This window comes from Poecile atricapillus, chromosome 9 (genome assembly GCF_030490865.1).
Source record: "Poecile atricapillus isolate bPoeAtr1 chromosome 9, bPoeAtr1.hap1, whole genome shotgun sequence".
NCBI classification, from domain to species: Eukaryota; Metazoa; Chordata; class Aves; order Passeriformes; family Paridae; genus Poecile; species Poecile atricapillus.
In genome coordinates this window covers 5,866,478-6,010,656 of record NC_081257.1, presented here as the reverse complement: position 1 = coordinate 6,010,656, position 144,179 = coordinate 5,866,478, and the positions used below count along the sequence as shown (strand labels likewise).

The 144,179-nt window shown below is 42.7% G+C and overlaps 1 protein-coding gene across 3 annotated transcripts; it reads right to left on the bottom strand.

Moving 5' to 3' along the window:
• Positions 1 to 47,126: 47,126 nt before the first annotated feature.
• On the bottom strand, positions 47,127 to 135,664 carry SLC6A11 (solute carrier family 6 member 11). Of its 3 annotated transcripts, none has more exons than XM_058845342.1 (15): positions 135,402 to 135,664; positions 132,849 to 133,079; positions 129,986 to 130,120; positions 129,666 to 129,806; positions 128,175 to 128,265; positions 111,265 to 111,397; positions 91,085 to 91,219; positions 62,659 to 62,762; positions 57,492 to 57,616; positions 55,735 to 55,847; positions 54,346 to 54,483; positions 52,610 to 52,712; positions 51,811 to 51,911; positions 50,363 to 50,533; positions 47,127 to 49,018 (listed from the first exon to the last, which is right to left on the bottom strand). In XM_058845342.1, the coding sequence occupies exons 2-15, from the start codon at positions 133,066 to 133,068 to the stop codon at positions 48,866 to 48,868; spliced, it is 1,863 nt and encodes a 620-aa protein (XP_058701325.1). In that variant the 5' UTR covers positions 133,069 to 133,079; positions 135,402 to 135,664; the 3' UTR covers positions 47,127 to 48,865. The 3 variants fall into 3 exon arrangements, with proteins under 3 accessions (XP_058701325.1, XP_058701327.1, XP_058701328.1); XM_058845344.1 differs by lacking the exon at positions 135,402 to 135,664 and adding an exon at positions 133,505 to 133,729; XM_058845345.1 differs by lacking the exons at positions 47,127 to 49,018; positions 50,363 to 50,533; positions 51,811 to 51,911; ... (5 more) ...; positions 91,085 to 91,219; positions 111,265 to 111,397 and having other exon boundaries at positions 128,171 to 128,265.
• Positions 135,665 to 144,179: the final 8,515 nt, after the last annotated feature.

Sequence of the window (144,179 nt, the reverse complement as noted above, 5' to 3'; positions counted from 1 at the left end):
TCTGCCTCCCTGCTCTGGCCACAGAAATGCCCTGAGTGTCTCACAGGTTTTTAATTTGAGCCCTGGGTGAGGCTGAGTTAGACACAGCCATGTGCCAGGGGTGGGGTGTGCCTGCTTGGCATGGAGGGGGGATGATCTCTGGGGATTGCCATTGTGATTCCAGTCCTGATTTCTATTTCCATACGTGATCCCACTCTGCCCAGAACATCTGATGGTTCCACTGATGCCTCAGGATTTCAGCTTTTCTATTTTTCAGATCCTGTACTGCTCTAGTGCCTAACTCTAAACTGCACAGACAGTGTTTGTCACTGTCCTCAGGTTTTATTCAGACACAATTCCTCTCTAGGCCTGGATCTCAGGGACACCTCAGTGCCCCAGGCCCCAAAAAGTCTGACCAAAAGTGAGTTGTGGGGAGCAAACTGGGGCTGAATGACTTCATTGCCTGCAGCTGGAATTGGAGGATGAGCCCCGCTATGGAACTGGAGCAAACTGGGAATTGTGTGAGAAACTGGTGCCCATTGTCCATGCTGGCTGCAGCCTCTGGGAGGCTTTGGCTGCCCGAGGTGTGCCTGGGGAAGGCCTTCAATAAATGCCCACTTTATTCCCTTCCCCTTGCCTGGCCCCTGCTCTGGGCAGCCCCTCCAGGGCATCAGCACTTTGCAGAGATGGGAGGGAGCTGGGGCTGCTTCCCCATCCTGAGGGGTCTGTGGCAGGCACCAAGGGAAGGTGCCAGCCAGCGCCATCAGAAGTGACTGAACCAGCGCTAGCAGCTCCATGTGATGGCTAATGAGCCATTCAGGGAGAGCCAGCTTTCTGCTTCCTTGGCTTGATGAATTAATCACCATTCCTTAAAGCTCCTCGGTGGCTTTGGAGGCTGCTGCCTCCCAGGAGAGGCTCTGGAGGGCTGTGGCCATGGGGAGTCATCTTTACTCATCTGGGGCTTCAAATGCAGCCCAGCCAGAGGTGAGGGCATGTGGATTGCTGATCCACACCAGATCTCATCCATCAAACACCTGAAAATAAATCTGCTCACTGAACCAGCTCTCTTGAGAGAAAACTTTGGGAATTGCTCTGTAAGACTCTATAAACAGTTCCAGATTTGGTATGGGACTCCTTCAGGTGATTCTTTGCCTTCATTTTCTCCTTCATCTCTCCTTTATTAACTCCATCCGGTTATTTCTGATTTAACTTTTTTTTTTTTCCCCCCAGTGGAAACAAACAAACAACTCAAATACTTCAAATATTTATTTGTTCAGAGAAAGCAAACGATGGAAAAGTGTTGGGTATGGCAGAGCCCAGAAATCCCAGCCAGGTTAATGTGCACAGTGAAGGGAGGGAAAGTAGAAAACCCTCCCAGGGGGTCAGAATTTTGAAGAAGGTTCCAATGAGCAAACTGAGATGCTGAACAACCCCATGGAAACACAGAGCCACAAAGAGCAGGATTTTGGATTAATTAGCCCATGTCCCAAACCACCCAAAATCCCACAGCTTCTCTCTCAAAGGAAGCCACAGCAATCTAATCCCTGCTGGTCCTGGGGAAGGGAATGGTCACCAGGAGGACGTAGAGCATCCCAAATATCTCAGGCACCTTTTTCCTGACACAGCTTTTCACGTTTTCAGATACAGCTGCAGTGCAGGGCCTTGGAGCCCCTCACACCAAGGCTGGTGAAGAAATCACCAAGAATTCCAGTCCCATCACACATTGAATCAGAGGCTATTTCAGTTATTTAGAAAATAAACTGACAGCATATGACTGGAATGCAGTTTTGCTGAGTTTTGTTTAAATCATTGAGAGCTTTTAATATTTTTTTTCCCATGGCTGAGAGACAAATTTATTTATCAGGCAGAATTTTCCAGTCAGAAAACATGTGCATCTATACATGCAGATGCACACAGGCCTGCCCACATTTACATGGATTTATCCATAGACATTCATGCAAAACACTTGCCAGGAGCATCCAAAATGGATTTGAGTATGCAAAATCCCGAGCATCCGCTACAATTACTGAGTGTCTGCGACTTCCTTTGCCTTCCAGAGGGGAATAAAGACATTCAGCAGCTGCATGGAGGATGCAGCCCACTGCCACCACTGCACAAAGCTCTGAGAAATGCTCAGATCTCACAGTTTCTGCTTAGAGTGGTGAGAAAATCAATTCCAGACCGAAAGGGCTGGAGGCAAAGGGATAAGATGAAATGTGACTGACAGAGAGACAGCATCCAGTAATGCTCAGCCAAGTGAAAAGGCAAAAGAACACAGGAATAGTAAAACCTCTCCATTTGTGTTTTAATTGGGAGGGGACTTAACAGGCAGTTTTGGTGCTCCAGGCAGCCCCTGGAAATGTTAACTCTGCTCTGTTCTGAAGCAAAACATGCAGAGCACACACAGGGCTCTTTGCGTCTAACACTGTGCCACGGGAAAATGAGACTGTGATTTCCTGTGACATTAGGATGAAATGAGGTTGTCAAATCAAGTCAAAGTGAAGTGGCAGGGAAACATTCCTCTGCTCTCTGGTGCTGAGGTGGATTTCTAAGGCAGTGTCCCGTGCCTTTGCTGCATTTTGCCCCTATGTTTTTGTTCTCTAATGCTACAAATACAAACAACCTCTGGAGGTGGGAAAGGCAAGGCTCTTCTCCTCAATCCATTTCATGCTCTGGAAAGGAATTCAAGATATTGAATTCAAAATATTGAATATTGGCATTATAATCTCAAAATGTTCAGCTTGGCTTCCTTCCCCACAGCTCCAGTTCCCCATCCCACGGAACACCTCGTGAGCAGCATCCTCTGAGGGCTGTAGGAGATTGCAGGGTTTAATGAGCACTGAAATGTCCAGCTGAAATAACCCCAGAGTTATAAACTATTGCTACTGCAAGAATCAAATCGAAGCATTTGAAAATCATCTGGTGTGGAATGGGAAATCCCATTTTTGGTAGCTTTTTTCCTTCTCTGGTCCTTCCAGCAGTTTGAAGAGACTGAGGAGAAGGAGCAAGTGACAGAGACCTAACAAGGAGTAGAAAAATGTCAAGCTGAGGGGGAAAACAAGTATTGACCCACCCTCCAAGGCAGCAAATCTGTCTTTTGGAGGTGTTTATCACAGTAATCCCACACACCCCGAGCAGAGCTGTTTATTTATTTCTTTGGGGGGTTGATCATGTTTGTGGTGATTTCAGAGAGGAAAGGCAACTTCTCCTTCCTGTCCCCTGGCAAAGAAATTGTCTCCTCAGTAGCACCTGGGTGTTTTGAGGGTTTCCTGCCCTGTGTGATCCCTGAGGCATCTCCATTCCCATGCAGATGGGAGAGCCCCAACAACACAGGGAAGAATTAGGAAAGCTTCAACATTACAAATGCAAGATGGGGAGAGCTGGAAGCAGAGCCAGAACAGCTTAGAAGCAGCAAAGAGAGAGCTTGGAATGCAAATCCTGCTCCCTTTTCCAGCGGAATCAGTGGAGTTAGCAAAGGAAGTGCTTCCTAGGAGTGGATTTCTGCTGACATCTTCTTGTGTGGAGAATAATTCCGTGTTCTGGGGATCATGTGGGGAGGCTGTCACAGCACCCATGTCTCCCAAAGCATAATTAATGTCTGATTGACATCAGCCACGCTGGAGATTTTCTGTCCTGTCTGTCCACAGCAAGGCAGGATTGCAGAGCTCATTTGTCCCCACAGGGCTCTGGTGGCTTTGCCACAGACTGCTCCTGCTCTGCTTGGCAGAGTCCTGGAAGTCCTGGAATGATGGGAGCAGCTGGAAATGCCAGGGCAAGCTCTTGGTTAATAGCCTGAAACACCAGGGCATTTAGAAGGAATCCAGCAAACATTTCCTAGGTCAAAGCAAAGCTAGGAGAAGCTGAAATGTGGAAGGAAAGGTGATCATTTAGATGTAGTAAGATGCCTTTAGAAACCTAAAAGTGGCTTTTTTTTAATATTTTTTTTTCAGTAATTATTAATGTCAGGCTCTGAGTGAATCTCTGACCACCCCTGAATTGTCCCTGCCTGGTTTTGTGCTGCCACCCAGGCTGGGCTGGGGAGATGTGCCGGTGTTCTGAACTGTTCTTACCCAGGAGGACTGCACAAGTGCAGCTGTGCAAATCCCTTCTCCAGAGGCTCGTCCTTCCAGCAGTGAGCAGAAAGGCTGTTGGGTGCAGATTAAGGAGATGGTAATGGAGCAGTGGGTGAATTCCAGTGTCAGTGCAGCGGGGGTTGAGCTCAGCAGTTCACTTGACAAAAGAGCTGTAAAAACGTGGAGTGCTCTGAGCTGAAGCAGAAGTTGAAATAAAAATTTTTGCTCAGCGATGAGAGCATCATTAAATAATCATAATTTCTGATACAGGCTGGCTGGGAAGAATGGAGCCCTGCTCTGTGCTCTGCACTGCCAGGATTTCACAGGCACAGAGGGTGGGGTGAACAAAGTGCAAGTGTGGCTCTAAAAGACAGAGTGGGGCAGCAGAATATACCAGAACATCACAGCACTTTTTAAAGCAGCTATCACTTCATTAAATGTGGAAAGAACTGAAAAGCACAGCTTCTGAGAGAGACAGAGAGTTACCCCTGGAAAAAACTACAGGACCTGACTGACAAGCTCACTTCTTGCAACTGCTGCAAGGCCTGGACATCAAAGTGCACAAGTTCCATCAGTCCATGAGAAAATTGGGTAACTCCATGGGCACTGTCACTTTAGCAGGCCCCACACTGCCACAGAGGAAGCTGACATGAGGAATACTTTGGGTACAAAAAGCAGGGGGAAGTTTTATCTCTTAGAGCTCTTGTGGGGAGACTTTGGTGACGGGGACAAGATGCTCCTCACATCTGGGGCCTGGTGGCACCCTGGGATTGCTGCTTCTTTATCTGTTTCAGTCTGACTCTGATATTCTCAAAGATTTAAAGTGCTCAAAACAACCTGGGCAGGTTCTGCCTTGGTTTCCTTTTCAGAGGTAGAGAGCTCTTAATGGGCAGTGTGACCTTCCCAGCCCAAAACCAGCCCAGGAAAAAGCCTCCCTGCACCTTTTCGAAGCTCATTCTTAAGGGAGATTATAATAAAATTATAGAATGGTTTGGGTTGAAAGGGACATTAAAACACATCCAGTTCCACCCAGGGACACCTTCCACTGTCCCAGGCTGCTCCAGGCTTTTTCCAGCCTGGCCTTGGGCACTGCCAGGGATCCAGGGGCAGCCACAGCTGCTCTGGGCACCTGTGCCAGGGCCTCCCACCCTCATGTGAAGTATTTCTCCCTAATATCTACCCTAAAGCTATATTCCATGAAATATCAGAGTCCTGCAAGAACCATGGAATGGGGTTTGGCCTGAAGAACGGAATGGATGTGGAGGTAGAAACTCAGGATGGAAAACGAGAATTGAGGAGAGGGGAACTGCTCTAAGCTCTGCTCTGAGGTGATGGCATCACTTTGGCCACATGGAACAAGTGACTGAGCCCTGTCCCTTGGGCCCAGTGCCTGCAGCACCCTGAGAGGCACAGCCTTGCTGGTGCCACCAAACACAGCCAGGGCTGTCCCCTGGCTGCAGTGACACGGGCACGGCCCCGTTTAGCTGTGATTTCTGCCGAGCAAAGCTCAGTGACCTCCCGGGGGAGAGGGGACAGAGCAGGGCAGGGAGGTCACCCTTCCCTTGGGGACACCTTTCCTGGGGGCTGGATCCTCTCCATCCGCAGGGAAAGGGCCTGTGGGGTTGTGTCCGCGTGGGGCACGCACAGCTGGAGCCTCAGCAAGGACAAATGTCTGTAAGAGAAAACAAACAGAGAATAAAGCTGGGGAAAAGTGCAATGACACCACACAGAGCTAATCGCCCTCTGCAGCTGCTGGGGCTTGGAAGGCAACCAAAGGAAAGGCTTTTCAGAGGTTTTACTTTTGGCATTTCCCTCCTCTAACACTAACCTGCTGCTGAAAGGAGGCCCCCACTTTCTGTCAATCACCAGGAAAAAAATAGGGCTGTGAGTGTTCTGTGCAAAGCAGGTAGCTCATTTCCATGCAGCAGCAATCTAATTGCAAATGGAATCGCTGCTGCTGAAGGTAGCTGAGTTTAACTGTGTGCACACATGCAGAAATACGGGAAAAATCTACCCAGGGCTCAGCCTGACCTCTGCAATTTATCAAAAGCCCATTTGTGAACAGCAGCTTGTGTCAGACCTAAACACAGGCACACAAACCACTGCACACCCCAAATATCCTCACGTGTCACACCAAAGATCCCTCCAGTCCTATGGGTACTTCACACAGATGTGCCAAACTGTACAGATTTTAAGTATCTTGATTTTAGGTACCTTGAACTGAAGGTTTTCTGAACCCACACTGATCAAAGGTCATCTTTAATGAAATTCTGTGAATTCTGTGAATTCTCACAGCTCATTTATGGATCCATAAGGAATTCTGCCCAGCTTCATCTTTCCACAGCACAAATGCTATTGCAGGGTTATGAATTGTGAGTTCTCACCCCTTTTTCTGTCCCAGTTGCCACTTTCCAGCCTTGGAACAGTTACTCAGCTGTACCATCAAAAGCCATCCTGGCTGTTCAAGGTGAACACATTTCACTGATCACTGCTCTAAGAACCCTCCAGTGGAAGATAACTCCTTAAACAAAACAATTCCCTACAAGCCCTGTAAGAAGGACTTAGGGAACAACAGGAGGTGCCTCTGTAGTGAACAGCAGAGGTGTTTTAGCTTTTCTGTAATTTTATATTTAACCATAAACCGTGGTAGGAATTAATCACCACCGAGCAGCAAGATCTGCGCCATCAAAGAGAGAAGACAACTCTGTCCACCAGTCAGAGTGGGAATAAGCTGCTGCTCAGCTTCAGTACTGGAAAATGTTCATTCTGCTTCTGATGGGGCTCCTCAAATGTTGTGCAAAGTCAGAGCCAAGCAAAAAACTTCCCTGCACCCCTGATCCCACATGAGAGCAGAGCTCGTGCCAGAGGATGCAGCCATAACACACAGGAATGCAGAGTGGGGATGCCTTTAGGCAGCTCATAGAAAATCTGTAGGTTTTAATGTTTTAAATACTTTGGTTTTCCTGTTTTGTTTTGTTTTTTTTCTTTGAAGTGGATTGTGCTCCAAAAATTCCTTTGGGTGCAATGGACAGAGCACTGCAGCACTCCTCCTGAACCTTCTTGAGATATTTTCCTTGTCTTCCATAGGAAATGTTTCACCTTTCTACCCCTCTTTCCCTCTGTTTTTAAGGGAAAAATTGATGTAATTAAGACCTATTATTTATGAAATTATAGCTGTAACTCTCAAATCAATTAAAAATAAGGAAAATCGTGCATTACTTTGCAGTTTTGGGTCTGTGGTTATGTTGTGCCTAAAGCTGAGGATGAAGAGCCATTCAAGAGAGAATTGGGGCAAAACAGCCCTGATTTTGCTCTGTGTTTGCCCCTAGTTAATTTGAAGAGTTTTTTTAGAAAAAAGACATCATGCAGTTGCAGAGGTCAGCCTTATCCCAGTTTTTCAGCTGGAGTTGCAAACAATTTGTCAGAGTTCCTACACTGCAGTCCAAAGGAGGGAATTGATGCTCAGGACTGGGCTCACACATTGCTGAGAAGGTTCCACTGACAGGGGGGTGGAAGCTGCCCACGGTCATTTTGGGAACTCTGCTGAAAGGAAAACACAAACAGGTTCCTGCAGCAGCAGCTCCCCATGTTAGAGTTCAGGAACTCTATTCATATTCATATTCATGATTATATGAAGGTGCTTTATTGAAGAGCACTGGGTGTCAGGGGTACTCATACCCAAATCTGACCCGATTTGGTTGTGAGTTGAACATGTTTTATACTCTATCATTATACAACTTACATATTCATTATTAAACTTACATTGTTCTATTGTATGCATTGATTTTACCCAAGCATGGATTTCTTGTGGTCCCCTCTCAATCCCCTAACATTGTTCCTCATGTTCTTTAAACAATAATTATATCTAATCACATCTAACAATTGTATCATTTATCATATACTGACTACACAGGTGCAGTTTCACCTGATCTTAGCAAGCACAAGGCTGAACATTTCCCAGGGCTTGCCAAGCCTAACTTTGTTTCTAAATCCTCGAATTTTCTATGATTTTAAAATCTTTTACTGTCACCCAGAACTTAAAACAGGCATTTATCTGATTGTGCTCCTCTGGGGTTCACAAATATTAATTCTAAGCTTGTAGAGCCATTTACTGCAGGTGTAGGCTTTGCTCAGGGGCTCATTCCTGGGCTCGCTGTCGTCCTCACACAGGTTTTGCATGGATGTGCTCACATTCCTGCCTAGATTTATAACTAGAAATGCTTAAAAAGTCTCTATAGGACGTTTTTTCTACTGCTCATGGCTGTGTGACAGGCCCAGAGGAAGGCTGGACTCACTTGAGACGGGGGTGAACTTTGATTTTAGGGCTCAGATTGTGGGTTTGACTGAGCCACCAGAGTGGGAAATGAATAAAAGCAAAGTTCCTCCAGTCCACTCTGGCAGCACTGCCTCCACCACATTCCCAGAAAATCCCCCAGGGATGATAACCATGGAATACTCTGGGTCTGGTGGGTTCTGCAGTATCCCTTAACTCCTTACCATTCCCTGGAGGAGAGCAAAGACTTCACTGCCAGCTGAGCTCTCTATTTGTATTTAACATCCAAAAATGATAGAAAGTCTATTTACTACAGAAAAAGGAGAGGGAGTCTATCTGCTCCCATCAAACATATTTATTGATTGACAAATATATAAATTGAAAATCAAGATTTAATTTAGCCAGAGGAGCACCAAGTGCACATTTTCAATGCATGAGAAACGCTGATATAAATCAAACTTAGAACTGAACCCTGCTATTACTTGAAAATAACTGTCCAATATCTCTTTGATCTACAGGCAAGGAGCAGAAGGAAATAAATGTGCCTCTGAGGAATCGGGACAGCCCTAATTATTTTCTTGTAAGAAGTGTATTTCAGTGCTGTGCAAGCAACATGTTCAATAAAACAAAGAAATGCAATCATTCAGCGCTCACTTATTTATTTATTTTGGACTTACAAGAAGCAGTTTTGCAAAAAATTACGGTAGGCTTTGGTTTCTCAGGTTACCTGCATAGTCTCTTGAGTTAAACACTTATTAGTGTGGAAAACTGTCCAGAAAACATCAGACAATGCCTCTGAATACAAATCATTTCATAAATATGCAAGTGGTGCCTCAATGTGACACTTGGCTTGTCTGAAGAACACTGATAGACTTTAAAAAATAAAAATAAAAATTTAAACTCCATCCAGTGTGAGCACAATTTAATTTAATTCTTTTCTCATTGAAGGCAAAAGTAGGAATTTAGTGGGTTTATAATGTTTCAACTCATAGATAAAATAGAATGTCCATAGGTCAGCATACAAAGGGTCAAGGGCAAATAATTGGGGGAAAAAATCAAGATCTAGGCAAGGAGCAGATTTAATGATGTTGCCACAGTCAGAAAAAGGAGAAAAAAAAAAAACAAAACAAGAAAGAAGAAGAAATGAAAAGCAAAGAAAGAACAAAAATCCACCAGGGAAAGGGGCAGCCAGTCCAGATTGGGGCTCTCAGTTTGGTTTGAGTAGTTTAGAAATAGTGAGGAAAATGGATTTTTTTCCTGAAGCTGAACAGATGAATCCTCCCAGGACTGGAGGGGCCACTGGTTATCCCCAAGGATCACAGCCTGAGTGCAAGGAAAAACAACTTCAGGAGAAGGAGGACGAAGGAATTGCACTGCACTTTTAATTATTTTCCAGAAATTAATGGAGCAAAATCACATTTAGCAACCAAATCTCCCTCGAGCTCAATTTCTCTCCCTTGTATTCCCTTTATTGTCCAATACACTCCCACAAGAAGCATTTTTCAAGGTTTCACATCCACAAAATCACTTTGAAAGTATCAAAAATGACATTTTCCTGGTCAAGCTTTATTGAACTCTGAGCCAGATTCTTAGCTTGGTCTTGGTGGATTATTTCTGTGCTCAAAGATATTTCTATCCTTCTCAATCTACTGCCAGCTCTATAATTCCCTAATTCTCTTCATTTCATCTTGGCAGTCACTCCAGGACTCCCGTGAGATGCAGACCTGCATCTGGAATGGATTGACAGGAAAACAAGCAGTGAAATGTCCTCCCCTGCTCCAGAAGACGACTCAAACCTGCTCTGCAGAGAAGAACACACAGAAGATACATATTTAAATCAGATTTTATGGCTTAAAATGAGCGTCCAGAGAAGGCCCCAGCCTTGTGGAATCACTGTGGAGCTCAAGCACAGGAACAGGTACACTGAGCAAGTTGATTTCCTTATCTGTGAATATTATGAAATAAAAAATCCTCAACCACCACCACCATCTTATTGTCTCAGTGAGGTTTTGTGGAGCTGCAGAGAGTTGGGTGCTAAATGACCTGGGTTTCTATTTCCTGGCATTTTCTGCAGAAAATTGGGGGTTAAATGACCTGGGTTTCTATTTCCTGGCATTTTCTGCAGAAAATTGGGGGTTAAATGACCTGGGTTTCTATTTCCTGGCATTTTCTGCAGCTGCCTCTGAGCACTGAGATCCCTTTATCCTCCATCTGACCTGGTCCCAGTGCCTGCAAAACTGCAGCAGGGCCCCAGTGAGGTGAGCTCAGCTGGTTTTGGGTCATTCTGTTGCCTTTTTCCCCATCCTGGAAGTGAAACTGGAGATAATTTTAGTAAAGAGGTAATAAAAGAGTGGATCTTTATCTGAAGGCTTTCAGGGGCAGTTATGGAAAGATACAAAAGCCATTTTGTACGTATTCCAAAGTTTTAGGAAATTAGCATAATTGATAAAAAGCACCAATTAGGAGGACAAGTGGTGATTTAATTTCTCCCCATGTTAAGACCCTTCTCTGGAGTTTTCTTTCTTGGTATTAGCTGTACTTTGTTTATGAAAATGTATTTTGAAGAGTTGTTTTTGGCCCTGGTTCCCAAGATAGTATAGGGGCTTTGTATTTCTCAGGCCTTGGAGGTCTGGAATTTGTTTTGGGTTTTTTGTTTTTTTTTCTTAGAGAAAGGCCTTGGAAAATTACTGGGAAAATTAGCTCCTAACACAATAGGCTACAGAGCTACAAATAGATGTATGAGAGGAATACAGGGAACAAATAAAAACAAAAAAGGCAAAAAACCCAAACAGCATCGATTTCACCAGGCTCACACCCAAACCTCAAACAAACAGCGTCTCCAAAGGCATCCAAGCCTTGACTTTACCTGGATGGAGAATTTACCAATAAACCCAGAAGTTTTCTGCATCAAAACAATATTCAGGTCAATTTGACTTGGCAATTAGTGAATTAATATAGCAGCTGGATTTTTACAGTGGGCTTGGAAAATTGTTATCTGGACATGATTTTCCAATCTTCTCTTGATTTACCGGCTGTGGCAGACTCTGGGATGAGAGTATATATTTAGTACATTTAGAAATTCATACTACAGATTATTTAGATAAGTTTAATATCATATAATATTAATTATGCATCTTTTTAATAACTTTTTTATTTCTGTAAAAGTGATATTTCCTATATGTGTATACATGTGCAAGTGTTTTACTTTGATGGTTTTTCATTGTCATAACAAAAAAACCAAATACCTTACTTAATTACAAAAAAAAAGGGGGGGAACCAAGGCTATGCCTCAGAAGTATAAAAACCTTATATATCTTAAATTTTTGGGAAAAGTGTAAATATCTTTTATCTATGGCAAATAATTCCTGAACAGTCTTTTTAAAACAAGTCTGTTACAAAGCCAATTCCATCAATTATCAGGTATTGTTCTAACAGTACTCAAGCAAAGTTGAAAGAGAGTTCTTTCTACACACACTTTTAGCTTTTTCTTTCCAACTTTAACATTTGTTCTCATGTATCACCATGAAAACATGCTCATGAATTTCATATTATATGAAATTCAGTGTTTTTTGTGAATCCTAGAACTAAGTATTAGAAACAAGGGCACACAATCTGTATTTGTATACCTGAGAGCGCCTGCTGATGACAAAGGGTGGTGGATAATTTTCCTCCCCATTAATTTCCACGTCCGTGTTTGGCAAAGAGAAAGCAGGAATTCAATACCTCACTTAAACCTCTGAGCACATCAATTTATACTCCTGGGAACAACAGACAGCACAAGCACACTGCCTTTTTGCACTTGGAATTTCCAGCTGGGATTTCAGATGAAGTGAATGAAGTGAATTTTCCCTGGTGCTGGTTTAGTGCTAAACTGAGCACACACCGATGTTTCTCTCTCACCTCTTTGTTTGGTGTTATCACAAAGGTTTTTTGGGTTCTGTTGTGTGGAGTTACCTCATAAAAACTTGAGATTAACCATTTAGGAGACACAGCAGGAAACAGTGTTTGCTCCCTTCTCTGAAGCACAAGGGCCCCACCCTTTTTTATTTTATATTTATATTATATATATATATCTATAAAAATATATATTATATATAATATATATTACATTATATATAATATAGTATTATATCATTATATATATTATTATATATAATCTATATTGTAATATATTATAAAATATTATACATTATATTATTATAATATAATATAATATAATTTCATATTAACATAATATAATATAATTTTATATTAATATACTATAATATTATATTCTATATTATATATTATATACTATATTATTATATATTATATATATTATATTATTATATATATATTCTGTATTCTATATTTTATATTCTATATTCTATATTCTATATTCTATATTCTATATTCTATATTCTATATTATATATTCTATATTATATTTTATATATATTATATAATATATATTATATAATATATAATATATTACATATTACATATTATATATTACATATTATATATTATATATTATATATTATATATTATATATTATATAATATATATTATATATTATATATTATATATTATATATTATATATTATATATTATATATTATATATTATATATTATATATTATATATTATATATTATATATTATATTTATTTGATTTATATTTTAGGGAGAAATTAAGCAGCAAACAGCTGGAACTGGGATTTCCAGCAAGGGATAATTAGTCAAACATAATGAAATAACTGTGTGCAGGAAGAAGATGGAGCTGCTCAGGGGTTTGTTTGGGTGGGAGTGAGTCTGAGTGTTCAGGGGTGTCAATAAAGTCAGTGATACAGCTGATGAGGAGGGTGCTAAATCGGGATGTGCAGAATTCCCTGGCACCTTCCTGTGGCACTGCTGGCTCAGGTCTTGTTCTGAGGGAATTTGGGAGGGAATGAATCCTCCCCCAGGCAGGTGAGTTCCTGTGCACGCACCCTGTGCCAGGCCAGGTGAGCGTGGAACAGCCAAGGTGTGTCCTGGACATGGAATCTGGAAACACAGGATGTGAAAGAACAGGGATGTGTTTCCTTTCTGACCTCAACACCTCCCTCAAACACCGGGAAATCTTTCAGCAGTGTCACATCCCGTTATGAGATTGTTCACTCTGGGACATATCCAGTGGCATTTCTGCTTGTGTCTGCTTCAAAACCTCAGCACAAAGAGGATATTGAAGATTAATGCACAGGCAAATATTTTCATTCTTGGCAGGTAAAAAATTACACAAAAACCCTGAAAAGCAAAATGAAACTGGAAGTTTTTCCCAGCTGACAAAGCAGAGTTTTCCTTCTTCATTCATTTAAATCTAAGTGGGGAATGGCTTCATATCCATTGCTCTCAGCCCAGGTGACCAGAAAGCTGCCACAGATAAAAGCTTAAGGCTTTCACATTACAGTGCAGGTGTATCTGAATTTCTTTTTCCTTCACTATACTTTCTGCTGATTTAATCAGGTTGTCCTGCATCCCAGTTTTGACCCAGTAATTACTGCTTTGAGAGGAAATATTAATTCCACCTCCAGATCATATGGGAGAGAAGAGCATTTTCAAATGATTTTTTTGTCAGGGGCCATAAAACCTTTTTAAATAGTTACCTATTAAAAAGATATTAAATAAATAGTAAATATTAAATAAATTAAAGGAAAAGTAAATATTTATATGTGAATATTATGTGAATATTATGTGACTATTATGTGAATATTATGTGAATATTATGTCTCTTCCATCCTCTACAGAAACCAAGCCATCCTTCTTTGTGGAAGTTACTGCTGAAGGGTAAGAGAAGTCAAACTTCAGAGCTGGTGGCATCGTAGAAATAACTAGCCCAGCCAAAAACTAATTTATTGGGAGCCATGAGCTGAAGGAATAAGTTTTGATTGATTTCTTTCTTTTTGGAAGAGACACACAGCAAAGTGCAGAATATGAAAAACATCCTGATTCCGCCCAAGGGCAAACCTTTCCCTGGAGTGGAGCAGCACGGGAAGATGTCCAAGGGGAGAAGGAAATAAAAGAGCCAGCCACAAGAAGGCTCCTTTGTGCTGCACCTCATCCATTCCAGAGCCAGTCAGCCCAGGAGATTTTACTGCCTTATCTGCAGCAGCCTCTCACCAGGCAGAACTCTGGCTAAATGTGTTTTTTGGCAGGAGAGCACCGACCCTGCTCTTTGCAAAGCCAGACACCAAGCTTAGTAGGGCTCTTGAGGGTTTGGGGCAGCCAAGACGCTCATGCAGTGACACAATCCCTCCTTTTGGCCCGGTCACAAAGAGAAAACACATCTGAGAACCAAATTCCAGGGTGGCTGCACCTCTCACCAGCTCACGAGCCCTTAGAGCCGTCCCAGATTTATGCTCAGATTTATTTGGGGCTGGGAGAGTGTGGGCAGTGAAAAGGTGCTGCTGGAATGGTCCACAGGGAATTCCACTGCTCAAACACATCCCTGAAGGATTTTCATTGCTCCTCTCAGGACCACGCTTCCAAGTTTTCTCTGGTTTTTCCTCTGTAAAATCATCTCTCTGGAATGGTTTCCCTGGACAGGGCTCTGATCTCTCCATGGCAGAACAGCTCTGATGATTTTTCCGTTCACTTTGGGGCAGTATCTGGATTTCCATGGATTTCCATCGACAGGTGCAGCCATGGCAGATGGCATTGGATGTGGTATTGTGCAATAAACTGAGCACCATGGAGATTTCTGCCATCCAAAACCTATTCAGGACATTTTGGTATCACATTTCCCAGTAAACTGGAAGGGAATTACAAGAATGAACACTGGCAACCCAGATCATACACCACAACCGGAAAATATCTCCACAAAAGGCACAGAATTGAATCAAATGCTCCAAGAGAAGTTTTCTGAACTGAAGGACATCTTTTTCAGTGGTCCCTGCCTCAGACAGTGCACTGAGATAAAAAAATGTTATTTACAGGATACTATCTAGCACTGTATTTACACAGAAAATTTCATTGCACCGCCCCAGCAATTTATTTCTCACACATAATTCCTGTATAAATGAACCTACATAAAAGTTATGGAAATATTGATGAGAAAGTGAGAGCTCTGAGGTGTTTGGGTTTTCTTTCAAACCATATTGCTCTTTGAATGAATTTTGGTTCAGATATATTTAGGTAATAGAAAAAAAAGAACAAAAAAAAATAAAGTATTGCAGAAATCACATTGGAAGCAAAACCTGGGCAAAAAAATCCCAAACTCATGAGACTATTTTTATTTTTATTTATTTGTATTTTTTTATGTTTATTTTTATGTTTATTTTTAGTCCCTTGGAGAATTGCTGTTAAAGTGTACATTTTGTGGATGTACACATGCTCAAGGGAGGGCAGAGACAGCACAAGAAACATGCATTTATTCACTTTAAAACCTTTAAAAACTGCAAGCAGCAGCTGGGTAATGCCTAGAAAACCCTTTTACATTCTTAAATCCAAAGCAATAAAGAAATAGTCCATAAAGGAGGCCCAAGATGATAGCTTAATAACTTCTTAGTGTTATTTTTGGGATGTAAAATTGAGACATTTTACAGAAAAACTCCACTAGAGAGTTTAATTTCATTTGCAGTTCTGCTGGGCAGTTATCTGAGGAGAAACAATACCTCAGACGTGTAGCTTAGCTCTCCTAATAAAGGTAAAAATTCCAGATCTGAAGGCCACCACAGCAGAAAGGTTTTAATTTCATTATTAGATACAAATCTGAGTGCACTGGCAGTTCTCTGGGATGTTTCGGGGTGAAGCAAGCATGACCAGAGAACAGCCTCAGAAAAGGTTTTAATTACAAAGGCAGAGCATGAAAGAGAAGAACAGAGAGGGGATTTTGCTGAGTTCTCCTGGAAAGGAGGGGTAGAAGCTACACAACCTCCACAACATGATCAGAGCAAGAAGAGCCACCCTTTTGGGGCAGCCCAAGCTGAAATCCCAAAGCAGAAAGCCCTGGAAGAGTGTGGGACACAGAATCAAATTCCAGTGACCACCCCAGAGCAGCTGAACCACCAAGACCCTTCAAAGCCTCTGCAAAATAAGAATTCCCTGCTCAGTGCTGCGGTATTTAGCAACAAAATGCCAAATTATCTTCCAAAGATAACCTGAAAAGCAGCAAAGGAAGGTCAAATAGGGAATGCTGGGTCTGAATATGGCTCTGGGAAGCCCAGCAGCATTTTTTCTATTTGAGAGAAAATCCACCTGCAGAAAAGTTGTCCCAGTTTCCCCTTCAGGAGCACAGGCATGGTTTTCACACATGTATCTCCAAGAGCTCAGGCTGATGTCTCAGGACATGGTGTTCTTGGGGAAAAACCAACAGAACCCTTTCCAGAGAGCTGTTTGACTCCCAAAATCAAACTCTTTTCCTTTTCCTCCTGCTCTGGGCAGCTCCTCCACCCCAAAGCACAGGAGCACAGAATTCCCTGTTTAACAGCCTGGCTGTACCCCCAGTTCCTTGTGAACCCATTCATGTGGGATCAGTGTGGAATTCCAGTGGTTCTGGATCTCCTCTCACCAGCACCACACAGATATTTTACCTCCAGGCTAGCAAAAGGCCTGCTTTTATTTGTTTTTCCCCACAAAAGCTGTTTGGAGCAGGATTTAACACAACAAACACCCCAAGCTGCTGTATATTAACCCCTGAAGAATCCATTTGGTGAATTCTGCCCCTCTTCTGAGGGGTGGTGTGTGCCATGTGGAACACAAAGTGATAGCCTTCATCTGCCGTGGTTGAAAAGCTTTTGGGATGAGGATTAATTAGCACGTTGAGCACACATCTGGGAGCCAGCAAGTGAGCTGCAAAAATCACAAAGAAACTTCTCTGTGCCTGTCTCCTCTCAGCTTTTCAAAAAAATCTCACACTGGTGATTTCACTGAGAGATTGACCAGGGCCTTCATCTCCACTGAGCAATAATTTCTCAGGGGAATGTCCCTTTTTTAGTTATTCTCTACCAAAGGGAGCCAACCTCGTGTGGTGTTTGCTGCAATTTCCCCTCTCAAAGTGAAATTTCTGTGGATGATCCCTAAACCAGAGCAATTCAAACCCCAGGAACTGCTCAGCTCCTGCTGAAAGCTGGATGCAAAACTGATGGGAAGAGCAATTGGATTTGCTTATTCTCATCTGGCAACCAGTCACGAGCCCAGAGAACTTTTTCAGGCCCAAAATTTTGTCAGGATGGAGAAAATTCCTCCTGCTCGTAGATTCATGTCCCCATAAACAAAACAAAACCCACAGCAGGATCCTCTGTCCTTGACAAGGAGTGGGCTCAGAGGCAGCCCAGGCTCTAACAAATGTTGTTAGAAGTTAATTGCATCACTTAGAAAGGAAAGTCTCTTTCATTGTAGCTCAAAATAATATCTTTGAGTTGTATATGGAATAGAAAGGCTTTTCTTTTTCATATTTGGATCCTCCCCCAAACCTGGTTTTTAATTCCAAGTTTGGTGAAAATAGCACCAAAAAAGAAAAGACACTGATGTGAGTCAGATCTTTGGTTTGGAGAAAAGTAAATTTTTCTATTGATCTCTGACCTTTACCATAACTTTGATTCTGTGGAATTAGGGCAGAATTGTGTAGCTTTGACACAAGGATGAGCCTGGATTCAGGAAACCTTGCCTCTCTTCCTTACATAATAATAATATTTTAGCCAGCTCAGACTGTTGCACAAGGAAGGGGGAGAGGCTGCAGTTGTGTTTTCTGCACCAGAGGGTTTTCTCCAGTTTCCAAGTTCTACTGCAGGATATATTTAGCTATAAGTACACCAGAAACAAGAAATACTCCTACTTTTGGAATTTACTTAATTTCCCTCCCACACTGATGTGAGGAGGAATTACAGAGCTTTATCTGTGGCTGAGGGCACATCCAGAGGTGACACAGCTGATGGCAAGTGACAGTGCTGAGGACAAGAGCAGTGTGTAAACCAACTCATTTCTGTCCCTCTGCTTCACCTCAGAAATATTTTATAGAGGAAAACAAACTTTCCATAGCAGGAACAACATTAACAAATAGAGTTTAAGGGCTTTGCTTCCTTTACAAAGGTCTCCCAAGCTACCTCCTCCTCAAATAAAATGTGCACCACAGGTATTGATGTTTAATATTTATTTAGCACATGGATTTTGTTCTTTTTACCAGTCTGGAAAACTGGTGATTGTGGGATGGAAACTCTTCAGATAAGCTCTGAAAACAGCAGAGAAGTCAAATCAGTGGCATCCACACTGCACTGAGGAAGAAAATAATTTGAAATCACTCACAGCACTTATTTACCCCCAGAAATTATTCCCATTTAATGTCTGAGCAAGAATAACAACAAAGAAGAGAGAGAACTTCATTCCATGTGAGTATGGACATGGAAAATGATTGTGCTACCCGAGAATGGGCTGGTGGAACAGAAACCCCTGTGGGGTTGTTGATGTGCTGAAATGCACACAAGGCCCATTGTCCTTTCTCTCCAACTTTAGCTGAATTATTCCTCTGATATTTTGCTGAATTATTCCTCTTCTTGCACTCCCCAAAACCCTTTGAAAGCAGGGACATTGCTGGAATATGCCAGACAAGAATAGAATCGCAAGCAACACTCAGCGAGGGTGGGCAGGAACAGAAAAATCCCATTGTCTAATTATTGAATCTATTCACCAGGCTGGGGAAGGTGTCAGAACACTCAGGAAAATTCATCCCAACAGCGGGGCTGCAGTTTGGGAGAGACAACAGAATGGGAATCACAGCTGGGGGTGGGGGGAAAGCCCATTTAGGGTCCCCAGGTCTGTCCCCAGTTCTTTCTCCCAACTGAGCGAGCAGGAGCAGAGTGGCCAGGAAGGAGCAGGAGAGGCCTGGGGAAAGGGAATATTCGGGAATTTAGATGGATCCCCACCTGTTTCAAGGAGAAAGCCGGCAGAGGCAGAGCTCTGTGTCGGTTTTCATGGAAGGAGGAAGAATTCCATGAAGTTTCTTCTGCCCTCCCTCTGGGGCTGAGTTTTTGCCAGCAAAGAGGTGAAGATGCTGGGGTCCAGCAGAATCCGGGATCTCCTGGATCACTCCCAAACCTGACAGCCCATCTGCAGGAGCTGAGTGAACCCCAGCTCCCATCACAGACCTGATCCTCACTTCTACCCATGCTAATTGCGATTTAAAAGGCGTGAAAGCAACATCTTTAAAAATGGTGTCCCTGACAAACCCAGTAGTATGTTTAAAATTATGAACATCTAATTTTTAAGATGCCCATTTTGAGAATTCACAATTTTGAAATTCAAACAGTGATGCTCTTCTGCTGGATCACCCCACCTGACACAACCTATTTTTATTTCTGTCTTTCGTTCTAAATTTTAATTTGAACAATAAAATAGAGATTACAGAATTTCTTTTAATTTTGCAAAGAGTTTCACGCTTTTAAGTGTACCCATGATACTTTAAAATATGATCTTAAAGCTAAATATAAGTCAGAGCCACTTTTATCTATTAGGATCTCTTATGCAATGTGTGACAGAGTGGCTGCAAAGAATGCATTGAATTATTTTCTTTTTCCCTTACACAATATCCAGATACAGAAATCCTGGGATTTCTCAGATACAGAACCTGAATTCAGATTCACACACAAGAAATAAAAAGAGGCAGCCAGGAGAGAGCAGATAGTGACTCAAGAGAACATTCCTTGAATATTAACCATCATTTTGAATAATGTCTTTACAGTCTTCCAAAATTTTGTTTGCTGTTCCTCTGAGCAAATATTTACAGAAATAATAGAAGGATCTGCTGGGAACAGCACAAAATATTCCCAGTGTGGTGCTGCAGGATCAGTAGGAACTTCCTCAAAGCATTTTTGTGTGTACCTCCAGCTAAAGACAGAGTGTTTACACTGCAAACAGCCTCATGGAGGATTTCAGAGAAAAATCATCATCTCAGGGCCATGCAGAAGGAATTCTCAGCTGAGCCTCCAGCAAGGAGGGAAATGGCTCTATTTGTGTGTGTTCAGGAGAGAGCCTGTGCTGGACCAGCAGATAATCCAGGGATGTAAATTAGAGACACCTTGGAACACTCAAAAAAAGCAAAAAAGCAGAATATCCCTGTTCCTGACATCCATGGAAAGGAGCCCCATGAGAGCATTCAGAGAGGATATTCTGCCACACAGCAGAGCAGGAATTCTGCAGCTCTGATGATGATGATGGGAAAACTTCCTGAGCAATTTTCTGGCTGAATTCTTGTACTTGGGGCTGCAGGCTTTGGGGTTCTTGCTGTGGCCAGTGGGGATAGGCTATCTGAAAGCTTAAACCTAAGCAAAGTCCAAGATCTAGGCACAAAAAAGTCCTCTTAAGTTTGAGGGTACATTTCTCTGGTGATGCTGCCCACATAAATTCCACTTTTAAAGCCATTTCAAAGGCACTGCTGTTACCAAATTCAGTATTTTTAATTTTTTTTTCTTTTTCTCCTTCCATTCCTACCTTCCCTACCAGCTATTCCAGTTAGAAAACTGATCCTCTGTAGCTTTTCACGTGTGCCCTAAATAAGTTTGGTCCTCCTGGTGATGAAAGCAATCTGGCTGGAAACTTTGCCTGCTTTTTTGGGAGGGTGGGAGCTGCTGGAGCCATCCAGCACAGGACAGAGCACACTGCTGGAAGGATTTTAGTGCAAAAGCTACAGACAGCAGGCAAAAATATTAGATATTTTAGAATAAAGTTTATAACAAATCAATAATGAGTAATTATAATAAATTAATAAAATTAATATAAATTTATGATAAATATAAAATAAGTTTACAATAAATTTACAATAAATTAAGAATAATTTTTAAACCAAATGTCCTTTGTTATGATGAGCAACTCCTCTGCATCTCCCTCCAGGTGGCAAAGACTGTAGGGCCCATTGAGGTGATTTATTGGCCTGAATTTTTTCTCTTGAAGACAATGATTTCTGTGGGGTTGGAAGTTTCTAACTCCATGAGAAGTTGCAGCAGCTGCTGCCATTATTCTGATTAGTTACCTTGAATTTCTTGGCAGAAGACAATTGTCATTCCAGCTTTTTTGGATTTCCTCTGGCCCCGTGTTGACCAAGCCTTGACAAACATCATCTTCTCTTTGATTCATGCTCTACATGGAGACATCATCACTGCTCCAGCTCCTTCCTTTCACTCAATTCCAACCCAAAGGAGACAATTTAGTTTTTATCTCACAATTTAATTCCTGTCTTTGCACCCAAATGATACCAAGCTGGTGGAATTGTACAATTTGAAGCTGGCCTGTGAATTTCTGGTACCACAAAAGCACCCAAACCAAACATCCTGGGCTCAAAACTCCACAGGTTATGAAAAATTTGAGAACAGACCCATTTCATTTTTTCAGTCACAGCTGTCTCACCCTGCCCTTCTCTTGCTGAGTTGCATAGAAAATGTTCCTGCATCTCTGTTTAAAGAAAATGTGATTTTTGTATTGGGGTTCCAAGGCACAAAATGCACAAATCCCCTGGTTTTGGGGTTTTTTTCTCCACTTTCCATCCCAATACAAAGTTGGTGCTGAGAAAACTCAGTAACTTTTTCTTCCCCTGCCTCATTTCACCTCTAATAGCTGCAAACATTATTAATGACTAATAGCTCACAGTGAGGAGCTGTGGCCACAGACAATTCAGCAGCTCAATTTTCCTTGGATTTTATTAATAAAATCATAATAATAATAATAAAAGAAAAGACATTAGAAATCTCTTCCAGGTTGCAAAGTCAAGCACCAAACAAAGAGGAAGTGCTAGAATTAAACTTGCCTGCAAAACCTTAATTTGGCCCTTTTATGCACGAGTATTATGATATAGACTTCAATTACATGAACACAGCCTATTTTTTCCACATCTAAATGCATAGATGTGCAAATTCTCAAGCAGTTGACTTGATTACAAGTATGCATAATATAAAAGTTCAATAGTCTATTGATATTTAGTCAGATTGCTGAAATTCCACATATTCATGGCAGCAGCTGACTATATTGGGAGACTATGCCAAGAGCTGAACAAATGAAATCAGATTACTGCAAATGACAAGGAACAAATAGCCAGGAAAAAAAAAATTAAATAAAATAGTAGGGCCACTGGAAAAAAAAAAAACAACAAAACAACAAACCCCAGCATGGTGAAGAGTAGACAACTGAATTAGGTTCAGCTGGAACAAAGCAGGAATTCTAAAGCAGCCCACAAATAATATTTCATCTTTCCTCTGGTCCCAGGAAAACAGAGTAATCAGCACAGAGCCTCTTGATATTGGGTAAGTCCAGAGACTAAACCATGAAAATGGGGTCAAAGTAGAGCTTTGAAATACACACAAAATATCCAAGCCGACATCTTGGCCTGTAGGTCTTCTTCTGGCTGCAGAAAAAAAATAGAAAAAGGTTAATTTGAAGGTTAGAACTAACCTTGTTCTGGTTTTTTTTCCCCCAGAGCCCAAAGCAGAGCTCATGGCCAACACGTCACCTCGAATATCCTTTAGTGTCTCAGCTGGGAGTTTCATATTAACCTTTTCTCTTAAATTTGCCAGTCAGGATGCCAGTGCTCTGGAGGTTTTGTGTGAAGAGGCTTGGCTTGATCTTCTCTTAATCCCCAAGTGAGCTCAGAGCCTGGCAGAGGGTGCTGACAGCGTTGCCACCCCTTTGCACCTCACGGGGAATAAACCAGGGCAGGGCTGGGCTGGTACCTCTGCAAGCACAAGCCAAGGAGGGAAATGCTTCATTAATCACTGGTTTATTTCTCTTTTTGATATCTGAGGGGAATACTTGGAGATACAGGCACATTTTGGTGCTCTTATCTTATGTGCTGCACATTATTATGCTCAGTAATTAATGCCTCGTCCTCCCTCGGTTCGCTGGAGAAAAGTTCAGGACCAGACCTCAACACCTGGCCTGGTAAATTCCATACATTGCACATATTCTATAAATATTCAGATAAGATAGAAAATTCAATCTAATTTTCAGCAAAAACAGATTTTCCTTTAATGCATTCCATTTTGGGCTTTTTTTTAATTTTTTTTTGGTCCAGCTGATTCTTTTCCGCCCTGGTCACATCCCTTTCAATAAAGAGGGATACTCAGAGCTAATTCCAACTTAAAAGCTACAGGTTGGTCTGAACAACAGGTTTACTCAGAGGAAAGTCTAGAGACTCTTTCAGATTTTATTTTATTTTATTTTATTTTATTTTATTTTATTTTATTTTATTTTATTTTATTTTATTTTATTTTATTTTATTTTATTTTATTTTATTTTATTTTATTTTATTTTATTTTATTTTATGCTGATATCTTTGGTGATGTGAGGGCATGGCAGAGCTTTTTCTTTCATTTCCACACAGAACTTTCCACATCCCACCTCATTCACAGCCTGATCCCCAGAGCAGAGCATCCCATTGGAAATGTGTCCCTGAACCTTTTCCTGGGCTTTTCCAGGGCATTTTGCAGCCCAGGATTGCTGGAGCCAGCAGAACTCTCCTCTCGTGGCAGGGGTGAAAATACCAACTGCAGCCCAGGCTGTGTGGATACATCCATGTTGGAGTGCCTGCCTGCCTCCTCTTGAGGTAAAACATGGGGTACTCAGCTTTTATTTCAAATTACTGAGCCGAGCCCTCTGCTAATTTTTCTGTTCCATGAGAGAGTCAAGGAGAATTTTGCATTGTGGATGCTTCTCGGGGCTCACAGGCTGGAGTGTACAAATATAGTCCACAGGGAGGAAAAGCTGCAGGGAAAAGCTGTCAAAAGCAGTGTCAGTGCCCTGCTACAGCACAGCCAGGCACAGGGAATGCCCAGGGCATTGCTGGGCTTCATGTGCTGCAAGGGGATTTTATTTGGGGCAATTAAAGCCAGGAAGAAAAGGGATGAAGGTCAGGAAACAGCCAGTGAATCTTGCTACCAAACCACGATTTCTGGCCCAGGATTTTTTTCCCGGCTGTGCTGGTGAAGCTCACGTTTCTCTGGTCAGGAATGGGGTGTTTTGGGAAGAGCAGCACAGATCCAGGCTCACCAAATGGATTCTTTCTTTGTAGGTGACAGGGCAAGAGCAGAAATCAGTGATTTAGCTGTGCTAGAGAAGAGGCAGGCTGGTGACACGGACACAGGGCTGGATCTGCTCCATTAGCAGGCTGCCAAGCACAGCTTTACAGCCCCTGGAAGGATCTTTATTTATTCCTCTCCCAAGCAAAGGCGGTGGAGGCTCGGAGGCTGCAGGAGATGGGATGGCTGCAGGCTGGTGGAACAAAGCTGGGAGCTCATTTCTGCCATGTTCCCCTCATCTGACTCCCAGAGAGATCCAGGATCCCAGGGACAGCTCTGGCTGGGGCTGGAGCAGTCCCACGTTCTCCTGGGGTGGCTGGTGGCAGTGTCATTAGAGACCCCAGGAGCAAGCTGGCCATGGAGCCACAGCCCCTGGCACAGCTCTCTGCAGCCCTCTCTGCAAAGAGCCAGCAAACACAGCACCAGGTGCTCCTGCTGCCTCCCTCCCTAAGCCAGGAGGGGAGGCAGAATCCTCCTGTAACTCATCCTTGGGCTGGTGGTGCCTGTTTGAGAGGGGACTCTGTGCCCAGCCCTGCCGGGATGCTGGCTCCACGGATTGCCAGGCAGGGAACAAAAGGTTCCTTATTCCATCAGGGAAAGCTCTGTCTCTGCAGAGGAAGAGATTGCAGCTCCTGTTCACTAGAGCAATGATTTCCAATCTCATTTCAGAGACCTGGAGTTAAAAGGAAGAAGAAGAAAAATATCTCAAGTATTCCCACGTGCTCTTTCTTGTCACCTATAACTCAAATCCTCTGTCCTGCCTGTGGGTCCCAGACCACACCACAGGTACCCAAAGGCTGGCACACAATCTTTTTCTCTGTATTGCAGCAGGGATTTTATTACTCTTCTAAGACAAGGCTTCCCAGAGCTTTCCTAACTAGCTGAGAATGACATTTTTATGGGATTAACAGCTGCAATAAAACGTACCCCTGGCTCTAAAACTCAGTTAAGAGCACAGAATAAATGAGATGTGACAAAAGAAAGTGTGAGATATTAAAAAGATGAAGAAAAGCTTCAACTTCAGCCTCCCATAGCTCCATTAAACATGGAAAGCCATGTGATGCTGAGCCTCCTGTCCCACTAAACACCAGCAAACCTGTTTGTCAGTGTGGTTTTTAACACACCACCTCTGATTTCCATCCCAAGCCTATCCTTTGAGGGCCTCAAAGCCAACACCAAGGGTTGCCTAGCGACAGCACTGAGCCTGGTGGGATCATCCTGCTACTGATTCCTGCATTGATATTTTGATTCCCAAGGATGCTTTGGAATGATAAAGGCTGCTAATAACCCCGTTTTCTTAATTAATGCTTTTGCTGGTGTGAATGTCGTTGCTTTCCAAACATTCTAACCATTTGTCAGCTCTCTCAGGGAATTTGGGAGCAGCACATGGCACTGGGTCCAGCAAAAGGACCACAGGTTTCAAACCATCAGCACCTGGAGAGCTCTAAATCCACACAAAAGTCACTATTTGCCATGAATTACTGTGGGGTGTGACTTCCCAGGCCACAGGAAAAAAGCATTTCAGGTGGAGGAGATGACTCCAACACCACCTCAACTCCACGAAGGTCTCTTTAATTAATCCTATTCCGTTCTTGCAAGGAGTGTAAGGCCCAGGAGCTGTTTATTACATACAAATGGATTACTTTAAATCCAGACCAAAGGCAAAGGCAGCAACAATTTGTGTCTTTAAGAAAACAGAGTAATATTCTTGGGCTACGTGGTGAATTCCTACTCTATCCTGCCCTAGCCCTAAGGCAGCTCAAAGATACAAATTAAAGGCCTTCAAAAATTGAGGACAGGACTTTATTCCCCTTTGTTTCTGCTGATCTGAACAGAGAAGTCATAGCTGTTGATACAATAAATATTTTTCTTCTATTAATACTAAAATGCCCAAATTTTTTGGGGCAAGAAAATCTCGGGGCTCTTAAATCCCATGGCCAGCACAGTAAGAATCGATGAGACAGAGAATTTACAAAATCTTCAAATAAATCAACAAGGTGTGAAGTACAACCTAGAAATGGGTTTTCATTTGTGTTTGGGGAAAGTTTTGGGATATTCTTACTCCTTCATCTTCTGGTGGTTTCAGGAGTTGGAGGAGTCTTCTTCTTCCAGAGGGTTGAAATCTGCTGATGTGCAGCTGACACCAAACTGCTGCTAAAGGACACAAAATGATTCACACAAACTCTTCTCAGTGTTAGAACAGGAAAGAATGAACCTTTATTCTCTGACTCCAGTATTTATAGATTCTCAACAATCACCAGGGGTTGGATAATTAATTACCACCTTCCCAAGCGCACTGGCCATGTGAAACATCCATCAAAGGACATTTCTTAGAAGGAATGTGATAACCCACGTTTATAGAACTTTCATGGGAAAGTAACTAAAACTAAGAAAACATTATCAGAAGGTTTTAGTTTTCAGGGCGACACCGAACAGGATTTTGAAGCCCCTGATTGTTGATGGCTCCAGGGCTGAGCAGGCACTGGGATTCAAGGACAGGGAGGGGCTGGGATCAGGACATGGATCTGAGGAGTGCCAGGGACAGGATGGCTCCCTCCAGCACGGTGGGTCACAGCCCAGTCCCCTTCACGTTATTTGTGCTCCTGCCATGTGCAGCTCTTGGGGGAACACCACACTCCTGACCCCAGAACAAAGCCCAGACTAAAGGCTAAACCTTGCCCAGATGCTCCTGTGCAAGCTGTGTCAGATTGTAGAATTTCAAGGGTATTCCACCCCAAAACCCCCCAGAGATCCAGCCCAGACTGGCTTCACAGCAGCAGTGATGGAAGCAGCCCAAGTTTGATAGGAAGCAAGATTCCACTAATTCCACACAGGAATGGATTAATTCCCACTGAAAATGACTGTCTGTCCATGCCCTTAAACCTGAATTTCAGCCCTCAGGATCTGCAGAGCTCTCCACACACAGATTTCTGCCACTCTCCTCAAATTAAACTTTTCCTCTCTGCCTCTGCCGTGGCTGCCAGGAAACAGCAATGGGACCTCAACTGGCTTTGGGGAAGGCTTCAACCTCCATCCCACAGCAATCAGCTGGCACCATTCCCTGTATTTTCATGGCAGAGGCAGCTCTCTTTAACAAGTGAATCCCAAACAGAACGAGCGCTTTGACAATTATCATTTTGAACAAATATTTCCAGCTCCGCGCAAAACACCGTGGCACAAAAAAAAGCAAACTTTCAATAAACAGAAAATAGATGATTGTTCTCAAATGACAGCTTTCATGCTGTTTATCCCAAAGGATCCTCAGAGCTTATGGAGTATGAAATAAATTTGCCACTGGTTAAAAATGTAAATTCTTTAAATACATAAAACCCTAATGAAAAGGCTTGTAACATTTCCCTTTTCCTGATTCCCACTTTTCTCTTTTTATCTTCCTAGAAGAAGACGTTGATTATAATTACAGTGGAGACTAAAATGTAGGCTTGATTTTGTGTTTAAAAAAAATTTGGGAAGTAAAAGGAGCTCTTGGTGTGATTGGGTGTGTGCATGTGCTTCCACACATGCATGTGCGGCTGAATTGTGTCATGGCATTAAAAAATACATAAAAGAACTGAAAAATCTCATATTTAAATGCACATAATTTGTGGAGAGCACACAGAACAGGGGTCTCTGCCGATGGAGGTGAGAGAGAAAAGCTGCTCTGAGCTTCCAGCCCCTCTTCAGTGCTTGGAAAATGCACAGGGATGCAAAAGGCAGGGGCTGAGGCTGCTGTCCTTGGGCAGAGCGAGGATGGAGGGATCAGATCCCTTCATCAGGGAAGAGCTCCAGTTTTGATCTGGAGTTTGAAACCCAGATCCTCCTCTGCTTCTTTATTTTTTAGTGAAAAGAGCACAGCCACAAGACCCCCCACAAGCAGTGGGTTGTTTTCTTTTTAGTGAAATGTCTTGCAAACACTTTCTTTTTTTTTTTTTTTTTTAAATACTATTTTTACAATCAAACAAACAAACAAGGGAGGAAGAAAATGTACCATCACCTTCCTTTAGTTATGACAGAGACAGAAGTACAAAAAGGAGCTCTAACGTTCATGTGGGCTTTCATTCAGATTCAAATTGTGCTTTATATAAAATTTAGGCATTCCTCATGATTTATAAGTTCTTCATGAGGTAACTTTGATTTACTTGCTTGTCTAAATTTGCTCTGAGCACGAAGCTCACGCTGACTCTGGGACTAATCCAGGCAACCAAAGTAAAGCCTCAGTCAGGTCTCACCCCAGGGTGGTGGCAGGGGAAACCAAACTGCTTGAAAATGCAAACCCACGGTCACGTTTCTGTGCTGGATAGGGAATTTTTCATAGCACTGTTCAATGGTATGAAATTCATTCCATTTTCCATTGCTTTAATGGCAAAGGAGTTGGGAAAAGTTTAAAATAGTCTGAAGCAAATTAAAATATTCATTGCCCACTTCACATTTTTGTGTGTCCCTTTTTTATTAGGACTGGAGATGCTGAAGATTTTTTTTGTTTTTTTTTTCTCTAAGTGATTTATTTATGTGAAGAATAAGAAGGAAAGGTTCTTCAGAGGAACAGATATTCCCAATCTCCTACAATGCTATTCCATGGACTGAAACCAGTGGGAAATTATCATAGAAAATCCATGACAAAGATTACAGCAATTCTAGGACTGTGATTTCCAAAGGGATTGTCCCAGCTTTGAGACTACAAAAGGATTCCAGAGTTTCCCCTGACTGGAAGTTTTCAACACCTTCCTTCCATGTCAGTTTTCTTCTGTCAAAACATGACAGTGCAGCTTTTCCCTCTGTGAGAAAAGAGATTTAATTCCTGTAAATGCAGCACCTTTCACAGGTTGGTTCTTCTCTTCTTGGCCACATATTTCCAGGAGCCTTTCAGTAATTCAGTGTCTCAAGCCCTCTGTTCCCTTCTCTTGTCCACTTGAACTTTACCGAGTGCAAAGATGCTCGAGGAACCTCCCAAGATGCATTTCCTCTGGAACCCCAGATGAAGATAAATCAGTTCTCAGATATTTTCAGATGTACCCCTGGCTGGAGAATTCGGGAGGATGCGACTTTCCAGCCTTGCCTCTGAGCTCTGCTGGGAGCAGTGGATGTGGAGTTTCTCAGGCTCCTTCTCTTCCCACATTCATTGTTCCTGTGCCAAAATAAAAGAACCAGAGATCTATTTTTAGAGTAGGTTGTTCCAGCTAAATCCATCCATCATCCTCTGAAGTTCTTGCACGTGGGTGAACCTTCCCTTTTCATTCCAAACTGGGCTAAATTGTACAAATGCAAGCCTCAACTCAGGCAGGGACCAGCAGATCTGACAGTTCACAGAGGGATTGGGACAGGCTGGATCCAGGGGCTGAGGACCTTGGTGAGGGTCCTGCCCTTGCTCTGCTGCAGGCTGGGGATGAGGAGCTGGGCTGGGGCTGGGAAGAGCGGCTGGACACCAGCCCAGGGCTGCCCAGGTGGGCAAGAGGCCACTGGCCCCTGTGCTGGGAATAGAGAGGCCACAGGAGCAGGGCAGGGATTGTCCCCTGGGCTGGGAATAGAGAGGCCACAGGAGCAGGGCAGGGATTGTCCCCTGGGCTGGGAATAGAGAGGCCACAGGAGCAGGGCAGGGATTGTCCCCTGGGCTGGCACCGCTGAGCCACCACCCCAAACCCTGGGGCACCTCTGGACCCTCACCAGAAGGACCTGGAGGGGCTGGAGCGTGTCCAGGGCAGGGAACGGAGCTGGGAAGGGGCTGGAGCAGCTGAGGGAGCTGGGAAAGGGCTCAGCCTGGAGCAAAGGAGGCTCAGGGGGAATTTCTGGCTCTGCACAGCTCCTGCCAGGAGGGGACAGCCGGGGAGTCGGGATCTGCTCCCAGGGAACAGCAACAGGAGGAGAAAAAATTGCCTCAAGTTGCTCCAGGGCAGATTGAGATCGGAGATTTGGAAAAATTTCTGTCTCTGGCCAGCTCCCTGAAGAGGGGATGTAGTAAAGTGGAAGATGATCTCCTCTCTCAGGGAACAAGGGGCAGGACAAGAAATGGCCTCAGGTTGCACCAGGGGAGGTTGAGGTTGGATATGGGGAAAATCTTTTCTCTGAAAGGGTGGTCAGACATTGGAAGGGGCTGGTGGAATCCCCATCCCTGGGAATTTTCGGAAGACACTTGGACATGGCACTTGTGGCCACAGTTTAGTGTGGATTTAGCTGGATTAAAGATTGGATTCAGCCCTCAAGGTCCTTCCCACCCGTACCCATTCCATGACTCCATTCCCCAGCACATCCTGGAGCTGCACAGGATCCTTCACAGGGCCCAAATCACCTGATTTGCCCTTCCAGTTTCTATTGTGGATGCACAGAAAAGAGGCAGAGGGAACTTTGCACCCTGCTGCTGCTGCTTGGAAGTCTCTGCACGATGGATCTGTCCAAGTTATTTCTGTTAAAAGCAGCTATAAATAACCTGCATAATGCCTCAAGAGTGTTACAGAATTATTGGGAGTTTTGCCTGATTAGAAGAAAGGAGAAGCAAAAAAATCTCTGAGGAAGGAGCTCAGGATTTTACACAGCAATAAAGAACAGAAAGTGAAGGGCCATATATTGATTTGTGGGCTTAAAAATTAAGAATACATTCAAGTGTTTTGCTCAGCTGGAGATAACTTTGTGAAATAATGTTGGTCCTTAGTTACCCAATACAAAAATGGCCACAAGATGTCTTATCTCACAGCATGTGTGAGTTTCATCTTTGCTATCAAATAATTTATTCAGTGTTCTCACTAAAACCTTGCTTATTCCGTGTGTTTGGGTTTCATTTTTCATGCCCAGGATCCAGAAGCAATTCCTCAGGAGCTGTCTAGAGAAAAAAGAAAAGGCATTTTTAAGGTAGAGAATAAACTGCCAAAGATTGGCCTTGGACTCTTCCAGGATCCAGGGGCAGCCACAGCATCTCTGGGCCCCCTGTGCCTCCCCAACCTCAAAGGGAAGAGGTTTGTCCTAATATTTTATCTGAAACCACTCTCTGGCAGCTTGAAGCCATCCCCTTATCCTGTCACTCCAGGCCCTTGCAAATGTTATCAAAAAGCACTGAGGAAGGCTGTGTGTTTTTCCTGGAGCCATCATTTTGCTCAAGTTGGTTGTCTCCATCCTTCCCAATGTTTTTTTTTTATGGATTCATTGAAAGATGTGTTTGTCCATCTCTCTCTCAGGTGAGATTTCTTTGGGAATCCAGGTTGCAGGTGAGAGCAGAATGCTCACCTGGCTCTTGGGCTGCCACATTCACTGGTGGTTTATTTGGTGAGCAGAAATTCTCATGTCTTGAAAACCTCTTGGTGTTTCTTTTTCCCCAGCACAGAGTTAAAGCTCCTCACATTCCTCCTTTTTTCACCTGAGTGCTGTTTCAGGGTGATTTCAGTCTGTGATAACAGGATTAGATGAATCTCACTCCTTCTCACAAAACCCCAGCCTTTAATTCTCTTTTGCTGCAAAGTCAGTGGAAAGGGAGAAGCTTTTATCGCCTGGGTAGTGAGCTGCTGCTCTGCTTGGAATCTAAATTATCCTGGATTATACTGGAAGGTGGCTACCTACTGGAATAGTTTCCAAAGAGACTCTTGAATTCCTGTGCCAGAAACCCAGGAATTTTCCTCCTGCTGTAAATGGGGATTCTCGGGAAGAGCTGACCTGAGGTGTCCTGCAAAGGCAGATTCCAGCTCAGTCACTGCTGCCACATTATCATGGACAATGTGCTGGTTTTAATATGGCCAAGAATGTTACAATTTATACTTCATCTATTTATATTACAATTTATATTACAATTTTTATTACAATTTATACTTAATCTAAGCCAACCAAGAGCATCACTGACACAAAAGGTTATGATTTGTAGGTTGACTCAGTTTTCTGAGGTGGCCATTGTTTAACCATGGCCCAGTGAACATTTCTCTGTATAAAGTAGAACAGTTTAATTCCCACAAGGAATTAAGGATTCTCTTTTTTTTGTCTGACTGGAGTTTGGGAGCTGAGGGACAAGTGAGTACCGAGTTCACCTCCCCAGCTTTCATAATTGCCTAAGAAATGCCTGCAGAGAACAAACCCCACAACCAGCAGCATCCCCTGAACCCCAAAACCTGGAATATTGACAACTACATAAAACACCTGATTTCCAGAGAAGAGGGGTTTGGTTTCCTGGCTCTGAAAGCCTCCAGGAGGGCTGTCCAAGGACACAGCCACACAATCCCAGTGCTCCCAGTCCCTGGGGAGCTCAGCATCTGTAACCAAGCAGCTGGGGAGGCAATTTGGGAGCAGGCAGCACCCTCAGCACTCCCTCCTTGCAAACCTGTCCCAGCCCCAGCCCCTCGGTGCAAATAATCCCCTGCACAAAGGCACGAGGCTGATGTAAGAAGATTATACATTTCCAGAAATAAAACTGCTTCTGCACTTCTCTAATCTATAGTTAGGGGATGCTCAGGGTATCATTTTCCTCACAACCACTGGATACTTAATGCAACAACTGATCTCAGGCCAGAGCTGTTTCTGGGTCAGAGACACAGTTTGGGGAAAAGTTTTCAGTGAATTCTCCTCTTGGCCAGCAGTTCTTGCTTCCACAGCTCAGACTTGGCTGTGGGAGGGCTTTGTCCCACTTGAGGAACTCCCAGTGGTCCCAAAAGTTATTCCCAAACACACATTATGTGGATCTCCATGTTAGATATCCATGGATTTAATTTAAGGATTGGCTCACTCTGCATCGGTCTTTGAAGGTATTATTCAATTTACTGCAGGAATTACCTGGTTTGTGGTGGGCACAGGTTTTCTATGGGGAGCTGCTGGAATATTTACTATCAGAAGGGAAGAATCTCCTCAAGTATTGCCAGTGGAAGTTGCAGGTAACAGCTGGAAATTAAGCAGCAACACAAATAAAATGATATTAAAGATCTGATGTCACTCTGGTCAATACACTGGTTCAGACAAGAGAAAAACCAAAATACATTGGGTCATTAGACAAGTGACCTTTCACTATTCAAACCCTTTTACCTGAGCAAAAATTACACATTGTCTGAAAAGAGACTGGCTAAGAATCTTTTCCTATCTATTTATTATTAATTTACTATTTTTCACTATTTGTTGTCAACTTTCAATGTTTGGGTGTGCTCAGACATGCAGACATTTATCCAGGACAGCACTCAGGCAGTGAGAAGAGCCTAAAGAAACAATTACCAGCAGGAAAAATTCAAATTACAGGGTGGTAGGGGCTTCAGACACCAAGCAGAAATCAACTGAGCATCTCCATTTTACCACCATGCACAAAGTTTTGGAGGATTTACACTTAAGAAGTGTTAGAAAAGGACAAGAGGTGCCTTCAATCTGCTTCCTCCTCTCAGGAGAAGCTGCTGTAATTTGAAGTGTTCAACAGGATTCCAACACCACCAAGTGCTGTCCCAAAAACAATATTTGTGCTCTGCAAGAGCTCGGCGTGCTGCCTGTTATTGCCAGCCTCTCACTGATAAGAGCTGCAGGAAATCTTTATCTAAACCCACAGATAACTGGACACTTGTAATGCAGAAATGAATAAAAACCCAGGCAGCCAAGGCTGAATCTTGCTTGGCTTTGAGTTGAGACTGAAAACCCCTCAGGTTTACTGAGCTGTGTCTCCCATCAGTGACAGCACAATTAGATGTGAGCAAAGCACAAAAGAAAGAAAAAAACCCCCAAACCTTCCACCTGTGCCTCAGCTGTGAGTGCAATTCAGAAAGGTTTTTAAAGGATGACGTGTTTTTCATAGGTGTACACGTCAAGGACCTAAAAATAGGATATCTCTGCTCCTAATGCTGATAATTTTCTGCTTTTAACAGGAAATGGGGCATCCAAACACAACAGGGCTGTTCTGGGTGGGTTGGAACTAAGTCAGAAGCGTTGCAGGATTTTTCTTGCCGTGAGGGTGGTGTAACACCAGATTGCCCACAGGCGGCAGAGGCTGTGATTGCTGGGAACACCCCAGAGCAGGCTGGACGAGCTCTGAGCAGCCTGCTCTGCTGGAAGGGTCCCTGCCCATGGCAGAAATGACCTTTAGAGCCCCTTCCCACCCAAACCAGAATTCCCTGTGCACAACAGGCTCTGGGGCTGTGGATCTGTTCAGACTCCTGGCATTATAATGCAAATTTAATGGTGAAAAATCAGCCTGCATGAGCTTAAATGGGCACAAGAAATCAAAAGTCTTTTGACCACATCAGGTTGAGGGCAAAATTTTCAGCTCCACTTGCATCCAGGAGAGCTCTTACAAACCCTCCACAATCCACTGCAGATACAAAATTAAACTGAGCCCAGAAGCACCATCTCCCCACTTGAAGAGCTCTGCTGAATTAAGCAGGAATATTCCCCTGAAATCTCTTAAGCAGATTTTCCTGAAGTCACCAGAAACTTTGCACAGAAAGCCTTTTCCAGGCTACTCACCCTGCAGATTTCCTTTTGGACGTGTTGATCTGGATTTCTGAGGGTTCTGAAGCTCCCCAGGTGCAGCAGGACAGGTGTTGCCTACAGAGTCACCAGATTCATCCCTCGGAGCACAAAGGAGCCTCCCCTGGCTGGGAACCTTGCTCCAATCCTGGTTTTGTCCAGAATCCCAGCTCAGGGGTGTTTATATGAACTGCAGACCTGTTTAGGTGGAGCTGGGGAGGATTCAAGGTTTGGTGTGACATTCACAGACCAGACTTGAGGAGGCCAAGCTTTGGACAAAGCCTCTCATGTTCCTTCTGCACCCACAGCAGGTCCCATAAAAAACCACCCCCCTACACCCTGTGAGGTTTTGGCATGGCCAGAATGCCAAAATAATGCAAGGGGTTGATCCCTTTCCTAAAAGGACTTCCAGAAAGGGTTTCATTGCTGCTTCAGGCACGTAAATGATGTTTAGGGCCACTGGAGTGGTTTGTAAAACTTGCAGTAAAATGCACCAACAATCAGCCAGTGTAATCAAGCTCCTAATCAACCAAAATAGCTTGGAATGCACCACAACTACCTGTTACAAATCAGTTTTTGTTTTATTTTTATTGCTGTTTAACTCAAACCTTGGGGAGGTGCAGTAAAAGAAAGACAGAAGCAGACAGGGAGCTGCCAAAGCAAGGCCAGGTATAAATGTATTTATGGATAACTGAGGCCAACGTTGCTTGGTGAATAAAACAAAACATCTCTGTGGTATTGAGGCAATCAAGAATCCAAGCAAAAGAAGAAAAAAAACCCAAGCATTTATTTTGCACCAATGGCTGCACCATTGCCTCACAAGGACTTTTATTGCCCACCCCCAGCTCCCCAGCAGTTAAACATTTGAAAGAGTATCAGAGAACCCCCAAAAAGCATCCCTGGTGTTGGACTCCTTTCAGAGGAGTTTGCAGCAGCCTTTCATCCCTCCAGGCTCAATTTTGGGGCAGAAGGTGGAACCACCTCAAAGCCCCCAGTCCCAGAGCACATTTCCTCTCTGGTCTGGTCTCTGCAGCCTTTTCTCACCACAAAGCTGGATTTGAAACTGAGCTGAGCACATCCAGCCCTTCTGAAAGGCAGGGAATGGGGTTTTGGCAGTGGCCACACCAACCCACGGAGCACCATGAGCCGTGAGCTGGCACAGCCTCCAAAATAAGAAAGAAAACCTGTGGGGATATTTCCAGAGCAGCAGGCACGTCCCCTCTTTGATGGCAGCCCTCACACATGAACAGAAAAAGAGAAGATTTGGGGTTGGTTTTTTCCCCCTGGAAATGCATCTTGCATTTTGTATTAATGTGCCTTTGGAAACATCCAAGGGCTGCGTTCTCCTGCCCATTTAAATGAACGATGAAGAGGCACACGGGGGAAATGAAGGCCCTTTCCTGACACTTGTTTAAAGGGCTGAGCTGTTTATGTGTCCCTGGGGAGGCATTCATCGATTTCCCAGAGATGAGCAGGGTAATGGAATTCAGAGATTTTCACTTGGAGTCACTGAGTCAACTGCAGGTCATTAATGACACAAGAGAATCACCCCTTTGCAGCAGGAGCTGTCTGACACCCCTGATCTCACCTCACCTTGCATCTCTCCCAAAGGAGCCCCAGATTACAATTTCTAGGATGGTCCCTCTGAGATTTCTTCTGTCACCAAAATTCCAGAGGAGCATCCACCAGGAAAGAGCTTCCTGCCTGCCAAACCCCTCTACAGCAAGGCTTGAGTAAAAAGAGAAACTTGTGTGACTCAGTCAACTAATTACATAATTAAATTTTTGCACAGTGCCCTGACATTCCATTCTGTTGTAATACATGGTGAAATTACCCAGCTTGCCACAGAAGTTACATTTTGAACAGCATTCACTGGATTTTCCAGCTATCTCTATCTGCTATTAAACATATTTTAGGAGTAATTAGTGAGTCTCTTTAGATTTTAAGCACTGTCTGCAGCCTCTGTGCAATTTTTTCAGCACCGTTTGTCACACAGGGAGTAAAAAGGAGGTGGAAGAGGGAGGGAGGACCAGCCCAGGCTGTGTGACAGTGAATTGGACCAGAGGTTTGTAAAAGTTAATCAAGGTGGGAAGGGTAGGAGAGTCACAGCAACTCTCAGCAGAGGTCAAGACATCACACCTGGATAATTTAAAACGTATTTTCTAAGTTATTCCTGCAGTAATTCATGAGTGGAGGGGCTCCTCTGGTGCCCTTAATGCTTCTCCCTCCTCCCAAGCACCTGAAAAGATGATTCTCTATCTCTTTTAGGAGCCCACCCTCAATTTATAATTTTTGGCTGATTTGTGGTTCAAGATCTCTGTGCAGCAACTCAACCCCATCACTTGCTGCTGGTCCTCAGGAGAGTCACTTCTCTACAGAGATATTTTATGTTTGAGTTTCGTCATGGCACCATCCATGGTCCCTGAGCTAAATTAACTTTTGCCTTCTTTGAAAATGGAAAGTTGAGGGCAGGGCCAGATTTTACTGACTTTGGATTTGATTTGAACACCCAACTTCCACACTGCTCAGAAACTCTCAAACAGGTAAGGAAATGGGACAGAAAAATAGTCAGAGTTGACATTTTCCTTCTTTGTACATCCCAAACAGCCCCTGCAGCACAGTGAGGCTCTAGAAAGAACCCCTGAAACAGCCAAGATGATACAAAAACCCAAAATGAAACCTGGGATGTTTTTGCCTGATAGAATGTTTGAGCTATCCACATCCTACATGGGAACTTCTGAATTATTTCACCCCTTTTGCTGAGGAGCCCAGAGTTTAAGACACCCTGAGTTACAATGGAAGTGTAAGGATTTGGATTGCCAAAGCACTCTGAGCTTTGTTAGGGTGACATCCAGTGGCATTGAAAGTTTTCTTGCTTGTGGCAGCATAAAGCAGAGAAATCTCTATTTGAGCAGGAGCAGCTGTGCAAACATTTCTGCTCAGGATCAGGTCAGTGACCAGAACAGGAGAAGCAAATGCATCAGCTGAACTCTCCAGATTAAAGTAGGACATGGAAAGTGATAATATATTAATATAAATTACTTGCTGGTGTTGGGAAAAGCAGAACTCTCCACTTGATTATGGGATTAATGGAAATTTCTCAAGAGCAGGATCTGGAAATCCCACCTCACTGGGCTCAAAGACACCCTTAAAACACCTCAGCAAAGCCCATTAATGCAATAACCTCACACTCTTCTGGGACCTGCAGGCTTTAACCTGGGAAAATCTCTCTTCTGGCACAGCTTTTTACACAGAAAACACAGAAATGCAGCAGAGCCTCAGAACCAGATCCCTGTACACATCTTGCTCCAAGCCTTGCAAAAAGGAATTAATTAATCAATTAATTTTTAATGGTCAAAAGACCAACAGGGAGATGAAACACTTCTCCACACAGGACACACTGAAAGCAGGAAAGGCTCCAGTTTGAGGCAGATGTCACAGGCCAGAAAGGAGGTATTGGAACAACTTGGACAAGTTTTGCCATTTCAGTATAAATTATAACCTGGTCTACTGCCTGCTGCTTCTGCTAGTTTAGGATCCAGATTAATTCACTGTTTCTTTTTTCTTATATAGACAGGCCAAATCTCTCAACCAATTCCAACAGCAGAGCACATTTCACGCTGTTGATGGCAGAACCAAGCTCTATCCAGCAAATATTTTTCTAAAACCAATTTTGCACTGATGTGGAGAATGCACTCCCATGTGAGCCCAGCTCCTTGGTGTAATCTGATGCTACAAAGAACAGCACAAGAAGGACAGAGAGGGAGGATCTTTTCCAAGGAAGGAGCTACTGGAGTGGAGAATCAGAGCTGAAGTCAAACTTGAGGTGAGACAAAACCATGAAATTAGCAGCAGAACAGGCCAATGGATTTCCCTGTCCCCCTCCTTCCTTTCCCACACAGTTCTTGGTGAAACAGGGAGAAAAATGTAGAAAATGTGTTGAGGGATGACAGAATTATCATAGAACCATTTAGGTTGGAAATGCCCCCTAGCACTGAGCCCAGCCACTAAGCCAGCACTGTTCTGGTACTCCAGGTAAAAGTGACAGCAGAATTTAGGCTCAGCCTCCATCAATCTGCTGGGATGCACGAGAAAAGGAAATATTTCTGGTTTAACAGACACAGGACACTGTCCTCCAGCTGGTGCTTTAGACACTCTTTGTCCTGCAAGTTTAATGGTGCTGAAGAGCCAAAAGTACAACACAAACACAGCTTAACCAATGCAAAATTTGCTTCAAAAGACAAAATTGCCGAAGCAATTTCCAACATTTTTCCGAAGCAAATGTTGCTCAGACAGACAAATCTGGTTCTGACATGCTCCCCAAAAATAGCCATGTCAGACTCAGAATTTACATCTACATAAAGAAGGTTAATGAACCAGGCAAATTGTACTGCACAGGAAACAAATGCCAAATATTGCTCTTAGCTTTTTCTTGTGAGTCAGTGGCTGCTCTGGGAATGGGGGCACTGAAATAAATAGTAGCACATCCTCAGTGCAGTTGGAACATTCCAAAATGCCACAGAGCTGTCAGTCTGCATGTCAGAATCAATGTGCAAGCTTGTCAGGAGAAAAGCAGGGGCGATTTGGGGCCTGAAATAGTCACCAGCTTCTGGGGTTTATTAGTAGTAATGGAAGCAAGGCCACCTCAGGATTGTAAATCTGGCTCTTTGTTCAGAACTGTGCTGAAGTCATTTACTTTCCATGGGAAATCGTAAGCGATACATATTTATTCCTGTCTGAAAAAGAAATACTCTAGTCAGAAGTGACAAGACAATTCAGATTATTTGAGGATGTTCAGGGCTCCAATCCAAGACTAAATTTGGAGGCATTAACAAGGTAAGGGGTTTGAGAGAGCAGAAGAATTTTGACTGATATTGACAAAAACTCAGCAATGCAGATCCTTTGCAGGATCCCAGAATTCCCAGGGCAAACCTTGAGGGTCCAAGCTGGGGATTTCAAGGAATTCCCATAAATTAGAGGTGAAGGGCCGTGACAGACTGCCAAAGGTCCAGCTGCACATGTCCTGAATGAGAAACCTGCCAGTAACCACAATGGTCTCTCAGCTGGAGCCTCAGTGTGAATTAATCCTCGCTTCCCTCCTCTTCGCCATGTCCTGGCCCATTTCAGGTGCTTTTCTCCTGTCACAAAGCTGATTTTCAGCCCTGGTCACAAAGAAGACACAGAGATAGGGAAGGTTGTGCTGGAAATGCAAGCATGAACATAATTAAATACAAATTGCACTTTGTTCCCATTTTCCTTCACCTGCTGGTTTTCACCTGTGCCTCATCACCTCACACCTGGATACAAAACTGTCTGTGGGTGTTAATTACACCTGCTCTTAATTAAATATTGTTAAATTAAATTAAATATTAAACTGTTAATGCTCTGATTCCCGGATATTCAATGAGGAACCTCACAACCACTGTCCCCCCACAGTGGGGACATTTTAGTTGTGCAGACTGGCTGTTCTGAGATAAATATTGGGCAGGGTGCAGACAGAGCAAGAATAAAGTGAGGGGGGGGAAAAAAAAAAAAGTCAAATTTGAATTTGACTTTCCAGGTTCATATAATCTGACCTGAGCAACAAACCCAGACATGAAATTTATGGAGTGGCCTTTCCCACAGGATGTCATCGTTTTCCCTCACACCACGCGTTATTCCCCATAATTTAAACATCTATACCAGTCTCACTGGCAGCTCAGGGCAGTTCAGCCTGAAGCTTTATGGATATTTAAGAAAGAAATTTCATTATGTCCTCTTGTAAAGACTCCCTGCATTCTTTGCATCATGATTCAGATCCAAGGAAACCTCTCCTGACCCTCTGTCTTCCAGCTGTGGGGACAAACTGATTTTGTGTTGGCATGTGCTGCCATCTAATGACATGGAAACCAAAACTTTGGAATAAAAACCTCAGAATTGCATTTAAAAAAAGCCCATCCAGCTGCAGAAGGGATTTATAAATTTTATCGCCCGGAACGGGGAAAGGACAAATCCATGTGGGACAAGCTGAGTGTAGAGCTGGGTGTGAGGTGGGGATTGGATCCAAAGCCAGGTTCAGACTGCTTCTAACCAAAAGGTGTCCCCAGAGCACCAGAAATGTGCAGAATTTCAGAATGCAGGAATCCTGTGCAAAGGTTGTGTGAGGAGCACCTGCAGCCTGGGGCTGAGGCTGCTCCTGCCCTCTCCCCCAGCAGCACAGGAACCTTCCCCAGGGAGCTGCTGCCCCCCTGCCCTGCACAGGACACGAGAAGCTTCCTACACTTTCTGTTCTGAAATGGAACTTGCAGCTGGGAGAAATCTGATTTTTGTGTCAGATTTCACTCCCTATATCCTTGATAAAAAGAAATAATCTGTCTTGGATAATTCCACGTAAAGGCAGAGTGGTGGCTGCTGCAGGAAGCAGAATTGCAGTGTGCAGAGTTCCCTGAGTCTCAGGGTTCCTCAGACAGTCCTATCAGCCCATGAAATATCCACATTTATTCAGTAGCAAACCCAGAGAAGTAGAACCACATTTCCTGCCCCCAGTGCTGCCTCCTCCCTCCCTCCTGCCTGCAGATTCCTTCCCAAAACAGGGCTCACAACACAGCTTCCCATGGATTGGATCATTTCACACAAAACCCCCAACCTCTATAAAAATGCAGGTAAATTGAACTCCTTCAGCTGAATAGATAAAGATTTATTTCACTTTGCTACAACAACTCAAAGGACACTTATCAGGCCAGAGAGGCACAATAGGGTTAGTCCAGACTATGTGTTACATTCCCAACAAAAACACACTTGGCTTTGTCAATATCTGCTGAAAAAAACCCTTTAATTCCAACAATTTTAAAATTTAAACCCCTTTACTTGAATTAGCCAAATAATTAGGATTTTTTTTTCTTAATTAGCAACAGCACTGTAATACACAGAGCAGGTTTACAATTCAACCTGCAGGGGTGGGGTGGATAAAACAGGGGTTTGAGGAGGCTGAGCTTGCCAAGCGTGGGAATAATTGAGGAAAAACTTGTACATTCTGTGAATCTAAAACCCACAAAAAATTTGCCAATTCAAATCACAAAAAGCTCTCTGAGAAACTGATGAACAAAACCACAAACTCCAGAAGTAACAACACTAGAAAATGAGCTGAAAAATAAAGCTGCCACCCCTGCTTGCTGTGTGCTCAAAGGAAGGAGAGACCACAGCTCTCCCACAGTTCCTCCTTCCAGCTTCTTCCTAAAAATCCAACTTCTTCCTGCTTTCTCTCCCTGTCACTTCATCCTCTTTCCCCAGTCATGGTCATTGTGTGCAGCCAAATTATTTTAATGAATGCAATTAGCTAATAGCCTCCAACAGCCCTTTCCCTTCTGCTCCAGCAGCAGAGGCTGCACTGGCAGCTGAACATGTTGTAGGAGGCTCAGATGTAGAGAAGGACAAGGACAAAAGTGGTACCTACAGGAGGTGGGAGAGGAGGAATCTGTGCCCCAGGAACCCAAAAAAGTTTCCTGTGAAGTCTCAGGAAAGAGCTTGCCAAACAAGCAGAGACTTCTAAGCACAACCTGGGCTGGTTTGCTGGAAATAAGATCTAAAAATAAGCAGGAAAAATTGAAAGCTGATTTAAGTGCCACTTGTATCATATCCCTGCAAACAGCACACAGAGGTTCCTTGTTCCTGTTTTATCTTAATGGCCTATTCTGCTCTTATTTCTGTTTTCTGAGCTGCTCCTGAGTTCTTTGGCTTGTGATTTTTGCCTGCATTTCAACCCTGACAAAAAAAAGCTGGGAAAGGAAACCAAAGCACCAAAACCCAGCAAGCTGATAAAGCCCAGAAAAATTCCTGGGGAGGTTTCTGTTGGAGTTTGCACATTTGTTCTTCCAAGGTGATGTGGGGACAGGCTGGGGGGAGAGCTGGGTGTCTCCAGAGCAGGCAGAGCTCCTGCTGCTCCAGCCACAGAGGGCTGTGAGCACAAACACAGCCCTTACCCCCTGTCAGGAGTGAATAACGCACAGAAAGCCTGTCCTTGTCAGGAAAATCAATCCACAAACACCAGAGGTTTATGTCCAAAAAGGAGGCAGAGGAGTCCTCTTCATTGAATAAAGGGAGAGGCCATGGGACATTTCCTGTGGGGTCTCTCAGATTTTTAGAGGACACAGCCTCCTTTTTATCCTAATTTCCCAGCCACATTTCCCTCTCCCTTTCCCCACTGCCTGAGGTGCTTGAGAAGTGCAGGCTCCCCAAACCACCTAATACAGACCCCTTCTAATGCATACCCCCATTTTTCTTTTCCTATGGAATTTCTGGTTCCTCCCATTGCTCCTGCCATCCCTCAGCACCTAGCTTCATCTACCAGCACCCCCCCAGTTTGCTTGTAAAGACAAACCTGTCCTGGCTTCCATTGTGAGCTCTGGTGAGGGCACAGGGGCCGTGGCTTGGCCGTGCCCCCCTCCCTGCCCCGCTGGGTGTGTGGGTGCCAGGGCTGGGACACCAGGGCTCAGCAGTCCCACGTCACTGCTGCTGCCAAAATTAGCCCTGGCCTGGAGCTGCCTGCCCAAATAGCTGCTGTTTGCTCTTCTGAGCATGGCATGCCTCCACTGCAGACAGCTTCCAGCCCTTTGGGAAGAGGGAGGGATGATTCATCCGTGAGGAGAAGGGGAAGGAAGGGGGTGTTGGCAGCCCCCGATCTCAGAGCTCCTCAGATGTTTTACAACAGAGTTGAAGAAAAGCTGCTGTGCCTCTTCCAGAGTGGGATGGAGAGGGGATTGAGGGGCTGGATTAACCAGCACACTCCAGTATTTTATCATTAACCATTGGTAGCAAGGAATTCTTTATGGATGCTAACTCTGAAACAGAGAGCATGTGAAACTTCAGGCCACATAACTTTCTCAGTCTTGCCTGAGAAAGTGGCCTGGGAATTCATAAGGAGGATTTAAAACAATCCTCAGAGACAGAAAACAGCCTTGCAGGTGCTGTTTGTCTGTTCCTTGTTTTCTGGCAAGAGAAGGTCAAGGGGTAGTGTGCTCTAGTGACCAATGATGGTGATGTGTTAGTTTACTAACTAATAAGAGTTTCTTTTCTGTACTTTCCACGTATCGGTCTATAAAAAAACCTGAAGCAATAAACTAAGAGAAATTCTCCTGATCGACTCCTGAGAGTCTGTGTCGTTCTTTCTCGCCGTTCCTAATAGAGTGACAATTCTTGACTATCCTTTTTTAATTGGAATGCCACAAGGACTCCCTAATTCTAAAAGCCATGGAGCTCATCACAGTCAGGAAGGAGCCTCTCCATCAGCTGACAGCAACATCTAGGGAGAAACAGGGGTTTGGCTGGGGCTTCTGGCACAGAGTAAAACAGAACAGAAGCACCCAGGAGTGGCACAGTCAGAGAGGAGTGGAAAGGTTTTGTCAAAATCCATAGCACATTTTCCTTATTAGAGCCAGGCTTGGGTAGTCAAGATGAGAAAAAGCCTTTAAGAAAAGAATTTCATTTCCTGTGTTGCAGGCTGCTGTATAAGAGGGTGCCTCAGGGGGAAAGAACAGATTTTTTTCATGAGTGTGTTGTGCATTAAAGCAAGAATTTCTCCCTCTGCATGGGCCAGAGGTATTACAAAGGATCATAGAAAAATTTGGGTTGGGAGGGACCTCAAAGCCCATCCAGCTCCACCCCTGCCATGGCAGGGACACCTCCCACTGTCCCAGGGGCTTCCAGCCCTGTCCAGCCTGGCCTTGGGCACTGCCAGGGATCCAGGGGCAGCCACAGCTGCTCTGGGCACCTGTGCCAGGGCCTCCCACCCTCACAGGGAATTCCTTCCCAAAACCCCATCTAACCCTGCCCTCTGGGGCATGGGAGCCATTCCCTGTGTCCTGTCCCTCCATCCCTTGTCCCCAGTCCCTCTCCAGCTCTCCCTTCAGGCCCTGGAAGGGGCTCTGAGCTCTCCCTGGAGCCTTCCCTTCCCCAGCTGAGCTCCCCCAGCCTGGCTCCAAAGCAGAGGGGTCGGGCCCTTTCATTACTTTCGTGGCCTCCTTTTGACTTATTCCAACAGCTCCACATCCTTGTTATGCTGCAGGCCCCAGAGCTGAACGCTCCAGGCACCCACAAGAGCATCAAAGCACAAAAATCAGAGCACAAAAGATCATTGGGGGGGCTGGGAGTAAGACCATGGCTGGGAGGTCATTTCAATTCAGCAGCTGGAATTGAAGCTGGAATTGAAGATGCAATTCCCCTCCCTGTGGCATCTCCCTGCAGCAGCAGCTTCTGTCTGGGCAGGGAGCTGGAGGCACTGGGAGCTGGGGTTGGGCAGAGTTTTCATCCCCAGCAGCTCCCAAAGCCATTCCCTGCATGGCCCTGACACAAAACCAGCAAAACCAGCCATGGGTGTGAGGGAAGGGGCAGCAGCAGGAAAGTGGTGGCTAGTCTGCATTTTATTTCTATTTATGGGATTTATATAATTTATATTTATAATCTTTATTTACATTGTATATTTACATTTACTTATGTTTTCTATTTATATCTATATTTATTTATATCTATACCTTATATAGATATTTAGATATTTATATTTAATAAGAGTGACGTGAAGTTGTGACCCCAGGGAACTTCAGTTTCTCTCAGCCACAGATTTGCTGCATGACCTCAAACAAGTTTCTAAACCTCCTCTGGTTTTTCAGTTCCCCACTTCACATCAAGGGACACTTGTCTGCTCTACCAGGGTAGCTGTGATTATTTAATTCATTGGGGGAGTGTCATGTAAAGTATATCCATATAAACTAAAATACACAGAATGGGGTTTTCCCATTTCCTTTAATTTTTGAGAACAAAGTAAGTAGACAAAATCTTGTGCCCTTCAGAACCAAAGGGAGCCTTTCTTTGCATAAAATGTTACATAAACCTTAGTGGTTGCTCATTTTTATTGTATTATTTTTAATAATTCTGCAAATACTTCAGAAAAGGGCAGTTTGTTCCTACTGCATAAAAAAATCATCACCATTGAGCTGGGTTTTTTTACATTTCTCCCTCATACCATTTAAAAAAAACACCAAACAAGAACAACTAGGAAATTTACCCTCCCACTTCCCTCCACATAGAAAGAAAAGAAAAAACAACAAAAAAATTGTGTTGTTTTTTTTTTTAAATCAGTAAAGTGTTAAACAAGTCAGCTATCAGGAGCACACAGAGCACAGCACATCAGTAACACGGGGGATGCTTTAGACCATGGCAGGACCAGGTGAAATGTTCCCAGCAGCTCCTGGACACAGCACAGCTCTCCTGGAGGGGCTTGGGTGAGGACAGAGCTCCAAAGGACTCAGCCAAGCCCCAGGACACACATTTTCCTCCTACAACAGAGTTTATCCCAATCCCAGTGATACAATTCCTCTCTAGGCCTGGATCTCAGGGACACCTCAGTGCCCCAGGCCCCAAAAAGTCTGACCAAAAGTGAGTTGTGGGGAGCAAACTGGGGCTGAATGACTTCATTGCCTGCAGCTGGAATTGGAGGATGAGCCCCGCTATGGAACTGGAGCAAACTGGGAATTGTGTGAGAAACTGGTGCCCATTGTCCATGCTGGCTGCAGCCTCTGGGAGGCTTTGGCTGCCCGAGGTGTGCCTGGGGAAGGCCTTCAATAAATGCCCACTTTATTCCCTCCAGGGGACGTTTTCTGTCCCATCTGGGACACCACAAACCCCGAGGCAGCAGCGAGGGCTGTCCTGGCCCCTCTGGGGTCACTTTGTGCCCGTGGATGGCTCCAGGAGCTGGGGCTGTGTCTCATGGCACTTCCTCAGGATCCTCACTGCCGAGGGGATGGCACTGAAATCCAGGCCAAGAGCAACCTGAAGGTTCTCAGGAGTCCTGAGATCCAGGCCAAGCACAACCTGAAGCTGCATCTCCCTCCACTGATCCAAAAATATCTTGGCATTCTCCGTGGGAGGAAGCACAGCCCACGCCAAGGCCCACGTGTGGCTCTGGGGCCTTGCTTCTGCGGCCTGGTGGGGTGGAGAGAAAGCCCAGGAGGGGACATTGGGTCCCAAACATTCCTGACTTGTTGGGACTTCCAAAAATGTGAATTCCTAGATTTGGGGGTGTCAATGTCAATTCCATTTCTGCATTGTATATAAATCAATCTGTGGTTTCTATTCTGGGAACATTTCTCCCCCTGTATGGTTTTCCCATGGGACTGAGTTTTGGCTCCAAGGGAGGCCAGCAGGCACAGAATGATTGTTCTGTGCCTTCCTAAATCCAGGTTTCTTTTAAATGTCCTGCTCCAAGCACCTCCCAAGGGAGATGTGCAAACAGGATTTACAGGATTTGAAGTCCTCTGCTAGGCTTCCACCTTGCCACACACAAAATAAACCCCTACAAATAAGGTAAAGTAAAAATGAAATGGCTCTATTAGATTTAATGAAGTGACTCGAGACAAAGCAGTTCCATAAAAATGCTTTTTTTAAGAAGTAACAGCAAGAGCTTAGAGAAGTGCTGACTGCAGGTACAGTTCTAGCCAATATTAAAGTATAATTAGTGATTTCTAGGGAAATATTTCCTTGGGAGAAGGTCAGGAGCCGTTTCTGTTGCTAACAACTCCAGGTGCTGTGTCTGAGCTCCGGTGGGTTGGAGTTGCAGAGGAGGCAGCAGGTATTATGACATTTCTTCTGGGCTGTCTCTTGTCTCTCCCCAAAAATCCTGTGCAGTGCAGGATGATGTTTCTCCACAGGTTCCTCACACAACCATCAAATAACAAAAACAAGCCAAGGAAAAAAATTGCCCAGAACAAATAATAGTGTTTGGAATATTATCAGGTAAAAAAAAACCAAAACCACATCCTAAGGACACAGTTTAGGGGTTTTGCTACTGGGCCATCTGCACACCTCCTGGAACAAGCATCCAGCAGCTGGATCCACGTACAAAATCAGCTTTAAAGCCCGGCAGTCAGTCCAGACCAAGGCCTGACAGGACAGAACCAGCGCTGCTGCCTCTGTGACACCGAGGTCACAGCAGCCCTGCGTGAATCCCTTGCCCTGCACCACACAGAAATGACCTCCTGGGACTCCTGCAGAGAGAAAGGACATTACCCCAACCTTCTGCTAAAGAAATTCCTCCAATGACTTCAGTCCAAGCCTCAATCCCATCCAGGGCACAAAAATCAGTGCCTGATCTGAGGGGACCTGGAAAGGACCTTGAAGAGGAATCAGAACACCCTGAGTTGGAAGGATCATCCAGTCCAACTCCTGGCCCTGCACAGGACAGCCCAAAACCCCACCCTGTGCCAGCAGAGGAGCTGTGTAGTGCTACACATCAGCATTGTAGGATCCTGGACTCCTTTGGAGGGGAATGAGTTGTTTTACAGACACAGAGAGCCCTAAACTTTTCCCCTCAGAACATCTCCAGCTCTGTGAAATAACCTTGGTCTCCTGGTGGAGGAGCACAGACAAACATGGGTCACTCCTGGGGGTGGGAAGTGCCAGCCAAAATTCAGGAGCAGCCGCCCAGGGAGGAGGATGCAAAGGTTTGGGAGGTCTCCTGAGGAGCACATCCTGTCAGAGACCAGGAACTTACAGCAGCAAAATTCAGAGCCCTTCAGAACCAGCCTCTGTCCAATCTCCAGGAAAACAGTGGCTCGGGATGGGCTCATTCCACATTTCCAACCCTGATGAAGCCAGTGGAGGGTGGAGAGAAGGAGGTGGGAGCAGCTGAGGCGCCGTCAGCATCACCAAACTCACCCTGAAAGGAGAATTCTTCCCAAGCAAACCACAGGACAGGCTGGTGCCTTTTATATACACACAGGGACAGCTGAAATGGTCTGAAATGCTTACAGGTTAGAAGGTCTATACAACATTACACCTGCCACAAATCAAAGTAGAAAAGTTTTACAGCACATTATACAGGTCCCTCTAAAGTCTAAAAAAAAACAAACATTGACTGGAATCACCATATTACAAGAAGTCATCACTAACAGACGATATAATACTATTTCTTTTTCTTTTACAGAATCATTACAGATAGAGTAATTTAAAAAAATCACTTTTTAAACAAGTATACAATTTTCACTTTAAAATTAACTGGTTAATAAAATTCTGTGCAAAACAAGCCAGCCTCTATAATTAAGTGAATTTATTTATTTCTTTATACAAAAAAAAAAAATAAAACAACAACAAAAAAAGTTCTTTCAGAAATGTGTTTCCTTTTCTGTGATGGTGGAAATGGTGCCATCTCCTTTCAGTTTGGCATCGCAGTCATTTATTGCTGCAATGTAGGCTCCTCCTCCGAGCTTGCCCCGCATTTTCAGGTCTGAGCTAGGTGTAATCAACTTCCTGAATTTCTAGAAAATGGGAGAAATTGGAAATCATTACGTTTTTCTTGGTCACAGACACACCTCTCTTTAACAGATCGATTATAAAAGGCTTTTCTCCTGCACGTCTCCTTCTCATTTATTCCCCTGTTGTGGAAACATCCTCAGACCTGCAGGCTGCACCATTCTGGGTAAATCCCACTGGACCAAAGAAGGCAGAGTGAAATTTTTATTTCCAAAAACCAAGTGAATTTTTATGCTGATTTAATCACCCCCTTTCATGAAGACACTCATCACAATGTCTGTTCTACAGGTACATTTTGTTTCTCATTTTATCATCAATGATGTTCACTGGAAAAAGCAAATAAACCAGTGACAGCCAAGGTGTATTAAGGTGTGATAAAGAAAAATATCCTTCCACTTTTCTTTGAGCAATGACATCCACAGCAAGGTTGCTGCTCACAGCAGGAAGTTGGCTCCCCAAGAAGCTCCCAGCTGTGATTTAAACAATCCTCTTGTCATCCTGGCAGGGAAAAGATAACGACCTGTCTGCAGTGCTGCAGCTCCAGCAAAGTCTGCTCACCTGCAGGGACAGGTGGGGCTGCTGCACTGAGGAAATACTGAATGTTTAGATTTGTGTAGATTTCCTCTTTTGACTCTCTGAGACAACTAAATCATGGGTGATTCACTTTTAGTTGATATACACAGTAAAGATTTCCTAGGCAGCCCCCAGGCTGTGTTTAATCAGCTGAATGGAGTCTGTGCAATGTGGACAAATCGAGGCTTTTCTGCAATGCTGAAATCCCAAATGGCTGAATAAGGTTTGTATTTTTATTTCTACTGCTATTGTTTCCTTCACTGCCTTACTTTGGAGCTCCCACAGCAAGGAGAAACCTTCCAAGCTTGAATTTGATAATAACCTCAGTCTAGACCTAACCTGACACCAAATGTCAGAAAAGTGCCCTGAATCTCTTTATTTGACTGAGTTTCTCATTTAGAGAACTGAAATTAAGAAAACTGTTCAGAAAATGGGAATGTGGGCAACCCAGCTCCTGGAGAAAATCCTGTCAGCACAAACAAAAACCATGGGAAAAGGCAGCTGAGCTGAGGAAATGGCTGATACAAACTTTGAGGGATTTGAGTGATGTTACAGACATTTTAAGCTACAAATTGTGCTGGGAACAGAGCACCTTAAATCAATAGTTTTGTTTAGTTTACCACTGGCAGCACAAAACCCAACAGGAATTGAGAATAAACCAGAGAAAGTTCAGAATTCTCTTTCCAGCGGTGACTGAGAGCCCTAACTGGGGGATGCAGGTGAGGACTCCCAGCCCTTTCCCAGCTCTTTTTCCAGCATCACTGGATATCTCTCACCTCCATGAAGGTGCCTTCTGTCTTCCAGAGCTTGATGCAGATCCACAGTGGGATGCAGACCATGGAGGAGAGCGCCATCATCCACCCGATGCCGTAGCCCCAGTCAGGGTAGATGTACACATTGTTGTATTTTAGCGGTTTGTATTTCACCAGGAAAAAGATGAAGATTCCCTGAAACAAGCAGAGATGCTGTCAGAGGTATTTATGGGCAAACCCTGCACGTGTAACAAGGATTTGGTTGAAGGTTTAGGCCAGGCCAGGCTCTCTGAGGAGGAAAAGCAGAGGGAAGCTCTTCACTCAGAGAAAAAAAACCCACCAGCAACATCCTCTCTCCTGTACAGCTTAAATAACACATCTCAGAGGCTCCTGCAGAAATGAGCAACCTTTCAAGTTTAATCCTATTTACCACTTGGTGACAATAAACCCTGCACTTTGATGGCAAGCAGCACCTGGGCAGGAAAGATTAAGTCTTGCTACAGCTACAGTGAACCAGCTGTGATTAAGTAACATGAGCTGGGTTTTCTCCAACCTGTCAGGATGAAAAAGGAAAGCCAAAATTTTTGAAGTTACTTTAATTCACTGTGTGTACCTGCAGTTTTGCAGGCTAATGCTTTCATCCTGCCAAAAACCCTAAAAAAAAAATCTGTTTAAATTTCTAATCAGGCAGCTTGGACCATTTGGATGCATGAAACAGAGAAAAGCTACTGCGTCATTTTGTCCAACATGGTGAAACGAGTGCACAAGAGCAAATGGTGGAGAGGTCATTTCAGAATTGGTGCAAATGAGTCAGAAATTTTGCTAAGTTTGCAAATGAGAACCTGGATTTTGAGGTAGCCCAGCTCCTGTAGTTTGCAGCTGCCATCATTGGAGTATTACACAGCTGGAAGGGGGGTTGGCATCTAATCCTCAGTTTTAAGGGCAATCAGATCATGTTGCTTTTGGAACTTTGTCCCTGTGACACTGCCACAGATCTGCTGAGCTGGCACAGCTTCCTTCCCCTCCCTCATGCCCGTGGGATGGACTCTTGGCCTCTCCTACTACGTTTAAAAGTGAAATACATCTTGTCTCCTTTGGGAAATGTCCATACCTCAAAGAGAGAGGAGAAAGGGGGAGAAAGCAGCAGAGGACCCAGCACAAGTCTGGAGGAGCTCGAGCCGTGTGTTGGCACACAAGGTGCACTAACCACAGGGAAAAACATCTCTCTCATTCTGGCAAATGTTCTTTTAGGGCCCTGGCATTATTTTTGTTCCTATGACTGTACCTACTAAGATTTTTCATAGACTATTTGACAACTTTTACAGATCCTACAGAATGTTTTTTTATTTTAAATACATGCTACAAATCAATAGGCTTTTTTCTCAACTATTAGCCACAGAAAATTATTAAAAAACATATACAGAAACCCTTCTTTATATCTAAAAGAAGTTATTTGGACATTCTGTACTTACTGCACAAATACCTGGAGTTAGGACCATCCAGCACCATTTAATCAACGACACAGGTTTGTACCCAATCATGTCTTCAATGTTCTCATAAAAGCGATTGCTGCCTGCCCAAAAAGCAAAGGAAAAGCAGATGAAGAGTGCACATGGAAGGGGTTGTCCAGGTCAGGATTTAAAGCAGGGAAGAGAAAGCACAGACAGAACTGGGAAGGCTGAAGCTGCTGCCTCTTTCCCTGGAAAACTCCTCCCTGCCATCTGCCCTGTGCTCATGGCAGGGGTTTATATAAAATTCCTGCTGCTAGAAAACTTCTGGTGCTATAAAATATTTATTTCATACAGATCATTGTATCTCTTATCAGAGATGGAGATTTCATTAGTGTGGTACAAGCTGTCACAAAAAGATTAACATTTCCTTTAGTCCTACTCTCCTTTTTCCTCCACACCTTAAGGTTTGCTTTCCTTCATAGCATGAGTCAATCTAATATACTCTGCTTAGTTGATTTATTCTCTTTCTTGTAGAATCAGGTTGTAAACAACCCCAGTCAAAGAGTATCTATTTTATAGATAAATATATTTAGATGCTATGAGCTCATGTGTGAAGCCAAGGATAGTTGCTCACATGTGATCTGCACTTCTGTGTTGTTTAACAAAGTGAAATTATCTTTGTGGAGAAAAAGGCATTCATGGCTTTTTTGGGGCATGGGAACGTGGAGGGTCCCATTCCATACGAGCACAAGGTTCTCACTTTGCCTTTATGCAAACAGGAAACTTGGATAAGAAAAACAGAGCAATTTTTATCACTCACCGTACACCCAGCCTATGCAGACACACTCAAATATGGCAACAAAGAGCAGGCACATCCCACTGGCTGCATAGGAGTCAAAGAGCTGAAAGACATACATCCCACCCTGCAGGAGAAAATAGGAAAGGGAAAAAAAATATTGGGTTGGCACTGGCGGCAATATTTCATAGCAAATCTGTTTTAATTACATTGTCAAGCTGTTGGCTCCCTGGCAGTCTTCCTACTCAAGTTGGTTCCTTCTTGAACAGAGAATATTCATTTCTTGTTTTGTTTTTTTTAACTCTGCACTTCCTTTAGGGTGGTAAATCTGGAGTGAAGTAAATTTGGTTTTATTTGCAAAAATGCTGTCCCACCTCCCTGCTTTTCCCTTGGTTTGTTATCACATCGAGCTGCAGATATTCCCAGGAGTTTCTGACCTCCAGATCCTGGCTCTGTGTCTGTGTTATTAATATGTAAAATAATTAATTCAACTGTGGGGAAAGGAGGTAAAATCTGTAGCTACTGAAATCCCTCTGTGATGGTGCAGGGACTACAAAATGGATAAAGTGACCTAAAAAGTGTGAATTCAACTCACAGAGTTTAAGCCACATGACTGAAACAAGTCTTTCTTATTTCTCACAAAGAAAAGGAAATAAGAATCATCCAATCAATAACATTGTGGGTAAAATAATTAAAATTATATGGATAATATTAAACTTTTTATGTGAGACAATCATTTATCACATCACATTAATATTGAAAGAATGAGGAGGAGGAGGAGTTCACAAGTGAGCATTTCAATGAAAAGGGATTCTAAAGAAGGAAAGAGGGGCTTGAGATGAGCCCTCGGTTGGAATTTAATGTTTTTTGGGGAGCTCATGAGATCCATTACATCTCAGACAACTTTCTGCAGATGGAAGACAATCCAAAAATAGGAAGAAACCTAAATTTCTACTGCAAAGTCATCATGGTGAGGCTCAGCAAATACCTGAGCAAAGTGCAGATTTAGAAATCAACCTAGACAGGAAAAGGTAAGGACAACAAAACTCCTGCAAGGATATTCCTGCAGTTTGAAGAACTTGTTTCCCCTTCACTCTTCAGATTTATATTTCTTTTAGCCTGTATATCTTGATAATAAGAGATAATCTTCTCAGTATTCTGCTCAACACAAGCTCTGTGGAGGGGTTATTCCAAGATTTCCCATTTTACATAGCAAAGATGATTTATTTCACTGAGAATAAGAATGGTTGCAGGTAAATATAAAGTATATAAGTATAAAAAAATCTGTTTGATGCATTTTTTCACACAGAGCATCGAATCTCCTATCAGAGAGGGAGATTTGATTAGTGTAATTAAATATTAATGGTCCACTTTCTAGATTATTCCAAATTGGAGGGGACACAAAAACTTTTGCTCAAAACCAAAGATGGTTTAATTTTCTCTTTTCACTTCATCCTTATTGTTTTTTCCATCCAAAAACCACAATCAGTGTGTGTGGTTGGCTGGTGCAGAGTAGCTGGAATTTCCTTGGCTGTGCTGTGTATTTTTGATTATTTTATTTGTGTATTTTTGACATTTCCTGAGCTCAGCCGATAAAACGAGGCCGCTTTTCCCATTTCAGACAGAAGCTGACAACAGTCTCTCGAGTATTTTGTTGTCACGTTCCTGACAGGGAAATTTGTCTGTGGCAAAGATTCTTGTGCTTTATCTGTTGTGATTTCAAGCACAAACTCTTTTCCTCTGAGCCAGGCAGCTCTCACCTCAGTTAACATGATGAGGCCGAGGAAGTAGGACACGATGGAGAGGCCGAGGATGAGCAGCTCCCTCCTGTAGCCCCTGCGGAACACCTTGGGGTACATGTCCACCACAGCTGTCACGATGCTCTCCACACACACAAACTGCAACAGAGGACAGCAAAGATCCACTGAAATCTGCTGCTGGGATTGGGATTTGCCACCTAAGACTGAATTTCCTCCTGTGTTCTCATCACAGAGGGTCGGTGATCCCCGGGGACGCCCCGTAAGCAGAAACTCAAACTGAAAGGAAAATCTCCCAGTGGAAAAGTCCAAAGTTATGGATTTCCACCAAACCCAAACAGTTGGATTCTCTGATATCATCCCAGATTGCATTTGCCCTGTAGCAGGTGGATTAAATGAAAAGGAAACCTTTCAAATGTGGCTGGAATGAGAGTTAAATAACGTACAAAACCTTCGTGGGATCATGTCACTGCAGGCACTTTTGCCAATTTTTCCATGCATCCTCCAACCTGCTACAGGAGCAGCAGGCTTTGGGGGAAGTTCTCTCCATGAAGAGAGAAGTTCCCCAGAGCTGTTGAGTGCCCAAGCCAGGAATTCTAAGAAAGGAGGGCAGGAACATGTTCAGCATCTTTAAACATCAAAAAAAATCAAAAAGCCTGAGCTTCTGACTCAGGGCTCTGCAGCAAAGTTTCTAAAACAGGGCCCAAAATAGACATTGGAATAGTCAAGAGCAAAATCCAGGAACTGCTCACTTAAAAAAAAAAAAAAAAAAAAAAAAGACTTAAGAACCTGTTAGATCATTAAAAAGAGTGGTTATTAAAACATTAAGTTTAATGATTGGAAATGTCATGCAGAACAAGCACTGCTGAGCTTTAGAATCATAAATTTTCTGAACCCAGTCATGCCAAGGGCTGAGCTGCATGCTAAAACACCCAGGCACGTCACATTCCTCTTCAAGCAGCTTTTGCAATTTTTACAGTCACACGGGGACAACGACTTTTGTGCTGCCCCTTTGCTGCAGGCTATGGCTGCACATTCCTTGCTATGGTATCTTGCAGTAAAAATACACCATAGGAAATTACATTATCACTATCTGATATTCAGCTTCAAAATTCAGTGCAAAGTGCTTTAAAAACAGGCTGGTATTTTACTGAAGTGTGGATTTTAATCAGCCCTGCTGAAGTTCAGACTGATTTCCGTGTTAATAATGAAAGCTGGAGTTGGGCTGAACCAGCCCTTGCAGTGAATCATGAAGGGATATCCAGCATCACAACTAAGATTTAAAATAGCAAAGAATTAAGTTAGGGTTCAGTCTTTCACCAGGCTGTTTAGGTGTGATTTCCACCTGTTGGGGAGCTAGAAAATATCACTGAAATGGGTTTTGTTCCCTACCTGACTGTCCAAGCCCAGGAAGATGAGCATCATGAAGAACAGAGCTGCCCACAGAGGAGACAGAGGCATCATGGTGACAGCTTTAGGGTAAGCAATGAATGCAAGTCCTGGTCCTGGAAAGGAATAAAGAAATGCAAAGTTTATATTTGTGTGGGAGTTTGAGATGGAGCTCAGCTCCTCCAGAGCAGCCTGAGCTGTGGGAGAACAGCATTGCTGACACCAAACTGTGCCTGTGGCTGAGCAGGGCTCACTCAGCATCACTTACCAGATGTTTTATCTGGACACACCCATTTTCTCACTTTTCCTCTCCTGCTCCCTTCCCCAGCCCACCGTGGAAACTGGGTGAGTGAGCAGAGTGTGGATGCTCAGCTGCTGCTCAGGGTCAGCCCACCACAACCTGATTCTTCTGTCACGACACAGAAGAGGAACTAAACCTGAGACTGAGCACCTTGACAAACTCTACCTCTCTCACAGTCTAACAGCTGGTGATGAGGCTGATCAGAAATGGCACAGCCCTGCCTGCATCCTGGCCAAAGGATGCTCAACTTCTGTTCAGACCTCCCAGTGCTTTATGTTCCCCTTGTTTTGTGTGGATGTGCAGCACTGCAAACATCCCTGAATAAATCATAGCAGCTGCTCCTGTGATTGCCTTATATCATTTAGAAACATATCCTGGAATCTTTATTTTTTCTCTAACCTGGTGCAAGGCAGATGCTGGTTCCCATCCTGCTCTGTGGTTTTGGGTGCTGCTGCTGCTCCTGTGTGACATTGGCTACATATTTAGAGAAATCTTCAAAATAGAACATTTTTGTAACAGCACTGATAACTTCTCAAATCTGCTAAGAAATCTTCTCACCTTGCTCATGTCTTTCTGGTTTTATTTATCAGCTGCTTTTTATGAAGCCAGCCAGCTTTCAAAGCAGGGGCACAAAGGCCCTCTCCCAGGCAATAAAGAAGAACCCTGTGCTCCTGCTGCAATAATTTCAGTGTCACACACTGCTGCTTCTTTCTTTGTTTAGAACAGCATTTACAAGCTCCTATAATGAAGTGCAACCCCGTTGTATTGAGGGATTTAAGAAAAGATAAATATTTTCCATGAGAGCATCAGTGAAACCCTGCTTGTGTTGCAGTTTTCCTGGGATTAACTCCACAACAGTAATTTCTGCTCCTCAACAGCTCACCATTGCATTGGGCTTTTTTTCTGGGCAGCCTCCTGTTCTTTTTTCTTCTGCTTGAGGATGTTACAGCCACAAAGGTGTGGAGTAACTTCCATTGGATGCCCAGCTCCAATGGTGTTTGTGGATGGTTCATTTTTCATAAATCTGAGCCTGTGTGCCTGCCTGGTTTCTCATTTTAACAGCTGCAGCTTTTTTTCTTTAATATCCTTTCTCATTTATTTTGTTTTTTCCAGAAGGAACAAATATTTGTGGATTTCAGTCTGTCTCATTGAAAGAAGGTGGGGTGCAGGTGAGGATTAACACTCACAACTCAGTTTATCTGCTAAACAACATTCTGGAGGCTCAGCTGGAGTAAATTTGTGTTGCAGGGGCTCTTGGAATTCATATACTTGCTTCTATGCACAGCAGCATTGATAATTTTCACACACAAATGTGTGGCCACAAAAATAGTTCAGAACTCTTCCTGCAGCAGTTATTCCATTGAGTCATCCCATCCACAGGCCATGGCACAGACTGTGAACCCTGCCCACATCATCTGGGCACTTTTTGTTAACTCAGAAATCTGCTTTTGGAACTTACCCGATTCTGCAACTTCTGCAATGGGCACGCCTTGTTCATAAGCCATAAATCCAAGAACTGAAAAGATAGCAAAACCAGCAACAAAGCTTGTGCCACTGTTCAAGCAGCAGAGCATGATGCAGTCTCTGAAAATATAAATAAAAAACACTGCAGTTGATCTCCAGAGCTGGGCTTTCTTTCATCCATTGAGCCAGAGGATTGACAGAACCCTGGGCTGCAGGAATGGAGAGCAAGTTTTTCATTAGCAGTAAGGTCCCAACTCATTATTAATTATTCCTGAGAGCCACCAGGAATTAGCACGTGCAGGAGGACACCAGCAGAATATCCTTGCTTGTCTTTTAACTGCTGGAGTTGCAAAGCTGGTGCAAGTCACTTGCTGTTTTCCAATAAAATCTTTAAAAAACATGTAAAACTATGTAAAGCATGTAATAATCGTTAAGAACAATACACACACACATATATGTATATATATGTATATAATATTATATACATATATACATATAATATATAATATTATATACATATATATGTATATAATTATATATGTGCTATTAGATTCCAGAGGATATGAACTTATTAATAAACTCTATAAAAATGGTAACATTTTTTTTCCTGGGGGAAGAAAAAAAATAAATCCTGTTGTCGCATCTTATCTCCTTCTATCCCTGTTAGAGAACATTGGTAAAATATATCCATGCAAAATACAGCTGCAGTTTGGTTTCTAGACATGTTTGAGAGGCTGTGGGAATGAAAAGCATTGTACATAGTCTGGAAGTGTGTGCATGGCTAAAAAAGTGTCTGAAAAGAGGCCAAGGCAGTGCAGGGACAGAGATCTCTCAGGCAGACACATCCCACACCTAAACCAAGGCAAGGACAAGGCCAAGGTGAAGAAAGATTTCTCTTCCCAGAATGGAAATGTCATAAGAGAATCAGTTTAAAGAAAGGGAAGGTCCTCTTGCAGCAAGGTGTGATTTCCCCCAGAGCCCAGGGAAATATTGCTGTTCCTGCTGCTCTGACAGCTCTCCAGGCGTGACAGATGATGAGGCACTGATGGTTTGTGCTGACAGTCACTCCTTGAAGAGTGTTTGCCACAGAGACAGCTGTGTACTTGAGAAAGCAATAATCTAACCCAGATGTTTGAGGTAAATTAGGGTTCTAACCCACTGAAACACAGGGCAAGCCTGCCTCGAGCCCATCCCTTAATCTGCTTTATCCCCATCTCACTGTGGCTCTGAAGCAACCAATAAGAAGAAAGCACCCTGTAAAATCCAGCAGGTTCTGAATTCACAGCTTCAGTTATTCAGTAGAGGATCACATCTTTGTCACAGATTTGTGAGACAATTCCTACTTCAAAGTCTTGGCAATTATTCCCTCAAAATTTCTCTGCTAATCTCCCTGCTTTGCTGTTTAATACTTTTATCCTGTGACGTCATCCCATCAGTTTTTGGAGCTCAAAGTGAGGTGAGCAGTTCCAGCACCTCGTTCCTTCACTGATGAGCTCTGCAGTGTCTCCTCCAGGTGTCCAAAGCTCTTCTGCCAGCCCTGGGACTCACCTGAGCACATTCCCCTGGCAGGGAGCACCCTGACATTCCTCAGCTGCAAAACCCAGGCTCAGCTCAGCCTCTGGGCCATGGGAGGCTTTGGCTCCCCCTCATCACCTCAGCTTCATTTCAAATATTAATTTGGGAAAGTTTTATCACAATTGCAGAGTAAAAATAATCTCTGTGGCACAACATCTATGAATTGCTAAGATGTGCCCAGCTATGAAAAATTAATGTTCCCATTTGTAGTGGAGACTCGGACAAGTGCAGTGATGTCCACACTTCTTCCATGCCTGGACTCTCTCTAACACTGTTCATTTGCAGTGAAATACTTGCTGAAAATATAAATTCCAACCTTTATTTATTTGCTTTTCATGTTAAATTATCCCAGCCCAGGCCAGTTCTACACTTTGGACACCTTAAATCAAAATGGCAATCCAAAATAAAGGACTGAGGAGCACAGAGGCCTTTGTGCTTTGCAGAGATACAAAAGAATGAAATATCAGCCCCTTCCTGACCTTCCCAGTGAATTTCAGCTCTAAAGAGCTCTGGGGGGACTCTCACCCCACCTCTCTCACCTCAGGAAGTGGTGAGTCAATAGTGAGAAATTAAAATGGAGTGTGATGAAACCCTGTGGATAAGAGAGGTCACAAAGATGAATTTTCCAGTCCTCTGGGGGAAAAAGGGAGATCCTGCAGGGGTGGATGCAGCCAGATGATGCCTCCACTGGGCACAGGCTGGTCTCTTCAGGGAAGATTTGGTTTAGGTAATTCCCTGCTTCAGATGCAGTCTGAAGATGATGTTTCCTTCTGAGGAATGCTGTGGCACAGGATATTTGAGATCTGCTGGTTCCTGAGGGGGAGATAAGGGCTGGAGCCCCTGGCAGGGTTTGCTGCTCCCTCCTGAAGCAGGGACAGAGCCCAGCTGGAGAATCCCACACAACAAGAGGATCTCCCCTCTCAGGGAAGTCACAGCACCATGGTCCAAACCATCTGCAGGATAAGTACACATTTCTCCAAGGAAAGGGGAAAAGGGGGATTTTCACCCCCTCCAGCCACTGAGGTCCCTGTTCTTTTCAGATAACACCACCCCAGCTGAATCATTTCACACCCAGGCAGGCAGAGACTGAACACAGCTTCTCTGAGGACCCTCATGAAAATATAACCTCCAATTTCCCTTCCCTTGGCCTTGCAGGAATTCTACCAAACCCCCAGCTCCTGGCTTTTATCCCACAGGCAGAAGTAACCTGTAGCTCAGGGGGGTTTTTCTGCTATGGGAAGAGAAACTGGAAAGTGGATCTGGATCTATTGATTGTGAAACCAATGAGTTTTAAACACAAGTGCTCAGGAACCATCGAAAGGACAACGTGAATTTTTTATGTGCACCCTTGGCAGGAGGACATCAGAGCCTGACTGAAGCCCAGACTGATTTCAAGTGAAAGGAAAACTTCAAATTTTTATGAAAACTTCACATTCTTCCAAATTAAACTCCTGCCAATCACCTGAATAATTCAAGATGTGCATCACTTCTCTCCCTGCCTGTCAGGCAGGACACTTCTGAAGATTCATGCTGCCTTCCTTGAGGAGCTTCTCTGAGCCCACAGAGCCCCTGGCATCCCTCCAGGACCTTCCCTGCCTTTATGGATTCCTCAAGACCCAATTGAGAAATTCCCATTTCTCTTCTCCTACTAGACTCGAAACTTGGCAAAGGACAAATCTTCAGGTCTTGAAAGTTTTGTCCATGTGTGAAATCACTCCTTTATCTCCTGCTCCACAGTGGGAACAGGGGAGCTGACGCTGAGCTTGTACCTGGGAATGGATTTGGGATTCTGAGCTGGATAAAAAGCCCAGGAAACATCAGTACACCTGTGTGTTATCCCTGTGGGGAAACACTGCCAGGGCTTCCAGCTTCTCAGAGGAGTCACTTGGGACACAAACTCAGCACATCCAGGGAGGAGCTGCTTTTGTTTTCCAATGAAAGATACATAAGGATGATAAAAAATTCCTATTCAAGGACATAAAGTCACTTTTGCAATTCATTTACCACATTAATGAATTAAATCAGGTTTAAATCTTAAATTCACCAGGCCCACGTGCAGCTCAGACTTTCCCATTTCCCACTGAAATACCTCTTGCCATTATTTTCAACTGCAATTTTCCCTTAGGGAAGAAAAACTGGAGTAAAACAGAGCAGAAGATGTCGATGTTATGATCAGACTGTGGGGATTGCAGGAGGAAAACCCCCAGCTTGATTTAATTTTTTTAAAAGTGCTGGTTAGAATATAGAATTGTGGTTTTCACATCAGAGCTCTGCCCAGCTTTGCCACATTCTGCACTCCACTGCTGTCCTGCCCCTTCCCTCAGACTTGTTAAAAATCACACCTCAGGACACAGTGACATCTCTGTCCTAGCTGGGAACTTTGGGAAACATTTTGTGAGGGGAATTGTGGAGTTTGGATGGAGTAAAAGGTGTTTGGCTGCAGCCTCCTCCTCAGCACCTTCAGAGCAGAGTTTTACCAGCTGAGCTCTGGGGTCAGGGGGAAGGAAAAAAATCCATAAATGCAAATTCCTGCTTTTTGTAGTGGGTTACAAAACCTCAGGAAAAGCATTCCTGGGCTCCTTGTGGCACTGACAGCTTCTAGCTGGGATACAACTGGGAAGAAATAGAAATAAAACTGAAGAAGGGAGGAAAGGAGGGGAGGCTTTGCTAAAGTGTCACCTGTGCTAATTAGGGGAAAGGTTCATTACCAGCAGCTCTGAGGGCCGTAGGGGACTCACACCACCTTCTGCAGCAAAACATTTTGTCTTGCTAAGACATGGAAAGAAGGAGCATTTCCTCAAACTGCCTCCTGAACTCTCCAAGTAAAACTGCAATTTAGAATTTAAATAAATTTTGGGGGTTTGGGGTTGTTTGTTTTTGATATTCTTTTGCTTTTGGATTGTGTTATTTCCTTTAGAGGAAAATGAAACTTTAGTTCTCTGTCTGGAGATCTTAATGGAGTCACTACAACCAAACTGTCCTTGTAGGAATTTTAGGGAAATTAATTCAATAACTGTGGATTCCAGAAGAAAAGAGTAGGGTTCATATACCAGTAATGTGGAAAGGGGGTTTTGTGCAAATCATGTCTCTCCTATCCCATTGACTCAGGAGAGATTAAAACCTCCTGAAGTCATTGGCAATTCCCTCCTTGGGGATATGGAGATAAGCCATGAAATGCTGCCCATTCCCTCTGGGTTGGGGCCTGCAAACTTCCCAAAAAAAATGGGGAGAAGTGGCAGTCAGAGCACACACCAAACTGGGGTGATGTGTAATAACAATTTTTGGTAGTACTTTTTAAAAAGCAGCTTAAGTAATGCACACACATTCAATTATACCAGCCTGAAATCCTGTATTTTTCCATGCAGTTCTGTGTGTACTGAGGGGCTGTGGAAGACTCAGATTTGACCAAAAGAGATGAAAACACCACATTTTGGAGCAGACTTCCTCTGAAGCAGTTCCGAGAAACATTACAGATCTCTGTCCCACTAAAACACCTGTGTGTGCTTCTGGTTATCCATGGGAAAAGAGAAAGGGAAGTGATTCCAAATTCCACCCCAAGAGCAGAATTGCAGTGTGGAAGGTGTTACCTGTAGCAGTTGTTGTTGTAGTTGTTGTAACTCCCCAGGGCTGTCAGGCACCCCAAGCAGATGGCGTAGGAGAAAAAGATCTGTGTGCCAGCATCCACCCACACCTGGAGACAGAGAACAGGGAGAGCTCAGGAAACCAGCCAGGAGAAATCACCCTCCTGCAAAATATTGGCTGCAAACCTGCACAGGAAGCTCTGCAGGTTAAGAGGGTCTGGCAAAGCTTATACAAATCACAACCTTAAAAAAAAATCTCTCTGAGAGGGAAATTCCCCTCCCCATCCCAGCTGGTCTTTACAGGCTCAGCCTGATGTAGAAAGGGAGACAGAATTCCTAGAGAAGAACCTCACCCATTACATTCATTAATTGTTTTTGTATAGTTTTGCTAATTGCAGCCTAAATAGGATCACCTGCATTTATCTCACTCCCATTGGACAGTTACTTATTCAAATTTAAAAATTTAGTGTGAATAAATGCTCTAAAGACAAAATGTGCCATTCCTTGATAGTACATAAACTAAGCTGGGGAAAGGAGGGATAACTTATCCAAGGAAAGGATGTTTTTAGCAAAATTTAATGGATCCAACAGGCACAAAGTTATAGTTCTGGTCTCTGTACAATTAACAAGGTTGGTAGAGTTTAACGAGTCAGTAGCTTTATAATGTCATTGTGGGAACATTTATATCCTAAAGTGATGCAAAGGATTTTAAATCAGAGGAAAGGAAAAGGAAGCATGAGTTGACACAGTGAGATTCATCTCCTCAGAGCAACCTCAGAACACTAATGAGCAGGTTCCTTTTCCTTTAAAGCAATTTATTTCACTTGACCAGTGTGGGTGTGTTCCCACTGGAGCTGAAGGTACCCCTTGATGTCCTGGTTTTAACCTGAGGATGATGTGGAGTACCCAAACCCACACAGCTGCAATCCAGTAAAATCCTGTTCCTGTTTTCCTGGGATAAATGATCTCTTGAAGTCCTTTGTTAAAGCAGAGTGACCAAAACACCAAACCCTGAGTGATAATCAGAGGCAGTGACTGTGCAGCCATTCCCTGCTGGAGCTGGAGCCAGGGAAGAGAACAATCTCAGGACTAATAACAACCATCAAATCCTCCTAAACATGCAAGGGGGATGTGTTTGTTTTACATCTGATCAAGTGAGACCTTGCTCTCTGGAGTTGTTGAGTGTTTCTGTTTAGAAATAACATTAGGATCACATTTGATTTACATCAGAGCCTTAAAGGGTTTCGTTGCTGTCACCCCGAATAAGACACAGCTGGTTACATCCCAGAGCTTCAGCACTGCTGAGGAAAGGCTGCACACAGAGAGGTTTTTGACAGACAGGCTGTTTAACAAGACTGGAAGCTCCCAAAAAGCTGTGAGGAGCGTGGCTCAGCTGAGAACACCCCGTCTGCTGGGGCCCTGACAAAAGCTGGGAAACTGGATCAGCGCACGGATCCTTCCCTTCCCGGCCTCCCAGAGCTGCAGGGAAGCCAGAGGAGCAGCTGCCCTTCCTGCTGGCCACAGCTCTGATCATCCCTGGAACACCAGTCCTGCTGGAAATGGGAGCTGTGCTGGAAGGGAGCAGCTCCAGAGCTGCTGGAGCAGAGAGCAGAGAGCACATCCCTCTGGAGCTCCTGTGCCCAGACAGAACAGCAAACCCCGGCCACAAGAGATGCTCTTTCCTTCAAAGGAAACAAAGGCTGTGACATCCCACAGGGATTCAGACTAAAATGTGGCAAGCACTCTATGAGAACACTTCTGCAAGGAAACATTGACAGATTCTCTAAAACTGGAACCAGACTGAAGAGTGTTTTTGTTGCACTCTGTGACATCAGTCTAGAAATTCCCTCAGAACTTAGGGTTGATGTTTAGATAGGAATGGAGAAGCAATTTTATTTGCTGAATGGAATAATACAATCTGTATTATATATGGAATTACACAGTCTGTATAGCTTCTTTTGGCTTGTATAATCAGAGCACAAGTGACATTTAATTTGTCCAGGTTTCTAAAATGGCAAAAAGCAATCAGCAAAGTGGCAAACAGGAACACAAATTTAGAAACCCCAGGTAGATTTTCTGTGGCTGAAAAAATGCCAGAGCTGGACTAACCCTGGTGCATCCTGCCAGCCATGCCAACACTTTAAAGCCTTGAAGGTGACATTTCAGCTCATTTTCCATCTCCTCACCCCAACAGCCAGGGACCATCTGACATTTAGCCTCAGACTGCAGCACTCAGTTCGTGGCTGGAGAATTTGGTGAAGTCTCAAATTGTTCATTAGTCGGTGTCACCTCAATTTGGTCACTCACAAAGGGCACTCAGGGGAAGTTGTTCCCATTCCAGCTTCTAAAGGGTACAGGTGGGCTCCTGTAGACACCAATCCCAAATCCAGGTGCCACCCACCCTGCCCACACCACAAAACCACTCTGGGATTATTTCTGAGAGTGCTGAGTCTGGCTTTAAGCAGAAGTTGTTGCCCTTTCCGTGCAGAACAATGACATTCTGAAGAGCAGGGACACCTGGGGCAGCAGCTGGGACAAAAGAGGACATTTGTCTGAAAGGTGACACAACTCAACATTTTCCTGCCATGAGTGAAGTCCAGAGGACAGGACCTGCACCACAGAGCACCCTGTTGGTGCTTTATGAACTTTGGACCTTGAAAACCCTTAGGTCAGTGATAATTAATTACATTTAGCACTCAAACTTAGGATTGGAACTGTTTTATAGTTTCTGTCAGCTCCTACCTTAAAGGATGGAACCAGACTTTTTTCTCTTTTTTCATCTCATAGAAAACGTTGCCATGCCGAAACAAGATTAAAATTAAAGCACAAAACATTGATAATTAACCCTAATATTTGAAAAATCACATTTTTCAAAGGACAGAACCTTATAAAACAGCAAAAGGAGCATTTTCTATTAAAAATGGAAAGTGCTGCTTTGCAACACCCAGCTCTCAAGCCTGGCAATGCCCCCGTTTTATGTCTGTCTGGGTAACCTCAATTTGGCCTTCTTGTGGCAGGTCTGGGACACAATCCCCATTCCCATGAGTGTTTTCTCAGCCCAGGGAGATGAATTGAGCTGGCCAAACACAGGATGCTGCTGTCTGGAGGATGCCTTGCCTCCTTTGTGGCTCATGCAATGAAAGCAGGATAAGGAAGAAAGAAGAGGGATGTGCTGTAGTGCAGACAACAGAACCCTGCTCTGGAGAATTAGGTTCTTTTCATGTCCCTGCCATAAAGTTTCTATGGGATGTTATGTCCATAAATCACTCCAAGCAACCTTTTCTCACATGTTCCTTGACTTGGCTGTCCCCTAATGAGTGTCCAAAGCAAAGGACAAAGTTACTGAGCACTCACTGCTGCAGAAAAAGTGAATTAAAGTCACTTCTTGAACAACTGAAAAAAACCACACTCTAACAAACCAACTTCAAATTGAAAATCCCCAGAAGAGTGACAGCCCCTTGTTTTAGTTTCATTATAAATGTCTTTCTGGAAGTAAGATGGGGTCATGCCATACACTGAAAATAAAATAAATGAGGTGTCTGAAGCACATGGCCAGTGCAGAAATAAGTCTCTTGGCAAGGCTGAGTTATTTATTTTTGTGATGATCAAGCCTTCTGCAGTGAATTTAGAGGGCCAAGCAAGGAGGGATAAAACAAAATATTGCATAACTGTCCTGAGCTGAGCTCTGATCAAAGCAGAGACCTCGGGGACAACCTGTGATGTGCTGATGTTGATTATTTCCATCATGGATGGAATAAAAAACAACAATGCTCACCTGTAGGAATATCTCAAATTCCAGGGGTTTCTCTAACTTTGTACCTTCCCTGTACTTTCTGTGCTCTCTGGATGTCTTTTGAACAAGCTACAGTGCAGCTGTTATGAAATCTCTCTGTGGATGCAGGAAGCATCTCCCAGGACACTCTGACTTTAACTGGCACTTCCTCCAAGAATGAATAACTCAAACATTTTTTGTAGCTGTGTAAAAAAAAACCACAACATGGTGTAAAATTGTTCCATGTCTGGGCAACACAGGAAAATCAGGCAGCTATTTTCACTCTGATCCTTCCAAAAGATAGGCAGGGCTTTTTACAAAAAGAAAAATATATTCTGTTGGCACCTGAGGAGGTTCATTTTGCAGCCCAGGGGCTGATGAGCAGCACCCCTCGTGTGGGTAAAGCAGCACACACATCCCCCCTTCCCTTATTGCAGCATTCTAAATCCCATTTCACAGGTTTCTCAGGGAAATAAAATGAAATATTGGTTTTCTGTCTGTCCCTGGCCTTTCCTACAGCTGTGTTTGCTTCCTGGAGAACTCCTGTCAAAATCAAAGGCATTAATTTGAGATTGAAGCCCAAGCACTTGCTGGAATCTGCATCCCAGGGGTTTGGCATCATAAATATCCACTTTTTTTTTCTCATTCTTAAGGGTGAGGTTGAGCACCAAAGCTCAAAGCATCCTTAATTCCAGAGTGTTAATGACAATCCCATCATGAAGCACTGCCTGAGAATATGGGAGACCAGTTACAACCTGTGCTTGCTCTTTAAAACATGATGTTCCAAATGTTGACAGTCATTTATTTCCCATTTTGTTATCAGAGAACGAGCAATCACTCCAGGTTTTCTTTTAATTTAAATTATTCATTACTTTTTGATGAATCTCAGCAGTGTTTGTATTTTAAAGAGAAGTTTGCCTTCGGTTTCAAATGAGAATTTTAAAAATAAAGCCGTGGCTGTTGGGAGATAATAAATGAAATTTCAAGGTTAGGGCATAGAATAACTGCAGAATTTTATCACAAATGCCTGAATAAAATGAGCTGTTGCCAGATAGGTTTAGGTGTGACAGGAGTGCAGGAAACCATCAAAATGTGAGGTCTTGACCTTGAGGTAACACCTGCACTTAAGGAGTGAGCCCATCAGACATGGGGCAATTAGCAACAGGTTTAATTAGGAGCACTAATGGAAGCTCCTGGAGAATCAAAGCGTTTCAGAAGTACCTGCCAGACCTCTCCCTAACAAAGGCTTCCTTCCTCTCCTCTGGATAGAGGTGGGACAGGTTCAGGGAGCCTTTGGCAGCTCCAAGCACTGCTCAGAATAATTTCTGACATCAACTATAGGAAACCCCCAAAATAAATGCTAAGAAAATAAATAGGATTTAAAAAAATGCAGTTTCTAATAGGTTTGGGAAGAAGGCAAAGTCCCAATTTCAGTCTGTGCTTTCATCTCCAGTATCCTGGGAAGTTCTTTCCCGTCAGTGGATCATTCAAGCTGCTTTCAGTGGAGCACCTGACTGGGAGGAACTGGGATTGAAAACCAGGGGGAATTTCTGTTTTCACCCCACAGAAAACATGAAGTGCTTGTGCTGTGACCCTTCCCAAAAATTCAGAGAAACAGATCCCACCAGGGTGTTCTGACCTTGCTGAAGTTCCCCACACAGGGAGCTTTAATATTTTCTATTTACAGCACTCCTTCTTCCAGTCTTAGATCCCAGGTCTCTCTAATAAAGGGCAATTTTATCCCCCAGATGAACTTTTGGTGACACCAGGGAACTAAGAATTGTTCTGCTGTAATATGCAATGAAAACAATCTTTCCCTAAGTTGCATTTTATTACACTCCTCTGCTACAAGTATATCTTTATGTATATATATTAATGTATATATAGGTATATAAAATAGGTAGTAGTGGAGGACTGAGCACTTTACCTCTGATTTTATTCCAATAAAGTGATTTTTTTCCTGGCTTTTTCATTCTAAAGAAGGTTCAGCCACATCACAGCCTCCTCTATTGGGCCTGCTGTGGCAGCAGTGGGGAGTGTGGGATGAGAAACAGGCTGCACACACTGGGAGGGAGGCAGGAGAGCCACACCTGGGCTGCTGCTGTTAACTTCCCATGTTCCTCAAGCTGCAAAATGTTCTGTGTTGGCAGGACACCCCCAGGAGGGCAGGCAGAGGGGCAGTTTGGGTGCTGTCAGTGCAGAATGTTTGGTGAGATGGATGGAGCAGGGGCTGAGGAGCAGGAAGGTGCAGCGCCTTCGGATTCTGCACAAAGCCCAAAATCACTGCCAGCCACCCAGACCCCTGGGCAAAGGCAGGGAAAATAAAGAGAACCGGTTTGCATTTATTCTCCAGTCACTCTCTTGCAATCAAGTGAAATTTTTTCTTAAATAGCAGCGAGCACAGAAATCAGCTGAGTGTCTGGGCTGTGCAGCTGCCAAAATAAGGAATTCAGAGGTCAAGGTTCTGTTCTATTTGCAAAACAACCCAAACACTTGGAGGATGCAGACGTTCAAAGGGAATAAATCCATTCCTTGCATGCATCCTGCTGTTCCCTGACTAGCAGTACACTGATTATATCTCATTCCTATTGATCCTGCAGGCACAATCAAACAGGGAACAATAAACTTTATTATCTTCATTTTCCCACATTGTCAACACAGTTTTTTTACCTGTGTAGTTTTTCATATTTGACTAAAATATAGTCAAGTATGAAAAATTATTTGACTATAAAATAATCTTGGTATATGTTTGCTTTTTTTTTTAAAAAAAAACACTACACATATTCCAAACAGAGTTAATTTAAAAGATATTTTGTGCTTCAAAATCAGACAAAGGGAGTTCTTTCATTAAATTAAATCAGTTAATCCCTGGGGTCCCAATGAAAACCTTTTTGCTGAGTATGAAAATACAGTTTTGGAACTAGAAACTACAGTTTTTGGAACTGGAATCTTGGAACGCTCAGTGAGTAAAACAGGCTGTTATAATACAATTTTAAAGCAGAATATTACTTTAGCTACAGACAGAGATTAAAGCTCTGAGAATTTTTAGGATGTTCTTTACAATAAGTGACTCTGGATGTCGCTGCCTCAACAGATACAATCTCTGATACAACTTCTGATATATTTATTTTCCAATGAATATAGCCCTTTAAAAGTCAGCTTTCAGTGTTTTATCCTCTCTGCATTATTGAGCCTCTGCTAGGAGGGTGAATGTAGGAAAATAAGGATATAAATCAGACTATCCACTGAGGATGTGCCTCGGGCTGCTCGAAGTGGCAGCGCTGTGACAGCCATTGATGTAAAAGTGTTTGGTGTGATGTTGGCCAAGCGAAGCTCAGCTGCTCCAGGCTCCTCCAGATGGCAAGAACAGCACAAAAATATCCCTCACTTATCTCCAAGCAGCCTCAGCTCCAAGGAGTTGTGGCTGAGGGCAAAGCTGGGGTGCCTGGCTGGAGAAAATAAAGGAAAAAAACCCACTGGATCCAAGCAGGCTGGCACCAACCATGTTATTTAATAGAAATCAGCTCTTCAGCCCCTGTCCCCAAATGCCTTCTTGGAAAAAGAAACAAAACAAAAAATTATCTCTCCCAACTCAGTGGGAAATGCCATTAAATGGGGAACTAAACCCAAACAAAATATGAGTTGTGCATTGTGGGGAAGCAGCAACAGAACTGGTGCGTTTTGGACTCAGGAGTGAGTTTGTGTGTGAAGTTTACTACCCAGGGCTCCCTAAACAACACAGCCTCTGAAAGCAGAGCCTTCATTAGAGCAGCAAAACACCACTTAAACGGCCAGGCAGAAAATGGCTGAATTAAGCTCTTTTTCCCTCTCTTTAATGGTAGTGATTCTCAAAAGATTCAAAGTAGGTTAGGGGAAGAATAAAACAGCTATGTTTCTAGTGTCTACCTGACAACAGCTTTTGTAGGGGTGAATAATTACATGAAAATCACTTCCTTTCCACCTCTCTTTGGGGTTTCTGTGGGTTGCTAGGCAGTCTCTCTGCTACCTTCTGCTAATGTCACTTCCAGAGGGCTGAATACAGTAAATTCATTGGGAGAATGGAAACTCGGGAGAAGAAGGACCTAAATACTCGGAGTTTTGTTTATTCATTGGTGCCTTTGGAGCCCAGCACTATAGCTGGGATCACTTTACAGGTATTGAAATGCTAATTTCCCCAGGGGCTGCTGTCAGCCAAGTACCACCCAGTTAAAATGGGACAGGACCTTCTTCCACACTGGAGCCACACCAGTTGCATGTTCCTGTGGCAGCATCCAGTGTGGAAAATCAAGTGCTGGAGCAAAGCGGGCTGAGGATCCTTCTGGGATTTACAGGAGCAATTCTCTTCCTCCCTCTCACTGCTTTTCCATGAGTGAAACATTCCTACAGTCCTCAATCCAAAATGCTGGGCTGTCTTGGTTGCCTTGGTGTGATTCCAAGAGGAGCAGCCACAAGGAGCAGTTGGACTTCCCTGAGTAAATCAGGAGGGGTCACAGAGAGGAGGGGGCAGAAAATCCTGGCACAGGTTCCCAGGGGATCTGGGGCTGCCCCTGGGTCCCTGGCAGTGCCCAAGGCCAGGCTGGGTGGGATTTTGGAGCAACCTGGGACAGTGGAAAGTGTCCTGCTCATGGCAGGGGTGGCACTGGGTGATCCTTTCCAACTCAAACCACTCCATGATTGCGCAGAGGTTAAAAAAAACAATAAACTTTATCCAAATATCCCTCTCCACTGCAGAGAAAAGTGGGGCTGGAATGCTCCTCCAGAGGGCAGGGATGAGTGGCTGTGGGAAGAGCAGCAACCAAAGCCAGAGCAGGGTTCTGAGAGGTCCAGCAGGGTCTTGGATTTCCATTTTCAGTCTCCTGAGCCTGTGATTCTCTTCACGATTCTCTTTGGTTCTGGCCTTATCTGTTCTCATCCTCAAAGTTACCTGACTCAGCCTGGCACAACAGGAGACAGGGAAATCCAGAGGCTTTGAATTCACCTCCCTGTCAGCATTTGCTGAAGGCAGGATTCAACTCCCTTGGAATATATATCAACTTTCCATTAATTTAGTTCTGGAGCATATGGAAGGAGATACCTGGTGGTATAAGGTACACAGAATATCCCAGAGATATTATCCATATGAAATCATTTCTATCCTTCTGATAATGTGATTTGGTGGGGGGGAAAAGGCATCTGGAACAATTTTGTGCCTGAGTGATAGGAAAGAAAAATTGTCTTCAGTGGATTGGTAGGAGACATCTTTAGAAAGGTATTGATATTTAATCACAATATCTCCTTTTAAAAGGTATTGATAAGAGGCAAAGTATCATTAAATCCCAGTATCTCTTGGCAGCAGCACCTTTTTCTGCACTTATTAATTTCTCTTAAGTGAGAAGTTCAGGGCAGGAGGATGCTCTGCATTGTTCTTCTGGGATGTTCTTGGGAGTGGAAAATCATGCCAGCCTCTGGGAAGGTAAAACCACTGAGCATCCCCATGGTCCAGCGTGCTGGAGAGGCCTCTTGCCTCAAAAACATCAAAACTTCTCCCTTCTCCTACACTTTCACTACATAAAGCTTCAGGCATTTGGAAAAAAAGAACTTTTCTTTTTCATTCTGTGTATGGTCTGGAAAAAGCACAAAGAATAACCCTTGCCTTTCCTCCTCTTTCCACATTTCATATATTTCTATGTATATTTCATATATTTTCAGTGTCCCAGAGACACCAGAATTTAGCAAGTCTTTTAGGCAGCCTGTTAATGTCATTTCCTATAAATGATAAATAAAGATGCTCTATTTTTTAAAATAAATGCAGGAAGTGCAGTCACCTGATTTTTAAAATGAGGGTGTTGATTAGAGTTCCACTTTACTGAACCACTACCAACAAGTGCTCTCAGGATGAGACATTTGGCAGCTCCCACATCAACCAGAATGCACTCACGGGGGTTTCAAAATATTTACACTTAATTCAGCTGAAGGCATTGATGGGAGGGATGACCCTGGGTAATTTCTGCACTGCTCTGAATCCAAATCAAGATGGTTTTAGGGGTTTTTTTCTTCAAATATTCTGTTTGTGTTACATTTGCCAGAAAGCAGGGCTCTGGGGTAGGTTTGGCTTTTAGGTTTTTGGGGGGATGCAGGAGATTTAGCAAAGGCAGTGGGGTTCCATCATTTCAAAATATCCAAGTTCTACTACAGACCTGCCCAATTGTAATATCCCAGTGACAAAAACCCTTCTCCAGTGGCTTTTTAATTAACTCCTCTTACTCTCTTCAGTTTCTCCTTCCCCATCCCTGAAGCCTGAGGAACACTGGAGACACCAAACACAGCATCCAGCCCTGACATTTGAAGTATTTGCAAAGGGGAAATGTCCTGGTTTTGATCATTACTCAAAGATTTCATTCAGAAATGAAGAGGAAGCTGTACTTGGGTTATATAACACCGGGTGAAATGTTATTTAATCTAATTTCTTTCAAAATAATAATAATTCTCCAGGATTCGTTTTAAGCCACCTGAAGAATACTTATCTATAAATTACATCTCTAATAAAGGATCTAAAAAGAACAGCTCAAAACAGAAGAAAATAGAGTTCTAGAAGCATGAGGATAGTTTGATCTTTAATTCTTCCTTTCATTGACAACAGCCTAAACCTTGTATAAATATCTGATACCAAGAGCTCCTCCCACAGTGAGTCCAGGACTGCTGCCTGTAGGACAAACCCTCTGCACCAGCAAAGAAGGTCACACCCCAAAAGCATCGTTTTCCCCCAAAACACTGCAGTTCCCTCCTGTTGGAGTCTGAGATACAGACTGTGTGCCCTTGTTTCTAATACTTAGTTCTAGGATTCAAAGAAACACTGAATTTCATATAATATGAAATTCATGAGCATGTTTTCATGGTGATACATGAGAACAAATGTTAAAGTTAGATAAAAAAAGTGTAAGTGTGTAGATTAGAAAGTTTCTTAAATCACTGAGTGAAAAAGTAGTTTAGAGAACAGGAGACAAGATGGAGGATTTAGGGTGTTGTCCCTTGTCCTTCTTCTTTCTTCTTCATGTTCTTCTCCTGGGGGTTTTTGGGTAGTAGTAAGGGATTGGGTAAAAAATGCCTCAGGGCAGCACACAGGTGTTGGGTCATTGGGTCACTAAGAAAAATAATTTAGTTGGCATCTGTTAATTGGGTAAATGGACATATAAAAGACCTTGAAAAAGATCTTTGTGAGTCATTTTACCCTTTTCTATCATAGTGCACACAGCTCCTTGTACCTTGTAATGCTGATAAGAAAAGAATAAACAACTGAGACCAAACAAGAGAAAACTGCCTCCCTCTCACCAATCTTCAGTTCAAAGGGAAAAAGAACCTAACCCAAAAGTCCTTAACGAGACACCCTCCCTTCAGAGGAACTTATTTTCTCGCTGTGTCTCATATGAGGAATGAAAACAGCTCCATTGGGGTTTTTCCTGCTCTTCAGGAATCCCCAGTGATTTTCAGCGAGCCCTGAAGATCCCAGATCACTTCAGGTCCTGAAGGTGCTGCTGAGCTCCATATTTCACCTCAAACATCTTTAATGTCCAATTCATCAGATGTCTCTGAGTAAGGCAAACTTCCATTTAGCACTGTGCACTTTTAAAAAACAGAGAAAAGGATGCTCAGAAAATAATCTGCTGCCTCACTACTGAATGCCTAAAAATTTTGCATTTTTGCATTTCAAATAGGTGAAGATTCTGCAATGTTAGGGCACAAAATTCAAAGGAGATTTTCCCATTCCAGGAGCCTGGATTTTACCTTGCTAGATTTTTGCAGAATTGGAATCCATGAAAACAAGAAATGCAACTAAAAGGCTGCTTTATTGGCTTCTTTTTCTTGCAGAAATATTTCTTAGGCTAAATCAAATACATGAAGAGTTAATATATAAATATATTCTACTACTCTAATGTAGTATTTGGCAAATTATGGGCTTGAGGATACAATATGAAGAGTAAAAATTGAAAAAAACCCAAAAAAAACTAAAAAACCCACTCATCTCCTACATTATAAAGACCTTAAAATTGAGCTGGGTTGGAATAATCAAATGTATGCTATAAATACTCATCTAAATAAAAAACAGCCTGCAGGAATATATTTAAATTTTCCAAGCAGTAAATCAAAGTTTGTCTCAGCAAAGCTTATCTGTGTTCATTAGAGCTTTGTTCCCCTCAGAAATCCCTTAGAGGACAAAACAATTCCCTGACTGCAAAGGAACCCTGAAGGTGGCAGTGGGGTATTAGGCCAGATGGAGAAAATATGGAAAAATAAACTTCTGCAGAGGCTCTCCCCTTGGATAAACTGTCAGAGAGACAGAGAATTTCCCTGCTAAGATCCCTGCATGACCTTAGGTCACTCGAGGTGTGCAACAAACACCTCATAACTCCTGATAAAAAGAACATTCCTGTACTGGATGGTTTTGTCAAGGGATATCTGAGAGGGGTTGGGTTTTGCATACCAATAATTCTGATTTTTCCCCATGTTGCATGTGCAGAGAGCTCTAACACCTCCACTTAATTCCTTGGATGAGGATGTGTCAGGCCCCAGCAATCCAGGGCGAGACCAGCCCCGGTGGAAAGAGCTCTCCTAAAACGTGCCCTTCATGGTTACACATTTGTTTTCTTGTTTGTTTGTTCTCGCATTTTCTACAGCAGCAGCTCCTGCACTAAAGGCTGTTTGGGGCAGTAAAAATTTCATTCCCACCTTCTCAGATCAGATCCCTCCCTCAGTCATTCCTCATAGGGCTTGGGGGAGCTGGGGTTGTTTATCCTGGAGAAGAGGAGGCTCAGAGGTGACTTTAGCACTCTCTAGAGCTCCCTGAAAGGAAGGTGTGGGCAGGTGGGGATGGTCTCTTTCTCCAGCAGCACTGATAGAACCAGAGGACACAGCCTCAAGCTGCACCAAGGGCAAAATAGGCTGGATATTAGGAAAAAGTTTTTCACAGGAAGGGTGATAAAGCACTGGAATGGTCTGCCCAGAGTGGTGGTGGTGGAGTCACCATCCCTGGATGTGTTAAAAAAAGACTGGACGTGGCACTCAGTGCCATGGTTTAGGTGAGGTGTTAGGGCTGGGTTGGACTCGATGGTCTTGGAGGTCTCTTCCAACCCAGTGATTCTGTGAATTCTATTAATTCTGTGAATTCTGTGATTCTGTGAATTCTGTGATTCTGTGATTCTGTGATTCTGTGATTCTGTGAATTCTGTGATTCTGTGAATTCTGTGATTCTGTGAATTCTGTGATTCTGTGAATTCTGTGATTTGTGGTTCTGTGATTCTGTGAATTCTGTGATTCTGTGAATTCTGTGATTCTGTGATTCTGTGAATTCTGTGATTCTGTGATTCTGTGAATTCTGTGATTCTGTGATTCTGGGATCTCTGTGATTCTGTGATTCTGTGGATTCTGTGATTCTGTGATTATGTGATTCTGTGAATTCTGTGATTCTGTGATTCTGTGAATTCTGTGATTCTGTGGATTCTGTGATTCTGTGATTCTGTGAATTCTGTGGATTCTGTGATTATGTGATTCTGTGATTCTGTGAACTCTGTGATTATGTGATTCTGTGATTCTGGGATTCTGTGATTCTGTGATTCTGTGATTCTGTGAATTCTGTGATTCTGTGATTCTGTGAATTCTGTGATTCTGTGATTCTGTGGATTCTGTGATTCTGTGAATTCTGTGATTCTGTGGATTCTGTGATTCTGTGATTCTGTGAATTCTGTGGATTCTGTGATTATGTGATTCTGTGATTCTGTGAACTCTGTGATTATGTGATTCTGTGATTCTGGGATTCTGTGATTCTGTGATTCTGTGATTCTGTGAATTCTGTGAATTCTGTGATTCTGTGATTCTGTGATTCTGTGATTCTGTGATTCTGTGATTATGTGATTCTGTGAATTCTGTGATTCTGTGATTCTGTGAATTCTGTGATTCTGTGAATTCTGTGATTCTGTGAATTCTGTGAATTCTGTGATTCTGTGATTCTGTGAATTCTGTGATTCTGTGGTTCCTCCGTGCTGGGGAAGATGTCATTGATGCTGAGTTGTTTTTCCTGCCTGCAGTTTGTGCTCACACACCTCTGCTGTCAGAGCCTGCAGGCAGCAGGTGATGCTGAGGAGATCTCTGTGTCTCCTGCCTCCATGGAAAGCAGAGGAACACTGAGGAAACACTCCCCAGAGCGCAGCTCCCAGCTCCAGCTGCCACCACAAACAACCCAAGCCCGAAGGCGATCGGAGCTGGATTTGGCCCTGCCTGGAGGGCAGGAACAGATTTCCCTTCTCAGCTACCCTGGCACAGTGCCCTGGGTGGGCACCTCCACACTGGAGCCTGGCCCAGCTGCTGGAACGGTGCCACTGGCAGCTGCATCCCGAAAATTAAGAAACCAATGGAGTTTCTATAGTGCTACCAGTGCAGAATTCACCTCTCTCTCTCTCCACAGCCTGTGCCTTCTGTGCCTTCTAGACTTGGAATTGGAACCAGGACAAAAGCTGCTGGTAAAGCTTAGAAACTGCAAACAAAAAAAGATAACCCCCCCCCAAGAGAGATTCTTGTTCCTAAGGGTTTTTTTAAGTGGTCAGCAGCCACGTGGTAGAAGGTGAAGGAAGTCTGGCTTTATATTCAAAAACACTTCGGAAAAATCTGTCACCAAAAGCTCTTTAGAAACTTGAGCAATTGTGGTTTAAGAAAGTCACTGCTGGAAAAATCTCCAGGGAACGACCTCCTGGAAGGTCCATGGGGACTGGCTGACCATGAGCCAACAGTGTGCCCTGGAGCAAAGAGCAGCAGCTCCCGGGCTGAGGATGAGGATGAGGATGAGTTACCAGCACCCTGAGGGAGGTGGGGCATCCCTTTCCTCTGCCAAACACCACAAATTCAGTGCTGGGATCCCAGCTCATCTTGAGAAATGTGAAAGGTTTGAGAGGCTGAGCGAGCTGGGACTGCACAGGTTAGAGGAGGGAAGACTTGGGATTATTGAATGTAAATAAATGTGTATAAATAAATACCTGAGGGGAGGCAGTAAAGCACAGGGAATCACTGCCTTCTCAGAGGTGCTGATAGAAAGACAGAGGCCCAAACTGAAGCACAGCAAATCTCATTTAAATTGAAGAAAATCTTATGGAGAGAGTAATAAAACCCTGGAACAGGCTGCCCAGAGAGAGCTCATGGAGCCACCTTCCTTGGAGAGCTGAGAAGCTGACTGGACGTGGTCTTTGGTGGGCTTTGCAGTGCTGGCTTTATGGTTGGACTCAAAGATTTTAAAGGTCTTTTCCAACCCAAGTGATGCTGGGGTTGTTCTGACTGAACCTGCTTTGGGGGGTTCTATTCAAACAGGATTTTTCTGACCCGCTGTCACTGGCTTTGCTTTAATTTACATTTTAATTTACAGCAGGGACACAGAGACTGCCCCAGCAGGGTGGACACCCCAGGACAGGGAACCCCCCAGTGAAAGCTGGACAGAAACCAGCCAGAACCCCAAGTTAAATCTGGACTCTTGTGTTTAGCACTTCACAATTGGCCCATCCGTAATTAATTGAATTAATTGATACTTTCAGCCTCCCACATCCTCCAGCAGCGAGCTCCACCATTTAGTCATTCATTGTGTGAAAAAGCACATTCTTTTGTATTTTTCTAAACCCACTACATCTCCATTTTTATAGACTTTTGCCAAAGCCAAGGCAGGGTTCCAGGAGGACCTCCTGAGTTCCTGGCTGAGTGCCACCCAAACAGGGAATGGAGTCAGTGGAATCAGGAGGGCTGAGCTCCAGTTCCAGGTTTGACAGTGTGTAAAAGCTTTTTTTCTATTTTTTTTTTTTTTTGCCTTTTTTTGCCAGAAAAAACCCCACAGTGACTTTTGGGTGTATAGTGCCCTACACTGCTATTTAATGGGCATCACAAATAAATACAAATCATTGAACAGCCACTCCAAATACTCAATTTTCTACAATATCACCAAAACCGTGGCCCAGCTTCCAGTTATTAACCACTAAGTAACTCTATTTGATTTATTTAAAAAACTCAATTTATTGCCTAAAGACCAAGAGGAAAAAAGGGAAAATGTTTTTAATCCAACATAAACGCCTCTAAAAAATCTGTCAACTAAACCCAATGTTTAATAAACCCATTAAAGAGGCCAAGTGACAACTTCTGACCCACCATTGTGTCACACAAAGAAAAATTTAATTGAAGGCAGCACTGATTTCATGCTGCCCACAGAACAGTCTAAACATTGCCCTTCACAAGCAGAATAAAAACTGAGTGCTTAGGCAGAATGAATACTGAGGACACAATTAAAAGTTAATTATCTTTCCTAAAGTAACCTCAAAATAGAGAAATGAAATCTGGGGCAACACATTGCTTCAAATATTAGTAGCAACAATATGGGTCAACAATTCAAAAGGACAGACAAGGAAGTATTTCATTTTATTCTAATTTAATCCCATTTCAGTCACTCAGCCTTCCTCCAAGCCACTGATGTGGATAATCCCATGCTAACTCAGCAAAAAGGGGCCCAGAAAACGATGAAAACCCATAAAGTTAACTCAGAGCATTAACCACCTTATTAAAACATCCTTTTTCATTTGAGAACCTGCTTTTTCTGCTTGATAAGATTTAACAGAATGGAAAGGATTGAAATTACTATCAAGAAAAGGACTAAAACAGTTTTTTCAGTTTAGCTACGAGGGATACTTATTTAGCTATAAATACACAGCAAAAACATGCTCCAGTGCATGTCACACACTGTGATATTAAATTATTATATAAATCAATTATTATTATAAATAAATTATTGCCAAGACCAGATGTTTGGGGAAGGATTACAGCAACACATCCCAGCTTTAATCTAGGCAGTTCAAATGCATCCCAATCCGAGTGGCTGGAGCACAGTGCCATGGGAATGCTCCCCAAAGGTGCCTTCTCTTCCCAGAGTCCCAGCACCTCTCCTCCCCTGCCACACGCCCTGCCTGGGGTCACAACGGGTCAAGGACACCTGGAGGAGCAGCCAGGGATGGGAAACCAATAAATGTGTGCAAACACCACGTAGGGGTGGATGGATGTGTCACCCCTGAGCGCAGCAAACCCAAACGAGCTCCACCATCACTCATCTCCCTCAGTCAGAACAATTCCAGGGAGAGCAGTAGGAATCCACCCAGGCCACCTCACCACTAAACCCTCAGCAGATCGATTCTGCAGCAGCACAAGCAGTGAGTTGTTCCAGAATCCATTGAAATGTAGGTCACAAAACCTTATAAATTTATTTACTGCAGCCTCAAAGACTCCAAAATCACAAGCACAAACTCCTTTTTTTTCTTAGCCTCTTCCTAGAATTCCACCAATGATAAAGTATCGAGCAAGCAGCGATCACTAACTTTGGCATTGCACAGAAGTGTAGAATAATTCAATTAGCTTTAAATCCATTTCTCCCCATCCTCCCAGCTCATGTGGCAGGAGTTCCACAAGCACAGCCACCGAGGGTGTGGGACCACAAGGCCCAGGAAGGAATTTGGGGTGGCACCTGTGGAGAACCAGGGATTCTGTGGCGGGAGGAACACGAGGCCAGCTCGGAGTGCCAGGGCAGCCCTGCAGAGATGATAACTCGGGCTGGCCCAGCTGCCTCTGCCCCAGAGTTAATTGCTGCTGAATGCTGGCTGGAATTTGCTTGGAACCAAACGCAGAGCTTGGCACCCAGCCAGGATTATGTGCCAAGAATCTCTGAGATTACTCCAGCAAGCTCAGAGCAACAATTTGTCCCATCAAGCTCTGATTTTAAGATTTTTTTTTATTATTTTTTTGAAGAGGAGTTTGGGAATTGTGGTTTTTCTCAGTTTCCAGGCACTGAGAGTCTCCCTGATGGTTTAGGGAATTTCACATTCATGGGTGAGGAGCTACTGACAGCACCCAGGCAGAAAAGTCAAAATGAGCTCCCCAGATAATTTTTATAAATAAATATAGGGAGGGATCAAAAAAGACAAAGCAATAAAGCAAATTTGGTTTAGACCTTCAGGCACAAGGCTGTGTTCTCTTCCCTGTGACAGATTTGTCTGGATGAAGTTAATTAGGAAAACAAACAAAGCACTGCTGATCTCCTGGGCTTGTTTTAAAGGCTTATCTTTGTGTTCAAAGAGCTGCTTTAGGGGTGGTTCCAACCCCAAACCATCCTTGGTGTGGTGTCTGTCCCCCAGAATCCCTCCTTGGATGTTCTCCCTCCATGTGAAGGACCTTTGGTTTCTGTCTGATCCCTCCAACCTACAGCACTCCCTGTACAGAGTGGAAAAAGACAAAAAGGGACCTTGGTTTGCTTTATTTCTTTCCCTTTCTCACTATTTCTGCCAGCTCACTTACTGTTGCCTTCTTCAACTCTATATTTTGGAAATATGCACTCATCTATTACTTTTACTTGCATATGTAGTACCATGGATCTAAAGTAAAAAATTAAGCCAAAAACAAACAAAAAACAAAGAAACAAAAAAATCCAAACCAAGCAAACAAATAAAAACAACAAGAAAGCCCCACCTAAACTACTTAAAAACCAAACAACTTAAAAATCTGCAGGTAAATGGAGTGATAGAAGCACAAAAATACATTTACCAGCAACGTACCTGTTCTGAAAATCATTGTCTGCTCAGTGTCAAAACGCACAAGCAAGTCAATAAAGCCCTGTGTTATTTCATTTCTGCCTGACTCACTCAAGCTGAGGTGTCTCTGCTCTGGCTCTTGGGCATTCCAGGTGCTCCACAGGACCAGGGCAATGAGGAATTTCTAGGAGTGATGATTTATAGGAACCAAACCCCACTTCCAAGACACATTTCCCTCCCCACGCTGGAAGAACAAGCTCTGTTCAACACAACGACCCTGGACCACTTCACCTTCTCTGTTGTGAAGATCCAGTTACCAACCAGATCATTCCAATCTCTAATCCCTCCTCCTCTGCCACATTTTCTGCCTTCAGAACCAGTAACCCACTGGGGGCTGCTTCTCCCCAGTAGATGTTTTGGTGCTGCCATCATTTCCCACCTCTTTTGTGCTCCTCTTCATGGCTGGATAAACAAATTCCCTGAGCCCCCCAGGCTGGGAAAGTACCAGGAGCTTTTTGTGAGCATCCCCCAGAGCGCCCATGTTGCTTTATTATTTTACACAGAGGGATTTAGAGCATTTTAAAAGCCTGAGTTGTTTTTGGAGTGGCAGGAGCTGTGTACCCAACCAGTGAATTTTAGTAAACAAGCCACTCACCATTCACTGGAATTCTGCTGTGAGCCTGGGCCTTTTTCAAGAGAGCTGGAAAACCTTGCATTTATGCCACAGAGCTGGCAGAAACGTAAAGCAAAACTGAGATCAAGACAAAAAAAAGTCTAGGATTAAAAAAATGCCATTTAGAAACCGTATTCAGGACCTCACTTCTTGACATTTGGGCCTACTGAAAGTACTGACATTGATGAAATGTTTAATTTTGCAGAAGAATGAAACTTCAGTTTCACTTTATTTGCAAATTTATGTGAAACATAAAAGCATTTGGCCAAAAACTGGAAGGTTATTTTGAGAAGCCAAATGTTGTTGCTCCGTTTTTTAAGTGAAGCATTTGCTTTTCAATTCCTAAACAAGAATTTGTTTCAAAATATAATAATAAGTAAAAATAAAGAATTCAAATGTTTAAAATAAAAATGCTTTTTAAAGCTCTGGACTGTGTGAAATGTTTTCTGTTTGTTCTGCTAAAATATCAGTGTGCAAACACAACTTGAGTGCAGAATCACCAAGAACCAGATCCCATTTCAAATTTTTTAGGGGATCGTCTGCACTTCTTGATTCAAATATTCTCTGGAATTGACCACAAACAAGTGAGAAATCAGTGAATCCTTACCCCAAACTGCACCAATATCTGCAGATTTCCTGCCAAATTTGTAACACATTTTCTCAATGCATTTCATTCCCTCTTTGGTTCTGACACCCCAAAATTTTCTTTTCTTTTCCTTATTTCCAGCCCTAAATATCAGCAGCAGTGTGGGGTTGGCCCTGGTGGGACAAAGCCCATTTTATTATCTCTGTTCCTCAGTGGCATCAAAAGCTGTTCCTGCAGCCAGGATTCTGGGGAAAATTCTGGGGAAAACTCAGATTATTGAGCCTCAGATTTTAAAGCAGTTGCCTATAAAAATCCATATGGGAAAATCCCTTTGCAGGTGAAAACTGAGACTCTGCACACAGCTGAGTAAAGCTTTCCCTAAAATATCAATGATCTCTATAGGAATTACTGTATTACAAAGTTTTCTGGGATTTAATGTTAACACATGAAAATTTATCTCTTTAAAGACTCGTTTCAGAGGGAAGAATATGAAGTCACACAATGCACCAGAGCAGAATGTGAAATTAGGGAAATGTTGATTTCCCATGCTGTCATTTATCCTCACGGGCAGTCCTGGGGATGTAACACCAGTGTGAATATGTGGGGGTGTGTTGTACCAAGCAGAAGGGAGAAACAACTGCAACAGGAGGGAAAGAACTGAAATTGGGACAATAATCCAACAAATAATTCAATATCCTAAGCCAAACCTACACCAACACAATGGAGTTACTTTATCCATAAAGGCAGCAATGGGATAAATCCCATATTTATCCACATAAATTTTAGTGGATGCCAAAATCATGGCAGTAAATCCCAAGGGAAGAGAGTTTCCAGCCTCACAGCAGCCCCAGAGCGTGGCACCTCTCCCAGGGCATGTTTGGGGCTCTGCTTTTCATCCCAGACTTCTTTTTGTTGGGTTATTTTGAGAGCTCAACTGTTACTTCAGTTCTGGGGTGGAAACAAAAAGAGTTTCAGAAATGCCAAAGGGATTAGAAAGCATTTTTTTTTGTACAGGTCTTGAAAGAATAATCTTTAGGAGCACACAATTTTTTAAATTCCAGATTTTCTGCAAGCAGCATGTCATTCCACCAGTGTAGCAATCTTATCTTCTCTTTTTTTCTCTCATTCCTCTGGAATAATGGGATTAAGAAGAATCCTACTAGCAATATTAAAATAGCTCAATATTTCCAGTGCCTCTATTTATATGGTATCATAAACCCACTTGTATCAGAGAAATAACATGGAATATTCATTTGCTTCATGTCCTGACTCCCTCCACTGTGTGCAAGCTCCCTTATTATTATTATTATTTCCTCATTAATGTCCATCTGTCACTCAGCATTTTATTTTAGCTATTCTGAATTTCTTCTGAAATATGTACTTTTAACAACAGCTTTTCTCTGCTAGAAGACTGGACTTCTAAAGTAGCTGACAGAGCAAAGTCATTGATAATATTTGTATTCCTTTAAATGTTCCAATTTAGGCAAAATACACTCTTCAAGTTTCTCCTGTATTTTTTTTCAGGTTCCGTCATGAAAGCAGTGGGAAATCTCTGCCTGTCATGCCCATACTTCGAGGGAATGTGTGGATCCTGTCTCCCTCCAGTGGCAACTGCACCAGCCATAAAATCTGATATTAAAGTGCAATTAAAGCCTCTCTGAAAATCAGATGATGCCTCTCCACTGCCAAGGTTGCTCAGGGGTTGCAGGGGCAGCTGGAGGAGATTCCATGTGGCCCAGAAATCCCAGAGAAATTCCAAAATGAGCCCATTCTTTCAACAAGTCTCTTCTCAGTGCCCAAACTGCTCAGCTTGTGCTGCTTGTGTAGCAAGAGCAGGAAACACAGGGAGAATCCATGGGGAGAAGGAGGCAAATGATTTGTCCAGGGCTTGAAACAACAGCCCAGAGCCATAACAGGAGTTCAGAAATCACATTTGCCACATAAAATTAACAGTCCCAACATGGCTGAGGCTGTGGAATAAACCAGAGTTGTCTGGTGAGCCATGAAAAGGTGAGTTATGTACACACCCCAGAACTCTGGGTGTGGATTTAGATTGAGCCTTTCCCACAGAATACTCAATTTACTCAAAACCTTTCCACTTAAATGTACACCAAACTTTCCCACTTAAATGTACACCAAACTTTCCCACTTAAATGTACACCAAACTTTCCCACTTAAATGTACACAAAATTTTTGCGTTTGGATATCCCCAAAACATTTGTGCAAGATAAAATCCGATGTGGTGAGCAAATTCTGAGCTGCTCCAGGCACCACCGAGGGTGATTTTTTGCCCCAGGAGAAGCCTCTGGGTGTCTCTCTCTTTTGGAATGTGTGTTCCCAACCAGATTTCTTCCAGAGAATGGGATGCAGCTGCCTTGGAGCAGGGAAAATGCAATGTGCTCCCAGCTGGTCCTTCAGGGTGGATTTAGGGCAAACGGGGAATCCATCCCAGGAGGGATTTCTGGCTTGTTCCACACCTCTGCCCTCCCACTGCATTTGGGATTTGTTGCTCTCCCTACTCTTTAAATCCACATAATCTGTAATGCAAAATCTGCAAGAGATATTAAATGAAATAATTCCTTATTGGGGAGTTTATAAACTGCATCTCTTCAGCATCACACTGGGCTGTATCCTTGAATTGAATTTCTTACAATTTCAAACCTCAGTCATTTGTAATGATGGTGCAAACAGCAGACCTGGAGAAGAATTAATCCTTTTCCCAGTTTAAATTTGAAAAGGTTTGCTAGGGGATTCCTACCTGACAGAAGCACAAGAGCCTCACCTCCAGCAGCAAGAATTTTTCCTTTCACTGAGAGAACAGATTGAAATTTAGATAATTGCTTGTTCAAAGGTCCAGGCAGAGGGGGAGCTGTAGTTATACAGGTAATAAATTCAGCTGAGGATTTTCATCCTTGCAGCCTTTGTATGGATTTCTGACTTCCACTCTTGTTTTAATTCACTGCAACTCGTGCCTGGTTCAGACTGTCAATCCCTGCTGAGGAAAACAATCCAGAGAATGGAAAGAAAGTGGGAGGGAAAAGAGTAAATTCCATTCCCTTAGCAGAACTGCACAAGTCTGGTAGGAGCTGGACATATTCCTCCTCTCATCGCTACTATTTTTTCCCAGGCAATTTATTTTTTATTAAATTGCTGTCCAAACTCTTCTAAAAGTCAAAAATGCAGTAAATCACTGAAGGCTTTACTAACTTACTTGTTCCAAAATTCTGGTAAGATTCAGGATGTTTGACCTATCCCTGAACCATTTTTCCAAGTACTATCCTTAAAACCTCACCATCCAGTATTGAAGATAGCCTATGGAGCAGTTTCTCATTCCACTGCAATTAGGGAATTGTGGAAAGATGAGGGTTGGGAAAGAGCTCTAAGGTCGTTACCTGTTATATTTCAAAACAATAAAAGCATCCAAAAATTTTCCAGCAATGAGAGATAATTTCATTGCCAACATCTGAAAATTCTAAGGTTTCCATTGTAAGGATCAGCAGATTTAAATGCAGGTCAGGTCTGAAACCTGGATTATCTAAGCATGAAAGCACCCAAAAATGAAACCTAAATTTCTTTTACAACCTTTTTTATTTATTTTTTTTTTAGAGAAAGCAGAGCCCTAAAGTTTATGTTTGAATGCAGCAGTTTGCTCCAATCTCAGAGGCAGAAAAGAGGATTTTCCTCAGCCTTGGAAAAAGGCTTCACTGGCCTCGAGGTGGCGATAGGATTGTGGATTCCAGGGCTGCAAATCCTAAAATTGAATCAATCTGCATTATTTCTTCTTCCTAGAGCAACTCAGCCTCCCTCAATTTTGGAAATAAAAAGTTAAGGGAAGAGATATTCTCAAATGTTTTTGCAGTTTGGGTTTTCAGATCAGGATTTAAGGAAATATCACCTCCACGTTGATCCAGCATTCCCAAATTTCTCTCAGCAATATGTATATTTGAATTAGACTAACGGGAAAGCAATTGTTGGCAGTTTTGGTGAGCAGAATTTTTTAAAAAGAATATTGTTATTTATGTGCTGAAACAGATGAATAATATGTTAAAGAGGGTAAAACCATCACAATAAGCTCATGCTTATACAAAAACTTAGGAAATGTAATGAAAAATTACAATTTCCAGAGGGAAAAGAACTGATGTGCATTTATTTTAGAGCGACTTTCTACCAGGAAAAAGTGTTTTTTCTGAAAGAGATGTACTAAAATGCTTTTTTTTTCTACAACCACTCATGAAAACAGCCTAAATGCCACACAGGATAAAGCAATTTTTGATCCAGAGGGCAATGTAAGGAAGAGAGGGATCTCAGTAGCACCAAATCTGTCCAGAGTAAGTGAGTTTTCAGGCTAGGCTGATGCTCACTGCTGTGCACTCATGTTTTGGAAGTCATTTTCAAGAAGGAAAATCCAGTGGGTTTCAAGCCAGTCAGCCAAATCACAATGCCAAGGAAATTCATGGAAAAAGTCCTCCTGTTGTCACCTGCACATCCCAGCTGCCTAAAAGTGAATTCTCCTGGCTGAGCTACCAAGGAATTGCAGAAATGTTTCTGCCACCACAAATCTTATTGCAATTTTAATGTTTTCCCATTGCAAATAAAAGAGCTGGGAAACCTAAAATCAATTTCCCTGTCATGGCTCTGATTTTCCTGTACCTGATTAATTTGGCTTCGTTCAAGCTCAGCAATCACATGTGAGTTTAGCAGAGATGAGGTACAACCTGTATTCTGGCAACAGAGAAATGGAAATTTGTCCAAGATTTTGGCAATCTGCTGTTCAGAGGAGTGTGCAATTGTGGCTGTGTTGAGAGATTCTCTTGTGAATATGTTCATTAAAACCATTCACAACTTTACAATTAAAAAAAAAAACCAAAAGACAACCCAGCAACTTGGCCAGTTTTTAGCGTACAAACAGTAAACAAGAAAGCTTTTTTCTTATTTTCCTCCCCTTTCCAACAACCTGCTGTTACAGCAGGGGTTAAATTGATGTGATTTTCCCTACAATTATCCATACTGTTACTTCCTGACCCATCAAACTGCTACATCTGCCACTCCCTAAACTTCTTCCAGGCAAGAATGTTTGCAAAATCCTCTTACAAAGAACCAAATGTTTTGCCCAGAAAGGCTCAGTGAGCACCACACACAAGTACAATCACATATTGAGTGCCTTAAATCTGTCCAGGGACAAGCAGAACCATATTCTGAGTCAGGCTTGCACACAAACCCCATAACAATCCCATTAACTTGCTGAAGCACTGCTTTTGTGGGAGTTATAACTCAGCAAAGATCCCTTATTTAAGCCATAAATGGCACCTGTATCTCCCAGATTAGGGCACAGGGATACATTTCAAGCCAATTTGAGCATGAAGATTATTGAGACCTTTTTGTTGATGAAAGAAAAAACACTTTTGAGGCTTAAATAGAGCTCCAGACTGTTCCAGCTTCCACTGATGCAACACAAAGTGATTGGTATGAGCTCTACACACACTCAGGACAGAAAATGGCATTTTCAGAGTGAGAGGACTGGGTCTGCTGGAGAGACAGAACATAAAAATGAAATGGAGACCACAGCCCTTGGAAGCTGAGGAGCTGCAGATGAATAGCTGCTCACAAAGCTTTAACCCACCATGGAATGCAAATTGCACAAAGACAAAAGAGTCGAGAACTTCAAACTGAAGTGAGTCTTGAAGAGAAATTGGTTTATTTAATCCCCAGTAAACACAGCTGGCTGTGGGGCTCAAATATCTCTCTTCCAATGCAGACCCAGCACCCTCCCTGAAATATTATTGAAACAGGCCTGCAACTGAAGAGGAAAACAAATTCTGCTGGTGCAGATGATTTCTGCTTTGGCATTAGAGAATAAATCCACTGAAATGAGTGAACACAGAAACTGGAAGCACAGATCTCCAGGTAGTTTCAGTTGTGCTCCTTGGCAAAAAGCTCCAGAACCAATTGACAAGGGGTTTGTGCAGTGGGGGAATATTATTGGAAATATTATCCTAATATTTGTGGGCTTGAACTTTAAATTCTAGATTTTCATAAAAAGAAGAATGCCTATGCATCCATTTTATTACCATTAGAAGTTGCACTAAAACTGAACCAAAGGCTATTTTAAAAATAAAACCAGCTATGAGAAATTCTAGTTTTAAGTCTGAAGAACTAAGCTTCCTCCGTTTTTTGAGAAGTGACTAGAGATAGCACCCATTAGTCTGAAAGCTTTCTTCAAGTATTGAATTAATTATTCTCAACCACATATATCAATTTTGGCAGAATGACAGGTTTTTTTCAACACAAAAATAATTCTCTAGAACCAATGAATGCTACAATTCAATTACCTGCGTTGGTGTTCACCATCTTTGTTATGGCACATTTTACTCCAGCTTCTTTCTACTGAAAAGTGTTTTACACACAACTGAAGGACAAGAACTTGTCAGTGAAAGTCTCCCTGAACCAAAGGAGGAGCTGGCTCCTAAAAGCATTCCCAAGAGGAATTCCAGCCCCACATGTGTGGGACAAACACACACCCCACATGTCTCCAGGGCTTTGTGCTTCCCACCAGCCATGGGCTTGGCAAATTGTCATGGCAACATGGATTTCTTTACAAGTGGCACCAGGATAGTAAATGGGCACATAAACCATCCTTGCAGCTGGCAATAATGTCCCTTAGGCTGGCAATAATGTCCCTTAGGCTGGCAATAATGTCCCTTAGGCTGGCAATAATGTTCATTAGGCTGGCAATAATGTCCCTTAGGCTGGCAATAATGTCCCTTAGGCTGGCGTGCCCTACCTCAGTGACAAACACCAGCAAGGGTGTCAGTGGCACATGGGAAATCCACAGGCAGGTCAAAATCCTGTGAAGAGCCTCTAGAAGAGCACTGGGCAAGGGAAGGAGGCAGCAGGAGTGCCCCCTGTTCATAGAGGGGTTCAGTTCTCCTGGGAGGGAAGGCTGGCAGAGCTGGGGCTGTCCACCCTGCAGAGGAGAAGCTTTGGGGTGACCAAACTGCAGCCTTGCAGTGCCTGAGAGAGCTACGGGAGAGCTGGAGAGAGTTTTTACAAGGGATGGAGGGACAGGACAAGAGGAAATGGTTTCACATTGACAGGGGGCAGGGTTGGATGGGATTTGGGCAGGATTGGATGGGATTTGGGCAGGAATTGTTCCCTGTGAGGGTGCTGAGGCCCTGGCACAGGTGCCCAGAGCAGCTGTGGCTGCCCCTGGATCCCTGGCAGTGCCCAAGGCCAGGCTGGACAGGGCTGGGAGCACCTGGGACAGTGGGAGGTGTCCCTGCCATGGCAGGGGTGGCACTGGGTGATTGTAGGGTCCCTCCCAACCCCAACCCCGCCATGACTCCTCACAGGCATCACAAGTGGAGAAAAGCCCAGGCTGTGGCACAAGATCAGGGCACCCAGAGCGCTGCTGGGGAGGGCAGGGGGCACCTGGAGCTCCAGCCCCAGAGCCAGGGCTGGAACAGCAGCTCCAGCTGGGCACAACAAACCAGTTCCAGCCTCAGGTAAACACAGCACACACAATTCCCTGGCCTGCCTGAAAGGAGTCTGGGGCTCAGCTGGGACCAGGCTGGATTGCTGCAGACTGAGCCTCTCAGGAGCTGCAAACCAATATCTGAGTGTTCCAGAGAATCCTGGGCTGCCCTCTGCTCCAGGACCCATTTTTCAGGTGACCTGGGGCTGCTTCTGCTGAAGGTGAAGCTGGGATTCCACAGCCAGCACCGACACCACTTCCAGAGCCATTTCCCACCCATGCTGACACACAACACAAACATTGTCAAGTCCAAAAGACACAACGTGACCAAGTTTTCATACAAAATTTTCAGTCTTTTTCTTTCTGTTTTTCTGGGGGTTTTTTTGGGTTTTTTTTTTTTTTTTTCTGGTTGGTTGGGGGTTTTGTTTTGTTTTGGGATTTTTTTGGTTGTTGTTAGTTTTTTGGTTCATTTTTTTATTATTTTTTTCTGTAGAAATATTACTCGTTTAAAGCAAACATTACAGATATTTCAGATGCTCCAGGGAAATTACCCAAAGGAGCCCCTCTATTGTCTTTTGCAACAAAATACATGTTTAAAGTAAGCAGTGATTAAAAAAAAAAACTATGCTGACACATCTTCAGTAAGCAGATTAAAAAAATTCATTTTGACAAATATTCCCAAATTCCTTTCTGTCTGCTTCTCAGGATCCATTTAATAATGTAATAGCCTCAGGAGAAACACTGTGTAATGTCTTTTACAGTGCCAAAGCAGATCAATAAAATGCTGACTGCAACCTGTCAGGTGCTATAGAGATTGTCTCATTTTCCACCTTCAATATCACGCATATTATGGACAATAACTGTTTTATTGTAATCCTCTGGAAATAAAAGAAAAAAGCAAACAACTTAATCCATTGTTTCCATGTCCTACTCTACACTGGAAATAGCAAAACAGGCAGATTTCCTGGTTTGAGCCCTTCATTCCTCTTCGGCTGCATATTCTGCTATAAAGACAGCAATTATTTGAATGAATAATTTCTCTGTTAATTCTGCCTGAGATTTAGATTTGGAACAATGGCTAAATCCCAGTGAAATCTGTACCCATTGAACCGGTGGCAGCGCTCTTGTCCCTCAGTGGCAGAAGCACCAACTGCAACTGGCTCTGAAAATCCTCATTTATCAACCGAGGTACTTTCCAATTTAAAAATGATCTATCCCAACACACACCATGGCTTTACAGCCCTATCCCAAATCCCACATCCCCACTGAGGAGCAGCTCCCCAGCAGTCACCAGCAGTGTTCAGACTCCAACCCAAGGAGCTCCTGCAGTTTTTCCCAAAGGTGCAGCCCCTGGTCCTACCTGTGGGTCAGAGAGGCGGGAGATGTCGGGGTAAAGGTAGAACTTGATGCCCTCGGAAGCGCCGGGTAACGTCACCCCCCGGATCAGGAGGATCATCAGCATGATGTAGGGGAACGTGGCTGTTACATACACAACCTGGGGGAGGAAAGAAACATCAGAGAAGGATTTTCTTGCAGCTGCAGCAAAACCACCCTGCTTTCACATCTGCTGGAGGAAAAGGGCTTTTTGGATGTCTTTGTGCAGGTGATTTTTGTCCTCCAGTTGTATTCCCTTCTAAACTCTTTAGGTTTTTTGGGAGAGGTCAGCTCTTTGTTTGGGCAGTTCTCTGTAAGTGCATTATTTCCAAAGACAGGTACTCCTGATAACAAGTAATTAATTATACAAGCAATGGATTCTCAGTATCCCATAATTATTAAACTGATTTCTCTTCAGACTGCACTGCCTGCATGTCTGGGTTTCAGGTGATGCCTTAAGTTTTAGCTTTTATTTTTTTCGTATTCTGTGGTGCCTAGGTGTGTAGTTTCAAGCTTCATATTAAGTGCTATTGAGCTCTCTTCACAGAGCAGGTAGACAAAACAATTCCTTTTCTAGCTTGATACCAAGGACAATCATTACAAATTTCAGGCCCAAGAGCATAAGTGACGGTGGGCTGAAGAGAGAAAACAAGAAGGATGGGAATTCATCATCTAAAGCTGTAATTGAACAATTAACCCTGATATGCAGATGGACCTAAACTTATAAAAATGTGAGACCTTGTGACCAGTGGTCCATTTTGTGACCATTTCTGGTCCATCTTGGGTGCAGCCCTGGCCAGGCTCTTGCACTGCCCAAGGTGTGTCCTTTAAGGCCTTTCAATAAATCCCTGCTTTATTCTTAACTCTGCCCAGCCTCTGTTCTAGGTCAGCCTTGTCAAGGCACCCAGGAATAAGCATTTCACCAAGCCCAAAGGTTAAATTCTATCCATATCTCCTTGGGATTTGATAGAGAACCCTTACAAAGAACCTTCAAATGAAATTTCTGATGTGCTGTACCCCAGCAATTTCTGCTTTCACATACATGGCCACACTTATTTTTTTTCCTGTAATCAGTTTGTTCTCTGCGTGGGGAACAACAGGAAACCTGCAAGAAGTCACATTTTCCAAAGGCAAAATGGAGCAGAGAGTCCTGCTTCACAATCCCAAGCCAGAGAGCAGCACATGGCTACTCAGACTCAGAGGAGGATTAAATGATAAATTCCATGGCACTATCAGTATTTTCTTTGTGACAACCACTCTATAAATTTAACTCTCTATAATTGTCTGTGGCCATTTTCACCTGTGAGATGTTACCCTTACACTTGCCTTGTACCAGTCAAAATTAGTTAAGCTGCAAGAATGGAAAAAAATCATTTGGTAAAAAATACAACCTCAAAATATATTCATTTTAAACTCAGGAGTCCAATGTCTGTCTCCTATGTAAATGAAAGGGATACATCAAAGACTGGACCTGTGAAAGGATTCTCAGACATACTTTTGTAATTAATGCACTGAAATTGGATTTTCAGATTCTTTAACTCCAAACATTAAATGATCCAATGTGCCTCATCAGGTGGGTAGGAATTTGAATTTCCCAGGAAATGGAGAGCACCATTCTATTCCTATAGGTCTCAAAAGCCTGAATTGATGAATTCCTAGGTCAATACAACACAAAATGGGAAGTTTTATCCCAGTGCTTACATTTGTTGACTATTAGTGGGAATGCAAACTGTTATGACTGGCTGAGTTCAAGCAGACCTTGTCTCTCCACATCTGGGTTTCAAATAAAAAAGGATCAGCAGGTAATGACAAATAAAAAATAAACCCACGGAATGGGCGTAATCCTGCTCTGAGCATTAAGTGAGGTGGAAAGGAGTAGCCAGCTGATGGTTTTCATTTATTTAGTCTTTGGCAGCTATTTTTTCCTCCTTGCTTTAAATCCAGAGCTGTCTTTAACAGAGGGTAGTCAGCAGACACATCCATTTGAGGGCACTGAAGGCCTTGCACCTGAACATCTGTAACATTTCCTTGCATTTCCTTCCTTCTCTGCACTGCTGTGCAGCTCATCCCCTGCTCCCTGCACATCCCACCTGAGCAAACACCAGCACCAGGCAGAGGCAGATTCCTCCCCAGCTTGTGTTGGGAGGATCTCCTCTCTCACTCCATCGAGGAAAAACCAGCACAATTCACCTCTGCAGCCAGGAGTAAAGGACCTGTGCAATCCCACAGCAGCAAGGGCTGCATCCACAAGCTGGAAGGAATTTTTTGGCCATCAGGGCAGCTCTGCCCCAGCTTTAGAGGGATGAGGGCTCTCCCTGCTCTCTGGCTGCCATGCAGAAAGGGGAGAAAAATCAAGCACCATTGCATTTCTGGCAATAAGTATCAATACAGACATCCAGCACCACAACGCAGCAGGAATGGGGAAGGTGGACAGGTGCCTTCTTCCCGAGCCACAGGCACTGCTGATTATTGCTCACACAACCCCTGAGGATGAAAAGCTCCAGCTTCTCTTCAACAGGTGAGTGCACTGTGCTGGGGGAGAGCCATTAATTCCCATTTTCTCCCCCTCCCCAAGAGTTCCTGAGGTGAGGCAGGATGGGGAATTTAGGAATCGGTGCCATTATTAGCATCATCATCACCACTGCATCTGTCGGGCATTAAAAGTTTCCTGAATTGTTTTCTTTTCTTTCAACACATCGAACCTCTCTGAATATCAATGTGAACACAACTGTTTCTAATTACACCACATCCTGTTTTAATTGACTTTAATTGCTTGGTATGTTAATTTGCATCCCAATGCTCAAAATGCTTTTTTTAAACCCTTGTCAGAGCCATGCCAATGTTTAAGCAGTTGGAAACAAAATAAAAATTTCTGGCAGGCGAGTTTTTGCACTAAGTTCTCCTCTTACAATGTGGTTGAAAGAAAAATTTACAGTGATATTTAGACATACAAGTAGGTGAAAATGCACCCAACATCCCTGAGCTATCTTTGGGTGCTTAACTGAAAGTCCATTGGAACCAAAGATCCTGAGAATGGATATTTTATTGACTGCCACGAGCTTTAAGTATCAAAGAATAGGAAATAAGTTGAGTACCAAGTACAGGAAATTTAAATACCAAAATTTTAAACAGACTTAGATGTCACTCAAGGTTAATATATAGATATTGAGGTACCTGTGAAATGATTTAATGAGTGAAGCACCATAAAGATTTTGGGAGCTGATCTAGATTTCAGTTTCATCTTTTCATGCCTAAATATCTTAACAGCACAAATATGTGTCTGTGTTCCAGTTTGTCCCTTGGGAACTTCTTGTCCTAAGTGAAAAGGTGTTTTTCTGACCAGATCATGCTGCAGGGTGGGTGAGGGGGATCTGGCGTGGGAGAAGAAGAAATTTAGGATAACCCCACTGAGAATAAAGAGGAAGATTTCCATGCAGTGAGCTGAGCCCCAGCCCATGGAAACCTCAAAGCCCCAAATCAGATTTCTTTGGCCAAAGCTCCTGCAGAGCACATCAGCCTGAGCTCCACACGCTTCCTCACAGCAGCACGAAGCAGAGAACCTTCCTCCTTTGTTTGGCTCTTGCTAAGAGAGACACAACCAGAATTCCTGAGCAAAATATGGCTCAGAAAGCTGATGGGATTCTTTCCTGCAAATTGCAGTGTTCAATCTTGTTTGCATCATAATGAACCAACTGTATTTTATAAATGGCATAAAACTTCTCTTGATGCTTCAGAAAATTACTGGCTTGCCAAGCCCTGTTCCCTAAAATCCTCTGTTGCTCCATGGGGCTGTAAACACGAGGAATATTGATGCAGACATTGCCAGAGATTTGCCAGAATTCACTATTAAAGTGTTTGTGGAAAGTCAGACCTGCCCCCATGCCCTGCTCATCCTTATTTTTCATGGGCTGTTTTCATCCTGGTGCCCTTTAACTTATTTTTTTATTTATTTGAAAGCATGATCTTGGAGAAGCAGAGTGAATCCCCCAGCTGTGCCCACACTGCACTACACTCCTGTGTGGAGAAACTGCTCAGGAAACAAAATTTCACCGAGTGACATGAGAGGGAAAAGAGGAATTTTTATCCAGGAGAACATATTGGCACAAATATAGAAATATAACTATCATACCCCTGCCTGGCAGCTCTGCTGAGGAGGCACACCCAGGAACCACCAATTTGGGCAAGATTTCCATCAAAATTTTTTAAATTGTCCCACCAGCCACAGTCAAACCAGCCTTTGCCTTGCTAATATTTGCAAGTTTCAAAAATTCTGACTTCCTAGGTGATACCAGCAGATGATAAACATGATAAATGATTTTCTTTTCCAAATATTCCATGCAGCATCGTTTAGAAAACAAGCTTTTTTTCATCTGACTCTACACCATCTATGGAGCTACAAGTGACAACTGAAAAGGGAGATTTTCCACATTAATTTGATTTACAAGAAAAATAGTATAAAATGGTATAAAGGAATGACAGCTGATTCACAAGGTTTTTAAAAGCATGTCAAAAGGGGGAAAACATTCCAGGTCCACCTACATTTTAAAGTTAAATTTCATATGCTGAAAAAGAAATGAGAACAACATCCCAACAGAACACCAGGTAAGTGGATTTGTATAATTGGGATGAGGGGAGGTGGTTAGAATCAGCAAAATGGCTGATTTTTCTGTTTTCTCTGTGTGTTTCATGGATTTATTCAGCATTTTCTGTTTATCCGCAGAGGGAATCTTGCTCCAGAATAATTCTGGTAAACCATCCTTAACCAGATTGTCTATGAACTACAGAATTCCTTCTAAATTGCAACTGAATCATGTGTGAGTGATCACAGCCTCACTCCAAGCAGGAATAAATTCAAAGCCCAACAGCTAAAGAGAATTTAATGAGATTTGAGGACTGAGAAATAAGTATCAAAGAGGAAAAATTCATTGGGAGTGAAAATTCAGTGAGATGAGCCAGAAAAGTGGGGCCAGGAGAGGACACTCAGTGAAGGGATGCAAGAACCTGAGTGATCACAGGAAGTAAAAGATTCCACATGAAATAACAACTGCAGAAAGGATTAATTCCAGCACCACATCACACTGAGCTCAGTGCCTGGGACATGGAAAAATCCCTACCTGGCAGAGCTCTGCAAGTCCCAGGTTTTTTCCACCTGGTGGTGGTGAAGGCAATAAATAAATAAATGAAAGTCTGAGCCCTGCTGGAATGGTTTCCTTCACAATGAAATGAAAACCTCACTCCAAAATTCATTGAGTCAATTTGAAAAAAAACCAAAAAAACAAACCCAAAATGTTCTGTTTCATTTTGGTTTGGCATTCTTTTACCTGAATGGGTGGAAGGAAGATGTCTCTTGAATGGAAAATGCTTTAACAAGCCAAAGTTGTTATCCAGAAGCCTTAATCCCACGTTAAAAATGGGTGAAAAAATTTATTTTCCATATTTTTTTTGCAGCACGACTTATTCTTTACATTGGGTCTGACTTCACACACTTTTCAGCACTTCCCAAATTCCATTCCAAACATTCTGTGTTGAAAAAACTGCCTGCCTGTAGTTCAAAGTCACAAAAGAAAGAGAAGTTATGGCAGAAGGCTGAATCCAAAGTGCTCTATCAGAAAGCCAAGGATGCAGCTAAAATTGGAAAACAATGAGAGAGCACCAAGGGCAGAGAAGATCCTTGCACAGCAGCCACTCATTTTCCCAGCTGAATTGAGGGAACTATCCACTTCCATCATGAGCTACTTCTCCCCATAAATATTCCTTAAGCAGCAGCAACTTTTCTAAATATGTGTTATTTCCCAGCTAATTCCAACAGCTGGGTTTGTTTCCAGCTCGCCCAGGAGCATTAAAATCAAGATCTGTCTTCTTTCTGCTAAAATTGCTCTTCAAGCTTGGTGGTTCTTTTGATGAGGTCTACAGACTTTCTACTTAATTTAAAAGAAAAAAGGAAAATCAGTGTACTGTCTTAGAGCTAGTGTAAAGATAGATTTCCTTGTATTTGAGTAAAATTTCTCTAATCAACAGATCCTGCCCCAAAACATTCACTGCCAACAACAGAATATGCAGACATATCCAAAAATCCCTATCATGGAGACCAGAACATGCCCATATCAAAAATAGAAACTGAATTTTATCCCATCGTTGCAATCATTTATGTGAGCACCTGCATTTAAGCACTGTAATAAATAAATTTTAAATAAATCATAATGAAAAATAAATTTATCATTAATAAATTATTAAAAATAAATAAAGGCAAATGCAGATAACCAGATTAATTCTAGATACATGCACAGTCTAATAATGACCTTATCAGTGACAAATAATGTGCCAACAGCCTCTGAAAAAGGGAAAGTGGTCATAAATAATGGGCTGGATCCTGAAAAAATTACTTTAAGTCACAGTTCCTTTGATTTCAAGGATTCATTCCAGGCTGAATAGGCTTCGGTCAAGTTCATAGCACCAAATTCACAGTAAAATTTACACATTGTACAAATCAGTTTGTGTTCTGGGGACTGCTCTGGAGTGTTTTTAAATGTTCACAAGTGAATCCACACTAAACAAGGGTCAACCTGAACTAAAAACTGAGTCTCTGTTGGAAATGTTTCATTAACGTTATTGCATTTTTGCTGTCATTAAATGCCAAAAAGAAAAGCATTTATCTGTTTCATAGATCAGTATCTATAGTAAATACAACTCAGGAGCTCAGTGCCTCCTCCCAGCTCTTCCACAGTCTCCAAAATTCTATTTTCCACACTTGACATTAATCCTCCACTCGCCAACTGTTCTTAGAGGAGTTTTGTTGATGAAAAAAGTGAGGGCTGCAACAACCCTCAGCACCAACTTGCCCAAAAACGTGCTCTCCATTTGTTGGGAAGTGCTCTCCTCACGTCGTTCGTGTGCTGTCACCACACTGCTCTCACAAAAATCCCAATGTAAACACAGAGTGCCCAAAATAACTCCAGGCAGCAGGGGAAGGGCTGTGCTGGAGTTTCTCAAAGGCAGAAAGTTGCAGAAAACCTTGAGCAAAGTGAACGCTGAAGTTTGGTAAAATTCTTGATTGGAGTTTATTATTTTATCTCCACCATTATGGGAGTGATAAACCGGTGGAATAACAGCATCCCATAACTATAATTTGAGTTTTTGTGTAACGTTCAAGGGCACAAAGAGGATGAGCTGCCCTCTGGCTGTGGGGAAGAGCTGTGGTGGGATTTTTCAAAGGCAGAAAGTTGCAGAAAAGCTCGAGCAAAATGAGCAGTAAAGTTTGGCAAGCAGACACGGCTCTCCCAGTGGAAATACAATAGCAGATTCCCAATGCTAAAATCATGGTGGTATCATCCCTGGCACCTGGAATGTGTTTGTTGGAGGTTTTTTCTTTAAAAGCAGTGGATGTTTTGGGGTTGGAGGGGTTTTTACCCAGAAAAAATTCTTGATTGAGGTTTATTATTTTATCTCCACCATGAATGGTGCTGATAAACCAGTGAAAAAACAGCATCCTGTAAATGTAATGTGATTTTTTTGTTTAGGATTCCAGGGCAGGAAAAGGAAGAGCTGCCCTCTGGCTGTGGGCAGGGAGAGGAAGACTGATGGGAGGAAGGAGATTTCAGCATCTTGGCTGAGCTCATCACTGCAAGCCAAGTGTTTATGTAGAGCTCCCATCAAGGAGGGAGTTTGCAGAGCCACAAATATCTCAGAATTAAAGACTGCTATTTAATCAAGTAAAAGTCAACTTTAAAAACCAATCAGGAAGAATTTTAAATATAAATTAGGACTAATTAATCAACTGAGAGTTGGGTGGTTTTTTTCCATTTTGCAAAGGTCTTTAAAATGTACAAGCTTTTATAAAACAAAGGTGTTCCTTTCCAGAACCTTCTAGGATTTTCAGACCTCTCAATGCCATCTAATTTACCTTCACAGACAAACCAGATACTGGGAGCTGCACACAGACCCAGAAGTTTGCATTTTGCTTAAGAGAAACGGGATATTATGGGATGAGCATTCCTCATAGCAACCCCATTTCTGAGAAAATAATTCTGAATTATCCCAGAGTAGCACCTGAATTTCCAGTTGTGTCATTGATTTTACACAGGCAGAAATAGGGGTTCAATAAGGCACTGCATGAATTGGAATTATTACTCATTCTAGACAGACCTTCCAGTTCTCACTCCTTAGGTCCTGAGCCATCCTAAAAATGTTTCCCCTTCAAGCAGATAGAGATGCAAAGGTCAGAACAGGGCAGGAAGTGATTTTTCCTGTCACTCCAAAATGTGTGAGATCTTCAATGGGAAGTGGAAGCAATGCTGTGACAAAAAGGATTACAGGAGATGTTTTCCAGCCACAGCTCTATTCAGGTAAAAGGTTCCAGTTGGGAAAGATTAATGTGTCAGGCACACTCTGCTGTCACCTTGCCTGACAAAGAGGCAAGGAGAGAATTAGGAACTGTAGCCAGCATTTGAGAAATCACCAAATAAATGTATAACATTTCAAATAATGGCAAATATCAAAAATACAAAACATTAATTCAGTGGCAATGAGAATTTTCCCTAGAATTTTACACCAAAACTAAGCATATGTGAGACTTTCTTGGAAAGTTGTTCTGCCAATCCTCCAAGCACTCCAGCAGGTTTGTTAGTGGCCATCTCTAAATCTATCAGTCCCTTCTGCAGTTTTCTGGCCACCACAGCACTATTTAATCTCGTGCAGCAAATGCTGGGGAAAAAAATAAAAGTATTTGCAAACTGGCAGGCAAAGATATCCTATAGCACACCCACACCTTTTTTTTTTTTAATTTGGATGATTTTTGTAGGCATGAAACTGAAGGAAATGGTCAGACCTCACTGGGTCTGGGGCTGCAGCTTCCTCGGGAGGGGCAGGACGGGGGCAGCTCCGGTCTCTGCTCCCTGGGACAGGAGCCAGGGAAAGGCTGGAGCTGTTCCAGGGCAGGTTCAGGCTGGAGATCAGGGAAAGGTTCCACCCCAGAGGGTGCTGGCACTGCCCAGGCTCCCCAGGGAATGAGCACACCCCCGAGGCTGCCAGAGCTCCAGGAGCTCCCAGGGATACCCAGGGTGGGATTTTGGGGTGTCTGGGCAGGGCCAGGGGTTGGACTCGATGATTCTTGTGTGTCTCTCCTAACTCAGGATATTCCCTGATTCCATGAGCTGTCTTGTCCCTTCCAACACAAATCATTCTGTGATTCTACTGGGAAGTTCAGGAGTTTTGTAGGAGAATAAAGAGCTCATGTTTCTATGGGAAAAGGTGTGTTTGTGTGGCCCAGGATGACAGCCCAATTCCTGTCAGCACTGAGGAGCACGAGCTCTTATCTCCATGGTGACAGCTGGGAGATGGATTCACCATGAGGCATCTGCTTCAATACTACCGGTGCCTTAAGTATAATAACAAAAGTATAAACCACCCAAATTAACAAGCATCCTTATCATTCTGACCCTGATTCTCCACATTTCCCTTCCCTGTGGCTACTCCATCCCTCCTAATGCAGTTAGTCACACCTTGGCTGAGGGTTTATTCCTCTCTAAGTTCCCCTCTAAATGTAGCTGCTAAATCACCTCAAGGCCAACTTGTAGGACACCAATCTGACACTGCTGCAATTAATTTGTGGCTTTGAGCAGATTTTCATCAGGAGAAGAAAAGGTGACGTGATGCATAGAAAAAAAGAGAGGTTTCACAGGATAAAAACCTGGAAGACAGGGTGACTGAGGAGTACGTGACTGCCACAGATTTATTTCTCTCTCTTTGGGAAGTGCTTTGATCTCTCAGCTCTCCCTTCATCCCCTCAGCTCAGCAGAGATCCCTGAGTGGCTGCTCTGTGGATGTAAAGGGTCTCTCCCTGGGGAGCAGAGACCTCTCCCTGTGCTCATCCCACTCTTGGAACACTGAGATCCAACCTCAGCAAGGCACTCCAGGAACAGGGGGACACACAAACCAAAGCACAAAAATCCTCACTGACCTCGGCCACTGTAATTCTCCCAAATATATTTTACACCCACAGGAAAGAACCCACAATTTTTTATTGCAGTTAATTAAGAGCAGTGCCTCACACTTTCTACAGCACAACCATCTACTGATTGTCTGAAATGCCGAATTTCCATGGCACAATCAAGCTTGCACGGGATGTTTGGAGTTTTCTCCTTGCTTTTTTGAAGCACACAAGTTTTTTCCAAGGAGAGAATAGCAGGTGCACAGCAGCCAGCTCCCTCCTGGGGCTGTGTTTTAGTTACCAGCCCCAAGCTGCCTGTGCTGCTGCGAGGCAATTTATTTCATTAAGCTTTGCCTTTCTTGGGAGGGAGTTTGGAGCTGAGCCACGGGAGCTGACACTGGGGTGGGATACAGGACTCAAGTTTGTAAATCTCACAAGAACAGCCTTGTCAACAAAACTTGTACTACAAAGACATCTTCACATTGTAGATAAAGCCAGAAATCTGGGCTTTGCTGGCTGCAGAAAGCAGGGACTGCCTTCCCACTGGCAGGAGTTTGGTTTAATATAACCTTGGCATATGGGGTGCTGGGGATGGACACCTAAAACTGCAATTAAGGAGCCAGTCTTGAGGCTGGACAGATTGGCAGGAGCTAACAAACTGCCTGGGGGAGAATAAGGGATTGTAGCTATTCTGTTTCATGGGAAGAAATATGAAACTGGAGCAGCATTAGGAAAGTCAGAGCTATCAATGTTTGTGAATTGAGGGACCCTTGTGTGTTCCTGAAGAAGGAAAGGTGCAAATAATATCCCAAATTCAGGAAACAAGACTTAAGAAAAGCAATATTCACTGCAATTTCTGTGCAGAAATTCTGTGCACACACAGAGGCCAGGACGTGGCAACCACAGAGTTTCGGGAAATGCAGCTTTAGATCCCAGCCAGCAGCAGCGCCCTGCACCTGAAGGAATGCTGTTTTAGCCCTGACATGTGCATTGCCAATGATAATAAACAGGAAATTTTTAATATTTTGCCTCCTGTTGGCTGCAGTGTAATTTTGATAATGAGTTAAAAGTTCCTCAAAGTAACCTCAATGGCAAAAATAACCTTTATTTGTTACCTTTAGCCAATCAGTTCATTTTTCCTGCAGGGATTGCTGTGTTCATCTGTGCCTTTGGGCTTTCCCTTTAATTTTGCAGCAACTTTCCCTGCATTGCCACAGCAGATATCACAGCTGGCCTTCCACCCTCTGCTCCTCCCTACCCCTTCAGCTCTTTGGTACTTTCTGTTCACAGAGCAGGTGATTTCTCTGCCCAAAACCTCTCACACCTCCATGTGCCCTGAGCCATCCCTCGTGCACTGAAACACTTTTTACTCGCTTCAGCTGCTGACCAGGGCTTAGATCCACCCTAAATATTCATCCAAAAGTGGATTTTCCCCGCTGAGGTGCAGCTGGGAGGGACAGAAATCACGAAGACACGATTTTGATTGAAGTTTCCTATGTGATGCCTTCCCCAGTGTCAAACAGAAGGTCGGGGAAGCCTTTGAGAAGCACAAAAATCTATTTTTTTTTTTTTTTAACAAACTCGAGGTGTCCTTAAATGCTCAGAGCACAGGAGAGTGGAAAAAAAAAAAATAGTTTTGAAACCTCACACAGAGGAGGCGGAGAGCAGGAACTCTGCATGCATCTCATGAATGTTCTACTTTCCCCTTTTGAATACAGAGATCAGCCTTGGCCAGAGTTAAAGCCTCACCATGAAGGGCCATTCTTTGCTGTTACTTCAGCCTAAAACAAAAGACACTTCAGGAGATACAATCCTTGCTGCCCAGTTCCTTTTCCTGGGCTCCTACAATGGGCCCTAGTTCTTTCTTTTTTTCCTTTTTTTTTTTTTTTTTCTCCTTCCACACATCTTTCTCTTATTTATTTATTTTTTGTTTCTGTCCTTTTGCTCCTTCTTTCTGCCTCATTGAATCCATTAAAGCCTTTAGATGGCCTGCTATTGAGAAATAAATTTTCTTTGGGACTAGTGACTGAGTTTTAACTGCTGGCAAGCAAGGCTTAACTCCTGAGGGGAGGGAAAATGATGGTTAAAATATATGAAAAATCCATCTCTGAGCCTGGGCTCTTCAAGCACACTGGATACCTTGCAATGTCTTGCTCCTCAAGGAAAAGGAATAACCTAATCCCAGAGATTTTCCCACTTCCCTCGTGGATCAATCTTGACACATTGAGTTCTCTTTCTGCTTGTGTTTCCCAGCAGATCAATATATTCTCTTATTTTAGGTCCATATGCCAGTGATTTTTGCACAACTGGAAATTCCAAGGTTTCAAGAGAGGCCTCTGACCTCAAGAGAAGAGAGAGGTCCTCAATTAACACAAAATTACCCAGAAATGTAAGCACTGGCCAGGCCTGCTCATGGTGGGGTAGATTATTTCAAAGCCATCAAGAGACATTAAATTCACCTCAGAACCAGGTAAAAAAAAAACCTTGTGAAGAAAGGATGAAACTTTCAAAGTTCTGAGAGTGACATAAATAATTCACAAAATATAAAGAAGAAATAGGAGCAGGAAGTGTGGGGGGGTGAAAAAATAATTTATTATATCTGGATAATGAAATTTTTTGGGCATGTGAAACATCCATGAGCCATCCTCTGCTCCCCTGCCCTGAAAATGCAGGTGGAGGAGGGAGCAGAACTATAAAAACAGAGCTAAGGGGGGAATATTTGGAGTTCAATAGTGAGAGGTGATGCCACACTCAGCCAGCAGGACCTGGGAGCTCCCATTCAGCATTTTAAATTGTTCACAAAAATTCTGGGCATTTTCCTCAATAGCAAAATGAAAAAAAAAAAAAAAAAATTGTAGCCAAAAGTTAACTACAGATGCAGCTTTATTTTATATATTTATTTTAGTAGTGCATAGTGTAGAGTTTAATTTGTTGGAATAAGCTCCCAACAGGTGAGATGTCTATTTTATGCTGAATTATTCACAATTGCAGCCTGGGACAAGCGGTCCTCAAAAGCATCATAAAATAAAAAACAAACCCCAGGGCTCTCTCTCTTTATTCACACCTTGTTAAGATGTGACTGGGAATTAAGGATATTTTAGTACATCTCCTTGGCCATCTCATTTATTCATTATAAATGGTCCAGTTTTCAGTGTTTCCTGCCCATCACATTCACAGATTAGCAATAATGTCAAAATCCCTTTTCAGGACATTTTTCTGTTATTGTTAATAGGATTCTGTGTCAAGATGTCCCAGCAAACAGGCTGAACCTGGTCTTTTTCACCTCTGGTTTTTTTTGATAGATATAATTAATAGAGACTTCCCAAAATTTCCTGATGCTTAACTGGCCCCTCACTGCCTTCAGCTCAGCAAATCCAAGTGATCAATGGCACAAATTAACACGTGAGGAGCAGTGCAGCATTGCAAAGGACAGCAGCTGTGCAGGTAGAAAATGAATCTCAGAAGAATTAGGGTTGGAAAAGACCAAGCCTTAACCCAGCTCTGCCAGAGCTGTCCCCAGGTGCCACATCCACGTGTCCCTTGAACACTCCCAGGGATGGTGATTAAACCACTGCCCTGGGAGCCTCTTCCTGTGCCTGAGCACCTTTTCAGGGAAGAAATTGTTCCTGGTATTTAACCTAAACCTGCTGCAAGCTGAGGCCATCTCCTCTAGACCCATCCCTTGTTCCCTGGAGCAGAGCCTGGCCCCACCTGGCTGCACCCTCCTGCCAGTTCACTTTAGAGAGCAAAAAGGTTCTCCTTGAGCCTCCTCCAGGCTGGACATCCCCAGATCCCTCATGAAATTCATCTTAAACCCTTCAGACTGAGCCCAGCTTTAAAAGCACTCAGCAGCCTTTGCAGGACTCTGGTCTAAGCTTTGTACTTAAAAGTTAAATTAGATGCTCAGAGCAGGAAATCTCTGGGGGTGTGAATGGAATCTAACTAATTGTCCTAAATGTAACTTTTAGAGAACTTTACAGCTTCAGGTAATAGGCACAATCACAGGAAAAAGGGAAAAAAAATCAAGAGCAGAAGTGTAAAAGAGAAATGATGCCCTCATTTGCACATATTCAACCCCAAATCCTGCTTTTTGTGGTAGCTACAGCAGCAGAGCTGCTAATTTGAGACAAAAAAAAAAAAAGTTCTCTGCTTTGCTCTGGTGTTTGTAACTTTTCCAGTGGGGCTGTGGCAGAAAGTGAAACACTTGAATGAATAATGAAGGTGGCAAGGACAATATCAGAGACCCTCACCCTCACCTTTTTATGTTTATATTCAACCTCTTCACCACCAAGAAATCTTGCCAGGACATTTCTAAGGGTTTACAACCCAGCTGAACATCTCCCTGTTAGAGATGCAGTGGATATCCAGTGATAAATCAGGTGAAAAGTCATAATGGAGATCTGTGTAATCATAAATCTGATATTTTAGGTTTTTGACTCACAGGATTATTTAATCAAGCATCTTAGCTCATGTTTATGTAGAGAGAGGAGCCACATCAGAGCTTTTTCTCATGTAAAAAATCTCACAATAAACCCTCCCAGCAGAGCTCTCTGGGCTGTGGTTACCAGAGCATCTGTGGAGTGCAAAGGGCTAAAAAGTGACAGACAGTCACAATATTATCAAAAGCTTGATGAGAGCATGCAAGACATTTGCAAATTTGATTGTGACCTGAGAAACCAAGGAGATTTTATTTTAGAGCAACAGCTTTTAGGTGTAACATCCCTGGCTCTGGGTCTAGAACATCCCTGCTCCCAGCTCTCACGATCACCTTGGGATGAACGAGCCTCTGCTCTGGGGCAGCTCTGAAATAAATCACATCGAGAGGCAGCTTAAATTCAACACCTTCCAACATCAGCATGAAGTGGAAATTCAGGGAACTGAGCACCAAGAGGAGGAAAGTATCAAAATATTCAGAAGTCAGAATCAGACAGAATAATATTCAGTGATTATGGTCTGTAGAACAGTTCCAGAAAATGTTGAAGAATGGATTCCTGTGGGGTTTTTCTCTCTTGCAGCTGGTTCTGCACAATGAGGAGGATTTCTCATCACTTATTAACCAGTAACAAGTGGAGAAGTAAAAATCACTGCACGAGAACTGTTTGAGTTTAGCTCTGGCAAAGGAATATTTTCATGATGTCAACAAGAACCCCTTCAAAAAGACCCAAAATTTATGAGAATTGGTCTCAGTGTTCATACAATCAGTGTGATATTCTAATACTCAATAAAATCCTGGAGGAAGGATATTCTTTTATATTTCTTCACATCAGAAAATTCTGGCTTGGTGTTGAGTCATAACATGACAAAAATCTCATCTACAGTTTAATTAATGTGCTGTGGGTGGGGTAAAATGTTCTAATATCAATAAATTAAAATGATAGCAAGATTGTGGGGGTTTTTAATACTTTAGATTCAACTTTTCCTCATCTACAGCACAAAATTCTGAAGCACATCAATGCTGATTAACTCTCATTCCCACTCAAGATGCCCAGGCAGGAAAGCTGGATTGGTTTTTAACTTGAGTCTATTAATTTATACTGTTAATACAGAAATCTTTGCAAATCAATAGCTGGAGATGCTCAAACCCACGCTCTGTGACACATTTGTGACACAAATGATACAAAAAATGGGCTTTGCTCTGGTCTGGATAACAGAAATGTAACAAGGTGATAAAAATTAAATCATTTGTTACAAAATTAAATGTTGTCATGAACCTCCATGTAGGGAATAATTGATTAATGACTCATCACGAGGGAAATTAAGCACTGGAAGAGGTTTTCCCAGGACCTGAGCAATCCCTGGAGGTTTTTAAGATGCAGCCAAACACCAAGACAACAGTTCCAAATTCAGTGCTGAACTTCCTTTAAAACCAAAAAGTTTCACCAGAGACATCCCAACCTTTACAGTTTTACAGATCCAGGTCCCTGCCAGGGTTTCAGTCTAGGGATGTCAGCACAAGACAGGGATGTGGTGATGCACCCAAAAATTCAGAAAGAGCAGGAAAGAAATCTTAAAATGCTTTTCTATAACTTTGAGTCCAGCAGGCTCCTCCTTTAAAAGGAATCAGGCAGAAGTTGCAGCGGGACACGGCTGAGCTCAGTGGAATGCTTTGTTTGCCAAAACTCCCATGAAAATAAATTAAAAATAAATAAATAAAAAGGAAAACATTAGGGTTACTCCCTTCAGCATGTAGTTTAGGAAAAATACATTGGCAACCACTGGTGTTGCTCTCTCAAAGTTTAAAGCACGAGAGCATTTAGTTAAATTAATGAATGGACAATCAAGATCCATAAAAGAACGGGTTCCCTTCTACCTGTAGATTTCATTAATGAAATAGGAAGATCAAAAAATTAGGAAAACTCAGCAGCTCTATGTACATTATAGAAAATCTCAGAATTGTCGTAACCAGAAATCAAAAGAATTTTGGAAAAATCAGATACTGAACCAAACCTAATGATCTGGAATGATAATTTAAATTTTATAAAAATTAACTTTCTTCAATCTTCTAGAGAGTTCTTTCCTCATTTTTGGAAGCATTTGATCTCAGCTACTGAAAACTCTTCTCCATGAGATGGAGATGGGATATTATCAAGCAAGTTTCACAATCCACATCAAATCAAGGTAACACTGCATTGGCATATTTTTCTCCTTCTGGTTTTGAGTTTCTCTTGAAAGATCCTGCATTTTGCATATTTGCAACATTTAAAATGTGAAAGCTGGCACACAGATATCTTCAGATCTAAGATTGGATAATTCAGGGCAAGAAAAGCTTGAATAATTAAGGACAAGAACCTCTGAAAGGGCACAAATCTATTTCAACTGGAAGCTGCCAGAATCACCTGGATTTATTCTGCTATTTCACATCCGTTGGAATGGGAAATGGAAATGCTTTGTGAGAAAGTGATGAATTTCAAGAAGAGTAATGGAAAAGTTTGGAACATCCTGTTAACAGTGTAATAAGCACTTCCTCTGGAGTTAAACTTTATGTTAGTCTTAATATATTTAATATCCTGAAATATTAAATATTGATGATCTGTGGTAGTGCTGGTTGGAGAATGACTGGGTTATTTTATAACAGCTTTTAAGGCTTGGATTCTTTTTTCACTGTGCATTAGAATGCAGAGTAAAAAAGAGGAAAAGGGTGAACCAACCTCCTGAATATTTCACAAAGCACAAGGGTGTGCAGAGGAAGTCTCTCCTCACCTTCTCAATCTCAGCTCTGTTTCCCCTGTCCTCTTTCTCTCCATGATCCTGTCCCCCAGACACCTCCTTTTAAAAAAGTTCCAAAGGTGATAAAACTTTGAGAAGTTTTTTGCTTCGAATAAGGGTATTTATTCATTGAAATTATTCCATCCAATTAAAGTATATCATAAATTTAGCACACTGGTATATTATTATAATAAAAAAACCCAGAAGTAAATTTTAAATGTTTCCTGGAAATGAGCATGTAATAAATTCAATTTAGTGGGAAGGCTTATGGATGAGCTTAAATATGAATTTTAGAAATGGCAATAGATTTGAGATGCAAACCTCAGCCCAGAAATCTGCTACATCATTAATATTTCAGAACATTTAATCCCTTTGCAGCATCCCCAACACCTGAGTGCTGCCTTTGTTTTCTAAGCTGGGAGGATTGCTGCTCTGGGAAGGCAGTGCCACGGCCCAGATTTCCAGAGATTCTGGAAATTCCAGGGACTCTGGAAATTCTCAGATTTCCAGAGATTAGGCTGGAAAAAGTGGCAAGTGGAAGAATATTGAATAAACAGGAAATGAATAAATTAATAAACACTAAATGTTTGCCCAGGTAAAAAACCTGCCCCGCAGAAACAGAGCTGGAAAAAGAAATAATATTGGCTAGGACAGATCCTTACTGAGAGCCATGGAGCCTCTGGAAAGGCAGATTCATGGATAGCACAGGGTCCCCTGAGAAATGTGGGAATTTATCAGGCCTGAGGAATTCCTCAGGATTCTGGAAACAGAGCTGCTGCTCATGGCAAACTGATTTAAATGGTGCAAATATACAATGAGTCTGCCTCTTACAGAACCCTGATCTAAATGTTTTAAGCTTGAGACCTATAAAGCTGAATATTGGGTAATGATTCCCTTTTCTTTGCACTTCTGTTGCAAGACTAAAAGTTATTTCTGCTTCTTGAAAAGTTTATTATCCCATTTTACATGCCCAAGACAAGCTGTTCTATCTCAGACTGCCCTCATCAGAGAGGTGGTTATCAAAATCCCACTGGAATAAAATCAATTTATTCCACCTACCTAAAGCTGGGGGTTTAGCTAAGCTATCAGAAGAATTAAAAAAAATAAAGGTCAGACAGGTTATCCCCTTTAAAACTCAAGATCTGGTTCTGGGGAAATGGTATAAACTGAAAGAATGGAAGAACAATAAAACCCTGGATGTAAACTCCAGGAATGTGAAATAAATCCCTTCTGAAGCCACTTCAGCCCCTCCTGGGCCAGGATTGCTCCCGCTGCTGTTCGTGGGAGCGCGTTCGGCCCAGCCTCGCGTGCGTGCGCACACGCGCTCTTCCCTGCTCTCCTGGGGCAGATTCCACCACGCCAGAATACATTCCCATCCTCACACATCCCTTCTGATGGATTAAAAACACCCACTTTTGCTCAGTTTCATTTCTCCCCCGCCAGCTGCAGCCCTTCAGAGGGCTCCAAAGCGCTCGTGGATCTCTCCGGAGCGCCCGCGACAAAGAGGCGAGGACATTTGTCCCCTCGTTCCTATGGATCCCTTTGGCTTCTCCAGATTCCCCTCTTTAGGATTTTCCCCTCCTCTAAACCATCCCTCCTCAGCCCTGGGCAGGGTTTCTGCACTTTCCCTGCGGTGCCTCGATGGGCTGCAGGGATCTCGGTGCGCGTGGCGATGCCTCCGTGGGAAACGCGGCGCCAGACTGAGCTTGGCAAACACACAAAACCCAGAAATTAGGAGCAGCCCAAAATGGTGAGAGGATAAAAGACGTGTGCAGGTGACACGGGTGAAAAATTTCACCCCAGCGTTTTTTAAATACCAAAAAATCCATTGCATTTCAAATATTTCATTTATAAACAGAGGTCACTAAAACAGAAACAACAACAAAAAGAATAAAAACCCAACCACAACCCAAACTACATAAGAAACATTTGAAAATGAAATGTTTGAATGCACCAATGTTGTTTGTGGTTTCCTTCAGTTCCAACATGAGAAACCAGGGCTTTTTTAAGATCCTCCCTGCAGGTCTGTGGCTCCTTTCCTCTCTCAGTTGATAATTCATAGATTCTACTCAGAGCTGTGGCTGATACCAGGGCAGCCTCTCCCTCACCCCATGGCTCCCTCTCCCTGCTCCCAGGACTGACTGGAATCCACTCAAAAAAGTGCTAAATATTTGTAATTTTCCCCATAATATTCCCATCTTGATAATAAATAAATAAATAAAATTTAAATCATTAAATATTAATAAATATATCAAATAAATAAAGAAATAAAGCCCTCTCTGAGTGCTTTCATTATTTCTCCTCTTGCTGTTCAATCTGTATCTCTAAATTCTCTTTTCATGCACATCAAAACTCTCAGAGTCTCTTGTGGGACTGAGAGTTTTGCCTCCTGACAGTTCAGGGCAAAATCCAAATTTTGCAGAATTTGTGCACAGAAATCAACACAATCTGATTTCAGAGTTCAAGGACTGGCCAATAAAGCTCTTTGCTAAATTAATAAACATCAACCAAAACCACCCAGCCTAACAGAATTAGGAAAAAATCACATCAAAAACCCAAAAAAGAACAAAGAAAAAAAAAAGTAAACAATTCTTAATTACAATTAATTTTGCTATTTATATACTTCCCAAGTGTGAAATTCATATATTCTGATGGAAATCAATATAAATATAAATTATAAATATAAACAAAAGCATAAATATAAAAATATAAATATAAATATAAGTATAAATATAAATATATAAAATAAATATAAAATTAATGTAAATATAAAATAAACAGAAATAGAAAATAAAAAGGAAATAGGAAATAGAATATAAATATAAAAACAAATATAAATAGAAAATAAACATAAATATAAAATAAAAATAAAAACAAATACAGATATAAATATAAATATAAATATAAATATAAATATAAATATAAATATAAATATAAATATAAATATAAATATAAATAAATATAAATATAAATAAATATAAATATAAATAATTTGGAGCACTCATTCCAGCTGCTGCAGAGAATTTCAGCCTCACCTTTCCAGTGGATTTGGTTCCTTTCCAGATGCAGAAATAGCAAATTGTCCAAGCAGCCAGGAGGCACAGGGCGAGCTCCCAGCGCAGATTCCCAATGTGCTCAATCCCATCGGAAATTGCCAGCACCCTTCGTCTTTCATGGAAAAAACAGAAGGGAAAAAATTATAATATTGAGCTAAAAAGGCACTGCATGTGAAATATTGGGATAAAACTGAGTTAATTACAAAAAAAAAAAAATTATAAAGGAAAATATTTAAGAAAATAACTTTGAGTATGAAATACTGGGATAAAAGTGAATTAATTTTAAAAGAAGATGATGGTGTTGAAGTGAACAATGTTGCATATAAAATACGGGGATAAAGCTGAGTCAATCTCCAAAAAAAATTACAATATTGAGCTAAAACAACACTACATCTGAAATACTGGGATAAAACTGAATAATTACAACAAAAGGATGATAATATTGAAGAAAACAGCATTACATATAAAAAAACAGAATAAAATTTAATTAATTACAAAAAAAATATAATATTGAGCTAAAATATCGCTACATGTGATATACTGGGATAAAACTAGATTAATTTTAAAGATAGGTTATGATATTGAAGAAATCAACATTGCATATGAAATATTGGGATAAAGCTGAATTAATTCCAAACAAAAATTGAGCTAAAACAGCACTACATGTGTAATACTGGGATAAAACTGAATTCAATACAAAAAGAAAAGATGTTAATATGGAAAAAAACAGCATTACATATGAAGCACTGGAATAAAATTAAATTAATTATAAAAAATAAAAGGGTGGTGGTATTGAAAAAAAAAACAGCATTACCTATGAAACACCAGGATCAAACTGAATTAATTACAAAAAAAATTGGAATATTGAAGAAAACCAGGACTACATATGAAATACTGGGATAAAACTGAATTAATTACAAAAAATAAAGAAAATATTGGAGAAAACCAGTATTACTGGTGAAACAATGGGTTAAAACCAAATTAATTTGATTCAAAGACTCCCCATTACTCACTCCTGAAAATACCCCATGCTAAGGTAGAAAGAAAGTCAAAAGAAAAAAACAGAATATTCCCAGTATTTTGGATCTGTTATAAATGAACAAATGTTTCACTTTTTCAGGTCAGCAATAGAATTTTCATTTTAGAACAACTTTTCCTTAAAGTCAAAGGTGAAGAAATTATTTGAATTAGTTACCAACACACGTGAGCCAAAAATAAAACAATTCCTAAATAAATGGGTTTTTTCAATTTGCTTGGATTTTCCTGAAAAAAATTCTAACCTTTATTTTTACCTGTTAACCTTAATTTTCGGGAATTTCCTTTTGGAATTGGAACTATAACATTAAAATATTTATTTTCAAAACCTCAACATTTTGAAGCAACTTAAAGCAACAGATGCACACATAAAGACATTCACATAAAAGATTTTAACACTCAACACCCTGAGCGGAGATTTCTTTGAAATCTATATTTCAAGTTCATATAAATTATAAATTATTACAACCTCAGATTTATGCTCCTCTCCCTCCACATTGTGGGTGACAATGAATTAATTGATTTTCACTGGTTTCAATTGATTATATAATGAATATACATAGGTATACACATAGTTTAATTATAATTTAGTAGAAAGGTTTAGTATTAAATTTAAACCAAGCAAATTACAGTTAAATATATAAAATAATTCTTCCTGTTGTATTTGGTTCAGTTATTGTCCATGGCAATAAATTCAGGGACATAAAGTCTGATCCTGTAATTCCAGCCAATAAAATATAGTAGATAAATGATACAGAATATATCTATGAAAAAAATATAATATTTATATTAAATATAAACATTTGAATGAAATAAAATGAAATTTAAAAATGAAAAAAAAGGAGGAATCTGCTCTGTCTCTGCTGAGCAGCAGATTCCCACAGCAGCTGAGGATGAAGGGAAATTCCTGTAGTGATGGAGTGGGAGGATGGAGATGCCAACAGCTGGAACCACAGAGGGAAAATGAAAATATTGAACCATGGCCAGGTTTTCCAGGTGCCTGCACAGATCCTGCAGCACCTGGGCAGGTTTCAGCTCCAGAGCTGCAGCTGCTGCTCCTGATGGAGGCAGCCACGCAGAAAATGTGTGTTTAAAATTCCCTCTTTAGCTGGGGAATGGCAGAATTAACAGGGTAAATTAAACAATTAAAACCCCAAACCCCAGAATTTATCTCCATATTTCTCAATTAATGCAGATAGATCTTCCCAGTCAAAGAAATTTAAAAAAAGGGGCAGGAAGTCAATAGAAACTCTTTGAGTATTATCTGATTAAATGTAAAATTGCTGCCACCTCATCCATGTTTCCTCCCCATCTAGGAATAGGTTTTGTTCTTCAAATCTTAATTCTTCAAATCTTTATTCCTCATATCTGTATCCTTCAAATCTGAATTCTTCAAATCTTTATCCTTCAAATCTACCAGCAGCTAATTTGGGAGAGAAGTGATCCAGCAAGGAGCACCCTCAGCTAGCCAAGACCTGCAAAGTGCCTCAAGTTCTGTCATCAAAACACATCCAAATGAAGAGAGGTGGCTTTTAATGAAGGGTTATTTTAATCAAGAAGAGGAAGGACATAATTGATGCCTGCAAAAAACATCACTGAGACATAATTACACAGAGAGGTGATGAAATACATCCTTAAAATTCAAGTTCCTCTAAGCTCTCTGACAGATGAACGTGGAATTTTACCTAGGATGAATTCCACCCTCCTTAGAAATTCTCATTCAAAACCCAAATGAAATCATTGAATTCTTAGATCACCCCAAAGAGGAATTAATTGCAAGAGAACCAGGACAAAAATTGGCATAATATGATTTAAAAAAGGAATAAAAAATATAGGGCAATGAATAAATAAAGGCTTTTTAAAACAGTATATTTTTAAGATGAAACTGAGACAAAATATTTACATTTGAGCCACAGTAATAGTGAAATTGAAACCTTTTTATTTAGCTGTATTTTCACTGTAAGATAAAAATGAAAAAATTCCTTATGTTTTAATCAAACTGGGTTTTTACAGTTATTTGGATTTATTTCTGTACACGTGAACCTAAATGTGAGTAAGGCTCCTTTTCCAAATGGGTGTGCAGGTCACTTTGAATCCTACACTGTTCCTCTCTATCTGCAAAACAACTTCATAAATAATTGTTATCTCTCCTGATTGAAATATTTCACACACCCAAAGATGCCTTTGCCTTAAGAACATCATTTTTAATGGAGGCTTGAGATGAAGATTTTTAAAAGCAACCAATTCCTGGGAGCAGCAAGTCAGAGCTCAGAGTTCCCTGGATGCTCTGGGAAATCCCAAGGAGCAGAGACACCTCCTGTGCCCAGGCAGGGCTCTTGGCCTGATACTTCTGTAAAATGTCATACAAAGCAAATGGCAAATTAATGGGCTCGCCACAATTAATTATCCCTGCGGGTCCTGCTTGGAACAGACACGTGGTGCCAATCAACGGGAACTGTCAGCACCATAATGAGGATTTAATTACCCCAAAATCAGTTTGGAGTTCCTTTGTTCCAGCAGAACAAAGGGCTGGTGTTTCCCTCAGAAAGGGAGCAGCCACAAGTCCAGAAATGATAATTAAACTATAACATAAAATGTGTGCAAAGGGTGGATCCAAGGAGGGGAAATCCCTCACAGCTCTCCCTAAAGCCAGACCTCAATTCTGCTGCTGGAACCATCTGGAACAGCAGCAGTGGGTGAAGTTTTGAAGGGAGGGAGCAATCAGAATATGAAATTCTTCTCACAAAGTCTCAGGTCAGTCCTGTCTACCCCTATTCTTTTATTATTCAACTGAAATAATAGGAAAAGGGGAAGTGTTTTGAAAATATAAGATTGTACCCTGTGTCTGAGAATCGAGGTTGATATTTAGGGGTCAGATCACAGCTCCTTGCTCCTCAGCAGTGCAGCTTCTACCTAAAAGCTGCCATAAATGACTGAAAACAACAACAAAAGAAGGTTGTGTAGCTTCCTCTAGACCTTCCTCCTCTTCTCTTACCTTCAAGAGCCTGCACTGCCTTGTTCTCCTCAACTCTTCATGCACAGAATACAGAAACAAACAGTAAAATCAGCACTGAATGTGCTCCTCTCTGGTTTGAAGGAGGAAACATTTGAAGAAAAGCTCTATAGTGAACCTATAGCTCAGCTGCTTTACATCACACTTGGGTGAAAAGAAATAAATATTTTTATCCTGCATATCAAGACTTGCTAAAGCTCAGCATCTTTAAAACCCCTTGAAATCAAATGAGAAATAACAGATATTTCATTGAAAGGTCTCACTAGCATTCACTGCTGCCACTTCTTTATTTGAAGGAATCATTATCAAAGACATTCCTTGATAGATAAAAGCCCAAGAAGCTGGGAGACCATTGTAGTTGGCAGTACAACTGCAGGTAACCTTTAGAATAACTCCAGAACATCAAATCCCTGCTTGGTACAAGCCAGTTTAAGGAAAATTTGCTGGCAACAACTTCAGGCTGTGCAAACCTTTGCTGTGAGAAAGATTTGTCCTGAAGACACAAATCATTAATTACTGTTGGATCTCATTGAAAACAGAAATTGATGAGAGTTTGAAAGTATTTATTGTAGGTACTGAGCTTGTTTTGCTGTTGTAGCTTTTTGAGGGGGTTGGTGTTTTGTTGTATAAAAATACTCAGCACTTCAGCCCCTTGAACCCACCCAGAGCCTGGGAGAGAAGCCAAGGGACTGGTGGCATTTGGGCTTCTTGAGGGATATTGAGATATTGAGAGATATTGAGGGAAACAAACTCCACTGCCATGGGCGGGAGTTTGGAATCAAAGGTTAATTCAAGCCAGGGCAAGGTTTTAATTCTCCAAATAGCAAAATATTAATTCTCCACATCACATTACTTGCTTGTAAGTAGAATATTAAACCCCAGCCAGAGTGGGTTTGTGGTGTCTCACACTGTGCTTGAAGCCTCTGATCACACACATTTAAATTGGCTAAATGTTAGTGAAGATTCTTACATTTCTTCCTGTAAGTAACACAGAATAAAAGTGGTGAAAGTTCCAGGAATCTAATGAATAAAAGATAAATTTGGGTGGAATAATAGGGCACATCTCCAAAGGGTGGCTGTCAGAAATGCTGAGGTTTGGTCACAAGGGTCTGTGCAGTTGGGCTGAACAAAATCATGACAAAATTACTGCAGTGTAGATGGATTCTACTTCGAGTAACAAATATTGTAAACCTGGCTTAAATCTCACTTGAATCCAAATATAAACGTGGATTAAAAAGAAAATAAAAATGGATAGTCAGGAACCTATAAAGAAAAAATTTCAGCATATTTTCAGCCCACATGAAATAATAAATCCAGGAAGAAATTAGACCTCATGCAAGGACCTTGTGCTCCCCACATGCCAGGGACACCCAGGGGTTACCTCTGTTCTCTCAAATCACATCAGTGCACGTGCAAAATTCACACAGATAAAATCCCACTGAGAGATGATTTTGGCAGGATGTCCCTGAAGATGGGACTCAGTTTTTTGAGAAAGTACTGAAACACATTTCAATCTGGTGCATCTGCGAGGAATTGTTGGAATTGCCAGAGAGGGGGGTGTTATGAGATAACTGAAAAGCAACCTTTCCACCCAAATTTGAAAACAAACATTCTGAAAGCTCACACACTATTTATTGGCCATGGCAACACTGGATTTTCCTGGGAAAGAGCGTCTTTAATAAAATGTGAGGAGCTGGACCAGGCTCTTGGATAGAAAGAGAATTAACAGTTGCCCACACATTGTCGAAAGGAATGTCCTGGGGTACTTCTTGTGTTATTTCATGATCTGGGAAGGTGAAGAACAGCTCCAATCTATTGAGAAAGGTCCCTTCATGTTCCCACCTTGATTTGGAGCAGTTTCCAAGACACTTGGCTTTAAAAAACCCAGCAACAAACAGCACCCAAACAGAGGAGCCTTTGGAGGAGCCTTGTCCGTGGGGATGTGTCCAGCCAGGAACCCAGGGAGCAAAGTTCCCTCTTCCCCTGGGCCAGACTCTGCCCTCAGAGCATTCTGAGGGGCTGAAAGGACAACAAAATCACGCCACTGAGCAGTGCCCTTGTACAGAGACCTTCTTATTTTATATTTTGGTGCACTTTTATCCCTGCAGTTGGCAAACCCAGCCCACATTTACCTTGTGAACCTCGTCACTGAACTCTTTAAAAACCTGAACACACCCTGGGGCCAGTGCTGCACAGATTCCCCACCAGTTTAGGAGAAAAGGATTGAGATCTTTTAGACATCCTCTATTTCTGTGAGAAAGCAAAGTTAAGTTTTATCTAAAGATATTTCCTTAACTCACATCTTTCTTTCTCTCATTGCACTTTATGCAATCAATATTCATTTGTTTCTGTGAAAATTTACTGGTTTGAATATCTCATACCCAAATGCATTCAGGTATGCTGTGTAAAAATCCAGTTTCTGCTCAGAAACTTGAGCAGATGCTACTGAATTCTGAAAATTCACTATTCCAATTGCATGCACCAGAATCCTCTGTGGATGCTTGATGTGCCAGGAGCTTTCCCATGCCAAAATACCTGTCAGGAAGGTGAAGCTTTTCCCTGTGGCTGCCTAATCTGAGTTAATTGCTGTCTAATTTGGGAGAGGCAGATCCAGATTTCATAACTCTGAGGTGGAAAAGAAAAGCTGAGAAGGAACAAGTTGTTTTGGAAGAACCAGAGTACACAAGATATTAAAGATTTGAGATACTCTCCTCTGCCTTATCTACTTATATGATAACTTTGGAAAATGATACTGATAAACTTAAAAAAAAAAATCTGTGCTGAATGCTAAATATAAAACTGTGAAACCAAAAGGCTGGCAGCTTACTTTGTGAAATTCTCAGGTTTTTTTACTTAAGATAAACGTATTTTATATAGATCAAGGTAAAAAGAAAATCTATCCTTCAATCAAATGAACCTAAAACAAGTGTTGTAATTCTTCAGCCAATTCATTACTGCATTTCTTGTACTGGTTTGCAAGATTTCTCTCGTGTGTTATCTTGTGTGTTTGTTATCTTTTGACACTGAGAATGTAAAGAATGGTGCAATATTTTCTTAGAGAACAGGTATAGAATGTTCTATGTCCTGGAAATATCAAAGCTGGGAAACATTTTTCAGTTTTAACACTTAAAAATCCTCTTCTATACATTGCAGGACTGTAAAAGACAACTGTCAGATTAGAGTCTTTTAGTTTTGTAGCATAAACAAAAAGTGATAGAAGCTCACATACCTCTGATGAGGGACTCGAACAAAAATGTGTGGGAGACCTCTCCCTTTTCCAGGAAGAGAACTCATATTTGAGCAGTGGCAACCTTTGTGAGTTTTAGCCCCAAAGTAGCATGGAATGGTTTGGGTTGGAAAGGACCTTAAAAATCACCAAGTTCAATCCCCTGCCATGGCAGGGACACCTCCCACTGTCCCAGGGGCTCCCAGCCCTGTCCAGCCTGGCCTTGGGCACTGCCAGGGATCCAGGGGCAGCCACAGCTGCTCTGGGCACCTGTGCCAGGGCCTGCCACCCTCACAGGGAACAATTCCTGCCCAATATCTCATCTAATCCTGATCTCTTTCAGTCTGAAGCTATTCCCACTTTTCCTGACACTCCATGCTCTTGTCCAAAGTCCCTCTCCATCTTTCCTGCAGCCACTTCAGGCCCTGCACAGCCACACTGAGGTCACCCTAAAGCTTCTCTTTTCTAAGTGAACAATCCCAGCTCTCCCAGCAGAGCTGCTCCATCCCTCTGCTCCCCCTGGAGTCTTATCTGGGCTCTCTGCAGCAGCTGCAGGTCCCTCCTGTGCTGCCCAGGGCTGGACACAGCTCCTGCACTGCACTGAGCCCACACTGAATCAATGTCAGAATTCACCAGGACACAGCTCAGGCTGCATTCAGCTGCTTCTGACCTCACTTCCACCCAAATTCTCCAATCTGGATCAGCAGGAGAGGAGAAGCAGAGACACCCTGGGTTCTGCTTGACCATGCTCTCTCTGGCTGCCCTGAGGAGCTCGGTGACGAGATGGTGACATGGGCAAGAGTGACAGCACTAACACCCTACAGACAGCAAATATCTGACAGAGAAAACTCCTGAAAAAGAAATGATTCCTTTCAGACTTTCTTTCTTCCCCTCTAGAGTCTGCTATTTGGGAAACTGAACATGGCTGGTTGTGCCAGGTGTTTTCCCAGGGTAGAGGCGTGGTAATCACTGAAACACCTCCAGAACAAGGCTGCAACTGCAAAGTTAAACAAATCCCAGTGGATCTTCTGCAGATTTAGGCACTAAAAGTGTTTAAAAATCAAGAGAGTCTGGATGCCGAACTCCCTCTGCAAGTCAACATGAGCTGACACTTTGGCTTTTCTGGAATATCCATAACAAGAGCTACAGAGTGCCCAAACCTCTCTTTTGGAGGTTTCATGGAAACTCTAAAATAGGAAATACACCCACAAGTGTCTAAAAGAGCTAAAAATGGTCCTTGGCAGATATTGCTGGATACCCACGTGTACTACCCAACCATCAGTGCTCAAGGATTAGAAAGAAGTAGTTCAGCTTTTAGAAGATAATCCATGGGTTACAAATTGAGAGAAATTCATTGGAAATTCTTTAAAGTGTAAGACTTCATTTCTAGAAATCCACTTAATTCCATACTTGGCTTATTTCTCCAAGCAGCAGACAGACAATTCCCAGTGGTCACATTAGCAAGAATCCCTCAGCTACAGTGTTATCCTGAAATATTTACTCCTTCCAGAAGATCCAGCATGATTTACACATAACAGAATGAATCATTCCTGGCTGAGCCACATTTCCTGCTACCCAACCTAGCTCCTGCTCCTTAAATTCCTGCTAGGTTTGAATGTTGTTCCATTCATTACCCATTTCTACACACATCCAATTAAAAAGTGAAATCAGGCTTTTCTCTGCAGATTTTTCTCTGACATTTCTAGTACAGTTTGCAAAAAATGAAAATAATGACATTTCTTGTGCCAGCCCCTTTCTCATTAAGGTCAGTATGGGTTATTTGACTGTTAGTGTATTTATGTATTATTTTTTCATTTTTACATGTGTGTGTGGCTGTGTATCTCTCACACTTTGGCAATCAGGGATAACCACAGAACATCCCTTTCCTGACCTATTTTCCTTACCCCTCTTCCACTGAATTCATGGCAACTTCTCCTTAACCAGCCCCAAGGGTTTAATCCTTTTAAATCACTTTTTGTGCTGTTCCACTCACCTCTGCTCTACAGTTTCTTTTCTCAATATATCCAATGACTCCTTCAGGCTTTTATTTTTTTTTTGTTATTTCCCCTCCTCTCCTCTCTGAAAAAGTCATCCAGTGACAAAAATCTCCCTTTTTATTCACCTTGAGTGGTATAAATTAGCTCAGCACGCAGCACCAGCTGTGAACTGAAAGCACCCAGAAGAAATCAAGTCAAGCTGATGCCTCTCAGAATTTGTGTGGAGCCTTTTAGAAAACCTGTTCTGTTGTACTCAGCTTTTCACTATTAATTAAATGTTCATCAAAAGAGAGCTACTGAACACAAAATACTGAAAACTACTTCATGATCTTGTAAAACCTTAACAGTGAGGTTTTGGCTACAAATTCATGTAACAAATGAATGGTGATAAGCTCTTATCTCTTCCTCACAGAACAGGCCAAAAGAAAATCATTACCTGACTGGCAAAAACATTTTAAAAATTGAAAAAATTCCTCTTTCAACATATTTCTTATCTCACTGGCCCTGGATTAAACTCTAGCCACAAAAAAAACCCCTAAGACATGAAAAGGACCAGGAGCACAAGGAGTAAAGAATAACTTACAGCCCAAGAGGGAAAAACGAGAGCTGCAAATGGACAGGACTTATTTTGGGAGGTCTCAATGCTTTGTCCACATTTTCAGCTCCTGGGTCTTCATAAAATATCAGTCTGCTGTAGCACTAGCAAATTACAGAATTATTAATTAAATCAGATTAATTCTACTGGATCCATTGTTCATTTATGAACTAAAACCTAGGGACATCAGATATGAAATACTTGAAGAAGAGCTGTTGAAGGGATTTGGGGGAGGGATCAGTTATTCCTTTGGCATCCAGAGAGCAGCAGTGCCCATATTGCTGTTTCAAGGCCTGCACTCATCGATGCTCTGGAGCCTTTCAGGAATTCCAGTGCAATATTTAATGAGTTTCCTCAGGAAGTCCTCCTGACACAGCAAAGCAATTTTGCTGCCATATAAGAATATAGTGCAAAACAGTGAAATATCTTTTTAAAACAAGCATGGTTGTTTGCTTTTGTTTTTCCAGCCTGTGCTCACTATAATTTTTGCACAGTAACATCTCTCCTTTGGGCACTTAATTCAATTTAAAATCCCAAGCAACCACCCTTTCTGTTAACACCCTGAGTCTACAAAGCCATATTTGGGAAATACTCTTAAAAAGTGTCTAAACATTTGATTTTTCATATGATGATATTTTTTCAAGAGCCAAAAATAGGCAGAGGCTTGATGAATTGCATGGAAATCTGTCCTTTACACAGTATCCATGCTGAGATAGCCAAAAACCAGAGGAATGTGATTCCTGTTAAATGATGTTTTCAGTTACTTGTGCATCTCTAAAATCCCTCTCAAAGCCCTTCACATTCCCAGTTCCAAGACAGGGAATAAGTGTAATGGACACATTTGTGGACAGCTGGAATAAAAGTCTCTTATTTAGTTGGATATTTAAGGGATAAAAGAAGTATGAAAAAATGTGCCTTGGAAAAGCTCCATGTGATTTTTTGGGTCATCCAGTCTCACATATCTCTTTGCTGTGTTCCACCAGTAAAGAAAATAATTCCTGGAGTGGGCAACTTTGTCAAACATGGACGGGACTTTTTGCCTTGTCCTATGGGGACCTACTGGGGAGGACTAATTGATTTCAGGCAGCAAATGGCACCAGAAGTATCCTACTTTCAGTTTTCCAGATTTAAAAGTTTGTGTAGACACCCCCTACTTTCAGTTTTCTAGAAGATTTAAAAGTTTCTGTAGATATTTGTAGGAGGCTGTGCATAATAACTCAGGAAAAAGGGGATGAGCTGGTTTTACAAGTGCATAAAAACAGATTTAACTGAAGGAAGGCCTTTCAATGGAGTGGTTTTGTACATAAAATTAAAAAAAAATATATATTAAAAAACCCCAGACAACAAACCCAGCAAACCAATGAGCCTCTGGCAAAGGCAGAAGAAACACTCCTGGTTATTTTGGTTTGGCCAAGCCCATCATGGCACCACTGAGGTTTTGCTATTTTAGACCTTTCATTTTATATTCATTTCAGCCCTTCAAGCAAAATGTGCTTCTCTCATGTAATTGTCTCCCTACAACAGCAAAAAGTGCCTATATACAAGTCTGTAAACACACATTCCTACAGTAACCAGAATAATGAAAATGCCCTTATTGTTAGAAATAAAAAAGATTAACCATTTTTCAGCAAAATTGGATAGTTAAGCCAGCAGCTTTTAAAGGTCATAGTTTTGAAGCACCTCCCTCAGTTTCTGTGCATGTTTACCTACCATTAGTAGCAATAATAGCATTTCTAGAATTCCAATAATTGTGCAATTAGGGGTTATTTTAAGTAGCTCATGTATGACCTTTGCTACAAAAATTTAATTTCTGGTTTTGACAGCACTGCTAGCTAATACTTGACCGTATTTTAACACAGGAATCAACCAAATACTACAAAATTCCAAAGCAGTAGAAAGTCAGGAGAATTTGTAAAGTTGGTGGTCATTTTTTATCCCGTTCATAACGAAAGCGTCAGGTACAACAGGAAATGGAAAAGTCAAAAACCACAGAAGTTCATCCACCTGGCTTAGGGCCCAGCCCTCAGAAAAGGAGAAATTGGCAGCATTTTGACACCCATCCCATTTGCTTTTCTCAGCTGAAGTCAGGCAAAGTCAGGGATGTCGAGGCAAACCCAGATGGGGAGCCCAGGAGGCTCCAACCCAAAAGCCATTTTCACACTTCCTCAGGAGCTGGGCAGCAAGAGGAGGGGCTGGCAGGACTGGGTGTCCTACAAGACACCCCAAAGGGACAGGTTTGGGGTGCTGCTGGATCCCCTGGGCACTGCAGCACCAGGCTCAGCTCAGCCCTGACTCCTGCTGTGACTCCTGCCCTCCTTTGGAGCCTGAATGAAACAGGAAAATCCTCTTTTTTGACTTAGCAAGGAAAGGGTTTGTGCCTTTTCCTTTTTGCTGAGAACAGCCCCTTTTCTTTTTGCCCAGACAAAACCAATGTTTCTTCTCACTAGGCTTTACTTGGAAACGCTGAGGATGTGTCACCCCCTCCGGAGAGTGACAGGCCAACAAGCAGAGCTCCTTTAACAGAGCGCTGAGTTGTTGCTACACAGCCAATAAAAATCTATTGAGGTGGAATCAGCCACAAAACCGTGGCTCCTCTTTCTCTCCAGCTCCCTTCCCAGGCACTGGAAAGCTCCAATTCCTGCCCGTGGTGACAGACTGCAGCAGCAGCCAAAAGAGCACACGGGCATGGCTGCAGCCCCCACACCTGCCAGGAAATTTCCTCTCCTAGGAAAGCAGAAAAGTGATGGAGCAGAGCATCTCCCCTCTGCTCCCCAGGCTGCAAACACACCCTCACCTGCAGCCACAGCTCTTTTTCATATCCTCCTTTAATTTATGGGTAATTTATGGGTAATTAGCAGCTACCACTATTAATTATTTAAAGTTTGGACACTAAAAATTCTATGTGCCACGCCTTGAAACTGTGATTATTACTATTTCTTAGAAAATCCTTAGACAAACTATACAATTGGGATGAAGGGAAGGCCATAAAGGGGAGAAAAGAGGTCAAGTCTCTGAATGCTGGCACTAATATGAAGGGAAAAGTGGAAATTCAGGCTCTTGTCTGTCCTTTGAAACACAGCAGCAGGGAGTTTGAGGAATAAAAAGTGAATTTTTATCAGTTTGCTGCTTCCCTTAGAAACTGTACACACAGAGTGTGGAACTTCTCAAGGCTGTGGCTTGCAAAGCCTTTTTGAGTAAGAAATTCTTTAATTCGCTAATTTTGATGAGTTGTCAGGTGTGTCTGCTCACTCAAATGAAGCCTTAAAACACTAACAGGGATAGATATTTCTAAGCAGGAAAAGAAGAAAAGAGTGCCCAACCTCCAGATTTTGCTGCACCTCCAGCAGGATCAGCCCATTTTCACTGTGTAGCTACAGGGGAGTGTTTATCAGTTACAGTCTCACAAAAATATTTAAAGTTTAGAAGTTTAATGAGGTTCTTTGGAGTGTACCAGAAGGAAAGCAGCACCTAGGACCTGCTGCAGGATTTCTGAATTCTTTTCTGGTTTGTTTCTTTGTTTTAACAAAGAAACAATCCATACAAGACTAAAATTAAACTTTTACCCTCTGTGAGGTGGTTACCAAAGCAGGGAGAGCATGATGAGTGATCAGAAGTCAGACTGCAAAGGGAGCAGGGGAACAGCATCCTCTGGCACAGCTGGGGAAGGGCAGCTGGAAAAGCTTTGTGGCACTGCCAGGTATCCTCTGGTACCTCTGCTCATGGCTGAGTCCCTGCCTGACCTGACCACAGCTTTAGGAGCTGCAGAAGCAGCAAAAGTTCAAATATTTCAGCAGAAAGGCTGGAGTTTTGGTTTTCAATCCTCAAGCCAGCTGAGGATTTGGATTTACTTCCAGTCATGAATAAATAAGGGCTGAGCCTTACAGCCTAGCTGGTGGAAAAGACTTAGCAGCACCAGGTAAAAGAGAAAAAATTCCTTTCCAAAGCCAGAAATAAAGATGTTTTGGGCCTGGTGTATTCATTTACACACTTAAACCCAAACCCAACTCGCCCCCCTGCTCCCAACCTCTGCTGGCACTTAGGGAATGTAAATCCTGTGTGAAACAGAACATCCTGAACCTCCCCAGAATGAGGAACTCTCAGGCTGGGAGCTTGAGAGCAGCACAGAGACTGCAAAAACACTGGGCAATTACTGAGTCTCTTCTGGGTAGGCTGGGTTTCATTAAAGCTGTCTGAAGATACTGTGGTTGCTCTAAAAGGCTGTGGCAATGGGATATGGCTGTGAAGGGAAAGCTGCAGCATCAGCCTGACACTTTACAAATGCAGCCTTGAGTTCCACATGTAAACAAGCTCACTCACAAAAAGCAAACAGGATCACTGTGCACAATAATTACCACTCTAATCCACAGATTAACTCAACAGACAAAAAAACCCAACAAAAAAGAAACCCCACACACAAAAAAACCAAAATAAAACAAAAAAAAATTCCCACAAAACCCCAATTTTTTCCCCACAGCCAACTCCTCCTCACACAATAAATTGGCTTTATGTGACCACAACTTAGAGGGATTTCAATGGCAGCCTTGGCATTGCAGGGAGCAAAGTGGGAAGGTTCTGAATGGTTGTTCTGAAGAAACCTGGAGCCTCCCCCTTCCCTACTCCAGCAACTCGCCCTTTACTATTTGTTTCAACAAGTTTACAATGAGTTTATGGCTCCTGGCAGCAGAATTTACAGAATAATAAAGCAGTATCAGGAGAACACCACCTCTGGCTGAGGGGAATAACATTGCTGGTAACACTTTTCTCCAGACAAATGAACTCTTCTAGTAATATTTATTTTGTATTAACTGCTCTGTGATCTGCCTTTTATGTAGAAAGACCCTGCTGTGTTTTTATGTCTGATATTTAAGACATATACTTTAATTATTATCTTAATTCCAATGAGTTATTTCAAGAAAAAATCAATCCTGATTTTTAATAGAGCTCATTCTTCCACTTTGGAACCAGTTTTGGTGTTTTTTTTTTAATTTTGAAGCCATGCAACGTCATAACAACTTAAATTTCAAACAAAGCAAAAACCTTCCTTAGCAGGAAGAGAGTACATTTATTTTCTATGTGCAAAACAATGCAACTCCAGTTTTGCTTGGACAGAGTAAATAGATAAGTTTTATATCTTAAGTTGTTTTGGCCAGCAAACTGTTAGTGCTACAAAAAGCTTGTCTGTGACACAATAAAGAAAGATGTTTCAAATAAATAACAGATTATTTAATTGACACTCTTTCTTTGTGTGTGTGTTTGTGACTGTAAAAGGTTTGGAATGTGTATTTTCAACTTTTTATAGACAAGACTGTAAAACCAGAAAGAGAAAAGGCTAATTTTGATTATCCCTTCTAGTTTCATACTTTATTCCTGATTTAGCCAAAATCAGGTAGGGAAATATGCCCAAAAACTGAAGGGTTTAAAACCCACTGCAACTTGGTTGCAAATTGAGCTACAGAATCTTGTTTATCTTCATGTTTAGAGATCCCTGAGAAGGGACGTGCTTAAAATGAATTTGTATGTGTTTCAAAATAACACCAACACAGGAATTCAGGTTCTCCAGGGATGAGCACTAACAAAAACCCCACAAAACCATAGAAATATGAGAGCATAAAACTTTATGCCCTCCATAGAATTGAGCTAAACATTTCCTTCTTCTCCGGATAACTGGAGTTACCACCAATGGCCGAGTTGGGAATATTGTTGAAAAATACATATAAATACAGGGGGTTAATTGGCTAATATTTGAGAAAATATATTGCTCATTTATTCTGCTAAAGTTTCACTTTAAAGTTCTCATTATCCCAAAGCATCATAAGAGACTTTAGCTCCAGTAAAATGAAGTTGTAGCATTAAGGGATGACACCTGAGAAACTCTTGTTTACTCTGAAACATTGAAGTAGGTAGATTTTGATGTAAGATGTTAGGTGTTCAGAATATGGACAATTTTAACAGAAAATAAAATTCTAGTTTTACCCAGAGAGTGCATATGTCTCTCATATTGTTCAGGTTCAATTTAGTTTGGGGGCTGTATTTCATTTTTAAATAAAACAGTATTATTTGCTGAAACAGCTCATGAAGTTTAGGTTTATTGATGTAGCAAGAAAAAGATGCAGGCAGACAATAGCATGGCCCAAGGTTCAAGGAAATTATGTCAATGTAGAATTCTCCCTTCAAGGAGTTTTAATTCCTGATTCTTTAAAGTGCAGCTGTTGCTGTCCTGAACACAAAAGAGCCTCAGAATAAGGCTCTATCTTTAAAATAAAATTAATGGGTCCTCAAGAAATTGTAGTAACCCAGAATTTTGTAACAGGCTTTGAATTGTGAAATCACTCAGAATTCAAACATTCCATTTCTCTGATTGGCTTTACACACACTACACTCTGCAAGGCACAAATGGGAGGCTACACTGCACTGTTTAAATATTTATAGTCAGAAAAAATATGTCACCACAAAAGCAGATTATCTCTTGCAGACATCTGATTTTCTTCCCTTAGTCGGACTAGAAATCAGAGTCAGGGAGACAGGAGAGAGTTAAAGTCTCCTGTTATTCTAGCTGAATAACTAACACTTACACAGTCCTTTAAAATATAATGAGATCCAGAAGCCAGAGTAATAGCTGAAACAAGGATGAAGATGCAACTCTCAAACTCCTAAGGGAAGAAACATTTGGGGAAGAATAAAAAAAAAAAAAAAAAAAGAGAAGGCAAAAAAGGAATATTGTAAATCATCTTTTTTTCACCTTTGCCTCCTCATTAGTATGGGTTGGAGGCTCTTTCCTCCAGCAGCAGGAGCCAAGCTCCCGAGCAAGTGGCACACTTTGTTCTATGTCCTTTCAGGGTATGGAATTCCTTTCCTTGTATCCTCTAAGAAAAGAGTTAAAAACTCTCATTCTGACTGTGGCTGGATAAGAAAGTTTCAGCTGAACTCACAACCCTAAGTGCTATAGGGTTACAAGGTGTAAATGATCAAAACATTGCCAGGTAAGGAACAGTCTGATCAAATATAAAGTTTTTGTGCACTTACTCCCAGAATTCCATCACTGGAGAAGTGGCATTTTGTAAAGAGACTTGACTGCAGTTGCTCATGTTAAGTTTTTGAAATTCCACACAGTTTTCTAGAAAAGAACAACAACAAAAAGGAGTTTGTTATGTTGACATGCAAGTACAGTTCTTGTTCATGTCCCAGTTTGTGCACCTTGGAAAGCCCCCGGTCTACACCACATTTTCTGGGTGGGGTTCAAGGGTTTCTGCACACACTAAATGCCACAGCTGCTACTTCTGCAACACCAGCTTATGATAACCCAGAAAAACATCCATGAGGACTCTCCTACAACACTTCCCAAAGGCACAGGGCCAAAAAAATCACCTCAGGCAGAAGAAAGAAGTATTGAGAAACTGAGGCAATGGATTGGGAATTACAGTGGGCTCCTACTCCAGCTGCTGGTTCGATGGTTTATGGCTACAAACACCTTATGGAACATGGCCAGCCACAAACTCCCCTTTTTTCCTGGGAAGGCAAGTGGGTATTTCCTCTGGCTTATCATTATCATTATGATTATTATTATTATCTCTAAGACAAAGGCCACAGCAGCTCAGCATCGTGGAGCATTTGAGCAGGGATAACGCTGGCCGAGCTGCCAAAATCGATACCAAAGCCTTCCACATCCACTGGGCCCAAAATTTCCTCCCTGACAGAAACTAAGATTTCAGACAGCTTTAGGTGTGCTCAAAGAACACAATAAATGGCCATTTAGTGAAAACTATGAAAGACTAATGCGTACTTGATTTGAAATTGGATTGTATATACGGGATAAATGGTAAAATTTCGGGAATGTGGGAACAAGGGCACTGGGATGAGATCCTCCTCATGGATGTTTGGGATCTACAGACTCAATAAACAGACAATTCCAGATATAAATATCAATGAGAGGACAGATGCAGAGCCCTACCCCGCAAACCCTTCTGAATACACACCTCATCCTCCATGCAGGATGCTACTTTACATGCAGCAAGGATTATTTATGAGACTAAATTTCCTGAAGTGGCTTGATGAACATTATCCCTCAACATCTGGCATTTAAAAGAGCAAATCCAAAGATCCACATTTAATATTTTTTCCCTCTCCATTCAAACTCCTCCTGATTTCATTAGAGTGAAAGAGCAAGATTGCAACCTGTCATCAGGTCATTCTCTGCTGCAGAATTCACTCAGTGTGTTCAGGGAGAATAGATATGATTGCAAATGAGAGTCTTGGGATTTAGCCAGATCTTACAGAATTAACAAATCCATAGTCCTTTTCTGCTGACATTATATTCTAGAGGAGTAAATGTTTCTCAGTGACCTAACCCAAAAAGGTCCAAGGCAGTTTCACTCCAGTTTTCCTTTCTCTTGCTGGGATGAGATTGGCCCATTTCCACAGACTTTGCTACACCAATAGTTTTGTTCAGGACATTTCAATACATTAATCAATCTCTTGGGAGGGTTTTTATGGTGGCAATCTCTGCTGAGGTCATACCTGTGTTCCATTCGTGGCCACAGGAAGCCCAGGGAAGCTCTGTAGTAAAGCAGTTGAACAAATAGAAGATAGCCCATGCTAAAATGATGATGTAATATACATTTAGGTGTGCCTCTATAACTTGGGTAGCATAGCCAATGCCTGGAGGAGTAAAATAAAAAGTGAGATACAAAAGAAAACTACTTTTCAGGCTGTATTTATTTTAAAACAAATTGTATTAACATACTCTTAATTGTATCTTAATTCCAATTTTGATACAATTTATTTCATTTTACTTCAAATTGAATGCTTTCTCTTGCAGTAAAACACAGAATTGTTACCTTCAAAGAGAGGGCAAACTTTCCTCCAGCATGTGATGCCTCCTTCACTTGTAAACTGTCCCAAGGCTGTCTCCAGGAAAAATACTGGTATTCCACAGCAAATAAAAAAGACCACGTAGGGGATGAGGAAAGCACCTGTGGGTGAATATTGAGGGGGTGGTGGTTAGAATGAGCACAGAGAGGGATTTCCCAGTAAAGGAAGGATCAGCTGTGAGCCATCAGTGCAGTGCAGGAAGGGTTTACCCCTGCCCCAAATATCCAAAGTTAACCTGTAAGCCAGGGCCACAGACTAAAACAGACCAGATCAAAGTTCCTCAGCACAAAATCAGCTCAGGAGTCTCTCAAACACAGAAAGGATCCCAGCCATGCTCAGCTCAAAGTTCTGCACCAGTCAGTCTGCAGCACCCTCCTTGCTTTTTTTCAGGGCTGGGGAAGTGTTACAGATATTAAATCTGAGAAATCCTCTTCATGTTATTTATAGGAGCCTGATAAGGATTGTGAAAAGGGAACGAGGAAACAAACTTCAGAACCACTTACAAGGGCAGGAAAGCAGGGCCTGGCCTTACCAGCCAGAAATATTGATGTGAAATTCTAGGAAAATAACAAAGCATCAACATTTTTGTTGGATGCCAACAGTAAACTCCAGCACAGGTAATGAACCCCAGCAAAACCCAAACCCAGCACGCCCACACCCTGCAACAGCTTCAGCTGGGCTTCAGTCACCTGGGTTAGAAAGTGGAGACCACTAAATCCACCTGCTCTGACTGGCAGCTTCTTTCATCTCATCACCAGGAGTCTCTTCCCTCAGCCAGGAAATTTCCCTAGAGAACAACCCCAGACTCCTCAAGCAATCCATAGGGATTCCACAAAGGATGAATACTTGCATGGCTTCTCTGGATAATTTACTGGCCAGTATCAAATCTCATACACACAATCACAGCAAGTTTAACGCTGCAACTTGTGGAAATCCAAAGTATCAGCTTGGATTGTTTTTCCAACACTGTTCCAACAGGCATACATCAGGAATATCAGAAAATATCAGGATTCCCGGCTTGCAAAAAGATCATATCCCAAGAAACACCTAATTCTAAACACACAAAGAAATTAATTTCCCTCAAACCTGGAACATCCACAGCATAAAATTATGGATGATTATTCCTACCCTCCCTGTTATGACTTGGAGTAAGTGCCAGGGAGGTCACACCTCACAAGTTCCAAACTACAGCTTCTAGATTTGTTCTGTAAAAAGCAATTTATTTCAAAACTAGCTCAGATGTTTACCACTGTCTTCCTCTAGCACACACCAAGGAGTTGGATGCATCAGATTTAAGCACTAAAAACAAACCCTGGTCTAATTCCAGCAGGGGGTTACAAAGCCACAGGTCATAGACTGAGCCTTCATTGACTAAAACTGGTCAATGGCAAATGTCCCGTGGTGCCAGGACATGACCAATTAAATCACACTCACTTATTCCATTCTTAAAGAATACAGCAGTGACTAAATATGATATTTAAGTAATTACTTTTTTTTCATCAAATCACCCAAAACAATGATTAAAATTCTTTCTACCTCACGTTACAGCCTTAAAAATGACAGCATCACCTTTTGACAAGCTGGCACACACCTACAAAAGGGCACCTAAAGGTGGCTGTAGGAACCAAAAAATTACACACCAAAATATATATTCCTGTCATTTCCTGTGCCAAAAGTTCTCTGGGAACACTTTCAACAAGAAAGGCTTGTGTATATATGCAGCATGTTAATATTCAGCATTTGGTAGCAGCATTCTCTAAAGAGCTGAACTCTTGTTACCTAAGCTTGGCCAAAATACAGAGACGTGAAAAAGGAACTTCCAACGATAAACACAACTTGCACAGCAGGATTTGTCCTGTAGAAACTGCACACAAAAACAGGCTAAAATCCATCCCTGAGGTAGGATAAGGAGGGACAAGGAATGGAAATTTGGCGCAGCAAACAAACCCATCGGAGAGCAGATCAGTGCTTATCAGCCCTGCACATCCTATTTTCCTTCCAGCCTCTGTGTTTACACTGCCACTGACTCAGGCCTTAAGTGGGGAGAATGTTGAACCCAGTCCACAGAATTCTAAACTGAGTTTGTAATTCACTTTTTTTTCTTCACTGCTGCCCCAGTCACAGCTGATGTGCTTATTCTCAGCTGTCGTTTAGCTTACACAGTTTATAGTTGGCTATAACCAATACATGCCAAATCTTATGCTCCTGTACAAGTTGAGTCTGCTCTTTTAACATTTATATTTTATATTTATTAGGCTTGCTCTCTTCTTTGAGTAACCTTCTGTTTTACATCTTCCCCTACCTTGCTGCAGGAATTGGGGAAGTAGTGAGGGAAAAAAAAGAACACTGAGGTATAAAAAATTTCATGTGACAAAGAAAATAAATTCAGTCTTTATGGCATGATTAGAAAAAACAATATTCATCCTCTCCAAAGTACACTGTTGTGACAAAAAAAGCCCTGCCTTCTTTTCTGTGTCAGACAAACTTAGTTAAGTATGCCTGGGTGTGTATTCACATGCAGAAGACAGCGTGTACTACTATAACAGAACGCTGGCTTCTCCTGCAAGAAAAATGCTACTAAAAAAAATATGTCAATTTACTAGCGCAACAGAAACTTGTAAAAATAAACCACACACTGTTTGGGGAGAAGGAAAGAGGAACACAATGATTTTTCTTAGTTGTAAGATGTTTAATGCTTCCTTGGCTGCACATGCACTGAAACCCTGAACACGTATCTCTTACTAGTGCAATAAATCACTGCAAGACATTCTTAACTGTTCAATTCCCGTGTCTAATTCCCACGTAAATCCACACGTGGTGCCATCTTACCTCCTCCATTCTTGTAGCAAAGATATGGGAATCTCCAGACGTTTCCCAGCCCAATAATCTCCCCTGCCACAGAAAGCACAAATTCAACCTTATTGTTCCAGTGACCTCTTTCATGAACTTTCTTATCATTGCTGTGGACGAGGTTGGTACTTGAGGCTTCTGGGTCCAAAGCATCTTCTGGCTTTCCATTAATTATAGGAATAGTCTTTTCAGCTGTCATGACTTTTCAGCCTAGTGGAGAACAAAAGAAATACACACAGGTGTGTTAAGACACTGATCTTGGGCGACCGAAACCTCCCAGGGTGGCATTGGCTCCTCGTCACTTATGGAAATCTGAGGGTGAAAATGAGGGAGGCAACTCCTCAAGGCTGGGAAAGTTGTAAAGCAAGGGAAAAGGAAAAGAAAGAGGTGGGGGGAAGAGTGAAGGTTCTGTGCAAGGGAAGGAGTTATTCCAAGTGGAGACAGGTAACTTGCTAGCAGAGACGGAAGCCTTTCAAAAATCCCTCCCCAGGCAAGGATGCCAGGCTGCCTGACCTACCAGAGGACAGGGATGTGCCGCACCTCCCCAGCGCTCACCTGAGCCCGGGAGCGCCCGGGGACGTGCAGCAGGGCTGGAATGGCCCTGGCCTGCCTGGAGGAGCTCCGGGATTACTCACCCAGGGCTCTGCCCGTGCCTGCGAGCCGGGGACAGGGGCCGGGCTGTGCTGAGCGCTGCCTGCGGTCGGATGCTGCGGCTGGGGAGCGCGGGCAGGGCACGGCCGGCCGGGGAGGAGCGCTCGGGGTCCCCGGGAGCCGGAGAGCCTCGTCCTGCCCTGCCGCTGCTGGCGGCCCGGCGTGCCTCGCAGGATGCTCCCCGCGCTCTGGAGCCGGAATTTGCAAATGCTCAGCCCTCCCCGGAGCGATGGTTTAACACCCGCCTCCCCCCTCCGCCCACCTCAGGCTGTCCCGCCAGCTCCCCCCTCCTCCTCTTCCTCCTCCTCCTCCTGCTCCTCCACCCAGCATCAGCAGCGAGCATCAGCAGCGAGCATCCCCGGGCTGCGCTCCCCGCCCCGCGGGCAGGGCCGAGGCGGGCAGGGCAGCTCCGCATCCCCGCGGCTCCGGCCCTGCTGCGGGCACGGCGGGCACTGCCCGGTTCCTGTCCCCTCCTGTCCCTTCCTGCCCTTCACCTGCCCCGTTCCTGTCCCCTCCTGTCCCTTCCTGCCCCTCACCTGCCCCTCACACTCCTGCCCCTCCTGTCTGCCCCTCACCTGCCCCCTCACCTGCCCCCTCACCTGCCCCTCACCCTCCTGCCCCTCCTGTCTGCCCCTCACCTGCCCCCTCTCCTGTCCCCTCACCTGCCCCCTCACCTGCCCCCTCTCCTGTCCCCTCACCTGCCCCCTCACCTGCCCCCTCTCCTGTCTGCCCCTCACCCTCCTGCCCCTCCTGTCTGCCCCTCACCTGCCCCCTCTCCTGTCCCCTCTCCTGTCCCCTCACCTGCCCCTCTCCTGTCCCCTCTCCTGTCCCCTCTCCTGCCCCTCTCCTGTCCCCTCTCCTGTCCCCTCTCCTGTCCCCTCTCCTGTCCCCTCTCCTGCCCCCTCTCCTGCCCCCTCTCCTGTCCCCTCACCTGCCCCCTCTCCTGCCCCCTCTCCTGCCCCCTCTCCTGCCCCCTCACCTGCCCCCTCTCCTGTCCCCTCTCCTGTCCCCTCTCCTGTCCCCTCTCCTGTCCCCTCTCCTGTCCCCTCTCCTGTCCCCTCTCCTGCCCCCCTCTCCTGCCCCCCTCTCCTGTCCCCTCTCCTGTCCCCTCTCCTGTCCCCTCTCCTGCCCCTCTCCTGCCCCTCTCCTGTCCCCTCTCCTGTCCCCTCTCCTGTCCCCTCTCCTGCCCCCTCTCCTGCCCCCTCTCCTGCCCCCTCCCCATTCCTGCCCCTCTCCTGCCCCTCTCCTGTCCCCTCACCTGCCCCGTCACCCTCCTGCCCCTCTCCTGTCCCCTCACCTGCTCCGTCACCCTCCTGTCCCCTCTCCTGCCCCCTCTCCTGCCCCCTCTCCTGTCCCCTCTCCTGTCCCCTCTCCTGTCCCCTCTCCTGTCCCCTCTCCTGCCCCCTCTCCTGCCCCCTCTCCTGTCCCCTCTCCTGTCCCCTCTCCTGCCCCCCTCTCCTGTCCCCTCTCCTGCCCCTCAGGTGAAAACCAGGATCCCTCCTGGAGCAGATGACACAAACTTCAGCTGGAAAGGGCGGCGGGGGGAGCCGGGGGACAGACGGGATGGAGAAATAAACGGAGGGGGAGAATTTGGGAAGCACGGAAACAATGTGGGCGCTTTCGAGTTACACCAGGGAAATGCAGAAGCAGCCCGTGTGGGCATTGCTAGCTGGGTTTTGTAAAAATTTGAATTTTTACAGCTTAAAATTCAAGCTGTTAGAGAGGCGAGAATAGGGAAAAATATTATTACAAATGGTTTTGTTTCAGATTGAACCAAATATTTTGAATAGAGATTTTTTTTTTTTTCATTTAACCCTCTCCTTTTTAAAATTTTTTGTGGGTCAGTCATTTTCACCCTGCTTCCAAACCCAAATTAAATACCTCTTCTTTCTTCATCTCTACAGCTTCTCCTTGGCAAATGGCAGCACCCAAGCCAGGTTCTCCTTTGAATCTTCCCTCAGCTCCACACTGCTGCAGTTGTGATCAGCAAGGCTTTGCTCTGCAGCTCCAGGGGATGCACTTTGGAACTCCCAGTTTCCCAAATCCAGGATTCTCAGCTGGAAATGTCCCAGACACAGATGATTTTCCATGTGAAATCCTCTCTCCCTCCACCTCCAAGGCCTTTTCCCACTGCCTGGCCACCTGTTAGCAGTGCTCATGGAAGACAATGGAAAGATGCCCATGGATAGATTTTAAATTAACTTGAGCTGACTTTGTACCCTGCATGTGAATTACACATTGGAGCTTCTGCTGTGGTTAAAGTTTTCAGGATTTTGCATTTCAGTGATGCCTGTCACAAGAGTAGGTGCTGGGGCCTCACCCTGTCAACTCTCTGTCACATCAACCTTTGCACCTAACAGGTGCAGGATGAGCCTCTCTCTTTTCTTCATGCCAGCATTTACAGTTCTAGTCAAACCTATCTTGGGAAAAGAAATCTGCCAGTGGGAAAGCTGAAAATAAAAGCAAAATTATGGTGGTTTGTTTTTTGTTTTTTTTTAAAGCATCCTCACCTCATAGGAGTTAACCAGAGTTAGGTTTGATTTTGGATGGTGTATTTGTGGTTTTTGTTTTTAATGCAGCTGGTATTCATTAACTGAGGATGGAGTAGATGAGTTTTTCCCAAGCTGACTTAGCACAAACTTAAAATCCACTTGGAGGGCTTTTTTGTTGATTTATTTTTACCTCCTTCTTCATCTTGTTTTCAGCAGGGATCAAAACAGACCCTGTTTTGCTGTCTCCCAGCCAGGCCTAGCAGGCTCAACAGGATACACTTGAACATCAAAGCTGACAGTGAATTCTCATTTTATTCCTGAGAGTAATTCTAAAAATGGAGGGAAGCTGAGGGACAGTAAATGTTTGATGATTCAGTACAGAGGAGAGACCAACCTTCATCAAGTGGATTGGTGATCCCAAATTGAAGGGGCTGCTGCAAGGGACAGTCTACAGGCAGATGCTGAAGGTGTTTATTTGCTGATTTGTTCAGTATTTGAAATGATTAATTCCTGGTGTCGAGTGTTTTACTCACTGCTGTATTCCTGCACCAATTCCCACTCAGTCTCCTACCAGCTGAAGTGTTTATGGAAGTAATTGCTGGCTGCTAATCCTTGTGAACACTTCACAGTGTCTGCAACAAAAAATGACAAATTTTAGAGCAGGTTGAGAACCCTTTCTTTTTAATACTGATGGATCATTTGCTGTTGCAATGAGGGAAATTCCCTGGATTACAGGCCAGGTCTCAGTTCATGTTCTCACTGTGTCTCTGGAGCTCCTCATCAAGAATTCCTGCCTGTTCCTCTCAGCCTGTTGGGAGACCCTGCACGAGTTTCCTGGCCATGCCTTTCCTGGCCATGCTCACATTAAAATGATGTGCCCTAAAAAGCAATTCAGTTCTGCTTTATTCAGATTTATCTCCACACTCCCAAGGAATCCTTTACAACCCTGTGTGGAAAGTACAGGGGTGGGGGTGGAAATCAGATGTTTCTGCTCACCAGAGAATGGTGCTGTGAAGTACCAAATGTTCCCAGGCTACACTTATTTAGATTTATAAACTAAAATTAATCAAGAGAAGTCATTCATACCCAGAGTAACTTGAGAAGACAACCTCCAAGGAAAATCCACATGTCCACAGGATCCTGCCAGGCTGCCAAAATTCATGTCTGCTAAAGTCATGTGATATAACTGGAAATTAAAAACTGGGGCTTGGCTCATTTCTTCCCCTTATTGTAACTCTGAATTTCTGTGCTGTTTCTCCAATAGCAAATCCCATAATAATATAATTGGGGGATGGGGGAGAAGGAACAACAATCCTCTCCAGGTTTAAAACCTTCAGTTTAAATTTGCTGTAAGCAAAATCTGCACAAGCCTTCTATAAAGATTCCATAAAGCTGGACTCTTTGTGGGTAAATAGCTACACAAAAGCAAAGAAATACAATCAGAACTTCAGCAGTGATAACAATCTGACAATATTTTGGATCAAAAGCCTAAAACCACAAAACCATTTGTGAACAAGACCAACACATTTAGCTGCTCTATTAGAGGCTGACTTCAATCAAAAATAGGGTGATTTGTGCCTAATCAGTTTTCTGTAACGGGAAAAAAATATTTCTTTGTTGCAGATAATTTTAAGTAAAGCAACACCTGATTGTTTGGCTTTTATTTAGAAAGGCTTGACCCCTATCACTGTAAATATCATTCCATCCAATTTATTGCCTCCCAATGGGTGAGAGCCTGAGTTTTAGGTTGAGGAGAGCTGCAAAAATCATTTTTCCTCTATTGATGTTGCCCTTCCCTCATCCCCTGCTGTCAGTCTGAGACCTGTATTTTGTTACCTGCATTTTATCTTTCACCCCCTCTTCTAGACAGGAGTGGCTGATAATATTCCACAGTAGAGGATTTCTGCTGCCCACTTATGCTGATCCCCTGGAAAAGGTGGCACAAATTGCAGTTTCCTTGAGTTAATTCATCCATTTCTGCTGTGCTTTAGGGACACACCCCTCTGCTAATGGTACTGGTACTGGTAATGGTACTCAGCTTTCTTAAACATGGATTTTTAACACAGACAACACTTGGAGAGAACCTCCAATCCTGGGTTATCCACAAGTCCCAAGAGTTAGCAGTCACCCATCCTAGTGGACTGAAATCTGGAAAATAGCAAATAAATAATAACACTGAGTGAGAAGAGATTTTGTAAGGTTTTAATGGGACTTAAAAGTGAGACTAAATAAAATAAATACCAAAGAGACCTGGGAAGAACTCTATGTAGAGCACCAAAACTGTCTACAGTCAATCATTTTTCATGATCTCCAAGACCAGAACCTGAATTTGTAGTCTTCATGCAGATATAGGTGTCATCAACATGCCTAACTCAGAGTTAGTGGGACTTGTTCCAACCTGGGAAAGGAATGAACTCTGAGCAGTTTATGCTTAGCTCCTCTGGTTATATTTTCAACTATATTAAAATATTTTGTATTATTAAAGGTACTGAGTGAACAATATCAGAATTTAATTCAGATTACAGAAACTCTCTGCAAGCATGTACAATCTTTTATCCCAGACACTCTTTCTTCCCTGGTGTAAAGTAGGGTAAGGGGTTGTTGCTTTGTGCACTGGATGCTCCAGGTCGGTATGGGAAGATTAGGAATTTTAGGAATTACACAAGGAGTTAAATTTCAAGGAATTGAGTAACTCTCACGCCTCTGATAGGAAGAAGCACCTCCCCCAACCCTTAGGTAGCGGTCCAGTGCCCTTGGTTTCTACAAGCAGCCCACTTAGCCAAGCTTTGGGTTAATCCTGGAATTTCACAAAACCAAGTTGCCTTTTAGGTTGAGTCTATAGCAGAGTAATTACAGAAATGGAATTCCAGCTCCTAGATGAAGATGATCACTCCATGCTCTCACATGTCATGCTCAGCAGTAAAAAACAGGGCTGAGAGGGAGGGAGGGAGGATGATGACTTGAGTGATAGCATTTGTCTTCCCAAATATCCCATGGGATGAAGCCCTGCCCTCCTGGAAATGGCTGAACATCCACCTGCTGATAGGAAATAGGGAATTCATTCTTCCTTTGGCTTTGTTTGCATGTGCAGCTTTGCTTTACATGTTAAACTGTCTCCATCTCATCCCCTGGGCTTTCTCCTCCCATGAGTTTTCCCAATTTTCCCTCTCTACCTCTTCTACCCTCCCAATATGGGAACCTGTGCAATATTCAGGTTCAGTGAGGGGTGGCAGCAGCACTGCAGACTCTGCCAAGGGTTGCTTTAAAATACATTCAAATCAGAAGCAAGTTACCATTAGAAACACAATGATGGGTGGGAATGAGGGAGTGGTTTGATTCTGTGTCAGGCCTGAAATAGGAAAAAAGCTCTAAAAGACAGCTCAACCCAGAATGAAGATAATTCATTTTTCTACCTAATGCAAAATAATAAGAAATATCTATAACCCCCTAGAATTTCAATCAATCATGTTTTATTTGAACTAGAGTGCAGCAGCAATATATTGCTTCAAAATTTAAGGAGGTCCCATATTTTCAGAATATTTCCTTTATTGAAGTATTTTTGGCTGAAGCTGCATGTCAGTAAAGCAAAGTAATTGCCTGGAAAATATTGATTAGCTCTTGTCAAACACCCCCTTTGCTATTCTGTATTTCCATTTGAGCAGTGTCAGCGTTTGGGCACTGGCACAGGAGTTTCAGTGGTGTGAGTTGAGTTCTCTAAAGCAGCCCCAGTACAGCCCCACAGACACTGAGCCACTGCCACTGCTCTGCCACACAAATTACACGTGACAACTCAGACTAAAACTCAGCAAACAATCCTTTCCTGAGCTGGCTGCTGGCACATTGCTAATTAACAATTAATTGCCTTCAACAAGACTCCTGCAGAGCAGATGATATGATACTGCAGATGTTTCAGCCAACTTGTGTCTCTGTGCAGCCTTGCAAAGTGCCCAAAGATTTCTTCTATTGTTTCACTTTTTGTAATGGTATTTTTAATCAGATATATATTCCTTTTGTTATTTTTTTTTAAATATGTTGAGGTACTTTAGTACTGAACCTCCTCTTACTAAAATACTTTATTTACAGCTGTGAATTATCAATTGTTGGTTGACACCTGTAGGTTTATAACCTGAAAATTGGGTCAAAATAGAATTTAGCTGGCAGACCAGGAAAATAAATTATCCTGAAACCCTACCCAATTATGCCCAGCAAAAGCAACATCTCTGCTTCAAGAGCCAAAAGAGAAAATACTCTCAAATTTTATTACATCCACTTACTAAAAATGCATGGGCTTGTTTGTCTTTCCCAGCTAAAAGAGGGAATACTTTACTGTAGACTCTAATCCACTGGGAAGGCAAATGGAGAGGACACAAAGGCACCAGATTATCCAGAATTTCACCTCTGCTGGGCAATTATTTTTCCCAAGGACTCATTAAAGGTGAACAAAGAAACTCAATGAGGGAAGAACCCTCCAGCAACAAGGCAAATATCACATTTAGGTGCACAAAGCTGGGCCTGGAGGAGCAAACAGGGAGATCCTGACTTTGCTGGCACAGATTCCAGGAGCCTGACAAAGGGTGTGGTGGGAGGAGGAGATGTGGGAATTGCTGCTCTGGAAATGGATGAACAATCCAGGCACAGAGAACAAAATAAGCAGATTCCTATAGGAGGAAAAAACGTTCCTGGAAATTTTCAGAAAGCCCCGAGTTGATTTTAGGCTCTTCCCCCAGAGGGTGCTGGGCACTGCCCAGGCTCCCCAGGGAATGGTGACATTCCCAAGGCTGCCAGAGCTCCAGGAGTGTTTGGACAACACTCCCAGGCATGCACAGGGTGGGATTGTTGGGGTGTCTGTGCAGGGACAGGAGTTGGACTGGATTATCCTTGTGAGTCCCTTCCAACTTGGTATATTCTGTGATTATTTTTATGTTTCAGGATATTTCTGACTGTTTCACTCCCTCTCATCTCAGTTCCTTTCCTATCCACAGGAAAACTGAAACTGATCCTACAGGGTTTGACTATGTTGTAAAGAAAAGCTTAAAATACACTTGCCTCAAATTCTTTTCCAAGTGTCTGGCACTGAGGAGATTCATCAAACTACCAGAAACACAGAGCCTAATCCATGGAAAACTGAATTCAGGAGAGGAGAAGAAATTTTGCTGGAGGTCATTTTATTCAAAAGCCTGTTTTTGACTCCCTGATGTTTGTAGGGTGAGTTCTAGGTAATAAATCAGGCAGAGGAGACATCCCATGTTACCTGGGACATGGAGGTCTGGCTTCACAACAGCACAGAAAAGAAGTTGGACTCGTTTCTTTTTGCAGTCTGTAAAAAGGAAGGCAGTAGAAGAAATAATCAGTTGAGATTCTGTGCTCCCACCGTGTTTTAATTTAAATACAATATCTGGTGAATGGAATTCCCAAAGCAGCACCTATTTTTTAACTCTTTCTCTAAAATTTACCTGCAATTTTTTTTTAATAGGAAAAATTCCCTATGCTGAGGAAGGCTAGGCATCAATTTTTTAAAAAATCCCCATTTTTTTAGAAGTTTAGCTTTCTCTGAATATTATTCTAGCCATCATTTCCTCATGACTAGAAGAGTGTAGTTAACTAAAACAGGAAGAACACATAAAGATCTCCTTATTTTATGTCAGTTTTAGTTGTCCCACTGGGAAAAGGAAGACTTTGCTGATGGAGTCGAGGCAAATAAGGCTCTCCTAAAGTGTCAGAGTATGAGTGACAGTGACACATCCACAAACATCCCATCTTTATCAGCCCTGCTATCACAACGATACAATTTTTGGGACCATCATTCTGTATTTTGCAGTCAACTTCTCCACCTGCTCCTGAGGCTAAATATCATTGTAAGAGTAGAAAAACTGCACCCAGAAGAGGAAAATTTCCTCAGCTGAGGTCTCCATAAAGAGACATACAGGCTTCTTACAGTATCCTTCTTACAGGCTACAGAATATGCTGCAAATAAACACAACCACATTTTCCACCAGTGCATCATTTACAAAAATTTCATCCATATTCAGCCTGAAATTCATTTCTAAAGATATTTTGCAGATTTGGAGCCTAAAGGTCAAATTTTCAGGAGCCAAATTACTGAGGTGGCCTTTTCTGCTGAAGAGGGGCAGAATGTGGCATTTGATTCATTGTTTGCAGTTCAAAAGGGGTTTGTGCACCTTAAACATTGATTGTTCTGATGGTTAAAGCAGCTGAGACTAAGGAGATACGGCTTTATACCTGTGAGCTTCCTCAGTTCATTACTAACTTTATACACAGAACAGAAAGCTGTAATCCACATAGAGATAAAGGTTTTAAATCAGCCAAGGTTTTCTTCTGAGGTTTGTTTTTAAACCAAGCAGGGAGTGTGTGCAGCAGCCAGCTCTTAGTGCAATTAATTTCAGGTCCTTGCTAGTAATGATAAGAAAGTATTAAATTTCAGATGATAAGAAAGCATTACATTGCAGCTGCTTGTGTTACATGGATTTTTGATTCTAACTTGATTCTTATTTTAAGTTTCTTTAAGCTTCATAAGAGTTTTCTTGGGTTTTACAAGAGCCTTGAGCAAGGAGCAGAGCAAAGTGTCCCTTTCCTCCAGCCCTTGGGCGCACAGGGATGGTTCAACTGCTTCCAACAAAGGCAGAACTTGCAGGTGAAAACCTGAGCTGACACAGAAATAGCAGCTCCTCTGGAAACTTTCTTCTGTGCTCTTGTACACTCAAAGAAATAACAATTTATGTTCATTTTCTGCATGGCCAATAAATCTGCAACAGACTGCAGTTGTTAAAAGTGGATTTTGTGAACTGCAACACAAATCATTATCCACCAACTATTTCTATACTCTGAAATTCTGCACTCTGAAATGTTTCTGCACACTGAAATGTTTCTGCACTCTGAAATGTTTCTGCACTCTGAAATGTTTCTGCACACTGAAATGTTTCTGCACACTGAAATGTTTCTGCACACTGAAGTGATTCTGCACACTGAAATGTTTCTGCACTCTGAAATGTTTCTGCACACTGAAATGTTTCTGCACTCTGAAATGTTTCTGCACACTGAAATGTTTCTGCACTCTGAAATGTTTCTGCACTCTGAAATGTTTCTGCACACTGAAATGTTTCTGCACACTGAAATGTTTCTGCACTCTGAAATGTTTCTGCACACTGAAATGTTTCTGCACACTGAAGTGATTCTGCATTCTGAAATGTTTCTGCACTCTGAAATGTTTCTGCACACTAAAATACGAGCTGGGCTTTGTGCACTGAGCTCTTTGCAGGGCTGTGGCTGTGTCACAGAACACTGACCCATGGAAGGCAGCAGGACACAGGTTGGATTTCCCTCTGATTCATGAGGCAGAATCATTGAACTGTGGAATATCCTGAGCTGGAAGGGGCCCACAGGGGTCATTGGATCCTACCCCTGCCCAGACCCCCAACAATCCCAGCCTGAGCATCCCTGGCAGCGCTGTCCAAACGCCCCTGGAGCTCTGGCAGCCTCAGGACTGTGCCCATCCCCTGGGGAGCCTGGGCAGTGCCAGCACCCTCTGGGGTAGAACCTTTCCCTGATATCCAACCTGAACCTGCCCTGGAACAGCTCCAGCCCCTAAAACTCTTTGTTCACACTTTATACTCTTGTGCATACAGAATTTTTTTAAGCCCAGGAGCCCTCCATGATTTCTTGAATTGTTTCAGTGCCCCTTTTGCTAACAGCATCCTGTAGTCCTGAGTCTCCTTTTCTATTTGCAAATCAGAATCCTGGCCAGACACAGAAAACAACCCATCTATGAGTCCATTTGATTAAAACAAAATTTGGCTGCTGCCTAATGGCTTGCTCAGGAAGCGTTTGGGTTGCATTAAAATGAAGAGGCCAAAGCAAGTTCCTGAGCTGCATTCAAAATCCAATGTTAAAGGTCAAAATACCAGAGTGAATGGCACCTAATCTGTGGAACAGCTTTCAGGAACTCTTTTTACCACCTTCAGCATTTACCACTCTATTCTTAGCTGAAGCAGATGTAAATTACAGTTTCCTATTAAAACAAATGAGATATTGAAGAAACCTTCTTTGAGAAAACTGGAGTAGTTAAATACAATAAACTTAAGACACACTTGAGTTCTGTAATTAATTTCATTTTCCCATAAGTAGTTTAATCTTAATGAAAATTGTTGTT

What these genes read in the sequence shown, in the direction of transcription:
- SLC6A11 (XM_058845342.1), bottom strand. Translation starts at nt 133,068, where the DNA reads ATGACAGCTGAAAAGACTATTCCTATAATTAATGGAAAGCCAGAAGAT. An exon ending in TCCTGGGCTTGGACAGTCAG is followed by an intron (nt 54,484 to 55,734) that starts GTAGGGAACAAA and finishes CCTCTGTTGCAG; the next exon opens with TTTGTGTGTGTGGAGAGCAT. An exon ending in CTGCATAGGCTGGGTGTACG is followed by an intron (nt 51,912 to 52,609) that starts GTGAGTGATAAA and finishes CTTTTTGGGCAG; the next exon opens with GCAGCAATCGCTTTTATGAG.